Below are 144,179 nucleotides of genomic sequence, written 5' to 3' on the forward strand. Positions count from 1 at the left end.
AGAATTGACACAGGGTCACTTTGAATACATTCTATTGGTCAAAGCAAGTAAAGTCCAGTCCAGCTCCAAGGCACTGCCCTGCTTCATGGGAAGATCAAAAGGAGTGGCATGCACCTGATGGGTGGTGGTAGAACTGATGGTGACCATTTTTCAAAATTGTCTACTGTATTTTCCTTCCCCCATTTTAGGCAACTGGCATCCTTCAGATCTTGGCTCCTTTGCTTCCCCCTATATCTCCCACCAAAGTTTGCTTTAAGGAAATATTTTGTAGGAATGTTTTACTTGGACTGTGGATTTAAACAAGACATGTCACTCCTAACAGGACATTTACATTTGATATCTCTCTCTGATCATGGAAAGAAATGAACTATCTCTCTTTAAGGTAAGTTCAGGCATCAGAAAGTGGGGGAAGAGCTTCTTGGAGTCTTGCTTTTGAGTCTCATCTCATGGTTTTCTAAGTTCTTCACATACTCCATCTCCTTAAAAGTTGGCTGGAGATAAAAGGGTAATGTCACCCTGTAAGGACTGAGCTCTTCATTCACAGATGCTGCTCCACCTGTAATAGAAATGTCCTGTAACCACATTTCCATGGCTTTATGATCCACAATTAGGAGATTGATCATGTCAGTTACCAAATAGAAAAAGAGAGACAGCAAAAATTCATCTAGTCATCTATCCAAATATATTTGTTGAGATCTATGTAGCTGGGAGCTATCCAAGGTACTGGGTGTACCAGTAGAAAACAAGATAGGCAGCATCTGCCCTCACAGAGCTTATGGTCTCGTGGGCTACATAGACAAGGAGCAAATATGGGTAATAAGTGTTAGGTATAAATAAAAAGAAATTACGAGGTGCTATGGGAAGACGATGCAAAGTCTAATCAGTGGTATGCTGAGTCTAATTACTGGCTCTACCAAAAAAAATTTTTAAAGGAAAAAAAGAAAAAGCGCCTGATTAATAGTGTTTGCCAATTTCCATGGTGTAAATTCCACCAATTTCAAGCAGCAACATGATGTCACTGAATGGAGTTACAAAAAATGTATAGTACTTTTTCCTTATCCATAGGGGCTGTATACCAAGACCCCCAATGGATGCCTAAAACCATGGCTAGTACTAAACCCCATGAATACTATGGTTTTTTTTTTTTCTATACATACATACCTATGGTAAAGTTTAGTTTATAAATTAGGCCTAGTAAGTGGTTAACAGCTAACCACTGTTAAATAAACTAGAGACTTGTTAAATAAACTAGAACAATTACAATATACTGCAATAAAGTTATATAAATGTGGACTCTCTCAAAATATATTATTGTAATATTTTCAGACAGTGATTGTGGGTAACTGAAACTATGGAAAGCGGAACCATACATCAGCAAGAACTATTGTACAAGCCAACAACAGGGCCTTGCCTAGATCTAAGCCAGTTAGGGTAGGAGAATGGAGATATCAGGAAGGCTTTCTGTATAAAGGGCTATCTAAGATGAGAACTGAAAGATGAAGAAAAATGAGTCAAATAAAGAGAGTCAAAGGCAAATATTCCACGCGTAGATGCCAGCATGTGTCAAGGCCTGAAAGGTAAGAAAAGACCTCACACACCTGGAGAATAACTGATCAATGTGGATCAACGGCGTGGTGCTGAGTGATATATGTGTGAAGGTAGATGGGAAAGGGCTTGTGTACATGGGCTTTGTATGTAGTGAGGTGTGTATATATGCATGAAATTGTGTGTACATGTGTATAGTATGTTATCTGTGTATTATATGTGTGCTTATTCACATGTGCATGTAGTACAATGAGTGTGTGTATGTATGTGCATGCATGCTGGCGTCTTATTCAACTCCAGGTGTCATAACAAAATATACACTGGGTGTATTGAACAAATGACATTTATTTCTCACAGTTCTAGAGGGTGAGAAGTCCGAGATCAAGGGAGCAGTGGATTTGTTGTCTGGTGGGAGCCTCTTCCTGGCATGCAGTTTGCTACCTTCTCACTGTCTTCACATGGCAGAGAGAGATCTATGGTCTCTTTCCCTTCTATAAGGACACTATTCTCATTATAGGAGCCCTACTCTCATGACCTCCTCTAAACCTAATTATCTTCCAAAAGCCCTGCTTTCAAATACCATCACTATTATGGTTTGGCTGTCTCCCCATCCAAATCTCATCTTGAATTGTAGCTCCCATAATTTCCTCATGTTGTGGGAGGGACCCAATTAGAGATAATTGAATCATGGGGCGGTTTCCTCCCTACTTTTCTCATGGTAGTGAATACGTCTAATGAAATTTTATGGTTGTATGAGGAAAAACCCCTTTCACTTGGTTTTCGTTCTTCTCTTGTGTGCCACCATGTGAGACATGGCTTTAACCTTCCACCATGATTGTGAGGCCTCCGCAGCCATATGGAATGGTGAGTTGATTAAACAGCTTTCTTTTGTAAATTGCCTAGTCTTGGGTATGTATTTACCAGCAGCTTGAAAATGGACTAATACAGTAAACTGGTACTAGTAGAGTGGGGCACTGCTGAAAGATAGCAGAAAATACGGTAGCGACTTTGAAACTGGGTAACAAATAGAGGTTGGAACTGTTTAGAAGGCTCAGAAGAAGACAGAAAATGTGAAAAACTTTGGAACTTCCTAGAGACTTGTTTAATGGCTTTGAGCAAAATACTGATAATGATATGGACAGTGAAATCCAGTTTGAGGTAGTTTCAGATGACTATGAGAAAATTGTTGGGAACTAGAGCAAAAGTGACTTTGTTATGTTTTAGCAGAGACTGGTGGCATTTTGCTCCTGCCCTAGAGACTTGTGGAACTTTGAACTTGAGACAGATGATTTAGGGTTTCTGGTGGAAGAAGTTTCTAAGCAGCAAAACATTCATGATGTGACTTGGGTGCTGTTAAAGCATTCAGTTTTAAAAGGGAAACAGAGCATAAAAGACGCTCCTTTCTATTATTATTAATTTTCGTATGCATATCCTTTTCCATCCTTTTACTTCTAACCGTGCTATTGAATTAGAAGTAAATTTCTTATAAATGGCATATAGTTGGGTCATGGTTTTTATTCACTCTCCAATCTCTGTTGATTGGCATATTCAGACCACTGACTTATAATTATTAATATATTAGTGCTTAGGCCTACCATTTTATTATTTGTTTTCTTTGGTTCTTGTTCCTGCTTTGCTTTTCTTGGGTTCCAGTGGGTTACTTAAACATTTTTTATAAATTCATCTTAATTGATTTATAGTGTCGTTGAACGCACATCTGTGTATAGTTTTTATAGTGGTTGTTTTGTGTATTACATTAGACATATGTAACTTATCGTAGTCTATTGGTATCAACATTTAACCACCTTGAATGAAGTGTAGATACATTACTTGTATTTAGGTCCCTTACCTTCGCAATTAAAAAAAAATCTTTGTCTTGAGTATCAGTATTTTTTTAATCAAAAATGTATTTACAAAACTCATGAAGAATAGTCTTATGTATGTGCCCATATTTCTTGTCTTTCCTTTGTTTCTTTATTCCTGATACGCCAACATTTGTTCTTTTATCACTTAATTTGTGTTTAAATAACTTCCTTTAGTCAATCTTTAAGTGTGCAACAAATTGAAGGTTTAGAATTTAAGTTTGGAGGATAGGAGGTGTATTAGTTTACTATCGTACTCCTATAAAGAAATACCAGAGACTGGATAATTTATAAAGAAAAGAGGTTTAATTGGTTCATAGTTCTGCAGGCTGTACAGGAAGCATGATGTTGGCAACTGCTTGGCTTCCGGGGAGGCCTCAGGAAACTTACAATCATGGTGGAAGGTGAATAGGGAGCTGGCACTTCACAAGGCCAGAGCAGGAGGAAAAGAGAGATGGGCGAGGTGCCACACACTTTTAAGCAACCAGATTTTGAGATCACTCTCTTTAACATGACAGTACCAAGGGGGATGGTGTTAAACCAAAACCACCCCCATGATCCAATCACCTCCCACTAGGCCCCACTTCCAACATTAGAGATTACAATTTTACAGGCTATTTAGTGGGGACACAGATCCAAACCATATCAAGAGGCTTCTGATACTTCTTTTTAAAATTTCTTTTTTTTTTTCTTGGTATAGTTTTTTCCTTGTGGCTAGCTCTAATGTATGCTTATCTAGTTCTGCTTTTATAAAGATGTTTAATTTAAAATAAGATTTTCTAAGTACTTTTTTTTTTTTTTTGCATCTTGGTTAGATGACCCAGTCCTACCTATATAGGCCCAGGACATCAGAACATTTAATTATGACTATACTCTGATTAATCTTATCTTAAAGATATAAATTATAAAACTCTGAGCTATACGGACCTGACCCCAGAAAGATGTGATTAAGACACCTTTAGGAATATGAGTAAGCATACCATAGTTTGTGAAAATATATTGGCAATCTGACAAAGGACATGGATCCATATTTAAAGAGCATCTACAAATACACAATAAAAACAAAACCTAAATTTTAAAAAATGGGCAAAATCTGTGAATACACACTTCACAAAAGAAGATATATGAGTGATCATTAAACACATGAAAAGTTTTCAACATTAGTTATCAGAGAAGCAGAAATGAAAATTACAATGAGTTACCATTTCAGGCACACTAGAAAGACAAAGTACAAAAGACAACACCAAATGTTGGCAAGGCTGTGGAGTCAGTGGAAGTTGTATGTAATACTGATTGAAATGAAAATGGTAGAAACACTGTGGAAAACTATGTGAAAGTTTCTTATAAAGTTAACCATATTCTTACCCTATGACCCATCAATCCCCCTAATTGTTCATTCATAACCAATCCTTGGCACTCATCTGTTGTTTTCCCTGCCCCATATTTCCCTGCTCTTTACTTTACTATTCTTATGTTTCTTCTATTCTCTCACTTTCCATCTCCAATAGGTTCTTTCTAACTAACCATAAAGAGACTGATTTCTTCTACATTCATTCTAGGTGGTATACATGTGATGCCAAAATTATAATCATCATAATAACTTAGGATTATATATACATATGTGTGTATATATATATATATATATACACACACACACACATATATATTTTGCCAAAATAAGATGGTGATTATTTTCATGATAATGGCTATAGATGTTAGTTATGTGTCAAAGGTAACAATGAAAATGGAATATATGCCAATATAAGAAAGACAGTATTTGGATTTTAAATCCTGTCTCATGTACCAATAACACAACATTCTTACAATAGAACAAAAACAACATCATAGTCATTTGAAAACTTCATTTATTATATACCAATATACACTTTCTGTAATAAAAAAGAAGGCTCCCAATACATCCAGTCATCTTATAAATGAAATAAGAAAATAGAATTTTCATCTGTTTACAAAGGGGTTAAATTAATCAGCACAAGCTACCACATGTATGTCTGCCCTGTAGTATATGTGAATTTTAATCATGGTTATGAGGAAAAAATGGTGCTTTATTATTTGGCACTATAGTATTGCTCTTGAATATTTGTATAATTGCACACATTGATATTTTCAAATTAGTAATTTTAAATGTAAATCGTTCAAAATATACACTGCATTTATAGTTTTCCAATATTTTGTGTTAATCTTTGCTATTTACATGTAAATATGTTCAGAATAAACATTTCTAACATTCAGAAGATACCTTTCTCCACTTTCTATTTTTATATACTCTTTACCTGAGTGAACATGTAAATGTATATTAAAGATGCTATTTGGCAGATTTTTTTTTCAAATTATAATAGCTCAAAAGTTATGATATTTTCTAGTAATGCTCAATTTCCATAAAAAAGTGCACCATTTAACAGTATTATGCCTCTAGAAAATAATGCATAAAACCAATATATTTTCTTAGGCATAGTCCAGAAAAACGATTGAAATGTGATTTAGTAGTATCATACATGTATGATACTTGTATTTCATAATTGGCTTTACTAAAATATACACAACAAATGTTCTTACTATAATTTGAAAAAAAAGTAGAAATTTTAGGCTGTGAGTAGGAATTTTTAAATTCATTTTTTGTAAGTTTGTTACAGAAGGGAGTGAGAATGATCATGTGCATTCCTTTGTAGTGTCAGCAGTTATACTTTTATGGAGAACCACTCAACATTGTATTAAATGGTCAATGAATGTCAGCAAACACTTATGTGAGCTAAACTGAACTAAATCCTATTTTAGACATGCTAAATGAAAATAACAACTTTAGTATTGATAATAATTTGCAAAAAGGAACTTATTTTCTTGTAGATTATCCTATTATTGTAAACATTGAAGAAGAGCATTACCGAACTGTCTATAACTTAGGTTTCAAATTTAAATTATCCCCAGACATTTGTAGACAGATAACATATGGATGGATTTTTGAGCCCACCAGCTTAAGTCCCTGCCCCCACCCCAATAATATAAATGCTTTGACTGTGAAGAAAGAAAACTACATATGTAAAAAATAAAAATCAAATGTACCATACATTAACATTCTGATGACTACAGAATAAGATTATATACATAAACATATAGCAAATCACAGTTTCCTGCACTGAATGTTTATCAAATAAAAATGTATCAAACAATACTGGGTAGTGTATCTCCACATGAATTGTGGTCTTCTAAAAATTCTGAATGAGGATGGAAGACGAGAGGGAGAGCATTGTTCAATGACAAAAGTATGACAAGAGGATTTCGGAATAACATGAAAAAGTGGATGCTTTCTAGAACAGGCAGTTTAGCTATAAGCGTCATTTTTGTTGTTGCTCTATGATTTAAATAAAGCCCCTCTCTATATTTAGTGTTTTAACATTTAAATATAAATGTTTTAACATTCACCAAAAATCCATTGAAGGAGTCACTGACTCAATGTCACAAACAGGATGGGCAAAATATTATTTTGCTGTTGACAATAAGATGCTCTAGTCTGACTATTCATGTACCTTACAGGAACAGTTCCTAAGACATAATTTTTGCCTCTGTTAGTAAACAGACCAGAGTGTTTGGTGCAAGACTGCGAGAAGGCATTAAATGGCGATAGCTTTGCCACCAGGGCATTTTTGTTTGATGTTCTGAGAATACAAATGTTTGGTACTTTTTTAGGGGGTGCAGGGTAAGGAGACAGCAGGGGAAAGAGTACTATCTGATGACTGTTACATGCAGCTACCCTTATTCTGCTTGTAAAGCATCAAAAATACATCTTCATCCTTTCACACTGCTCTAGTAAAATCTGTGGTAGAAATGTGCACCACAGATTTTATTTTAAACTCATACACAGCCATCCTTGAAAAAAAAAAAAAAACAGTGATTATTCTCTTCTGCAGGTGCCTGGTGATATTACTGGTAAACGTTTTTGGAATCTTACTGTTATTTCCGATGAATAACATTCCAATCAAGATAATTCGAATGTCTTTTGGAGTATAACTTGCAACCATTTCCAATAGAAAAAGAAAGTATTTTTCCTTGGGTTAGTGATGCTTGGAATTTGGAGGATCATAAATCCAGTCAATTATTATGAGTGCCATGCTTCCAATCATGAAGATGATTCCAACCCCAAGGAAAGCTAAAGCCTGTAATTCAGAAAGACTTTGTTAGAAACACAGAAACCATACTTAGTACAATTTGTTTTTTAGTTGTTTACATAATGTGGCAATCTGATCTATACATTGAGTCATATTATTGTTAATAGCTCAGATGCCCAGGCCTAACCAATCAGTCAATTTAGAATCCTAGTTGGAGAAAGAAAAGGAATGCAGTGGAGAGACACAACTTAAAGGTTTAACAATGCAGTAATACTTAATTGATTTGGTATATCAAGTGATGGAATACCCTGTGATTATTAAAAATCAAGGGACAAGAAAAGATTCTATAACCTAGAGAATTCTTAAAATCTTTTAGGTGAAAAAGAGAAGGTCATAAAAGAATAACATGTATGATACAATTTTAATTTTACAAAGCAAACAAAACCAAAAGCTTAATAGATGTTGCAACAAAAAGTGTATATATGTGTGTGTGCATACATATAATATACACACACACATATAAGGATATATGTACATTCCTACATATAAAATACCTCAGCATTTGAACACTAGAAGAGGCCTTACATTTTATCACATACTTAAACCTCCTAATTCTATGTATAAGAAAGCAACAACTAAGAAATTTTCACTAGAAAGGGTCTAGGAGATAATTGTACTCATTTTACAATTGGTCAAACTTAAAATAGGTTACAAACAGGACAAGTAATTTGCCAAGTTCACATTACTGTAAAAGTCTAAGCAAGATGGACTACACAGAGTTAATATTTGGGGGCAAGTTAATGGGTGGAGCTTCTGATACCAAACTACCCTGAAGTCCCTGAAATATCCCAAAGGTAAATGACTACAAGGTAAAAATTCAGAGTAATTCAGTAAGAAATATTCTTTTCAAGCCTTAATATGACTTTATTAAGGAGTGAATAATATTTTCTTATTAGAAAAACAATTATTTCTAGCATTTGTTTCTATAGTAGTCTTATGGAAAAGAAATATATACTCCCTAATTTAATAAGACTGTATTTTATATTTAGAGGTTAACAGAATAATGAATGATTCTGTTCTGGATCTTGGTCCACACCAGGCCCAACAGAGTACTACGGAGGGGAAAACAAAAGCAACATCTTTCCTTTGGCTTTGCAAACCTAAGAAATATGATCAAAATATTAAAATTATTTCATAACACCAGTAGGGAGCCTACTTCCTTCCTGCGTTATTTTCCATGGATAGTGCAACAGCAGCTTGGTATTGGACACTGCTATGCACATGAAGCTTATGTGCCTGTGGGAAAGACACATAAGCTTTTTTTTTTTTTTTGAAATGAACGTAAATATATTGAAACTGGTTTTGGGGGGGGGGGTGGGTGGATAGCTGGGCATTTTCCAAAGAGAACTGAGGAATGTGCCAGCGCCGGGCCAGATGGCAGCGGGTGCCTGACCACAAACCCCATCTCAGGCTCAGCTGCTTCTTTTCCTTCTGCTTCTTGCGGACCACATCCAGGTTCCAGTCCTTCACGTGCTCTTGCGAAGCTTGATGGGGCGCGAGCCCACATACTTCCCATTCATCTCACGCATGGCGTGCACGTAAGTCACTGGGGTCCTTGAAGCTGACAAAGCCGTAGCCCTTGGTCTTGCCTGTGCGCTTGTCACAGATCACCTTGGCCTTAAGGAAGGATGTGGAGCGGCTGAAGGCGCGTGCCAAAATGTCATCGTTTGCCTCATTGCCCAGATCTCCACAAAAGATCCGGAAGTCTTCTGCGTCCCACTCCAGCAGCCTGGAGTCCTCCCAGCTGCTCCCCGCGGCTGTGCGAATGCAGCGTTTCAGTTTCTCTGGCTTCCCCTTCTTCTTGTCTTCACCCAGGGGCTCTGGGACCTTGAGAGCCATGAGCCTAGGGGGTCAGGGCCGAAGACCCAGGGACAGAAGTTCAGGAATGCGCAGCGGGGGCGGGAGGCCTCGGACGACGTCCAGCGGGAAGGGCATGGGCAGGGCCAGCGGCAGGGGCAGCGGGAGGGGAATGGGCAGGCCCAATGACTGCAGGGCCAGCTGGGGCACCTCCTACCCCCACGGCCACAGCCGCGCTAGCCTCCACCAGCCCAGCCGCCGCCGCCACCGCCACCACTGCCTTTTCCTTTTCTTTCAGGTCTAGCCCCAGATCTAGGCCCAGCTCTTGGGGTGCTGATGGCTCTTCCAGAGTGGGGCCTCAGCACAGCCATGGAGCCCAGTGGGGGCCCTGGAGCCTAAGCCATTGGTGGCAGCATCATGGATAGTAAAGGGGGCCCTGGCAGAGGGAGGCCCACGAGGGCCTGGTGAGGGGGCCGCAGGGCCATAGGGCGGGGGCGGCTGCTGCTCGCCGCAGGAACACGGCTTCTCGAGTCTCTGGACTGTCCAGGTGACTCTGATCTCCAGGGCCAAAGCTATTTGACATACATGACAGACTCAATACGGGATATTTGATATTTGAAGAGAAGGAATCTCAGTAGAATCATTTGAGTTTCAGAAATATACCTCCTTTCTCTGCTACCAGAGAGTTCTAGACCATTTTTGATTTTCGATTCTTATACGTTGATTCATTTTTCTGAATTATGTGTATTTTCCGGTTTATTCTAAGTAGTTGAAGAACAACCAATAATGGAAGGAATTGCAAGGTTTACTTACGCCGATTTTTTGGGGTGACTTAAGAGGTTCTTTCTTGACAAGTTTAAGATAAAAAACTGCTGGAAGAATAAAAATCAGCATAGTGGCAGAAGAAGCCCCTGAGAAGAGAAACACAGGGCAAGGTCAATGTCTCACCCAGCAGGTCTTAGCCAGCAAAGGATATGTCACCACACACTTTAAATAAACCAAATATAAAGCTATCCTATACTTAGCACTAAAAACACATACTTAAGTCACATAAGCTCATCTTGGTTGTTTATTCATAGAAGATGTGTTTATAGAGATAATTAAAATGTACCTAACATCAAAGCTGCATAAGTATATGTAACATATAATAAGCAATAAAAGGCTGAATTTAATACAAATTTACAGGGGATTAGTAATATAAATACATACTAAGGTGGCTGAACTCATGATGCACCCTATCCATCTCTTACTTTTCAAGTTGCCTACACATGATTCTTTCAAAGTTTTAGATTGTGTTTAAAATTTAAGTAACCCCTCAATCAGACTGAAAACAGACCATGCAGTTATGTGAAATATTAATAATATGCTTTACAAAATCAACCTTCTATTCCTCTGAAGATGCCTTTTAATGTTCAGCTGATACTCATAGACCTCAGAGAGCTTCTGGTGGGTAAAATCTATCTTTCTCTTTTCCTGATGACACAGCTAATGCCTACGTCAAAATCCTGGGTCCACACCAAGGTATATGACTTGACTTCTATGGGCTTGGTTTCCTCATCTGTCAGAAAAAGCAGCTGGACTAAATAATCTATAAGGTGGCTGCCAGTGTCACTTAGGAGGAAGAGAAAGTGACCAGCTCAACCACCAGAGCCTCGAAGAGATAATGGGAATCTGTGAACCTGAGAAAGAAGGGGATCTGGATGACCCAGCACTAGTTCCCTGCCCACCATTTAAGGAGGCAATAAGTTTGGGTTGACCAAATTAAAGCCCTTCTGAAACTCACCTATGAATCCGAAGATATATTTTATAGTTGGCACAAGGATGACCAGAACATTATTAAGTGCAATAAGCATGGCTGCAATCAGGAAATGTCTTATCCAGCTGAAGGGTCTTTTGGGAAATAACAGTGTAGTCACTGATGTACGAATCTGGAACAAGAAAGTTCAAAGGTGAGATCATTTCTTTGTTTTTGACTTTACCTACTATTTCAAATATTCTCATCACTCTAAAACATTTCTTTCCTTTTCTTTTTTCCCAGAAAAGATCTTGACGCTTTTTTTTTCAATTTTTTATTATGATAGAACATACATAACATAGAATTTACCATCTTAACCAGTTTTAAGTGTACAGTTCAGTGGTATTAAGTATAGTCATTTCAGTCAACAACAGACCACATATAAGACAGTGATACCCTAAGGTTGTAATACTCTATTTTTACAGTACCTTTTCTATGTTTGGATACACAAATACTTAGCATTATGTTACAGGTACCTACATTATTCAGTACAGTAACATATTGTACAGGTTTGTAGCCTAGGAGTAATAGGCTATGCCCTATAGCCTTGGTGTATAGTAGACTCCACCATTTAGACTGCAAGTACAGTCTATGATGTTTGCACCATGACAAAGTTGCCTGGTGATGCATTTCTCAGGATATGGCCACATTTTTAAGCAACACATGACTATACGTTCATCTTGCTGTGCAGTTTTGATGCTAACTTTTGATATTTGAGATGGAGTGTCATTTTTTCTTGGTGTGTTTTATAATACAATATTTTATGTGTTCACTTTCTTAGTTTTCAGAATTTATTGTTAAAAATAATCCCAATCAGAAAGAGATAACAGGTAAGACACATAATTCAGAAAGACAGTAAAACCCTTGTTGATCACTATTCATGTCTCATCAGACTGGATTAGACATTAACAGCAAGCACTGAATTGATTTACACAAGACTGTTAAAGAAATTTTTACAAATCTAGGTCTTCCTTAAGTTTGCATTTTATTTAACATTTTGCCATCTGGCATTTTAAAATTTTGATGTTTTTGTGTTTGCTCCTTTCTCTTTCTCTCGTGTTTACCTCTCCCTATTGATAGATTGTAAGTTTACAAAAAGCAAGGAATAGGACCTAATAATCTTAACATTCCTCAGACTTTCTAGCTTAGTGTTGTGCACACAGCAGGCACTCAATAAAAGCTTAAATTAAATTGAATAGTAGAAATCTTTTCCTTCTCTTCAGGGTTCTTGACAGATTTCAGCCCTATTTTAGCAGTTGAAATAAGTAGGGGAAGGGTCAAGAGAGGCTCAGCTGCTCAAGTTACTCTGTTGTAACTGGATAAAGTGCCCACAGAGGGAGGGAGTGACATTTGTGTTTGTACGCCTTAACGAAGTTGAAAACACTCTTATCTTTGGAATCTTTTAGAGGACACTTTTTTTGACTTAGTGGAATTACTCTATCAGTTTTTCAATAAGTAAAGACTTCAGTCGAGCTAGGAGTTCACAGTTTTGGAAATGCTGTGATTGATTTTTCACTTTAAAATTTTAGTTCTGAAGTCACTTAATGCTGCAGAGATGGGAACTCATTTAATAAGAGAGAAAATGTAAAATGTATTTTGAAACATGTATGAATAACAAAAAATTCAAACTAAATAGCTTGCAGTTTCTCATGTGACATTCCTTTCATACCACTGCACCAGAAATTAAAGCCATCTGTTTAGGCTGAAACTGCAATTTCATTTCTAGAATGACAAACCAGATAGTCTCTGGAAATAGTTTAAGAATAACTGTGTAAAGGATTTTAAATATTGGATTAGTGAACATTAGGAAACTCATTCTGAAAAGTAAACTGAGGAAAGCAAATGGTGTGATACTGTTTTCCTCATCAGCCTATAATTCTACCTTATGATCTGCAATTAGTATTTATTCAATATTGTCCAAACTGGTCCAATTAGTGGACTTAAAATAAGGTTTTTATGTTATATACATAGTGCTTGAGGACTTAATTTGTTTCACAGTGTTAAAATGATAGAATAAACAAGTATGAAATACAGGTTCATTTTCAGAGAATACTCAGAGTTTGTTTTTCAGTCATTTGTTAAAATGGTGCATTCAAGTCAGTAAGCTGAGTTAGAGTGAGTTAGAGGCAGTCCTATTTGTCAAGGGCCTCTGAATATGAAAGCGATCTCCTGGATCTCAGAAAGACTAACATTGGCCTAATGATATGAGAGCACAGAAAGTTTATGAGAATAATAGGTAGAATGGTTGGAATAAACACGAAAGCTTCCTCCTCTTTGTGAATAAGGAATAAGAAAATCCCAAACAGAACTGAAGGCAGTTTCCAATACATTCCTGAAGAGGGCAACAGAGCAAAGAGGGAGGGAGGTACCAGGCTAGTGGTGGCGGTGGAAAAGATCCAGAAGCAAACTTACTGGTCATTCCATGTTAAAGTGCTTCCCTGAGGAGGGAGCCTAGGACCAAAAGGCCCTCTGCAGTTCTGTTTACCTTTGCCAGGACAGGCCACTGGCTTATTCCCACTGAGCCTCATCTGCTCTTCCACTTAACTATGTGTCCTTTTCTTTATTGACACAAACCACTAGGAACCTGGAAATGTGGGTCAGATGCTGTGGGTCAGGGAGGTCCGCAGCACCATCCAGGGCCTCTGACCCAGAGTGATTCAATTAAGGTTCTAGGCAGCTCTAGAGACAACATCTGTTATTTCCAGAGGGAGAGTCCTGAACGGGAGCCTATGAGAGGATGCTGTATTCTGATGCAGTGACACAATGTGAAGGTCAAAAACGTGGAAGCACAGGAGAAAGTGAGAGTCTTAGCTCTCTCTCTCTTTTTTTTTTTAATCCTCTCCCATTGTTTAGATGTAGCTTACACTTTCACTTTGCAGGTTGGCTTAGGGCAAGGATGTTGGAAGTACCTACCAATCACTACTCCACTGCAGTTCATAGCAATATATGCTGCATTTCTATGCTGACATCTACAAACACTTCAAAACAGAAGATCTGAAGGCAACGTAAGTGAAAAGAATAATTTTAACTATAAGATGGAATACGAGTAGGTAGGGATCATTTTTCAAAGGTATGGCAGGTGAAATTTGAGTCTGTGTGTTCATAATATGTCCATTAGGATTATTTGGTTTCCTGTTCTTTATGGAAATATGGGAACTTTACTGCATAAAGGGAAGCACAAGCTGAAAATGGTGTGATCAGTCCTCTGGAAGGAGCTGCCATTCCATATAGAGACCCCATCCACTACTAAGAGAGAAAGAAATGTTGGGCTGCTAGTGAAAACACTACCTTAATTCATTCATTTATTCATTTGTTCAACAAATATTGCAAGCAGTTACTATGCACCTTTTACTAAAAAGGAAAAAACTAAACTGACTGGAGAAAAGAAAGATAATAATGAAGTAAAGGAAAAACAAAACCCAGTCATATCTTCTCAGGCTCCTAAGAAAGAGACCCCAGCTGTCATGTTGAAAGAAGGAGAACACAAAATAATATCTAAAGCTGATAGATTTTAATCCAGATTAGTTTTTTTTGTTTTATTATTTATATGTGGAGATATCAAGACAAATAAATCAACTTCTTATTGTTCAAGAGTTCCTTAAATGAAATAAACTGTCAGGAAAACCATGCTGACAGTTTCATGCATTTGACACATTGAAAATCCGAGCCCTAAGTTATATGAAATAAACAAGCAAATGCACCAATAACAACTTTTAGCATTTCAGTAAAGAAAAAAAAATGATTTTAGCCTCAGAGGTCTTGATTGACATCCATGCAAGGAGATTAGACCACTCTCTGTCACCATCTCTATGTATCCATCATCTATAAAGAGGTTTGGTTCATTTAGCCCAGATCCTCAACATAACTGAATTCAGGGCACATGTATGTCACCAAGGGAAAGAGTGTCTATGCTTTTGCAAGAAACAGCAGTTTATACATTTCAAAACAAGACAAGATTCATTTGGAGACCATTTTTCTTCCCAAGCACAACTGGGCTTACCCTCTGTGCCAGTCACTGTGCACATCCCCAGTCCCCAGGGATTTATAAATCTGGGGCAGGGGAGCACTTACACAGGTTATTTAAATGTAACATTGCAAGAGTGAGGACAGGATAATGTGCAAAATGTTTTATAAATACTAATGTTGAGTGGAAATACATAATGAAGAGTAGCAGTTAGTCATTTTTCTGAACTCTGCTTCTCATGGTCAACTTTGGTTCTAATGACACCTAATGTTTACACACTATTGCTGTTCCTGATGGTCAGATTTTTACTAGTGCTTTATTTCTCACATAGAGTAAGAATTTCTGAGGGGAGATTTGGATTTTCAGTGCTGAAGTGAAATGTTCATCAGTAAATGACTTTTAAGTCCCATGACAATAATTGCAGCCATCAGTGTTAGGCTATGGGCTGCACTAGTTGAACTGTTACCAGCTGTCTGTGCAATGATGGCCAAGTCTGGCAATCCCTTAAGATCATAGCTTGAAAACACTATATGAGTATGAATAAAGTAATACAGAAGCACATCACGGATTTCTTATGCTTTAGTTCTACAATGATGTGAATGCCTACACTGTGCCAAAATTTAGTGAGTAATTTTTCTACACATAAAAACAAGGGCTCCCGGTATTCTTTTCTCAGTGAAGTTGTTTGCCTGGCAGTTTTACCCTATCATATACCTTCTGTTTATAGTTGTCTTCTGTCTTATACCCAAGATGGAACTGATTTGAGGCAAAAGCTATGTGTATGTCATCTGAAATACTTTCAGCTATATTAGAGGCAAGACATGATTTAAGAGTAAAATATTAGCCGCCATAGTAATACGGATCTAATTTCATGCACTCATGAAAAAGGAATGTGCCAAAATATATTTCAGCACACAAGCTGCATTTAAACTGACCACAGTGCCATTATAGAAATAGTTTTCATATGCCAGCCCTGTATGGAACATTATGTCCAGGACAGTGCTGGTTACTGTGTTGCTTATTTTTGCCTCCTCAAATGAATGAGTAAATTCAGTGTTTATGAAAGAAGAGTTGGCAGGAAGGTGAAGACCTGTGTTTATCCTTAGGCGGTGGTTTTAACTCATGCAGCCCAAATCTTCACTACAAGCTCTGCTCTGGGATCTCAGAACAAACTGATGCCAATGACAAATGCCAAGGAGGGGTGACCTGGTGTGAGTCTGGCAGAGGGCATGTGTGAGAGAGATATGTGATGGATAGAATAATTTTTTTGAAAATTTTTTTTCTGGTATATAATTTACTTAACATGAATCCCCTTCTCATTAGCCTTCAAGGCATCAGGTTAAATAAGGCAACTTTTGGGTATTATTGCAGCACAACAAACTGAAAAAAAAAATGAAATGCCTTCAAAACTGGGATGAAATGCAGTATGATTTGAAAGTTAATATGGTTTTGGCTTTCAAGATTCCGAAGTTATATGAACTCTACTCAGTTTTACTAATCCACAAGACAGAAGCTCAAGCTCAATTTTCCAAATTTGAGTTTAAAAATAAGTTTCATGATTTTTTTCTACACTATAAAAATACCACCTAAAACTCCTTGCTCTACCTACACATTAAATAGCCAATTTTAACTGGCTCCAAAATGCTATAGGAAAATAATACTATCCTCAGGCATTGCAATTGCAAACTCACACTATAATTAAATCCAAATCAAGGTAGAACACATGTACTAATTTATGGGGACAAATAGGTTTCTTTCATAAAAGCCTTATGTACTTACTGGGAAAAGGACAATGGGCACAGTTAATGTTACTGCCACAAGGACGGCCAGGCGAACCATGAGAAGGGGGATGTCGAATGTATACACTTTGCTGTAGGCATGAAGTAATTCATCTTCAACTTCTCCTACAATAAGAGAAAGAAAATGAGTCCACTTGGTGTTGTCAAATCAGCACTTGTCACTTACAACAACATTTTATAGAGAGAACACAGAACAGTGGAAAAGACCCAGATCTGGGAATCCAGGCACCTCTGGTCTTACCTCTGAGCTCATTGGCTATGCAACCTTCATTCAAAAGAACAAAGAGGTCCTGAAGCTTATAAAGTTGCAAGAGCTATAATACAAAATAAGGAGCCTCTCAAGTTCATTTGCATTGTGATAAATCTATCTCTGCTGTATAGAAGCAATTACAAATCAGACAGAGAACGAGGCGCTTTTGTTGAAGGGGATGGGAGGCCCAAGCCCCACATCTTGTCTTTCCCAGGCTACCACCTCCCTTGCCCCTACCTGCCCAGCCACTCCTGATGCAGGTTATAAACCCAGAATGTAAACTGTAGGATGAATGATTGCTACAATTTTTTCAAGCTCAACATCTATGACTCCATCACCACACTAAAACATATATTATTGGGCTTTTCCAAGTTTTGCTTGTCTTATGAAACTCATTAAACTAAGTATAAGTAGCATGCAAGGACAAATTAGTATAAATTTTAAAGGGTCTCCCAAGGGATACTACTCTAAGATGAAGAAGCTGCCCTACTTGAAAACACAGTCATTCAGAATTCCAACACAAATAACAAGGAAATATTTATGGAATCAAATGTAGTTGGATTTTTGCCTCAAGATCAGAAAAAAAAAGGGGATGAAAATACTTAGTAGCATTGACCTTGACATTCATTATTTCACAACCAGGAAAATGTTAAGGCCCAATCTAAAGCATGTGATTGGTTAATAGTTAAGTATTAGTCAAACAGAAAGAAAATCTAGGCAAATGGTGGCCTACTCCTGAATCTTTTAATCCATAATCTGTCATACATTCAATTCAATTTACCAAGTCAAAAGAAAAAAAAATTTAAGTTAAAAACTTTAAAAAGAGGTTTATACAAAAAATATATTTATATTGATACACTGATTCATGTAAACATATGCTACAAGGTCAGTATGTGATTCCATGAAATCTGTTTGTGGGGCCAGACTTCATAGCAGGAGTACAGTCTTACTTCCTTTGTGAACTGTTAAGATGACAGACAGGAAATGTTGCAGGCATAATCTAATGTGGCCATAGTCACTCTTTTTTTGGTAGTACATTCTCAGATTGAAGGAAATTCTATCATGTCCCCTTTCTTAGGAAATCATTTGGTATAACAGAATAAAATGGGATATGTCAGAAATTTTACCTAAAGTCCCAAGCTTCCAGATTTTACTTGACTGGTAAATAGGAGGCAAATTCAAACTTGAGGACTTTGCAGTTTCACTGCCATTTACTTGGCAGTTAGTAATTCCATCAAAGGAGCTTTATTACATGCAAGTGGATTCATTCTCATCACTTCTAGCCTGAGCTGGACTATGGAGTCTAGCCAAAGAAATGTCATCTATCCTTGAAGGAAAATAACTTCGTTTGAGGGACAATTTTTATAAAATATGTGTTAATTCACAAATTGTTGTAACTTGTTAACCAGGCTGATTCAGGCCCCATTTCCTCAGGTCAAGTGACAAAGCTAAAATATATTAATTGAATATGTGTCATCTATAGATCATGCTTATAGAAGGCAATCTTTAAAAAATCATACCTACCCAGGTCAAGGATCAGCCTAACCAGGATTTGCATATAGAGAATGACTTTCACAGAGTGACCTACCATAGAAGGTTAGGTAACCAAAAAGGGCAGCAAGCAGGTACATGACAAGCATCCCCGTGATGGAAATATTTGACACTGTTTGCATTTTTCTCCGGGACCGACTGGAACAAGAAAGAACACCAAGCTTTGTTTCTTAAACTTATTTTTTAAAAATCACTTTTTAAAATGAAAATAATAATAAAATATGTATCTGTATTGCTCGTTGTGAAGACATATTTCTAGTACATAAACTTATAGTTGATTTAAATTTATCTTAAGAGCTAATGAGGATTCGTTTCCATTTTTCTTAAACACTACTCCTTCAGTCTTAAAAACAACCATTTCCCTAGAAGAGGAACAGTCTATTTCATGTTGGTCAGTAAGCCTGCCCAGGTAATAAGAATGTAATTAACATAAAGATCAAACAGGCTCCTAACATAGAAAGCTTTTGCATTTCATAATGAGATGACTTTAGTTGAGGAAAAGAACCTACTAGTCAGTAAAGTACTAATGCCAAGAGTCCAGACTACTGGGAAGCCTGACACTGTTCCCTGAAAATCTTCTGGAAACCATTCTAGAAGGAAACCGGCTGCCAAAGTTCAATAGTCAGGCTTCTGGAGTAACTGCTACACATGATTTTCAAAGTAAATCAAAGACATCAAAATACTTGAAAGTGTTCTGAAATTTTTTATGAGGTAAATCAGAATTTATGGGGAAAGTTTTGCTACTTAGTGAGAATGAAGCTGAGATTATTGATATCTGGATTAAAAAGTTGAGAATTATTATATGATACCCTCCCTAAAGGGAAAGAGGGAAACAGCTATAATGAGTTCATATCTTTTGTTCCCAAGCAAACATCAACAACTTCAAAGGAAAAAGAATACAAATGAATCATACATCATCAGCTGGAAGAAACAAGATTTTCTAGCCAGTGACTCCACTGTACAAATAAAACAATGAAGGACAGATACTGGTACATCTCTTGTGGTGCATGTGTTCTAGACAAGTGTTAAATGCTGACTGGAAATGATATCAGTGGCTTATCAAGGCTGCCTGAACCCTAAGTTTTGGTCTTTATGGGTGTTATCATTTCTAGTCCAGTTGACATCACTTCTTCCCAACAAAATTCAAATTTAAATTTCCAACATCTGCCACAGTGATTACAACCATTGGCTCCTTGTCTACCTTCCATGAATCCCTCCCCTGAACCATTAAGGTGGAGTGAAAGGAGAGTAAAAAGCAGATAATGTAGTGCTGTGGTGGGCTGATTCCCACCTTTCTGATTAAAGCATGTTACTGAGGAGTGGATGGAGTACATACTTCCTCTGACGAGGAAGCTATAAACTGTGTTTTCTATTAAAGAACCTTTGAGGGCCGGGCGCGGTGGCTCAAGCCTGTAATCCCAGCACTTTGGGAGGCCGAGGCGGGTGGATCACGAGGTCAAGAGATCGAGACCATCCTGGTCAACATGGTGAAACCCCGTCTCTACTAAAAATACAAAAAAATTAGCTGGGCATGGTGGCGTGTGCCTGTAATCCCAGCTACTCAGGAGGCTGAGGCAGGAGAATTGCCTGAACCCAGGAGGCGGAGGTTGCGGTGAGCCGAGATCGCGCCATTGCACTCCAGCCTGGGTAACAAGAGCGAAACTCCGTCTCAAAAAAAAAAAAAAAAAAAAAAAAAGAACCTTTGAACATATGAGGGGATTTTCAAAGCAAATTAGAATGCTAAAATGATGGCTGTCTTACTCTTTAAGTTCACTGTAGATGGGAAGGACCTCAGGGTGGCATACAAAAGCAAATGCTAGGATAGGAATTGCATAGGCCGTCTGAAAAACAAAGACAACACCATATGTTTAGCATTTCAACATAGATAGTGATCTCCGGTCATCTCAGTTTCTTGAATAAAAACTCAGAAAAACACATAACTAGGCTCATTAGAAGCCTGGACCTCTCACTTACCCGGGAGTTGAATACGAAATATTTAGGTTGACACTTGTCATCACTATGGGCTTCATACTCTACGCCACTGTCATGAAGAGAGCCCTTGGCCTGGTTCTCATCCAGCCCTGCAGGATTGCGGTGAGTGTAGTCCATCATGAAGTTCACATCAGAACTCTCAGAGTTGTTGGGTAACATTACTACATGCATTGGAAGTGTGTTGTTGAATGACAGATTTCCAACATTGTGATCCAAAACAGGCAGAGGGCAGGGTATTTGGAATTTCTTGTAAATCACCTAGACTCAGTCATTAAAAAAGAAAAATAAATCAGCCTTTTGAGAAAACACAATGAAATAAGAATCCATATGTGTGGTTTATGGGGTGGGTGGTGAGGGAACTCGGTTGGGTTCCTTTTAGACTGGACAAAGTAAACTCCCTCTAGCCTCTGTTCTAAGGGAAGAGTTGGAACTGTGGTTGGCAGCCCTGCCTCTTAGAGTTAACAGGACAATATTTTATATGAATCCTTCCCACCCTCTTTCATGCCTTTCCATGACAAAGATGATCATTTCCTTGCTACATTTCATATCTTTTATTTCTTCAAACTAATGGTAACATGGGCCATCAAAACTTTTTTCCTTCTCCTTTACCTCTTTGGGGAAATGCTTTATAAATTTTGGCATTCATGATAGTGCAAGAAATTCTCTTTTGTCAGTGGCCTGGAAAAGGAGGATTTCTTCTTTAATGCCACTGTGCCTGTCCTCTCTTAATGGGTGGAATGTGTAGGAGAGAATGGTTGATTCATGTGAATACGGCTATAGCCTTCTTGTTTCTTTTCTGGGACTCTCCTCTATTATTCGAAATTCTGGATTATTGTCATGTTCCTGCTTGAAGTGTTCCTTTTTTCTCAATATATGCCCAGTGTGCCTAGACCATACCATTAGTAGTGGCTTTGATGATATACATCAATGATCTTTAAATCATCGCTGCTCTTTTTCTGTTCTAAATTAGTCTACAATAAAATCACCTGTGATACAAGAACTATTTCATATTAGTGAAGTGCTTGAACAAAATGAGGACACTAATTTAGGCACAAAAACATCTCATGCTAACCAACTTACAAGGATCATGTCATCACATCACTTACCACACTAACAAAAAACACCATGCAGGTAAGAGAAAATCCACTGGTATAGCCAAGATAACCTAGACATTAGAAGAAAAATTTTGGAAGGTGAATACGGCATCTACATTCAGCTTACCTATTTAAATGTGAAATAAAAATATTTTTAGTTAGAAAATATCTTTACCTAAATTTTTAAGGAGTGAAAGTGGAAGAATAATTCCAACAGACACAAATATGACGAGGTAGTTGCCATTGAGGTACCATTCTCTAGAAGAGAAAGAGAAACAAGGATATTAGAATCAGAAAAGAACAAGTAGAATGGGTCACTTGACGTCACAGAGGGAACGTAAGACATACCCAGTATTTTCTTCAAGTCCCATGAATGCTCTGATTACTTCAGGTAGTTCATATTTAATGATAAAGAGGTAGCTTGACATTGCTAAAATGGAAAATGTGACAGCTTAATGGTGTGCATAGCACTGAAGTCACATGCAAGTGAGTCATGACATTTGGGATAAGTAAGATGAACATCTAATCCCCCAAGTGGAAAAAAAAAGCCATTGTGTATTTGGCACTGCTTTCAAGTTATCTTCCAAGATAGACATTTGACCCTCTAGCTCTTGCAGGTGGACTTTTATTAACAGTATCAGGGCTGATTCTGTGTTGAATTCAGCCCCAAAGTTTACAGTGAAGCTGCAGTTCTAAGGTTCTGCCCTCATTAGTTATAAATCACCATAGCCCATACTCAATGTGCCTGTTAGTGCCTATAACAGGCAGTGGTCTTACAACAAAAGGCATGGATCAGCTGAGAGATGGCAGAATCAAAGGGCAGATCTGCAGAGTCAATACATCCCCTCTGGCTTTCTGCAAGTGGGCACCAATCTAGTCCTCTGGGATCTGCTGAGGAGCACATAGTCTCAGACCACTTATTGTCTAAACCAAAGTCTTCCTGGATGATAAAAGAATACAAGAGATGACAGCTTCTCCCCATCTTTGTCAAAGAAGTTTTTTGTTTTTTTCATCTCTGCATCTTACTCTCCTTTTGGCCAAATAAAGAACTATAGAAAGTGGCAAAATTTCATGAGCCTCTAGGTAAGTGATATATGAGTGATCACCTGCTCTTGTGAAAGATTTCTTGATGAAATCTACAAGCCCTCTCCCTGAAAAAATGAATATGTATTCATATGCATAACATTATAATTTTGCCTACAATTGTAAAAATTTATACATCACACCTTTTTCAAGTTCGTCCCTTTGGTGAAGGATAACACTAGTTTGTTGAGACATGGCCAAAAGATTCAGTTAAAGATAGAACTCACAAATTTACATGAAAACTAAGTGTGTGCTACATCCTTCTAGTGAATTTTTGCTAACAGGCACTTCAAAACACATACTTAAATTGTAAATTAAACTACTGAGTTTAAAAATATTTTCTTTACTTCAAATGAAAGTAACAATGGTGATAATAATTCCCCCATTGTTTAGTTCTGCACATTACTTCATTTGATCATCTGACAAATCCTGTGAGATGACAAGATATATGTTGTTATTCTCATTCCACAGAAGAAGATATAAAAATTCTGAAATGTTAAGTTGACACATCCATGATCACACAACTTGAAAAGGACAGACCACATGTAAAACAGAAGGGCTGGCACCTCTTCTATACTATCAAAGTGAAATGATTTTTACAATACTGGATGTATTTTCTGTACACATTACTTGGTTAATCTTTGCAAAGACCTTGGCTAAAGCTAAATCTTACATAGCGTGAACACAGGAGATATGTCTGATTAACTGGTTTGGTGAGGTACCATTCAATGTCAGAGCTATTAATTGCTGACTTTCAGTGATGTCAGTGATGTTAATGTGTTTGGTCTTCAAAAATTCAGAATGATCCTGACATTACTCTGTCAATGGGAAAAACATCTGTGGTAAATGTTAATTTTGGGGGGATTGAGAAAATTAAATGTTCTAAATGTAGAGATGTTAAATACAGAAACACAAGTCATTTCCCTTTTGCCAAATATCAACTAATCATATAAAGTAACCAAAACAAGAGCACTTTTCTGGGATGATGGTATGAAATTTCATCTTACTCGCTTAAAGTCACACCTCTTACTTGTGTGTGGCTTGACTGAGAGACCACTTTATAGTTTATTCCATTATTTAGAAGCATAGTAGTGGCCATACTCTGAACCACAGATGATGTTGCTGCCACTCAGCTTGTTGAGTTTAGGGCTAACTATGCTTATGCCTGGTTATTTCAGTTGTTAAATTAGACCAATTATAAGGTGATCCTATGAAATGCTTGATACTTTAAACCTTAGTAAGGTTGAGAGTTTGAAACAAATGTAAAGTGGTCTATTTGTTGGGGTTTGGGGGGCTTATATGCACATGGCTCTAAACCAGTAAAATGAATGAGATAATTCTGATATTACTGCCAAATTCTACCTCAGATTATAGTGTCAACATATAAATTTTTTAAAAAAACACAAATCATTAAGATACAGTTGAATTTTATTTATCTGCTTACCAACTATCCATTATCAGGGCAGTCAGAAATCCTCGGTAATTCCAGTGAATTTATTTACTAAAGTGGGTTGCCTGTTTGCAAAATCTCTATACAAGTTATTCACTGTAGCATTTTTATGGCAGTGAAAAATTAGAAACAATCCAACTGTTCATCAATAAGGATATTATAAACCAATTATGCCACATTTGTGTAATGGAAAACTCAAAAATCATTAAAAAGAATAACATGCAAATATTTTCAAAGCATATTCTTAAATTTAAAAAGAAAGCTGGCCGGACGCGGTGGCTCAAGCCTGTAATCCCAGCACTTTGGGAGGCCGAGGCGGGTGGATCACGAGGTCAAGAGATCGAGACCATCCTGGTCAACATGGTGAAACCTCGTCTCTACTAAAAATACAAAAAATTAGCTGGGCATGGTGGTGCGTGCCTGTAATCCCAGCTACCCAGGAGGCTGAGGCAGGAGAATTGCCTGAACCCAGGAGGTGGAGGTTGCGGTGAGCCGAGATCGCGCCATTGCACTCCAGCCTGGGTAACATGAGTGAAACTCCGTCTCAAAAAAAAAAAAAAAAAAAAAAAAAGAAAGCTAAAAATCAGTATCATAAGATGATCCAATATTAACAATACTCAATGCATTTTTAAATTAGGCATGGGGAAACCTACGAGTAGTTATTTCTGAGGGTGACTGATGCAAACTTTTCTTGGTAATTTATATATTTATGTAGCATTTTAGTTTTTTACAATCAGCATATATTTGTTTTATAATATTTTTAGTGCCTTTGTAAGGTCATTTTTACACCTGAAAAATGTATGAATGGTCTTTGTAAAATGGCCTTTCTAAGGTCATTTTTATACATGAAAACATTAGACAAAGGAGTAAAGTGATCTTCCCAAGGTCACAGACAGTGACAGAAACAGACTTAAATTAAGGGTCATCACTCTCCAAAAGCTTATTTCTATTCAAGTGTTTTAAAATATCCTTTAGAAACTGTAACATACCAGATACATACCAACAGGACCATGAGAGCCCAGAGAAACTAGTGTTTTAGTATTTAACAGTCTAGAGAAGCAATATACCAGGTGAGCAGAGAGTGAGAGAGAAAATGTGTGTGTGTGTTAGGGTTGGAGGACTTTGAGAGATATTAAAATGGAGAAAATAACCTGTGCAAATATGCAAAGAAGGCATGGAGGATTTTTAAACATATTAAAATAATACTATTGGAGGACTAAATATAGTTTGTTATGGTTTGACACAGGACACGTAGGGTATAGATCATGGATAAATAGATTGATAGATAGATAGGTGATAGACAGATTATAGAGAGAGAGAGAGAGACAGACAGATATGGGAATTGCTAGGAAAGGCTTAGAAAGATAAGCAGAAGAACTAGATGAAGATCCTGTGTCAGTCCAATGAGTTTACGTTTTACCCTGAAAATAATAAGGGCATACTGAAGAATTTTATGCATAACAAAAGCAGAAACAGCCTTAAATTTGCGGAAGTTTATCTGGAGAATAAATTAGAGTTTATCTGGGAGCAGGGGAAACTCAAGGCAGGAAGACCAGTTAGAAGACCACTGCAATAGTCTGAGCTAAAAATGGTGATCGGCTGTGGTCATGAGGGGGGAAGGTGAGGAGAGATTCAAGAGAAAAGCAAGAGATCAAATGAACAGGATGTGGCATTTGACTGGAAATGCAGAGTTGGGGAAAAGGAAATATTTACACCGACATCCAGATTTCTACGCTCAGAAACTGGATTATTGCTGGTGGTATTCACTGAGGAAAGAAAGGTCAGAGAAATAGAATAGCAGGTTTAGGGACTGGGTAGGAGGTGAGGGAGTAAGTGTCACTATGTGGGGAGACAGTTGGGATCATGTGTCAGGAAGCAGCCAGTGGGACATCTGAAATATATATGGGTTTGAGGCCTTCTGAGGGCCAAAGACACAACAGAACCAGTATGAAGCTGGTAGGCAAACACACCAACAAGAACACTGTTAAAAATATATATTTCAAGGCCCTACACTGGAAATGATAATTCAGTGGGAATTATAAGAATCCATAGAATCAACAAACCTGGGTTTATAGTGCATTTGATGCCTAGCCAGACATTTGCCTTAGTAAACTTCTAGAGATGCTGCCTATTGGGCTGGCTCAGTGCAGCCTGCGTCTCAAGGACCACAGTATTTGGCTATGTTCCCCCAGAAACCCACTTCTCAGTTTTGCAAAACAAACTCTGTCACACATACAAAACATCAATCAACTGTTTTGGCAATGAAGAAATAAGCACAAATTCTTCCATTTTTAAGAGTAATAATTCATGCCATAACAACATTAAAAATCAAGAAAGCTTTTATTTTATATTTTAATTCTAGAATTCAATTGGCAGGGTTTTATATATTATTTCATTCTTAGATATTGCTGTTTTTAATTAACGAGGGACACAAATCTATTTAAGAAACTATAGTTTTAAAATTTAAGAACTCTAAGCAGCAATTTAATCTGTATTTAAAGTGCTTGTTCATTGCCGTAAGTTTTCTTATGGTTGTTTTTAATAAATATATCCCCTTACCTCCAATATTCTGCATTGTAATGGAAATAAAAGCTCCAATTTTTCCCGGCCATCCAAATGCCTTTTCTCCTAAGTTTTCATAAATCAAAGACCCTACAATATAAGATAAAATAGCATTGTTAAAAAGATTGTTTTAATGACTAAAATATTTTTGTTATATAACTCCACACTGAAGTCTCAAACATGTAAATAAACTTCATATAGAAATTACAAGCGCAAAAGATGCAACCTCAAAAACCAGTAAGCAATATATTAAAATGTTCTCCAAATAAGAAGCAATGGCTTTATTTATTTTAGCTGCACGTAGCAAGTCAAAACAGTTCTTTCTATCATATATCAGAAATGTCTTTTTTTCCTATTTGTCTTGAACCTGAGCCAGTTGACTTTCACTCCTGCCTCTCACTTGCCCAAACAACTAAAAACATTGAGAGATCAGGTCACTGGGCTCAGAAGAAAATGAAATGTGAAACTGACTACAATCATCCTAAGGTTATGAAGCAACAGACTGAAATACTCTTTTATGAGAATTAAAATAGAATGTTGTTGGACTCAAGCAGTAGCATACCTCCTTCCTTGGCTGTTTTTAATAAAAGATGAACTGAATACAGTGATAATACTGCCACAGCAAGCAGCATGATTCTGTAAAGGGAAGAGAGAGTAGGTAATAAAGTTTCTATAATAAAAAAGATGTAATTATATTAGATGTTACAATAAAAGATCACATTAATCTTTTTAATCATCAAATTTCCAAAAGTATGTGGGTTTGGGGGAAGCTGATAAATTCTTTCAGAACTTTACACATAACCTTTAAAGTCATAGAAATAGAATTTGCTATGTTTTACATGCCTAAATCTACTACCCGAAGTCCCTAACTTTTTTATAATGTTACCCAATTGTAGAATCTGGTTCATAGCTTAGATGCTAAGTGTACAGAAAAATTAGCAAATGCTACATCTACTTAGCACATGGGAATATGCACATCATATTTGCATGATATTCACATCAGCACTTAGAATTGAAGGACTATTCATTAGCCTGACTAAACCTTAATCTGAAATCTAGGAATCCAAAAGCCAAAGCATGCAATCTGAGCTGCCTTACTGCTGATCCTGTGCGTTAGATAAAAAATGTAAGCAGTTGCATATGTAGTAGAGAAAGCAGAGAAAGCTAAAGATGGGGCAGGAAGGTTCCTTTACTTTTGCTTTCAGAGTCATTTCTGCTGTTAGGACCCTCTGCATGTCCACATGCATTTATGGTTTCTTTATGTTTATGCTGAATGGTATTTTTCCAAATCTAAGACTTGGAGCACAAAAATAAGAATGTTGATAGAAGCATCTACATAATAAATGGAGGAACAATACTAACTTTTACCTGTAACTTAAAAAAAAAAAAAGGCTTTATCTTTGTTTATTTTTTTAGAAAAACACACTTTCCCCACAACTGATCTACTCTTTTGGAATTCCCAATGAAATCAATATTACAAATGTACATTTAGACCATGAATTATAAATTTTATGACCCCTGTAACTATATTTTGCTCTTATTTTCCATGAAGTATGTTTGCCAGAAGTGTCTAACCAATGACTTATTACTGTGTTTTTCCATACGCTTTATGAACTTAACTGTTTTTAAGGAATAATGTAATTCAGATTATATAATTTTGTTCCCTGGAAAAATAATGAGCATTTCCTATATTCTAAACATGCACTTTCTCTGCAGAAAATACTAACAGTAAAACCAATTAAATACTGTGTCACTTGCTATAAATTAAGAGAGAAAGCTTAATCCAGTCTGTGCTATTTAGACACACAAAACACACTTCATGATGTTTAGTGATTTAATTGTTCTGATCAAATTAATCTGCTAAATGTTTATAGGCCCGAAATGAGGCCCTCATTTTAAAAAAATGGAATATTCTTCTCTCATGAAAATAATCTGTGACTCTAAGATTGGGGTAAGTGTTGCCTATTCATCAGTGATCTGTAACTTCCTAACTAATTTTAATGGCATGTATAATTGATAAAGGAAGGCAGCTTTTTTGTCTTAGAGGTAATGCACATTACAAAATCATACAAATATATGACTATATATACAGCTATTAAAATTCAGATTATTAAAAAACCTACTTTATCTCAAACATGGCTTATATAAAAATAAAGTTGATATAAAACCCATTCAGCTAAAGAATATTATACATAAAACAGTTTAATCAAAGCACTAACACAATATAAATATTTATAGTCCTGATCCTTAGCCCTCAAATAGCTGTGTGATTACTAATCACATGTGATATTCAGAACATAAATAGTACATATTTATTATATAAATGTTGCATTCTTAGACAGTTATTTAACTCTCTAGCACTACGTTTGGAATTAGGATCTGCGTCCACAGTGGTGTCTAACATCAGACTTTATTCTTGTGAAGAATTCCACTGCTGCCAACTCTATCTTGGAAAATACCAGGCTGTACGTGATGCACATAAATGTCTATTGTTGTCCGTCACAGACAGTGCTATATCCACCCTACAGGTCAACTACCAGATGCCGCTTTTAGGCAGCATTTGAACAAGTCTGGTGAAAGTGCATAGGTTTAGGAATAGGGTTTGGTCACTCAACAAATATTTCCTGTACCAGGCACTGCACTAGGTTTTGGGATAGGGACATTGGTAAGTGAAAACAGACATGAACTCAACTTTCTAGAGCTTATGTCTGGCAAGGGAGACAGATATTTAACCAAATGAATCAGACAAATTGCATTAAAACTGTGGTGAGTATATGATAAGGTGATTTGCCCCAGTCATGGAGATCAGAGCAGGCAGCACTCAGGCGAGGCTGAACTGACATATGAGGAGTTAACTAGTGAAGAAGATAGAGAAGAGGGTTCCAAGAAAATGCGCAAAGGCCTGGTGGTGAGAAGGAATGTGGCATCTTGATGGGATGGAGACAAGGCTTATTGTGCCCAGTGTATCTTTCACACAGGGGCACAGGGAACGGGACATAAGTGGGGCCAGGGCATGCAGGGCTCTTAGGCTTGGTTGTTTCTTTCCTAAGAATGAGACAAAATTGCTTCTGGGAAAGATCTTTTTGACTGCTAAACACCAAATTATTTCAAGTATCTACTGAACAATGAAATTCTTCTGGTGAGGCTGCTCTAGCACTTTGGTTGGTTGAGCACATAAACTTTCTGCCATTGGATTAGGGATGGCTGGGTGACCAAGTACCATGATTAGCCTCCTCTGACTTTTTCCTCAGGTTACTATTCTATCTAAAAGCCAAAGGAATTCACAAATACTTTCTCAGATTGTTCATGTTTACAAAGACCAAACTTCAGATTGTCAACTGAAAGAGCCACCAGGTATGCATAGACTTCATCACCAAATGTTGACATACACATTCACTTACATAAAAAGTATGATCCCTGTGTTGGCCATGGCATAGGACAAGCCCAGGATCCCACTGCCCATGATAGCATTACTCAGGTTGAATGAAGACATTCCAAAGGAAGTGGTTCCGGGATGCTTGAAGAAGAAGGGATGTATTATAAGCAAGCATTTGCCAAAGGGCAAACCTTTGGGGGTTATCCTTATTCTCACATTATCTTTTCTGCAGATTACAGTCCAAAATTGAAGACTAAGATAAAATTACAGTGAGTAAAGCTGTTACTCAACATCAATAAAAGCATGTAATCTTCAATGGAATGCAGTGCTTGGTTTCAGCAGAGGCCTCAGTAAAAATAAAAATTACAAGGGGAGTCACATAAAGAAGGAAAAACATGTATGATTGCAGATTACCTTTGGGTTAGAATGATTTCCCCCCAAAACACATAAATTTCATAAATGATTTATGCAGCCATATGGCGAACAGGAAAAAACAAGCCCTTATTCCAGTAAGGACCTGAATAAACAGAGAATGTGCTGATCAAGGCTTGGAAAATTTCAGTCACATTGTTTTCCCACAGACACCTAGGTAGATCAGACACCCGCAGTCCCGTTTATTGCCTGAAAACATAGATTCACTTACATGTTCATCACCATAATCTGCCAGCTTCTTTTTCGCCAAAAATCCATTTGTCAGGAATTTCTGACTTTCAGCATCTTCATTAGCAAATTGACTGAACACACACACACACACACACACACAAACACAAATAAGAAAGTAAAAGCATCTAAATATATGCTTTGAATCATATGTACATTTCAGGTGATCTAAGTAACTGAATCAGAGGAGAGGAAATAAGATACCCCATTTTTTTTTCTTTTCTTCCTTCACATTAGTGATCATTCCAGAGCAACAACTGAGCTCCATTTACAAACATACTTTGGGATAGAAGAAGGATGTTATGAAGGAAGGAAATATTATTTTTAGTTAAAAATTGTTTATGGGACATTTCTTCTTTCTCATATTAGCTATGCAAGAAAGAGGCTAACTAGAACTAATTGTGTTCCCATTTAGAGTCCTTCCAAAGAAAGAGTACAGGGTGATGATAAAGTTTTCTGATCTACTACCATACCATAATCAGATGATTGTATTAATTCAACAAATACTGATTAAGTGCCTAGGCGCTGTGTTTCTAATCTCATGTGATACTCAAAATATCCCTATGATGAGGCAACTGTGACTCAGAAAGGTGAAGCAGCAGGCCCATATCCACCAGACCCTATTCTCCCCCTGGCATCAAGCAGTCCCAGGCAGGTCCCTGTGGCTGGTATTTTCCTCTCTTTTTTTTGGCACAATCGTTTATACATATAACTCCTGTTGGAAAGTAATTCAATGGTAGCTCTGTGTTGTGTTGGTTGTTTTTGTATGTGTGTGTGTAATTACTGTCAAAATGTACATGGATTATTAATAGGTAATGAATGAAACTAAGAAAAATATTAAAGCAATTCAATGAACCGGCAGAACAGTTGGAAGAAAATTTTAAGATGTCACTATCCACAGAGCACTGTGATTGTGGTTTTCTTGGGCACAGGCTGGAACCTGTACAATTTGATCATAGAGCTGTGCTGGTCAGCTCATGCAGTTATACGCCAGGGGCTTTAAGGCTACAGACCTAGGACCAGCCACCTTTCCAAGAGGCTCAATTAATAAGGCCTGCTGCTGCCATTGCATTTTTATACTGCAAAATGTCACAGACTTTTTAGTTGTTTTTATATAAAATGATCAACTATGTATATTTCTTAAAGGTGCTTTCAAATTGATGGTTTGAAAATTTTAGGGCATTTCCTACATAAAAATAAGATAAAATAATTGAAGAGCGTTCTATTAATATAATCTTAGGGGACAGGCACAGTGGCTCATGCCTGTAATCCCAGCGCTTTGGGAGGCCAAGGCAGGTGGTCACCTGAGGTCAGGAGTTTGAGACCAGCCAACATCATGAAACCTGTCTCTACTAGAAACACAAAAAATTAGCTGGACGTGTTGGCAGGCACCTGTAATCCCAGCTATTCATGAGGCTGAGGCAGGGGAATCACTTGAACCCGGGAGGCAGAGGTTGCAGTGAGCCGAGATCACACCATTGCACCTCAGCATGAGCCACGAGAGTGAAATTCTTCCTCAATAATAAATAAATAAAGTAATCCTTAGAAATAAGATAGAAAAGAATTATTCTAGGAGATCTGTACAAACTGCTTTTTATAACAGAAGTGAATCCTGAAAATAATCTGGAAAGGAAAGAGGATGGCAGGGTTAATTTTTGAGAATAGAAAATGGTACAAGATGTAGATAGAAACAGCAGACAAAACCACAAAGTTTTATGTGCTTTTCTAGAACTCAAGGCATAAATAGCTCTGTGTACACAAGTTAAGAACATTTCCTGGCCTTGTGCCACATTTCTCGTGGAAAGCATAATGCCCACAGTTGTTGCCTCCTTCCATTTCCATATACCCCTTAATGGTCTGTAGTTAATGTACCTGCTATGTGAAGACTGGTACATAATGTTTACAGCTGGAGACTGAGATGACAGGATAAAATGAAGCCTAAAATGGACCTGAGAACTACAAACACAAAAGTGCCACCTAGAATTTAAATGCTGGAATGTCCAACACTCTATTCTTCATTTTAATCAATAAACTTAAAATCTGTATTCCATGAGTAGTTTTTAAAATTTAGAATTTGAAAGTAAACAGATTTTCTTTCTTTGAGGCATTTGCATGTTCTTATTTTGGCATGAGATGAGTTGTAGTCATTAAACATGCCAAGATTGTATAAAATATATGAGAAATGTCCCCAGTATGCTAAATGTTTTGATACCAAACCCAGCATGTATTAAAAACACAAGTATAATGATCACAAATAAATACATTATGTTGAATTTCTCAAAAATTTACATTTAAGGGTTCCATGCAATCCACACATAGATAAAACCCATCTCTTTTAAACTGATTTTAAAAATTGCAAAATGATGACCTATGTTTAAGCCAGGAGATAAAGGGTAAGTCACTGTGAGTGGTTCAGAACACATTGCATGAAGCTTAACAAAAGCATTGATGCTCTTTCCATTCTGGCTTTTGAGGACCAAGTGGAATGACACTATGACAGTTCTTGGGTGGGTGTCCCCTTTAGTTTGGTCAACCTCTGCAGAGCTCATATTTGTGTGCATTCCTCTCAGAAACAAGCATCTTCAGGTTTGGATCAATTTTCTAAGGGTAATGCAGTGAAGGAGAAGTAACAAAAATTATTGAATGTCATCTATATACTGGGCACTCATCTCATCCTTGAAAAGCAGCTGTTGGTTTGCCATTTTACATTTTCCACTGAAGCTCGAAGATGACAAGCAGCTTTTCTAAAGTCAGGCAACTACTCTGCAGACTCCAAAGTCCTGTTTTCTACCATCCTAGTGTTTCCTGAAGGGTCACCTGATTTAGAAAATGCCATAATTTACATCTCAGTGGCCTCTCTAGTCCAATAACCCTAACATTCATTGCACTGAGCTACTTGAAAGAAGAACAGTGCTTCTTCTTGATGGCCTTTCCTGGGTGTTGTGAATAAAATGAGAAGTTTTTGTTCGAGCATAATATTCTCTATTTCAAGCCTAGATTTGGTCAAAAATTCCCTTCTGAGCATCTTAAATCATGTATAGTTTGATATAACATTTTGTGGAAAATCAATTGACTTATCAAATAACTACTGTGCACTTACTATGCACCAGGCAATGTGGCAGGTGGTAGAACCACAGAGACCATTAACCTGTAGTAGTGGTGTAATTAACATCTGCACAGACAAAGGGTGCATGAAGAAGGGGTGGTCACTTCTACCTGGGAGAGTAGAGGAATTTGGAAGACACTGCATAGGAGACCTGAAGTTGAGCTAATTCTTGAAGGATGAAAGGTGTGAACATGGGAAAAGTGGGAGCAGGTGACTGATTCTAGGCAGTTGGAGCAGAATGAGTGAAGGCAACAAGTAACAAATAGGGAGGGGGCAAAAGACAGTACAGGAGAGGCAGGTCAAGAACAGATCACAAATGACCTTACAAGCCCAGCAATGTGTAATCCACTTTCTCTTATGGCTAATGGAAAGGTGCAGAAGGGCTTCATCTGAGGTTAGAAATTGATTCCATTTTCAGTTGTAAGATTACTCTTGCAGGAGTGTAGAGGACTAGACAGAGGAGAGCAAAATGTAAGACAGCAAGACAAATCAGAGCTGTCTCCGTCTCACATTTAATGCAGGCCTAAGATAAGACCGCAGTAGAATGGATATAAAAAAAGTAGAGGATTTGAAGCAATAATAAAGTCTAACCAACTGGATATTAACTGGCCATTGGCTATGTGGGTCAAAGTTTACACCTAGGGGCTTTTGAGTGACCTGCTGGATGATAGCGGTGATTTTCACTAGGAAGGGGATTACTAGAGGAGAAACAGGTTCTGAAGGGAAAGACAGGAGTTCAATATTAGACATCACAGGTTTAACTTTATAAACGAGGCAATCCAGACACAGTAGTGGTCCAGTAGAGATGAGTAGTAGACAGTCGGATATAATAATCTGAAATTCAGCAGAGAAATTTAACAGGCTGGGGATATGGCATATATTCACTGAGTGAAGCCATAAGAGTTGTGAGTGAGCTTGCTCAGAGGATACTTTTAGAGAGAAAAGAATCCCTACAGAAACGAGGAGATGTAGCAATATTGAAGGAGGAATTTGAGAAAGGTAAAAGGAGCAACAGGCTAATATAATTAAAATTATTACACATTATTTATGGGGACAAGGACATTGTAGCCTCAATTCTAAAACAGTTACAAAATGGACTGATATTATCACTGTATTTCAGGACCAGGGAATTAATGTGCTAGCATCAATATCATTGTTATCTCAAATTTACCTGTAATATATCCAATTCTTCCCATCAAGATCCTTGTTTTCCATATCCACATTATGTCTTAGTTTTCCATGGAACCTAGTAACTTTAACCCCATACCTGCTCATTGCTGTCTTTTCTGAATTTCCTATCCCGATGTAGCTATCTGGAACACTCTCTCCGCTGCTGCTCTCATCATCTGGTTCGATGTTGACATTTCTCAGTTCCATGGGATCCATTTGAGCTGTCAGCACTTTCTTGTCCACACACAAGCCCCTTCAGTGTAAATAATATACTGTACCTTCAGCTTAAGGCTCTTCCACTTTGTGTTGATGTTCAGAACACTCTGTTCTGCAAACAGAACACAACATACATCATTATAATTTTATTTAAATAAGTGAACATGAATCATCTACATTTTGTATGTTCAGTGTAAAAGGAAGGAAGGGAGGAAACTCTTGAAAACTTTACATCAACAAATCCCAAAAGGTTCCTTTACCCAATACAAGAAAGAAAAAAATGGAAGAGAAGAAAGGAAATTACTAATAATTGCTAAACCAGCAGACAGTTATGGAGTGCCTATGTATAATGAAAATGGCAGGTTTTGCTAATCACTATGAAAAAAAAAAAGAAATCTTAAGATATGGCAGTAGTCTTCAAGAAAATTTTGGTATTTGTGAGTAGAATGCATGTTTTAAAAGAAAGGAAGACAAAAGTAAATTGTTGACAAAGGAAGGTCTGCCAAGGCAGAATATACCAGTGTCTTTACTAGCAATAACTAGAAACAAAATTGCTGCTTTAATTTAATTGAACATGAAAGAATTAACAGCACCAAAATGCTTGATAATATGCAGCATAGGTGAGGATCAAGTTTAGGAAGTCTCTTTCTAGGCATTTGGATCCTGAAGCCAAAGTTAAGAATAGTAACAAAAGAAAGTTCAGATTTACCTCTGGGTCAGCATCAGTCAACACCTATGTCAAATTAAAATGTATTTTAATAACAAAAAAAATCTAGATTTTAGGCTCTGCTCTGCTTTTAATTCACTGGATCTCAGCATAAGTCATTTAACATTTGGGGACCTCATTTTCCTCAACTATAAAATGAAAAGGGGTGGACTGGCATTGTGTTTTTGAAAAATGCCCTGAATCTACTATATGTTGTTGATATAATTTCTTCAGAAATTCTTACCATTAGATTCATTCAATTATTGTTGAACCATTATATTAGGAGAAACACTATCACTCTTGAAAAGTGTGGTCCTGAAATGTGAAATACTCATTTGATAATGAAATCCTGAGTACAGAAACTAACATAAAAATTGCTCCAGAAGTCACAAAATCTGCATTTTCTCTGACAAACAGAAACTACTACATGGGAATACCTCTATAACCCATTGCCGTGGCAGTACTGCTTTGGAATGCAATTCACACTTGAGAAATGTTCACATCCTCAAATTACAAAACATAAAACACACATGGAAACTCACTAGTAAGAGTGCCAGTGGGCACAAGAAATGATAAAATTCACATCTAAGGAACTACAAATAGCAAAGCAATTTAAAAGGGACTTTTACATTACTATAATAAAAGGTAAAAGAAAACATTCAAAATAATATAACTTTCACAGAATAAAAAAAATTATAAAAGAATATAACAAGCTAGTTGCAAAAAGAGCCAAAAAAGGAATTCTTAAAAAAAGAAAAAAATAGAATCATTGAAATTAAAAACAAAAAACTCAGCTGAAGGAAGAGTTATAAAATTGAAAGACAGATCTGTGGAAATCACTCCAATTATAGCACGAAGAGATTAAAAGAAAGGAAAATACAAAGAAGAAGTTAAGAGGAATGGGGAAAAATAAGAATTACAAGTTCAAATACACACTAATTGTCATTCCAATATAGAGAGATGTGAGGCTAGGGTGAGACAAAACATAAAGAGATAATGGCAGATACAAAGAAAGCAGTTCTCAGAATTAAAAAAAAAAAATAGCACACAGTGTTTCAAGCAGGAGGAATAAAAATGAATCTCTTATTGCTATAAGGCAGCCTAAGCGTATAACATAAAAGATCAAGAGAAACAAGTTAAAAGCTAAGAGAGAACAGAGGTAAGACATGCATATGGTTAAGAGAAAAGAAACTCACTAAATGAGTACAAAGGTTTTCCTCACTCTTCACACAGTACCAGTTTCACTTCCCAGCAGCAACCACTATTGACAGTTTCTGTTTTTAGCTCATCATTTAAAGTTAGCCATTCTAGATCTAAATAATTCACTAACAATTTTTTGACTTGGTTTACTGATTTTAGACTGGTTACCCATAAAAAATAAGGAAGTTAGCATACTTTTTCTATCCATCCTTCCTCTATACTCCTAATTATTTTAGTTAATAAAATACTTGCACAATTTGAGAATCATAGTATTTTCATATTGTTCTGTGAAACAAATGTGCCATAATTTGCTTGTTTCTAAACAAGGAAAACTAATAAGCAGCAATTCCAGTATTATCATTGTATAAATAGTATTCCCTAAAGACAAAGTGGTATATTTGACTACATAATAAATGAAATATAATTCTATTTTACCAAAACTTTGAAAGCAAATTTTCTATGCTCTTTTCATTCTGAATGGCTTCCTCTTCCAACCTCTGGGTCTTGCCCAGCTGCTAGTTTCTTGAATGCCATTATATCTTTCTTCAGTTTATTTTGTATTAGGCTAAAATAATGCCTTGAATAACTTTTTCACACAATGAGCCTATGTCTGTAAACAGAATTTCTGAGTTGTTGCATGTTGGAAAATGTCTTTATTTTGCCTTCAAACTTTGTTGATTATTTGAATTCTAGATTCAGAAGCGTTTTCCTTCAGAATATTGAAGAAACCTCTCTTCTAGTTTCTATTGATGAATCTGGTTCTTATTTCTTTGTGCAAATAACTTATTGATGTTTTTCTGAGGATTTTAGAATTCTTATCCTTATCTGAAATTTCATCATGATGTGTCTAGATGTGAGTCGCTTTTAAAATCCATCGTATTCAGCATGCAGAGGGCCCATTTAATCAAAAGGCTTGTGTCTTTCTTCAATAGAAGACACACTTTCTTCTAAAAATAGTAGAAAAATGTTCTACTATTTTAAAAAGCTATTTCTTCCCCTTTGTTTACTCCTAAAACTTTCGTTAATCAGGTATTAGACCTCTTGATCCATATTGCTTAGCTTTTCTGTTTACGTTTGATCTGTTCATCTTATTGCTCAATGTTTAGGAATATTTCCTCAATGTCACATCCAAAATAACAAATTTCATCTTCAGCGATATGTTTTATTTTTCAAATTGTCAGCTATTTTTCTCAATCCTGCTCTTAATTTCTAATAATTTGCTCTTATCCTCTTTCTGTTTTTTCATATCACTTTTTTTTTGTTTTATGGGAACAATATTTTCTCAGATCTTTCTAAGGATATTGATGTGAGGTTTTCAGAAGTTCCTTTTGTTCCCTAAATTATACGTTTCTTCTGAAGTTATTCTGTTTGGTCCTTCTCTTCCATGCTGCTCGTTTTCCTTAGTTTCAAGTGATCCTAGGTTTTCTGTTCATATTTGTGAATGATGGAGAGCATTGATTAGCTTGGACAGGTGGTACTCGGAGCTTCTCTGAAATTGTGTGGGCCCGTTTCACTGATGGGCTTCTCCCTTGTAGGTTCTGCGGCTTGTCTGTGGGACCAGCATCCAACTTCCACACATGGCTGCCACTCCAGGAGTGGTTACTCTGGGGGTGAAGCATTTCAATGTATCTTCTTTTTGGTAGAGCTTTCATTCCTGCTTGTTATACCACTTTGTCTGCAGTAGAAGCCCTAATACTTATCCTAGCCTCCTTCCTCAAACTTTTCTTACAGATTGGATCACAGATTTATCCTGTAGTCAAAAATGGTATCCCAAACAGACCACCATGTCTAAACTGAGGTTCCTTGGTGGATACCTGATCACTGGTTGCCCATGATCTATGCCTCTTCTTTGTCTATGCTGACTTAAGTTGAAGCTGCTGCAGGGCTCCCCATGGAAAAAGCACACTTACCTTGGTTCCTTTTCTCTTTCTCAGATTTTTCAACCCTATCATCTTTCTGCCTCCTAGGAATTTTCAAAAATTTCTGTTTGTTGATGACACCACTATTGCTTTTCACAGTTTTGTGGTTTGTCCTTTTAAAAATATGATTTTGTGTGAGGTTTCATTGTTTGATTTCCCTAAAGCTAGATCCTAAGCCCCCTTCTTCCAATCCACTTCCAAGACTTCATATAACTTGATGGTTAATCTTTTTTTTTTTTTGAGATAGAGTGTCTATCGCCAGGCTGGAGTGCAGTGGCAGGATCTCAGCTCACTGCAACCTCTGCCTCCCAGGTTCAAGCAATTCTCCTGCCTTAGCCTCCCGAGTAGCCAAGGCTATAGGTGCCCACCACCATGCCTTGCTAATTTTTTTATTTTTAGTAGAGACGGGGTTCACCATGTTGGCCGGAATGGTCTCGATCTCCTGATCTTGTGATCCACCTGCCTTGGCCTCCCAAAGTGCTGGGATTACAGGTGTGAGCTACAGCACCTGGCCATGATAGGTAATTTTATGTGTCATTGTGGCTGGGTTAAAGGATGGGAAGATAGCAAGTAAAACCTTATTTTGGGGTGTGTCTGTGAGGGCGCTTCTGGAAAAGATTACCATTTGAATCAACAGACTGAGTAAAAAAGATCCACTCTCACCACTGAAGGTGGGCATCCTCCAATCACTCCAGGTTCCAAATAGAACAAAAAGTCAGAGGATGGGCAAATTTACTCTCTCTACTTGAGCTAGGACATCCATCTTCTCCTGCCTTCTGCTGCCTTTGAACCCTGGAGCTCCTGGTTCCTAGACCTTGCAGTTCTGGCACTTATACCAGCAGCATCCTGTTTCTTAGCCTTTGGCTTCAGATTAAATTACACCACCAGCTTTCCTGGTTCTCCAGCTTGCAGATGCTGTATTTTCAGACCTCTTTGCTCCATAATCATGAAAGCCAATTCCCATAATAAATGTCATCTTATATCTACACACACCTATATCTGCCTATCTATTTATCTCCAGTTGGTTCTGTTTCTCCGGAGAACTATGATGAATGCATGCACCAAAGACTCCTCAAGTTACATAGTCTAGGCTTCTCCTGGGAACTAGAGTACCATGTGTCCAGGGGCCTATATGTCATCTACATATCTCAAAGGCAGTTTAAATTCAATGTGTCTAAAATCTAACTTGTGATAGGCCCCTCTTCTTCCAATGTTTCCTTTCCAAAGAATGTTGTCACCATTTGTCCAGTTATTCAAGTCGAAAGCATAAGACACTTCTATTACAAATTTTTCTTTCTTACCCTCCACATCTAGTTCTTTACTAAGTCTGGTTGACTTTTACAGTGAACTGAAGTATTTCTCAAGTTAGTCTTTTTCTTTTCACCTTCACTCTTGTCCAAGCTACCATCATGTCTATTGTAAAAGTCTCCTAATTGATCTTGAATTCTCTCTTGCCTTCCTTAACCGCCCCCACCATTCATTATTTATACAATAGAGTGATCTTTGAAACATAACAGCAACAACACAGATCATTTCATTTATTTGCTTCAAACCCTTTAATGTTTTCCCTTTATTCTGAGGATAAAGTCCAAAATTCTCAACATGCCCGATAAGATTCTGCCTTGGCCGCTCACCTCTCTGGTCTCATCTCCTTCCACACTCTCCTCACCTTAGCGTTCTAGCTACACTAGTCTTTCCATTCCAGAAATTCACCATGTTCTCTATACCTCAGGTCATTTGCACATGTGAGTCCCAGTGACTGGCATGCTCCCCTCTCTCCTCCACTCCATCCTTCATTTATCCAGTCCCTCTAGGGGGCCATAGCAGTGTCTTTCATAGTATCCAACTTAGTCCAGGGGATCAGGGAAGGCTTCTCTGAGGACGCAAAAGTGGGGCTGAGATCTTTGCTGCTGTACGCATACATGCCTGCAGTCCAGAAACTTCAGTTAAAGTCTGTTTTACTTTGTATATTAATAGAAATCTAATTGACTTCATTTGCATTAAGCCATGCTAATCCTGGAATGTTTTATAAAAGATACATCAAACACTCATATGGCACTTACCACATGCCAGCTACTGTTTTAAGGCCTTACATCTATCAGCTCTTCAGAGCGGCCCTCTGAGGTGAGTACAATTTTTTTTTCTTATTCCCCATTGTACAGATGAGGTAATGGAGGCACCAAGTTGAGTGGCCTCCACGCTATTCCACCTTTGTATTGCTGTCTCTACTACAGAGAAATAAAGCCTAATCAGGGAACAAGAACTATGGCTTTGCAGTAAGCAAAACTGGGTATAAATTCTGGCCACATTAACTATCTTCTGACTTTTCCATCTTCTGTGAAATGAAGGTAATATTATTTGTCACAAAGCAGTGTTGTAAGAGTTTAAATGGGATAGTGGGTGTCAAAGTTTGGCATATAGTTTGCCCTCAATAAATTTTAAATCCTTTTTCCCTCTTCCAGTAATCAGAATCTAATTGATATCTTTACCTACATGCAAATGTACATAGTATTTCATATGCATAGACACTTACAAAAGAGGGCTTTGCAAGTTCTCAAAACTCTCATAAACATTATGAGCAAGGTAGGTGCCCCTTCATAAATGAACAAATTAAGACCTAGTTTTATGCTGTTTTTAGCATATATAAAGTATTTATTGGGATGGGCATGGTGGCTTACACCTGTAATCCCAGCACTTTGGGAGGCCGAGGAAGGTCAATCTCTTGAGGTCAGGAGTTTGAGACAAGCCTGGCCAACATGGCAAAACTTTGTCTCTACTGAAAATACAAAAATTAGATGGCCATAGTGGCTCATGCCTATAGTCCCAGCTACTTGGGAGGCTGAGGCAGGAGAATGGCTTGAACCAGGGGGGCAGAGGTTGCAGAGAGCCGAGATTGTGTCACTGCATTCCAGCCTGGGCAACAAAGGAAGACGCCATCAAAAAAAAAAGAAGATTTATTCAATTTTTGCCTTGGCCAAGGGAGCTCTCACAAAAGTTGGGATACGCTTTCATAGCTTATATCTTAACTCTGACGAATATATTATTGATCTATTTTAAGGGAACAATGGTTAAATGCACAATTCAAAAAGAATTAGCACATTATGAGAAACTAAATATTCTGAATCATCTGTCTACAGCACAAAGTATATACCTTGAAGCCTTTAGACTATATCATAATTGCTAAAATTTAATCAGAAACTATGGAAGACATGGAAGATAAATAAAACAGATTCCTTGCACCTGAGGAACTCAGCCTACTAAAACAAACAGATTTTGAGCAAACTCTTATAGCATGACATAATTAACATTTTTACCCTTTACTTGGAATAAATATATAGTGAATTAATCAAAGAATTATTGCATGGGGAGGATAGAAAAGAATATAGCTGGCAAACACTGTAATTGAAATGAAAAATTATCATAGGCATAGATTATTCTGCTGTTCGCCATCTCAGAATGTGGTACCTTCATTCATCCAACCACTCACTGGGCGACCTTGACTGCCCCATTCTCTATTCTTCACCCCCTACTCATGTCCAACGTATCACCAAGTCCTATCAGTCCTTCTTTCAACATTTATTTAAAATTCCTCCACTTCTATCTCCATCACCACTATGTTATTCCAAATGACTGTCCTACTGAAGACCCTACTGTGATTTTGTCATAACTTTTAGACTAAAGTCAAATTTCCTAATACACTGGAAGCTCTATATACTTTGACCCAGATAAACCTCTTTATTCTCATACTGAATCCCACCACGCCACACTCACTGAATACACTGGGCTTCTTTCATTTCCCTGCTGTCACTGCAGGACCTCTTAACGTGCTCTTCTCTCTGTTTGGACTGCTCCTCCCCACATTCTCAGCCCAGGTGTCTCCCAATGTTAACTAAAACAACCTGAAAATCTTTAAAGACCAGTTGGTCAGACCGGCCTTCTCTGACCTCACATTACACTATATGCTCTCCTCTCTCTTGTTGTATTTATCACACATTTAACTTACTCTTTTAGTTGCCTATTTAATAGGCAACTAAACTGTCTCAGGCAGGAAGCTTCATGAGAATAGGAACAGTGCTGGGTTTGTGGATTATACATATTCCCAGCATCTAGCACAGTGCCTAGTGATATAGTCCACTAAGATAAATGCAATTTCATATGATCTGTGTTACATTAATAGATAAAGGTATGATTTTGATTACAGTTTTATAGCATAATGCTTCAAAATGAAATGAAAATGTTCTCTTCTGATTGCCAGGAGAAAGAATAGCTTTGTTGCACAAAGAATGTTCAAAATGCTTCATAAAAATCAAATTTAGGTCAATAGAATTTTCTATAGTCTAGCTTTTCTTCCCATTAAAGTTAAGTTTCTCTGTGATACAAAGAAGTCTTGCAGAAAAAGACTGGATTTTCTAGCGCAGCGGTTAACTGCATTCTTAATTCCATTCACTCTTCATGAAAATACGAAGTCAAAACTTGAAACCAAGTATTTAGAATACCATGATATTAGCATAATTTCATTTTCATCATATTTATTAAAAGATATCTAAGTGTTCTGAGTAGTTAATTCTTTATATCCAAATTCTAATTATTAAACATTGTAATGTCCTCTTCTTTGGATGGGTACCTAAGAAGCTCAGGGTGTAAGGGTGTCAAAACAGTAAATTTCTTATATTTTACCTATATGGTTCAACTTCAAAGAAAGACATTGAACCTAGAAAGCAAAACAGTCCTTGAGTTGAGAAGCAAAAGTTCTGACCTTCCCTAGTTACTGTAAACATTTATTTTACCTGATAAGTGAAAGTGAAAAGGGAGTTAATATTGCCAGAACAGATTTCCCAGCATTGCTATCTGTCTCATCTTTCATGCCTACTCGGAACTGACAAATCCACTTTGAAATTCAGGTTTAGGTAGCAGATAGCTTTAGCTGTATTACACTTTGGTTGAACAAGGGTCATGCAACTTCTAAAAGCCAAATCATCTTGTCTCCAAGGAACTTACTTAAATCTACATCCACCCTGTACCACAGATAAATGAATATAACTTTGACATTGATAAATGAATATAACTTTCACACTAAAATCAATCTAATATTACCTTTATACTAAATTACCTTAATTTCCCCAACAAGGCCATTCCAGTCACATTTCATCAGTGCATACGCTTATTGTTCTATAGCATGAGTTCTTACAGAAATTAGCTTTCATAAAAGCATTCAGTCTGAGGTACCTTTTAAACAAGAAACTCACAATAACAGCAGAACTGTACTTAATTGACTATTTCCTATTGCTAGTGCTAATATTTTAGCATTTCCTTTTTTTTCCCCTCTACTCAGATGCAGCTTACAGGTAATATCTAGGAAGAACTAGAAAAGTTAAAATAAATAACCAAATACTGAGGTCTTTTCCCATTGCTAAAAATATTACATTCTTGCTAATACAAGCATTAAAGCAGCCATTTGAAGAGGTATTAAGGGCTAGTCATAAAATTTGAATATGCAATTTTGTTTATAGACTTTCTAGCTCTGCTCCTAGAAAAAAACATAGTCATCTTAAACATAAATTGCCACATAAATTTTAAAGCCTATTTTCCCAAACAGTAGTTTCCAGAATGTACAGGGATATGTAGCCTACATGATATTAACATAGTGAACTCTTTATGATTCACATTTTAATGCGTGATTTAATCTGTCATGAATTCTAGATGCAGTAGGTTCCATTCATTTAATAGATATTAGATCACTCCCAGAAGTACTTTTTTCTTCTTAAAATAATTATTTTCACTTTATTTAAAGTAACTCACATAATTAAAAAATAGCTTCAATAACATTAAAGTACACAGTATAACATGTTTAAAGAAAACTCAAAAGTTGAGTCATTAAAGGTACATTTTTCAGATCTTAATGTTGCTTACATACTTCTTAGGAGTATAAATGTAAATACTTTCAAGAAAATCCCAGAACACTATCTAAATATAAATCAAAACTGGAAGATCTTGAACTATAGAATAAATGGCAATCTTTGATTAAAAACACACCCAAATTTCTTCAGTTTGTCAAAACTAAAACATTTTTTAGCCCAGTGTTCATGAATGTGATATATATTCAATTCAAATATTCTTCCACCGAATTACATAACACTCGTAGTTTTACTACACCCTGGGCATTTAACTAAAACCATCCACATATACTCTGTAAGATACTCAAGGTACAGGGATACTTAAATATATTGGGAATTCTCCCCTATCTGATTAATAAATTTGAGAACAGCTCTACTTTTAGATAATTGACTCTATTCTTTCAAAATATAAAGCTATGCTTATATTCTATTCACTTCCCTAGTTTCTTTTAGTAACTTTGTTCTAAAAATACCCCTTAACTAAAATGGTCAAATTAAGAAGAAAAGGTAAGATACAACATTTTTTCTTTTTCATTTGATAATGGTGCAGCCCAAACTCTTAGCCATTCACATCTGCTGCACTAAAGTGATGTTCCTTCTTTGATTAGTCAAAAATTTTGTGGGTTTTCTGTTTGTTTTCAAGATTTAAAAAAATCTTTAATAGTGTACAATTGAGAATGTACTTCTAAACTTTTATATTTTTTCCTAAGACAAATTATGTCCATTATTCATTACAGTCCATGATCAACCAAGAGATGTAAATAACTAAACACATTTTACCTGCTGTTTTTGCAACATTCCCTTTCTTATTACCCACTGTCTCAATTTTATACTTAAACCTAAAATTATCTGCAAAAGAAAACTGCAATCAGGGCCTGGGTAAATAATTTCAATGTTTGACATTATATTGAATTGATAATTTCTAAAATGAGAAAAAAGTTATCCAAGTAGTATTTTCAAACATTTTAATTTGTAATGAATAAACAATCAACACAATAAAAATAAGAAAGTAAGCATTATTTTAACACTACAAATACTCATGTAAAAACAGCTGTACCTTAATTATTTATCCAGTCCTTTGCAGGCTTTTCTGACTTGCTTGGAATGGCAGACCCCTGTAACAGCTTTGACTTATATGAACCTTTAGAGATCTAGACATTGATTTAAGAACAAGTGGGAGTGAACGAGACAAGCCAATCAACACCACCACCTCACCCCAACACCTCCTTCTGTCCAACTTGCGTCAGCTCTTGAAAAAAAAGGGAAGCTAAGTCAGTTTACTGTTGTACATTTGGATTAAACATCAGTTACACCAATTTCTATTTGCTTTTAGAATTTTGGCTTTTATACAATAAAATAATCGCTGAAAGTTTTACCTTGGTTGGTGTCATTCTCTATTAAGATTCTACTAGGTTGGTTAACTGATGAATCCAGAAATATTAGTTTTTCAAAAGGCTTATGAATTGAAGTCAAAGTAAAACAATACAATAACAATAGTTATGGGGTCAGATTGTTAAATGAAACATTATAATCAAAATGTCCAAAAAATACTGATTACATAGCGAAAGAGTTATTTTCTGTGGAATTGACCTTTTCAGAGAAAATTTTACAGAATGACAAACACTTCCAAATTGTTACTCAAGATGCCGTGAAGTTGGAAATCACAGACCAATATCAGCCTCTGCTCCTACACCAAAGGCATTGTGCTGAGTAAGCAAAAGGCTGTTTGGCATTTTAAAAGAATTTTTAAGTAGATATTTTCTCCATTAAAAAAATCTACTTGGCTCTCCACATGTCAGAGGCAGAGTTAAAATATGTTGGCAAATCATTTATTTATTCTGCTATTAAAATGCATCAACTAGTCATTATTATAAAAGTGAGGTGAGAAAAATCACAAACCAATCCAGAATTGAGGGTTCTTTGCCTTTTAAATATTTATGACATGAATGAGCAATCGAATAACCAATCAGAAGCAATGGTAGATTACAACAGATGTGTCAATACCTATTTCTATAAAAGAAAACTAAACATTGCTCCTCTAGTAAGAAATTTTAAGTTGATGCAAGACATTAAACATTAAACAAAATGTCTGGTTAACTATTTCTTTTTTCCTTTCCAAATGTGCCTGTTGGGTCTATTAACTTTAGTATGGTAAACTTACTTTTACTTGTTTCTTAGCTCATTGTCTACTTTTTAGAGTTACTCATAGTTTTGTCTTTTACCAGATGAGAAGTATAATGGTCTAGGGGAACAATGATATTAAAAATGTACTAATTTTAATTGCAGGAAAATCTAAAAAAAGTTCCTTTTAAAATTACTATTTCCATCATTAACAGTGATCTTTCCAATTTATGATTTCTTTCTGTTTGCAAAGTTACCAGATAAATATAAGATTAACCATGTAAAAAATTGCAATAATGGTTAGAAAATCAAATACTTCTATTCTGGTAAAATTTCATTTAATAGTGGGTCAGTTAAACAAGAATGAATGTACTCCAATATGTTAATTTGATATTAAATTATAATATCATATAAAATAGGGTGGAGATTAATGTATAGATACTTAAAGTTTTACTCTCCTTAAAATTCTAAGCTTTGGCTTTGTTGTAATTCTGGTCTTTAAGTATAGTAAACAATTACATTAAATTAGCATTGGATAAAAATTAAAAGTACACGTAAGAGACTTCTATTGAAGAGTTTAATTTTGTTTATTTGAACCTACTCTACATAGCAAAATTCTTATCCCAGGACTTTTCTAACACTGACTTAAAAATCAAATGTCAAATATACACACATAAGAACTAATTTGGCAAAAGTTAATAAATTAAAATAATGAAATATCTGGTTCATTGTTTGATTATTTTTTTCCCTAGATCATTTGACATTTTCAGATGTGGTCAAAATTAATGAAGAAATATATGATCTGCTCTTGACAAAACTCACAATAACTTTTCTTTCATAAGCAAAACACAGACTTAAGTGTTATAATTTAATGTTCTGAATACTTATTAAAATCATTTGACAATGTAATCACATGCACATTTGGCAATAGACTTGTGCTGTTTTGAATTTTAATTCATGGCGCATGTAACAGATTCAGTGAGGCTCAGGCTTGGTTCATGTATCATTATAGAAAAACCTAATCATCAGAATATGAGTAGACCTTAAAAATGGATAAAATGAAAAATATGTAAGTAGTAAATAATGAAGCAAGTCTGGGAATGAGATAACAAACACTTCAACTTGGCCTTCACATAAGAAATTCAAATGAATGCCACCATGAATAGATATATGAGTTTTGGTCTGTGTGTCTGCAGATGTAGGGGCTGTGGGTAAGATAAATCCACATAAAGGGAGACCTAGCTCCCAGACTGTAACCTAATTAATGTCAGCAGAACTGTACAGCGTGCTCCAGGACTTCAGGAAATAAAGAGTCCCCAGGGGCTGAGGACATTCAAGATTTCAGGGAGCCCACCGACCTTGATCCAGCTCTTAAAAGTCCACGTGAGATTCTAGTATGTGGAGAGGAAAAGGAAAAGACATCCTATATGAAAAATACCCTTGTAATTCTGATCTTCAAGTATACTAGTTACAGTAAATTAGCATATTGGATTAAAATTAAATGCTAAAAATTAAAATGCCAAAAGTATATTTTGGCAACAGTGAGAATCATTCTGGCTGCAGTAGAGATCTTCTGGAGCAAAATAGGAGAACAGAATGGAATAGCACAGACTGCAAAAGGTGTTAAGTTGAGGGAACTCTGAGTTTTAGTGATGAAGATCTTTTGAAAGCTTCTGAAGAAAGTGAGAAAATCAGCACAGTTAAAATGCAGGAGAGATGGTAGGGAGGAGGTAGAGGTGGAGGTAGATATGGGGAGGCCAGTAAGGAGGTTGACTGATAGTTTGGGTTTGGTGATATCTGCCTACCTGAGAAAGATGGCAGAAAGAAATGTAGACAGACAGGTTTAAATTGGAGCCAATGGTAATTTGACTATTTTTCTTGTATTACTGTTTCTTTTTCTTACTTTAATAGCTCACAATGCTATAAATTTTAAGTGATCATTTTATGAAAAACAAGACCTAGCAATAAAATCTTCATTTTCCTTACATAGGGAAAGAGAATGTATGGTGATAATTCATCCATTTCAACACCCCTTTCATCAATCTATGACTATCATCTTCAAAGAGTAGGGAAGGTCTTAGAATGTACATCCCAATGTAATGTTATCTGTTGAAAGTACAAAACTCTTGGCTCAAAATACAGTTTTTCAGTTTATATCTGTGCACTGAATAAGAAATTTTCTTACTAAAAATCATTGATCATACTGTTTGAAATTTCTACCTCCAATGATGTCCTTAAAGAGAAAGTTCCAGCGGGATCAGGTTAAAATTAGTCAATAATTAAAAAAAATAATCCTTTAGTCAGATCATCATGGTATTTTGCAATGACACTGGGAGAGATAGCCTGTTGTTCTCACCATGACTGTACCCAAATTTCTAATTTTAGTCATAGTACAAAATAGTATTTGGAAATAGAATTTGGTTGTAGCCAAATTGGAAGAAGACATGTAGCAGTAGTAATGACTAAGAACCAAATTACCTATTTTTTAATACTTTTGTAATGCCTTTGTTTCTGTAGTCATTGCTCTTCTTTGCTCTCACTTCAATTTCCCTTTAGGTTATCTCCTTTTTTTTCTTGCTTCTGTTTCTTGCTAACTTTTCTATATGACATTGTATTTATGATGCCTTATTCTCCAAGAAGTTACCTTTTATCATAGATTCATAAAGTCAAAATCTAATTGATTTTTTTTATCACGTCATAGGTAAATGTCTATCTGACCTTCCAGGTCATTCCTAAAAAGTGGAAGATATCAGCAGGACTGCAGAAAGAAACTATATTTTGATTACTTCTTTTTAATACAGATTTACCCTCTGCCTTTTGGTTTTCAGACTTACAATGTTAAAGAGAATTTGTGATCTTTTTTGATGTCATTGCTTCAAATTCTTCATTTTATTTCACTTTTAAAATGGATATTTGCATAAAAAAATAGAGAAAATCCATAGAAAAATGTTAGAGAAATCTTCCTAAATTATTCAAATAGCAGAATTCTATGCCATGATGAAGGGGAGTCAAGCACTTCTATACCTGAGCTGCCCTATTCTTTGCATCACTTGTAGAGTAACAAAAGCTTAGGTATACTACAGGTATCTCTTTACATGGTTCTGTAATTATTAACCTCAACTTACAAATTAAAAAAATTAGAAATAAGAGATAATTGAATGTTATCTCCCAAAAGCCACTTATCAAATTAATTGCAAACAGAGAAGTAAAGATTAATAATTTTCTAATTCACCTTGGTAAAGCCTTCCAGATTTCCACAGAAGCTTAAGCCACTTCTATTTTTTAAGACATCACATATACATATATATCTTTAAATTGTTTTAATCCAAAATGGGATTACTAAACTGTAGTGCATTTTAAATATTTCTATTTAACAAAATAACATCATAACTCATAGGCAATACAAATGACTATATGATTAGCCTCATTTGATGACATCTTCAAAAAATTTGTATTTGAGACTCTCCCAAATAAGAAACCCCAAAGGGCTTTTCAGCCTGGGCCCCTGGGAGAGGCTCTGATTTTCCATTCTAAGAAACCCCAAGTGAAATGCAATGACCCACGAGCTTTGAGGAAATTGCTCAGTTGATCGCATGCCCCTCTCTTCAACCGAACCTAAACCACCTTTACAGTTATATAATGGAGCATTTTGGAAATGTTTGATTAGTCAACTACTATGTTGCAAAATTAGCAAACAAATTTGGTTCAGGTTGACAAATTTATTGACTTTGCCATAGACCCACATAGAAAATTGCTTTTAGCCTCAGCTGACAAAACAAGAAAATTAAATTTAAAAAAAAATCGGGTTAGACACCCATGATGTCTATAATTTGTCTCTGTCTTTCACCTTTGAAAAAGATCCCTCTGGTTCATTTCATTTATTGATCCCACATTGAAATGATACAGTAAACAAAAAAGGAGATTATTTATAATTACTTGAAAAGTATCACAAGTTCATTCCAGGCTTCTGCCTAAGCAGATACATAATGTAACCAGATCTATAAGACTTATGGGTGATTACAACATAAATAATGTAGTGAAATTCTAAATGTTAAATTGGAGCTTTTAGAAGTTTGCTTTAAAGAATAATTTCTAGCCTTTAAAATGCCTGCTTGAGAAAACAGCACTGCTAAGAGATGTATAATTATAACAATACTTCCTGAAAACTGACACACCTTGTTAACATAAGTTCTTCATTCACAATACATATATTTTTACTTTTTTTTTCTTTTTTTTAAATTTATTTTATTGCATTTTAGGTTTTGGGGTACATGTGAAGAACATGCAAGATTGTTGCATAGGTACACACGTGGCAGTGTGATTTGCTGCCTTCCTCTCCATCACCTATATCTGGCATTTCTCCCCATGCTATATTATGGCAATGCTGGGCTGAGTTAACTCTCTTTCTAGTTCATAGAAATTGATAGTTTAAAATATTACATTCTTCTTGGATCACAGCACATGAATTTCCATGGCTCTCTTTCATATTCCTGCCCACCCCTACCAGAACAATTTTGATGCATTTTGATTTTGTAGTTTCATTAGTGATTAGACTTTGTAAACCTGTTATCATCTTGCTTAAATTTGGACTTTCGGTAGTTTACGCTGTGACCCAATATGCTGTGTGGCTCAACTTTAAAAGCAAAGGGGCCCCCCTAAATGGTGATAATGCTAACGTATGCTTTAAAGAATCAGTATCCCTACTAACCAAAGATATGTTCAGAATGGCCTTTTTACTATCCTATCCAGAATATTGAAATAAGAAATGCATGTCCTCTAGAAAGTATCTTTCAAAGGAATCCGAGCAGAGAGAGATAAATAATAGTGTCGTTGACATTTCCTAATTCACTTTTCAATGAACGTGGAGGATTTCCGAGTCAGGTCTCTCGATAGACAAGAGGACACGCTTCTGCATGCAGAGCTAGATCTACTGCTGGAGTCCAAGCAACTCCAGGATAGGGCCATGGTGTTGTCAGAGCCCTTCACAGGCCCACTTGTTGCCTCGTGCACCCATTCTTCACCACAAGAGTTTGCACTGCCCAGCATGGGAATATTAACTGAGTTTTTTGTACTTTATGGGCTGCTTAGTTAGGAATTATATTTCCTGGAAGGCTCTTACATAATTGGTAGCACCAGTCTTTCTTTAAATACAGGAAAAAGTAAATTCAGAATAGAATGCAATTTCCATTCAGAAAATTAAATATTTTGACTTCATTCAGTGGGACAGCAGCAGAGGGCAGACTTTGGGCAGATGGTATATTTAGGTTTGGGGAGGGATTCAAGTATGTTTAGATTGTCGATTTGCAGTAATTATAAATAATCTCCTTTTTTTGTTTACCTTGATTAATATTAGACTGTACCTCGCTATAATAGCTAGTATATAAACACTGAATAAGTGAAAATCTTTATTTTTTAAATATTTATTTTTATTATACTTTAAGTTCTGGGGTACATGCACCGGTCATACAGGATTGTTGCATAGATACACACATGCCATGGTGGTTTGCTGCCTCCATCCCCCATCACCTACATTAGGTATTTCTCCTGATGTTATACCTCCCCAATCTCCCCAGCCTCTGCTATCCCTCCCCTAGCCCCCTACCCTCCAACAGACCCCAGAGTGTGATGTTCCCCTTCCTGTGTCCATGTGTTCAAAGGCACTGATTCAATTTGTGCATTCAAAATCTTTCTTTAGAATTTATTTATGTATGAGTTTGCAGCAAGAGACATTCTAATAATTATTCAGTTGATGGGTCCTGCCATATATTAAAATGCAGTAGTTCCTTCTTATGCTCAGAACCAATTGTGAAACAGTAAAGTAAATGTTCATGCTATATGCAAGGACCCATTAGCTGCTATAGAGAGAGCTGCCTTACTTGAATATTAGGCAATAATTACAAATGTTGTGTTCAAAGAATAATGACATAGGAAAATTATCATTAAAATAAGTTATAACTGGTGAGATAGAAAATATAATAATAACACGGTCCCTATGTTGTTTTTAAAACTATGTACACAACACATAAAAATATATGCAAAGGGAAATCATGTATATCAAAATGTTAATTGTGGTTATGTCTAGAATATGGAAATGTAGGTAATGTTTATTATATTTCATCTATATTTGCCAACTAACCTTTAAATTATGGATTACTTTTATTATCAAAAAAGAATAAACATAATTTAAAGCAACAAAACAAACAGTTCCTCTCTTAGGTTTTTAGGTTTTTCAACAATTGTTAATCAAATCCTGGCATTAGCCACTAACTGATCTCTATTTTTGGGTACTTAACCAGCAAACAATCAATTCCCTTAAAAAATCTTTGATTCTGAATAGGCATTTATGAGCTATTTAGAATCTAGATAAAATTATACATCTCCAGTCTGTTCTGGAAGAATGAAAAAGAAATGGACTTTTTCCCCATCTGCAAGAGATATTCCAATAGATTTCAAAATACTGTTGAGAAAAATGGACATATAATATTTTTTTTACCATTTAGTGAGATAATTTATATTATGGCAGAATAAAGAATTATCTCAATCATTCAACAAATATTACTGAACATCTACATGTGCCAGATTTTATGCTAGGGACTGAGGCAAAGAAACAATTAAGAAAAACAAAACAAAACACACAGTCTCTTCTCTCGAGACCTGGTGTTTCAAGGGAATCCATTGCTTATCTATGTCGTGATGACATAGCAGGATGCACAAAATGCCCATGGCATCTGAAGGGTAGGAGAAGTGTGGCACCCAACTCAGCTTGAAAGGGGCGAAGAAGACTTTCTGGAGGAAGTAACAGCTAGGCTAAAGCCAAAAGAACAAATAGGAGATGGCAGGACAAATGGGATGGGGAGCAGATTGCAGGCAGAGTAGATAACACAGCAAAGGCAAGGAGGCAAGAAACAGTTCCTGGCATCTGGGTGTTTCTGGAAGAATAGAAAACACCACTGGAAAGGTCACTGCAGGGTTCACAGAGGGCTTTGGATACTATGTCTTTTCTTTGTTATGCTTAATTCATATGAGTACATTTAAAAAGTCCAGCTCAGCAATTCAACATGGAGTGCAAGATTTTATACATGTGAAGAAAATGTGCTTTGTTAGAAATTGTGATAATAAATGTTACTGCAAACAGTAAAAACCACCTAGGTAGCATGAGGCAATCCTTCCTACAGTGCATCCCTAGAGAGAGTATTTTTGTGGACCTGGGCCTCTGCTTTGTGTTTGGACCATCAGGATTGTTGTATTAGGCTAAGAACAGAAAAGGTTCATGAAGTATTTTGCTTTAAATGATGTAAACTACATCAAAAAAGAGCTAATTGCAAGTCTTACAGGAGTTGAATATTTATAGAAATCCTGACCCTTCCTATATATTTGAAGATAATTTTTTAAGGTAGACTCTAAATTTGAACACATTTAAAGTTTTCTTAATTATTTAAAAATCCACCTAAGTGAAGATTGATGCTTAATTATATGTGAGCAATTTTCCAGTAATATTAATTAATATCTTAATTTGCAAGCATCTGTATTCCTTAATTATGTCTTAATAGGGTCTAGTATAGTGTTATAAATAACAGTTGAAAGACTGATACGTGTTTATTTGGATGGGTGATCTGATTTTTACATGTGAATAAGACAATCATATTGACTTAAGCAGTTTTGCTTTTATCTTTCTTTTTAACTTAAAGGCTGATGCCATTTCCCTTGACGTTTGCTTAAGATTTTTAGCATTAGCTTTTTCTGAGGAATCCTGAGAGGAGCTTCAGTGTTTTTGTCTTGAAACTGTGTCTATTTATTCCTTTTTATCTACATGAGAAGTCTTCCAACACCCTATTGATCTGAATGTCTGAACATGTTCTCTTCGGTTTTGCTAACACTCAGTACTGGACTTTGATTCAGAAGACCTGGGTTCAAATTCTGAATCTGTTAATTACTAGCTGTGCTATCAACAACTTGGTGAACTCTATGAGTTCTTTCTCATTTATAAAATAGTGTGTAGTTCCTAGGGTGACAACAGAACCATTAGTGGCAGCAGATAAAATGTACATCTTCTTTTATTTTAGTAAATTAAAACAAGGAATTTTACAAACCTAAAATAAATTATAAGAATGACCAGAGTTCAAACTAGCCAAATTTCTTTCTCCCTGTGGAACTCTGTTTGCCATTGTTTGGATTAAAAACCTTAGCAATGTCAGTAAGTAGAAACTACACTTGGGGTCAAAGAAATATCAAAGTGGTCATCCCATAGGGATGTTGGATATAAAGTTCTGACATGTTGACATCAAATCCTAGTTCTAAATGTTTCAAATTCACTAATTCTTCTCATCAAAATTTTCACCAAATGTGAATTGGAATGAACTGTCTTCGGTATTTTTTTAAATCCCCTTTCCTTTTTTTAATCAATTAGTCAATTAACCAATTATTCCATCAGTGAGTAACCTCTGAATATCTGTTACACACCCAGAATGGTTGACATCAATGTCTCCATGTCTTTTGACTTTCCTTCTGCTTCCTCACATTGGCCCTGTTTTATTCTGATTGACCATAAGCCTTAAGATAATCCAGGAGCTTTACAGTTGAGCTGATATTCACATGAGTTCTGTTGACATATACATATGTATATTCATTTATTAATTACATGTTATGTAAATGAAGAAAGAGATCTTCATACCTATATCTATGTCTTTATTTATATCTATAAAATAAAGCCCAGTCCTTCATTTTCTGTTGAAATGAGCTCAGCTTTCATCCTTTTTCACATGCCATATTCCTCTAAGTTCGTTATTGTTTTCTCACTGTAATTCCAAACTCTTTTTATCAAATACAGATCTGCCCAGTGAAATGGAGAACACATTGACTCTGGAGTCCAAACTCAAGGGTTCGTATCCAATCCCCACTCTGCCACCTAGGAGCTGAGAGACTTTAAATAAGTCAAGTTAACCCCTTCCTCCTTTGTGCTGCCTGTGCCTCTTGCAAGCCTCCCTGTTGAGCTTAAGGGCTGCACTGTCACATGTTTGTTTACATGTTTGCCCTTCTAAACTCTGAAATCTTCAAACACAGACACTGTGTCTTATTCAGCACAGCACAGAGTCAAATAGTACAGATTCTGGAGCTCCACTGCCCAGACTTAAATCCAACTTATGTCATTTATCCTGTCTGACTTTGGGCAAGTTATTTGACAATCCTATGCCTCAGTTTCCTCGTCTACAAAAAGGAGATAATAGTCCCTACCTCACACTGCTGTTAGGAGGATTAAGTAAATTAGTATTTGTAGAGAATTAAGAAGAGCATCTGGCACATAATGAACATTTGTGAGTATTTGTTATACATACATATTTAAAGAATTGTCTCCAACTTCAATACCTAATATGTTATCTACTTAACAAGTCTTTTTTGAATAAGTAAAGTTATGCAAATATTCAGGAAGTCAGCTTTATCTTTAATTCTGGGTCTAATGAAAACTTAGACAAGGTTATTCTGAGGGTTAAATGAGGTACTGGATATACAGCATTGTAAACATACAATGTATTTCCATTGTTCTTTGTTTATAAGAGTGAAGTGACATTAGCAAAATTGATTATGGAATTCAATTAGCTTCAACATGTTTTGCTGTGAAACTGTATTGCCACTGTGTATTAGACCATTATTTGACTTATTATACTATTGATTAGCATTGTGGAAAAGGTGGAAAATGTGAGGTTTTGACCCTGACCCCTGGAATCTCAGAAAACAACCTTGTAACAAGGCACAGTTTGCAATATGTGTTTGTTTAATATTAACCAACCTGTGAAGCTGAACAGCTCCATGGTACATATTGACCTCTGAACCTGTCATCAGAGCCAGTGTTTAAACATGTATGTGTACTGACAGATTTTGGGGGGTTGGTTGGCTTTGCTTTGGGTTATTCTTTTTTGTGACACTAATAAAACATGAAGACCCAAAGATGCACCAAGACACATTTTCCAAATGCCAAAGTAAGTGAGCTATATTTTGCTTACACTGTACAATTTGATGTTGCTGAGCATTTTAGTATTAATTGCCAAAACAGCTAGCCACACAGTTTTGTCTAATCACATTCAGTAGAATCAAATATAACACCCTTTTAATCATTGTGAATCAGTGCATGGATTAGCTGGCAGCAAGAATGGATAACTGGCTCTCTTTGAGGCAGTTTCTTGATCAAACAAGACCACATCCTTGTCTTGGGACAAGATACATGGGAATTTCCCATCTTTATATGTCTTAAATTCAAGGCAGTCTTGCAAGCATGCATACATGCTACTTCTCATTAATTTGAGATTAACCTCGCTAAGGTTGCTTAGAATTTGAGTTAAAGACTAAAGGTTGTGGTGGTGTCAAATACTTTATTAAGTCCAATTTCACTTATTCTTTGAGATTTAGAAATGAGTTTTATTCATGTCAGTGTGCAGAAATAGATCACGTACCATGGCTTTGTGGCACATGAGTTTTCACCTAAAATGCTTAAGAAACAATTTTCTTTCAAACCGTTGGATTGTCTCATGTAATCACAGTTATTCTATGTTATGGCTGCTAAAGTTATTTGAGAATAATTGAGTACAAAATATATATGAAATAGTATACTGTATTAACCACATTTTGGGGCAAAATGGCTTTTCAAGGATTACAAACAGCTAAAGGATACACACACACACACATACACACACACACACACACACACACACACACGCATACACAGAATATGAGTCATATTGAGACGGCCTTCTTTTTAGTTCTTGAGTATATTGGTAAATTAAGACCACTTTTCGCTTATTATTCAACTCCTCCCTTTTTCCTCTCTTCTATCCCTCTCTTTCTTCCTTTTTCATTTTTGCACAGAGCAGTAACTTAATAAAGAAGGCATGTGTCTTGTTTATTTACTTTTCTTAAATGAGATAATTCACAACCTTAGAACACAGCCTGGAATAGAGTAAGAGCTAAACAAATATTAGTTGCTGCTGTTGTTGACTGTATATTTTTAAATCAGTGGACTACATAAAATAGCCTAGGCACATAATCTATTCATAAGTAGTAGATTATTTTGGATTTGGAATAATGATAAAATATTAAATAACTAAACTCCAATTCAAAAATTTAATTTGGTATTTATTGGCAAAAAATCAGAGGACAAACTTAATTTCTAGGCCTCCTGGCAAACATTTCAGGAATGATTCCCAAATTTGTTATTAACAATATTAACAGGTCCCCAGGAGAGATGGCTTTCTTTAGTGGATCCCTTAAAATATCTAACCACTTGGGCACTAGCATTTCTTGTCTTGTGTTAACTTGTTAAGGAATTAATGTTTCACATATAGAAAACCCTGAAAAAAATATATATTTGAAGAGAAATGCTGACATGGTCTTAATGCCTCCTGCACTGCTGTAACATCTGTTAACTCTGATCTGACATTTAATAAAATATATGGACTTGCCATAGCAACATCTGCAATACAAAGTGTATATGTGTTTCTAAGACAAGGAGAACTTTTTCTTTAAAGAAACATACAAAAATGTGTTAGTCATAGCTAACAATGAGATATTCTGCAAAACAGAAATATGTATAGCAACAATATTTTAGTATGAGACCACAGAATACTTCTAAACCCTTTACTTAGAAAATTTCTAAGTTACTCATTATTATTGCTTCACAAAAGGAATCTTAAAGGGTAATATTTGGATGCATAATAGTGACTCTGGCAAAAAAAAAACAAAAACAAACCCACAAAACCATATGTGTCAGAATTTGGGGCCATGACTGTCATTTTAGAAAAAGTATAATATATAAACATAATGTCTTCATTTTCTTTTGTCTGACACTTTCTGTATGTTTGAAGTATAATTTCTGAAAAGCGAACCTCAAAAAACTTTAAAAAACAGACAACCAAAAAACATTATATACCTATTTCTAAAGTATATGTATAAAATATTGCTTCAGTTTTTATAGAAATAAAAATATTGGAAGCTGATTAGGCCTTCTTTTGGCCTCAGTCAGCATTTTGGTGGCCTAAACCCTATAGGCAATGTGAAGCTTACCACATTTGACTGTTTCCTCACTTTCCCTATTTAGAAGGTGCTTCACTCATTTATTTTTCTCAATTAATTTTTGTGGAGAATAAAGAGTAATAAAATGTATTCATATGGGCTATTGAACTGTTTTTCTAATTTTTTTGCAAAACTTAAAATATTTATTATGGTAGAAACTCAGAAATATATGCATAAATATTAGTCTTACTGAGAGAATTAGAAAGAAGCGCCAAATAGGCTTTTAATTTCGATTCTGATAAAAAAATTTAAAAAGTAACTATGTAGGAAGTAACAGCTCAAAGGCATTGGGAAACCCTGACATAGAATAACCTCTTACCTAGTTGAGGGGATCAAATTCCTGAAAAGTTCATGACAGGAAAATTTCAGGTTTAGTAGTTTAATAGCTTAAGGGGAAGATATGGTTTATGCAGTTGGGGCCAGACCTAATAGGTCTAGATGAGTAGATATTTCTCAAGCTTGTTCCTCTGCCTCTCAGAGCAGAGGTTTTTAATCTGATGCATGAAAACGATATCACAAGGCACAAATTGGCAACCCTTCTTGCACTTGTTGTTGCTCCCTCCCCTCAAATCAAAACCCAGCTCGAAGGCCTTACCTGAAACCCCAGGAACCTCTTATGTCTTCTAAGCCTTTAGACACAAAGATCTCTTCTCATTGTGCTTCCATTTTTGTTCCCTTCGTATTAGTGGGCCCCTGTGTCTTACTCTTTTCCTCTTAATTATTCTCAATCATATTGACTGGGATTTGCATATGTGATGCTAAATTAATGCAATTTCATAAAAGATACATTGAAGCAAATTCACATTATGATTTTTATATAGCCAATTACAGTTAAAATTAATTCCTATTGGTAAAATTACTTAAATATACTACTAAAATAATAGAAAAGTATTACTATTAAAGGTTATAATCCTTTAAAAATATCTTCTAGTGTAGATGGATAGTGTAAGCATAAAGTGTTAAATCCTCTTTTTTCAAGAGTTGAATAAAGAGAAATAATACTAAAGTTAGAAGATGATAGGTTTTTGTAAAGGTTTGCTTTTGACTTTCACCTCGGGAGAATAAGACCTGCATGTTCATCTGTCATTGGAGTAGGGAGAGCATGTAAGTGTGACCTTCATAATTCATGCTAGCAATTGTTTCTTTTGAGATAATCCAATGTTGGGTCTTGCTGTCACTCATCTTCTGGGAGTATTCTGTAAACCACTGGTAGGTTACAGGGGCATGTCAATGAGTTCTGACACACCAGAGTCTTCAGAAGCAGCTTAGATAAAACCTATGAACCACCTCTATATGAATCATATTTTCATTTATTCCAAACCAGTTCCCCATTTTATTTAAATATTATTTATATGCTGATTTTTTAGGGCAATTCAGATTTGCAGAATGAGAAAAGCAAGTAAATTGTTCTTTAAACATGATTTTTTCTTGATCCTTGGCAAAAGTTTTATAATCTAGGTCCCCAAAATGAAATGTCTAATTACTTAGGTTTGGTAAGTAATTTTTACTCATTTTTACTTGTTTATCATGAAAATTTTTAAATTTAAACATAAGTAGATGGAATAATATAAGGAACCCTCAGCTGGCGTTAACCAACATCAACCATGGCCAATCATTGCATCTAAACCACTGTGGCCCCTCTCCCATTATTTTAAGTTAAATCTCAGATATATAATCACATAATAAATATTTCTACATGTATCAGTAATAGAAAAATACTTTTAAAAGGTAGCCATGTGAGACAGTTTTAACAATCAAAACAACAACTAGTGCTTGCTGGTTATATATTGCAATGTTACAGAAAGTTGAGAAAGTGGCTGTGGATGAGCAGACCAGTACATATTTTGAAACTTGATTGAAAGGACACTCCATTTCTGGAAGAAATGTTAGGTAAATCATGCGTGTTAAAGTGGAATTGATCAAAATTAGGCAAGATATAGCCTGGAGGATCTCCAAGGCAACAGAAGAAGAAATGACAAGTTGTAATTAAAAAAGAAAGAGAATCAATTTTATAAGGGTTAGATTGAAGAAGGCAGAATTTTGGAGTTGGAGAATGACATTTCAAAAGTCATGTAAATCAACACAATTCAAAGCATGGGTAATCCTGTAGGAAAAATAACTAGATTTCATCATCAAATAAACTGCAAGAGGTAGAAAAAAAGACATGAGAGGTGATTGACCCTAAGGATTGAAAGAGGCTTAAAAGACATGGGGGGGGTGGGGGAGGATCCAAGATGGCCGTTTAGGAACAGCTCAAGATTGCAGCTCCCAGTGAAAGCACAGAGGGTGAGTGGACGCCGCATTTTTATTGCCCACAGACTAGGAAATTCCCAGGCGGAGGAGCTCCACAGGTCGCCAGTGTGGCTGTTTTGGCCAGCGCGGCTGTGCTGGCCGGCGCCGCTGCTTTGCCTTGCGCGGCTGCTTTGTCGGCGCCCGGGAGCAGTGGTTCTCCGTACAAAATACACCAGTCCAGGTGCCCTTTTGGCTGGCGATAGGAGCCACGGAAGTCGCCCATTCATCTGTTTAAAAAGGGGACTGAGCAGAGAACCAGGACAGTAGATTCCAGGGCAAAAAAACAAACAAAAAAAAGCGCCACAAACCTCAGTGCCGCTGTTTAAGCCAGCGCAGTGAGTGGCTGCAGGGGAAAACAGACCCCGGTGCATCTTCAACAGGCAACTGGAACACCAACTTAAAAAAGGCTCTGAGGCAGGGAGCCAGGTGATCAGGCTCGGCTGGTCCCATCCCCACAACAGAACAGCAACCAGAAACTCTGGATTGAGAGTTTCACAGCAAGCGCAGCTGAACCCAGGACAGTCCAGCTCTGTGGCGGAGGGGCGTCCGCCATTACCGAGGCAGCCCGCCATTGCCAAGGCAACCCGCCACAGCAGAGAGACTCCTCCTTAACAGAGGTGGGCCACCATCGCCAAAGCAGTTCTAACTACACCCATATAAACAGGACTGCAGGGAAGTTCACTCGGCATCTGGACGGAGCCCACAGCAGCTCAGCAAAGCCTCTACTAGGCTGCCTCCTTGCTGGGCAGGGCAGTTCTGAAGGAAAAAAAAAAAGAGAAGGCAGCAGCATAACCAAAACTCATAGAGCCCTAAATCCCTGGGACAGAGCACCTGGGAACAAAAAGCAGTTTATGAGTTCTGCTGCAGCAGGCCTAAACGTACCTGCCCAGCAGCTCTGAATGAACAACAGAGCTCACAGCTCACCATTTGAGCTCCTATAAAGAAAAGACCGTCTCCTCAAGCAGCTCCCTGACCCCTATATATCCAAAGAGACACCTCATAAAGGAGAGATCAGATTGACACTAGGTGGGTATCCTTCTGGGACAAAGATAGCAGAAGAAGAAAACTGGTAACAACCCTTACTGCTCAGCAGCTGCTGCAGGTGAACCCCAGGCAAGAAGGGCCTGGAGTGAACCTCAGCAGACCTACAGCAGAGGGGCCAGACTGTCAGAAGGAAAACAAAGAAACAACCTCATCATCAACAAACAGAACATCAATCTGAAAGATTTGAAAGCCAGCAACTACAAAGTCGACAGGTGGATAAATCCTTAAAGATGGGAAGAAACTAGCGCAAAAAGGATGAAAACACCCGAAACCAGAACACCTCTCCTCCTACAAGGGATCACAACTCCTCACCAGCAAGGGAATAAGGTTGGAGGGAGAACGAGTGTGATGAAATGACAGAATCAGACTTTAGAAGGTGGGTAGTAAGAAACTTCTGCGAACTTAAAGAACATGTTCTAGCCAAATGCAAAGAAACTAAGAACCTTGAGAAAAGATTTGATGAAATGCTAACGAGAATGGACAAAATAGAGAGGAATATAAGTGATTTGATGGAGCTGAAAAACGCAACACGAGAACTTTGCGAAGCATGCACAAGTATCAACAGCCGAATTGACCAAGCAGAAGAAAGGATATCAGAGGTCGAAGATCAACTCAATGAAATAAAACAGGAAGGCAAGACTGGAGAAAAAAGGGTAAAAAGGAATGAACAAAATCTCCAAGAAATGTGGGACTATGTGAAAAGACCTAATCTACGTTTGATAGGCGTACCTGAATGCGACGAAGAGAATGAATCCAAGCTGGAAAATACTCTTCAGGATATTATCCAGGAAAACTTCCCCAACCTAGCAAGGCAGGCAAACATTCAAGTCCAGGAAATACAGAGAACACCACAAAGATATTCGTCAAGAAGAGCAACCCCAAGGCACATAATCGTCAGATTCACCAGGGTCGAAATGAAGGAGAAAATACTAAGGGCAGCCAGGGAGAAAGGTCGGGTTACCCATAAAGGGAAGCCCATCAGACTCACAGCAGATCTCTCAGCAGAAACCCTACAAGCGAGAATAGAGTGGGGGCCAATATTCAACATCCTTAAAGAAAAGAACTTTCAACCCAGAATCTCCTATCCAGCCAAACTAAGCTTCATAAGTGAAGGAAAAATAAAATCCTTTGGGAACATGCAAGTACTCAGAGATTTCGTCACCACCAGGCCAGCTCTACAAGAGCTCCTGAAAGAGGCTCTACACACATAAAGGAACAACAAGTACCAGCTCAACTAAAGGGCAAAACACCCAGCTAGCACCAAAATGGCAGTTTCAAATTTGCACATAACAATATTAACCCTAAATGTAAATGGACTAAATGCCCCAATCAAAAGACGCAGACTGGCAAATTGGATAAAAAGCCAAAACCCATCGGTGTGCTGTATCCAGGAAACCCATCTCACATGTAAGGATACACAAAGGCTCAAAATAAAGGGATGGAGGAAGATTTACCAAGAAAATGGAGAGCAAAAAAAAGCAGAAGTTGCAATTCTCATCTCTGATAAATTAGACTTTAAAGCAACAAAGATCATAAGAGACAAAGAAAGACATTACATAATGGTAAAAGGATCAATGCAACAAGAAGAGCTAACGATCCTAAATATATATGCACCCAATACAGGAGCACCCAGATACATAAGGCAAGTTCTTAATGACTTACAAAGAGACTTAGACTCCCACACAATAATAGTGGGAGACTTTAACACCCCATTGTCAACATTAGACAGATCAACCAGACAGAAAATTAACAAGGATATCCAGGACTTGAACTCAGACCTGGGCCAAGCAAACCTAATAGACATTTACAGAACTCTCCACCCCAAATCCACAGAATATACATTCTTCTCAGCACCACATCACACCTACTCTAAAATTGACCACATAATTGGGAGTAAATCACTCCTCAGCAAATGCAAAAGAACGGAAACCGTAACAAACAGTCTCTCAGACCACAGTGCAATCAAGTTAGAACTCAGAATTCAAAAACTAACACAGAACCGCACAGCTTCATGGAAACTGAACAACTTGCTCTTGAATGTTGACTGGATAAACAATGAAATGAAGACGGAAATAAAGATGTTCTTCAAAACCAATGAGAATGAAGACACAACATACCAGAATCTCTGGGACACATTTAAAGCAGTCTCTAGAGGAAAATATATAGCAATAAGTGCCCACATGAGAAGCAAGGAGAGATAAAAAATGGACACCCTATCATCAAAACTGAAAGAACTAGAGGAGCAAGATCAAAAAACCTCAATGTCTAGCAGAAGACAAGAAATAGCTAAGATCAGAGCAGAACTGAAGGAGATAGAGACACAAAAAACCCTTCAAAATATCAATAAATCCAGGAGCTGGTTTTTTGAAAAGATCAACAAAATAGACCACTAGCCAGATTAATAAAAAAGAAAAGAGAGAATAACCAAATTGATGCAATAAAAAACAATAAAGGGGATGTCACCACAGATTCCACAGAAATTCAAACCATCATCAGAGATTATTACAAACAACTCAATGCACATAAACTAATAAACCTGGAAGAAATGGATAAATTCCTGGACACTTGCCTCCTCCCAAGCCTAAACCAGGAAGAAGCCGAAACCCTGAACAGACCCATAACAAGGTCTGAAGTTGAGGCAGCAATTAAGAGCTTACCACCCAAAAAAAGCCCAGGTCCAGACGGGTTCACAGCCGAATTCTACCAGACATACAAAGAGGAGCTTGTACCATTCCTTCTGAAACTATTCCAAACAATACAAAAAGAGGGAATTCTTCCCAAATCATTTTATGAGACCAATATTATCCTGATTCCAAAATCCAGCAGAGACTCAACAAGTAAAGAAAACTTCAGGCCAATATCCATGATGAACATAGATGCAAAAATCTTCAATAAAATACTGACAAGCCGATTGCAACAGCACATCAAAAAGCTTATCCACCATGATCAAGTAGGCTTCATCCTGGGGATGCAAGGCTGGTTTGACATACGCAAGTCTATAAACGTAATTCACCACATAAACAGAATCAAAGACAAAAACCACATGATTATCTCAATTGATGCAGAGAAGGCCTTTGACAAAATTCAACAGCCCTTTATGCTAAAAACCCTCAATAAGCTAGGTATTGATGGAACGTATCTCAAAATAATAAAAGCTATTTATGACAAACCCACAGCCAATGTCATACTGAATGGGCAAAAACTGGAAGCATTCCCCTTGAAATGTGGCACCAGACAAGGATGCCCTCTCTCACCACTACTATTCAATATAGTATTAGAAGTTCTAGCCAGAGCAATCAGGCAAGAAAAAGAAATAAAGGGCATTCAAATAGGAAAGGAGGAAGTCAAATTGTCTCTATTTGCAGACGACATGATTGTATATCTAGAAGACCCCATCGTCTCAGCCCCAAACCTCCTGAAACTGATAAGCAAGTTCAGCAAAGTCTCAGGATACAAAATCAATGTGCAAAAATCACATGCATTCCTATACACTAATAACAGACTTAAAGAGAGCCAAATCAAGAACAAACTTCCGTTCACAATTGCCACAAAGAGAATAAAATACCTAGGAATACAACTAACAAGGAACGTAAAGGGCCTCTTTAAGGAGAACTACAAGCCACAGCTCAATGAAATAAGAGGGGAAACAAACAGATGGAGAAACATTCCATGTTCATGGTTAGGAAGAATCAATATTGTGAAAATGGCCATACTGCCCAAAGTAATTTACAGATTCAATGCTATCCCCATCAAGCTACCAATGACCTTCTTCGCAGAACTGGAAAAAATCACCTTAAACTTCATATGGAACCAAAAGAGAGCCCGCATAGCCAAGTCAATTCTAAGCAAAAAGAACAAAGCGGGAGGCATCACACTACCGGACTTCAAACTATACTACAAGGCTACAGTAATCAAAACAGCATGGTACTGGTACCAAAACAGAGATATAGACGAATGGAACAGAACAGAGGTCCGCAGGCAACACAACATATCTACAACCATCTGATCTTTGACAAACCAGACAAAAACAAGCAATGGGGAAAGGATTCCCCATTCAATAACTGGTGTTGGGAAAGCTGGCTAGCCATGTGCAGAAAGCTGAAACTGGACCCCTTCCTGACACCTTACATCCAACTCCAGATGGATTAAAAGCTTAAACATAAGACCTAACGCCATAAAAACCCTAGAAGAAAATCTAGGCAAAACCATTCAGGACATAGGTGTAGGCAAGGACTTCATGACCAAAACACCAAAAGCATTGACAACAAAAGCCAAAATAGACAAATGGGACCTAATTAAACTCCACAGCTTCTGCACAGCAAAAGAAACAGTCATTAGAGTGAATCGGCAACCAACGGAATGGGAAAAAATTTTTGCAGTTTACCCATCTGACAAAGGGTTGATATCCAGAATTTCAAAGAACTAAAACAGATTTACAAGAAAAAAACTAACAAGCCCATTCAAAAGTAGGCAAAGGATATGAACAGACACTTTACAAAAGAAGACATACATGAGGCCAACAAACATATACCGAGGCAGTCAGCCATTACTGAGGCAGTCCACCATTACTGAGGCAATCCGCCATTACAGAGACAGTCTGCCATTACTGAGGCAGTTCAATCTATACCTCTATAAACAAAACCGCAAGGAAGTTCACACAGCAGCTGGGCAGAACCCACAGTAGCTCAGCAAGGCCTCTGCTGGCAGACTGTGACTAGGCTACCTCCTCACTGGGCAGGGCATCTCTGGAAAAAGGCAGCAGAATGACAGGAATTTATAAATAAGCCCCACCTTCCCGGGACAGAGCACCTTGAAAAAAAAAAAGCAGTTAGGAGTACCGCTGCAGCAGACTTAAACTACCTGCTCAGCAGCTCTGAACAGAACAACGGAGCTCACAGCTCAGCACTTGAGCTCCTATAAGTGACAGACTGTCTCCTTAAGTAGCTCCCTGACCCCCATATAACCAAAGAGACACCACATAAAGGAGAGCTCAGGCTGACATCTGGCGGGTATCCTTTTGGGACAAAGATAACAAAAGAAGAAACTGGCAGCAACCCTTACTGTTCTGCAGCCACTGAATGTGATCCCAAGGCAAGCAGGGTCTGCAGTGGACCTCTAGCAGTCCTACAGCAGGGGGTCCTGACTGTTAGAAGGAAAACTAAGAAACAGAAAGAAATAGCTTCATCAGCAACAAAAAGGACGTTCACTGAGAGACCCCATCTGAAAGTCACCAATCACAAAGACCACAGGTAGATAAATCCACAAAGATGGGAAGAAACAAGTGCAAAAAGGATGAAAATACCCAAAACAAGAATGCTTCTCCTCCGTCAAGGGATCACAACTCCTCACCAGCAAGGGAACAAGGTGGATGGAGAATGAGTCTGACGAACTGACAGAAAACATGCCTCAGAAAGTGTGTAATAACAAACTTCTCTGGGCTAAAAGATCATGTTCTAACCCAATGCAAAGAAACTAAGAACCTTGAAAAAAGGTTTGATGAAATCCTAAAGAGAATAAACAGCTTAGAGAGGAATATAAATGAATTGATGGAGCTGCAAAACAGAACACAAGAACTTCGTGAAACACACAAGTTTCAATAGCCAAATCGATCAAGCAGAAGAAAGGATATCAAGATTGAAGATCAGCTCAATGAAATAAAATGAGAAGGCAACATTAGAGAAAAAAGAGTAAAAAGAAATGAACAAAGCCTCCAAGAAATATGTGATTATGTTAAAAGACATAATCTATGCTTGATCGGTCTACCTGAATATGACATGGAGAATGAATCCAAGCTGGAAAACACTCTTCAGGATATTATCCAGAAGAACTTCCCCAACCTAGCAAGCCAGGCCAATATTCAAGTCCAAGAAACACAGAAAATACCACAAAGATATTCCTCAAGAAGAGCAACCCCAAGGCACATAATTGTCAGATTCACCAGGGTTGAAATGAAGGAAAATATGCCAAGGGAAGCCAGAGAGAAAGGTCGGGTTATCCACAGAGTGAAGCCCATCAGACTCACAGTGGATCTTTCAGCAGAAACCCTACAGCCAGAAGAGAGTGGGGGTCAATATTCAACATCTTAAAGAAAAGAACTTTCAACCTAGAATTTCATATCCAGCCAAACTAAGCATCATAAGCGAAGGAGAAATAAAATCCTTTATGAATAAGGAATTATTCATAAATAAGCAGAGATTTCATCACCATCAGGCCTACTTTACAAGAGCTCCAGAAAGAAGCACTAAACATAGAAAGGAACAACCAGTACCAGCCACTCCAAAAATGTACCAAATGGTAAAGAGCATCGACACAATGAAGAAACTGCATCAACTAATGGGCAAAACAAGCAGGTAGCATCAAAATGGCAGGAACAAATTCACACATAACAATATTAACCTTAAATGTAAATGGGCTAAATGCCCCAATCAAAAGACACAGACTGGCAAATTGGATAAAATGTTAAAATCCTTTGGTGTGCTGTATCCAGGAAACCCATGTCACATGCAAGGATACACATAGGCTCAAAATAAAGGGATGGAGGAAGATCTACCAAGCAAATGGAAAGTTAAAAAAAAACAGGAGTTGCAATCCTAGTCTCTGATAAAATAGGCTTTACACCAACAAAGATCAAAAGAGACAAAGAAGTGTATTATATCATGGTAAAAGGATCAATGCAACAAGAAAAGCTAATGATCCAAAATACAGGAGCACTCAGATACATAAAGCAAGTTCTTAATGACCTACAAAGAGACTTAGACTCCCACACAATAATAGTGGGAGACTTTAACACTCCACTGTCAATATTAGACAGATCAATGAGACAGAAAATTAAAAAGGATATCGAGGACTTGAACTCAGACCTGGATCAAGCAAGCCTAATAGACATTTACAGAACTCTCCACCCCAAATCCATAGAATATACATTCTTCTCAGCACCACATCACATCTACTCTAAAATTGACCACATAATTGGAAGTAAATCACTCCTCAGCAAATGCAAAAGAATGAAAATCATAAAAAACAGTCTCTCAGACCACAATGCAATTAAATTAGAATTCAGATTTCAGAAATTAACTCAGAACCACACAACTTCATGGAAACTGAACAATAGGCTCTTGATTGTTGACTGGATAAATAATGAAATGAAGACAGAAATAAAGATGTTCTTTGAAACCAATGACAACGAAGATACAACATATCAGAATCTCTGAGACACATTTAAAGCAGAGTCTAGAGGAAGATTTATAGTAATAAATGCCCACATGAGAAGCAAGCAAAGATCTAAAATCGACACCAAATCATCAAAAGTGAAAGAGCTAGAGGAGCAAGACCAAAAAAACTCAAAAGCTAGCAGAAGACAAGAAATAACTAAGATCAGAGCAGAACTGAAGGAGATAGAGACACAAAAAAAACCTTCAAAAAATCAATAAATCCAGGAGCTGGTTTTTGAAAAAGATCAAGAAAATAGAAAGACCACTACCAGATGAATAAAAAAGAAAAGACAGAAGAATCAAATAGATGCAATAAAAAAGGATAAAGGGAATATCACCACAGATTCCAGAGAAATACCACCATCAGAGATTACTGCAAACAACTCAATGCACATAAACCAGTAAACCTGGAAGAAATGGATACACTCCTGGAAACTTTCACCCTCCCAAGCCTAAACCAGGAAGAAGTCAAAACCCTGAATAGATCAATAACAAGGGCTTAAGTTGAGGCAGTGATTAATAGCTTACCAACCAAAAAAAGCCCAGGTGCAGATGGGTTCACAGCTGAATTCAACCAGACAAAGGTTGAAGGAGCTAGTACACTCCTTCTGAAACTATTCCAAGCAATCCAGAAAGAGGGAATCCTCCCAAATCTTTTTATGAGACCAACATCATGCTGATAACCAAAACCCGGTAGAGACTCAGCAAGAAAATAAAACTACAGGCCAATATCCATGATGAACATAGATGCAAAAATCTTTAATAAAATACTGGCAAACCAATTGCAACAGCACATCAAAAAGCTTATCCATCACAATCAAGTAGGTTTCATCCTGGGGATACAAGGCTGGTTCAACATACTCAAGCCTATAAAAGTAATTCACCAATAAACAAAAACAAAGACAAAAACCACGATTATCTCAATAGATACAGAGAAGGCCTTGAACAAAATTCAAGAGCCCTTTATGCTAAAAGCTCTCAATAAACTAGGTATCAACAGAACATATTTCAAAATAATAAAAGACATTTACAACAAACCTACAGCCAATATCATACAGAGTGAACAAAAACTGGAAGCATTCCCTTTGAAATCTGGCACTAGACAAGGATGTCCTCTCTCACCACTCCTGTTCAATACAGTATTGGAAGTTCTAGCCAGAGCAATCAGGCAAAAAAAAAAAAAAAAAAAAAAAAAAAAAAAAAAAAAAAAGAAAGAAAAAAAAAGAAATAAAGGGCATTCAATTAGGAAAGGAGAAAGTCAAATTGTCTCTATTTGCAGATGACATGATTGTATATCTAGAAGACCCTATTGTCTCAGCCCAAAATCTCCTGAAACTGATAAGCAACTTCAGCAAAGTCTCAGGATACAAAATCAATGTGCAGAAATCACAAGCATTCCTATACACCAATAACAGACTTAAAGAGAGCCAAATCGAGAAAGAACTGCCATTCACAATTGCTACAAAGAGAATAAAATACCTAGGACTACAACTAACATAGGATGTAAAGGACCTCTTCAAGGAGAACTACAAACCACTGCTCAAGGAAATAAAAGAGGATGCAAACAGATGGAGAAACATTCCATGCTCATGGTTAGGAAGAATCAATATTGTGAAAATGGCCACACTTCCCAAAGTAATTTATAGATTCAACACTATCCCCATCAAGCTACCAATGACCTTCTTCACAGAACTGGAAAAAACTACTTTAAACTTCATATGGAACCAAAAGAGAGCCCGCATAGCCAAGTCAATTCTAAGCAAAAAGAACAAACTGGAGGCATCACGCTGCCTGCCTTCAAACTATACTGCAAGGCTACAGTAATAAAAACAGCATGGTACTGGTACCAAAAAAGAGATATAGACCAATGGAACAGAACAGAGGCCTCAGAGGCAATGCCACACATCTACAACCATCTGATCTTTGACAAACCTGACAAAAACAAGCACTGGGGAAAGGATTCCCTGTTTAATAAATGGTGTTGGGAAAACTGGCTAGCCATATGCAGAAAGCAGAAACTGGACCCTCTCCTGACACCTTACACTAAAATTAACTCCAGATGGATTAAAGATTTAAACATAGAGCTAACACCATAAAAACCTTAGAAGAAAACCTAGGCAAAACCATTTAGGACATAGGCATAGGCAAGGACTTCATGACTAAAACACCAAAAGCATTGGCATCAAAAGCCAAAACAGACAAATGGGATCTAACTAAACTTCACAGCTGCTGCACAACAAAAGAAACAATCATTAGAGTGAACCAGAAACCAAGAGAATGGGAAAAAATTTTTGCAGTCTACCCATCTGACAAAGGACTTATATCCAAAATCTACAAAGAACTAATACAGATTTACAAGAAAAAAACAAACAAACCCATTCAAAAGTGGGCAAAGGATATGAAGAGGCACTTTTCAAAAGAAGACCGATCAGATCAATAAATATATGAAAAATGCTCATCATCACTGGTCATTAGAGAAATGTAAATCAAAACTACATTGAGATACCATCTCTTGCCAGTTAGAATGGTGATCATTAAAAAATCTGGAGACAACAGATGCTGGAGAAGATGTGGAGAAATAGGAACACTTTTACACTGTTGGTGAGATTATTTCAACCATTGTGAAAGACATTGTGGCAATTTGTCAAGGACCTAGAAATAGAAATTCCATTTGACCCAACAATCCCATTACTGGGTATATATCCAAAGGATTATAAATCGTTCTATTATAAGGACACTTGCACACGTATGTTCATTGCAGCACTGTTTACAATAGCAAAGACTTAGAACAAACCCAAATGCCCATGGATGATAGACTGGACAGGGAAAATGTGGCACATATACACCATGGAATACCATGCAGTCATATAAAACAATGAGTTTGTGTCCTTTGTAGGGACGTGGATGAACCTGGAAACCATCAGTCTCAGCAAACCGACACAGGAACACAGAATCAAGCACCACATGTGCTCACTCACAGGCAGGTGTTGAACAATGAGAACACATGGACACAGGGAGGGGAGTATCACACACTGAGGTCTGTGGAGGGGGGGACTAGAGGAGGGACAATGTGGGGTAGGGAGTTGGGGAGGGATAACATGGGGAGAAATGCTAGATATCGGTGATGGGAATGGAGGCAGCAAACCACATTGCCATGTATGTACCTATTCAACAATCTTGCATGTTTTTTACATGTACCCCAGAACCTAAGCTGCGATAAAAAATATATATATATTAAAAAAAATAGAAATCTACCCTATTAACAACGCTTTAGTGCCTAACAATGGGCACTATGCTATGCAATAGATCTCTAGAACCAACTCATCTTGCATGACTGAAACTTTATGCTAGTTGAACAGCAACTCTCCATTCTTCATTTCTTCCAGCCCCTGGTAACCACCATTCTGTTCTCTGCTTCTGAGTTTGACTACTTTAGCTACTTCATATATATGGATTCATGCAGGATTCATCCTTCTGTGACTGACTCTTTTTCCTTAGCATATTTTTCTCCAGATTCATTCATGTTGTCACAGATAGCAGGATTTCTTTATGAAGGCTGAGTAATTTTCATTTTATGTATATACCATATTTTCTTTATTCATTTATCAATGGACATTTGGGTTGTTTCCATAACTTGGCTATTGTGAATAAGTGCAGCAATGAGCATGGGAATGCAGGTATTGCTCTGAGATTTTGATTTCAATTCTTTTGGATATATATCCAGAAAGTGGGATTGTTGGATCATTTAGTAGTTGGATTTTTAATGTTTTTAGGAATTTCTATACTGTTTTCCATATAGCCCATACTAATTTATATTCAAACCAACAGTGTACAAGAGTTCGCTTTTCTCCAAATGCTTGCTAATCTTTGGATATATATCCAGAAAGTGGGATTGTTGGATCATACAGTAGTTTGATTTTTAATGTTTTTAGGAATTTCTATACTGTTTTCCATATTGCCCATACTAATTTATATTCAAACCAACAGTGTACAAGGGTTCCCTTTTCTCCAAATGCTTGCTAACCTTTGTTATCTTTTGATTTTTTGATAATAGCCATCCTAATGTGGGTGTGGTGATATTTCACTGTGATTTTAATTTGCATTTCCTGATGATTACTGATGTTGAGCATCTTTTCATATACCTGTTGGCCATTTGTATGTCTTTTTGAATAAATGTCTATTCATCCTTTTTTTAAAAAAAATCATGTTATTTGTTATGTAGGTGTTCCTTATGTAGTTTGGATGTTGAATTCATCAGATACATGGGTTGCAAATACTTTCTCCCATTCCATAGGTTGCCTTTTCAAAGGAAAAGATTGTTTCCTTTGCTGTGCAGAAGCTTTTTAGTTTGATGTAGTACCATGTGTCTACTTTTGCTTTGCCACCTGTGCTTTTGGTGTCATATCCAAGAAATCACTGCTAAGACCAATGTCAAAAATTTTTCCCTATGTTTTTTTCTAGGAGTTTCACAGTTTCAAGTCTTACAACTCAAGGTTTTTGTCCATTTTTAGTTTTTTTGTTTGTTTGTTTATGATTTAAGATAAAGGTCCAATTTTATTTTTTTGTATGAGGAACTACAGTTTTTCCAACACTTTTTGTTGAAGAGGCTATCTTTTCCCTATTGTGTGTTCTTGGGACCCTTGTTGAAGATCAGTCGGCCACATATGCATGGGCTTAGTTCTGGGCTCTCTATGGTGTTTGACTGATCTGTCACTCTCTTTATGTCAATACCATAATGCTTATGTTCTTTTGTTTGTTTTTTGGTATCACATTTTTTTTTTCAATTACTATAGCTTTGTAATATATTTTGAAATCAGGAAGTATGATGCCTCTTGTTTTTTCATAAAATCACTTTGGCTATTCTGAGTCTTTCATGGTTTCATATAAATTTTTGGATTATTTTTCCTGTTTCTTTAAAAAAAATGCCATTGGGATTTTGATGAGGATAGCATTGAATGTGTAGCTTATTATATATAGTATCGGCATTTTAATAATGTTAAGTCTTCCATTCCATGAACACAAGATGTGTTTTCATTTATTTGCTGCTTTAATTTCTTTTATTGACCTTTTATAGTTTTCAGTATATAAGAGGTTTACCTCTTTAATTATGTTCATTCCTAAGTATTTTATTCTTCCTGATGTTACTATAAATGTGATTGTTTTGTTAATTTCCTTTCAGAATAGCTCATTGTCAACATATAGTAATGTAACTGATTTTGTATGTTGATTTTATATCCTACAACTTTACTGATTTGCTTACTAGATTCAACAGTTTATTGTGGGGCCTTTAGGATTCTTCTACATATAAGATCATGAAATGTATGCATATCAAATACACATTTATGCAACCCAACACTTAATTGAGTTTTTTTTTTTTAACATCTTGGGGAGGGTGTTATTTTAACACATATGTACATGTAGGGTTCCAATCATTTAACAAAGAGTAATTATTTAAGGTACAATCACAGGAATAGAATAAAGTTAGAATATCTTACCAAAAATAAAATCTGTGCCAAACACACATATTTTTATGAGACCTAAGATGGGAAGACTCCTTCATTTTCATCTATTTGTGTCTAATCTCAGTGGGTGGGCAACAGGAGATTCTCTCTTCCTAACTGATAGGCATAAAGGGACCCTATCCCTTCTTATGACAACAATTAGGGTTGAGAGACAACTTACCCAAAGACCAAAGTTGGTAAGGGCCTGACATTATGGCTGAGCCAAAACTCACAACCCACTGTCTAACTTCTGAGCCTAGCTCCTAAGACAGTCGATCACCATTGGATACCTACTTTATGTTGAATATGATTCATAAAAATAGGATCCCTGTCTCCAAGACATGAGGAACTGAACTGGAGAGCTGGGGCAAATAAAGTAGGTTTTGTGTAGGAAGAATGGTGTGACTTCAGAGAGAGAAGAGTGGATTCCAGGCAGAGGACATGGGATCAGAAGTTTGACCGCGGTAACATGAAACAAGGGTCTACTTCAGCTAAAATAGAATGTTTGCATAGAGTTTGGCTGAGGTTGTTCTTGATTACCAGGTTGAGAAGTTTGAACTTTAAGGAATTTTGGAATAAAGAATAATGAAAAGCATTATATTTGGCTTCATTCTTCAATGTGGATACCAGAATAATATTATCAAGTAGTTTAAAAGTAATTGTGCAACATATACAGTTTAACATATAGTTGAAGAGTAATCATACAATGCACATAAGGCATTTCTATTTTATTTTTCTTTCAACAACTGTATTACTTCTATTCAAAGAAAAAGTTTTAAAAAATTAGAAAACAACCCTCCCTTCACCCCTTAAAAAACAATGCCTGCAATGTTCAGAATCATAGTCAATATATTTACATTTCTTATCACACCTTCCTAATGACTGTCGTCATTAGTCAAATAAATACATAATATAAGAGTGGTATACAAAATTCAGTGGGTCTTTTGTTTGGTCTCCTGACTTACAGAGAAGTGTTCATTCCCTCAAGATTATAGGATTAAATTATCTGCCCTGAGTACACACAGGAGATATGACCCAGAAGAATACCCTGCAAAGTGATGTGAGGTATCTAATGTTTCGTTAAAATAAAATGCATTATAAAGACAGCACAAATAATTCTATTCCATTTCAAAAGACTCAGAAAAGCAGATCTGCCTATAAAAAGAGTTATAAGTTATCTTAGCTGTGATGGTTCTTCATGTTGAGACTTTGGAACCACCATTGCCAGCTATATTCCATCCTTTCCCAAGGTTTAATATAAGGAATATTTTTCTGGTAACAGAAATCATTAAAACGGAGACTCAGAGCAGTGCATTCAGTTGAACTCAAATCTAGTCAGGGCTCCAGACAGACTGTTTTATTCTGTGAATTGACAATATGTCTCTGAAATTCCAGAATGCGAAATTCTAAAACCTCAAAGGGGTATTTACAAATGCTTTCAGATTGTAGTGGATATTTTGTTCTCTCCTCTGTTTGGAAGTGGGAGTTCTCCGATGGGTACTGGGTGAGGGGAGGGTTTGGGCCTAAGTCTTCCAGGTACTATTCAGAAACTATGCATTTCTGGCTAGTTGCAGCCTCCAGTTTCCAGGCTTCTCTTGCTTGTGAGCATGCAGATAAAGAATAACATTTCATTTTAAAACCCGACTTGAAGGGGCCTCTGGGAGACCTCCTCCTAGCAGCAGATAAGGTGAAGGTCAGCATAGAGTAACTGATAGTCTCTGAGCCTGAACATCCTGCCCTTGATAGTTGCCCTTGGGCTAAAGATGCTGTTTTGGGCTCTGGGTGACCCCTGTTAAACCCGAGAGCTACTCACTGTCATTTCCAGCCATGCCTCTGTCCCTGAGTTTGCAGTATGTGTCTGAGCACAGACTGGCAGGGAATTTCCTATTGCAGACGCATTGTTTTAATTCATTTCAAGAACTCTGTGATGTCTTTACAGTAAAATCACAGAATAAATTACTGTACAGGTGTAAAAACTTCAAAAGTTATTAGATATACATTATTGTCTAAGTACATACTTTTTTCTGTCCCTTTCCTTTTCTTCTTTCCAATCCTCCAGTGATTTCTATTTTTAAATGAAGACGGAGTGTATACATCCTTTGGCCCAAACGTATACAAATATCATTTTGAAAATAAAAATATTCACATTTTGTCCTCATACTTTTTACCTCTCCAAGCACCCTCAAGTATCTCTTTAAGCCCACTGAAGTTCCAATTTCCACTGTTTCACTGATTTAAAAAACAAAGGAAAAGGTGCAGCACTAGATAGAGTCAAACAACTGGAATACTACTCAGCATGAAAAAGGACCAAACTGTCCATCTATTCAATAACTTTCATGGATCTCAAGAGCATCAAGATGAGTTAAAACAAACAAACAAACAAACAAACAAACAAAAAACTCAATCTCAAAAAGATCACATGCAGTATGATTCCATTTAAGTAACAGTTTCAGAATGATGAAAATATAGAGATGGAAAACAAGTAGTTGCCAGGGGTAGTGAGGCGGAGGTGGAGATAAAGAGGTAGAACAAGGGAGATCTTGTGCAAAACACAGGTGGAAGTTTTGCATCTTGCCTGGTCTACAGTGGGTCAGATTGCACAAATCTACACGTGGCAAAATGACACAGAAACTATATGCATATTATTCCAATATCGGTTTCCTGGGTTTAATACTGTACTAAAGTATGTTAGATGTAACCACTGAAGGAAACTAGGTGAGAGGTTTAGGTAGCCTTCTGTGCTACCTTTGCAATTGGATGTGAATCTGTAATTACTTTAAAATACAAAGTTTTAATATATATGTCAACCATCAGTACAGATGCCTCTGTACACAAAGAATAATGAAATATAGCATAATGGCACATGCCAAAAAGGTATCAGATACTTTTTTTAAAGCATACTGTTTGTTACTAAAGAGCTACTAAAGAATTGCTTCAAAAAATAATAAGTAATAAAACAGTAATGACTGTATTCTCAGGACTGCAATAAAATAGCTATATTTCACAGTGTTCTCAACCTTTTGATTGCTTTTCAGGCATTCACAAAGCGAAGTTGGAAACACGAACCCTTTTAGTTAGATCACTTTAACAACAGAGGTCAGTTTAGTCACACGGTTTTAAAGAATATTCTGCATCCATGAAACACAGTCCTCCCACTTGGAAAAGTTCCAGAAACAAGACTATAGCCTGAGTAGCACCATCTAGCATGCACGAAACGCTTCTTAAAAGCAAGGACTGCCACAGCCTCTCCTCTTAATGAATCCCTTCTACGTGCCTCATTTTTCACTGCTTTGCAACACGCCTTTTTCTCTTTCCCCTTCCACGTTCGTCTCACCCACCCTCTCGGTCAGTCTAATCAAGTTGCCACGCAAAAGCAGGAAGCAAACCTGGGCGAGTGGAGTGTCCCGAGGCGGCAGCCTCCCGCGGTCCTCCGTGCACGCCACCACCGGGCTCATGCTCCCGGCGCTGCGCACACCCCAGTGGTCGCCCAGGACTTGTGGTCACTGGAGAGCCCCCAGCCACGCCCCTAGATGCTGGCTGCCTGCAGGAGTACCAACGCTGCAAACAGAACAGCGACCCATCCTGCTGTTAAGCCAGCGTTGCCTCTTGGTAAATTGTATCTTTTTTTCTTTTTTCTTCTTTAACATTTTTATAGTACCACGAGTGTACCCAGTGTTATTAAATTATGCCAAAACAAAGAGCAAAGTCCCAACCCTTAGGAGTATGCTGTGTAAAATGAGCAAATGACGCAAGGCAAAATGACAAGACAAACACAGGATGGGTAGAAACAGTTACGAGTGAAAGGGAAGATAGAATCAATAAGATTTTCAGTGGACCAAAAAAATGGAAAGGCTGTTAGGGCCCCAAATCCTCATAGCAGATTATAGAAATGAAGATTTGCAATAGTATCTATAGTAGCAATCGTATTTTATTGAGTATTTATGTGCCATGTGGTATCATCATCACAATAATTCTATACCATAGCTACTATTTTAAAAAGTGCCAGATATGATTCTAAATGCTTTGCAAATATTCACTCATCTATCCTCCTAAAATGCCTGTGAGGTAGGAACTATTATTTTCCCCATTTCACAGATAAGGGAAGCAGTAAGGTGGACCTACTTGCTCAAGGTAACTCAGGTAAAAAGTGGGAGAGCCAAAACTGGAACCCAGGAAGTTGGAATTATAGAGTCAAGATGTGAGCCCAGGAAGCCCAGCTTTATAAAGGCATTAGGATTCATATCTACATTACCTTGCCTGCCAAGCTTATAATCTTAATCATGTGCAGTCATGCAAATTAAGTAAACAATTTAAAGTTATTTATATTGAGCATAAACAATGCAAAAAATCATTTTTGCAAAGGCCTTTAATAGGTCAATGAAAAAAGTGTTTATTTAAAGAATATTTTCTGTTAAAAAACAGAGAAAGAAACAGGTTTTCCTTCCTTCCTTCCTTCATTCAACAAACATGTACTAGCATCTGTTTATACCAGGCACTGTGTGAGGCACCACGGTGACAGCAATGAATAAAAGTGACCCAATTGAGAGGAAACAAGGGTACTGAGATGATAGTAATTTTAATGATGAGTACACATTAGATTTATCAAGAATAGAGGGAAATAGCCTACAAGAAATAATCATATCATACAGGGAATAACATTCTCTGGGCTGGACTGTCTGGCATGAGTGTTATTTGGTCCTTTTCCCCCATTTTCTCTCATTTTTCCTTTATTTTAGTTACAATAGAGGAAATTGTGCTATAAAAACATTTTATTTCATTTGTGAACATTTCAAATAATGGGTTGTGTGGTAGAAGTAACTGAATTCCCTTCCTAATAACATTATGACCAAGAGTATTTTATAAGCATGGATATGGTAAAGAGGTATGCAGACTTCTGAGCTTGGAATGAAAACCTGGAATAATAGATCCTTACAGAACAAAAGTTTTCAAAGTCTACTATGAAAAGCCAGGATCTTGACTAGCATAAACATCTACCATAAAGATAAAAGGATGGCATGTGTTACTGTCATTCAATTCCTTACCTCACCTTTTTTTATACATTTTTACTTCCTGACTCTGCTCTAATATACTAAAGTGAAAAAGCCATTAAAAACTAAAATCAGAAGAGAAATCCCCTCCACTTCTCCCCTCATAAAAGCATAGAAGAATATTTGTTTGGATTTTGTTGTATGTTTGTATAAATCCTATCTATGCAAAAATAGAATATGCCCTTGAGAACCAGAAAAATAATTTAGTTTTCCCTTAAACAGAAAGATAAGACTTTGTTGTCTTATCCTTCCATTTGAGCACTGGTTTTAAATCCTAACATTGGGCCGGGCGCGGTGGCTCACGCCTGTAATCCTAGCACTTTGGGAGGCCTAGGCGAGTGGATCACCTGAGGTCAGGAGTTCAAGACCAGCTTGGCTATAATGGTGAAACCCTATCTTAAAAAAAAAAAAAAAAAAAAAAAAATCCTAACATTAAGAGCAATCAAAAAAGCTATATACTTTCTATTATGGGACCATAATAAAATGATTAAATAATAATAAAATGTATTGCTAATTCCTGTATTCAATTACTTTGTTCTGCTAGCATAGGTAACTCAAAATTCAAGGAAGGAACAGAGCAAAGGGACACTTGCAGAGAGAATGTACGAGAACCTCCCTGACCACACATCCCTCCCCAGCCTCCTCCCAAGCATTCTCTACTGATTAAGGGTACTGAACTCTTAAATTCCTGAACTGACTCCCTTCTAATCTTTTCTCATTCTGATCTCTTCATTGAAAGTCCTTTTCTCACATCCTCGAATTCTTTGCCTAGCTAACTCTTATTTTTACTTCAAAACCTCGCTCAGGTTCCACCTGGTCTTGAAATGTTCTCTGACCCCTTTCCTAAGCCAGGTTCTCTGGTAGAGTGTTCAAATCTGTTTTTTTCATCCCTGGTTTTTTACCATGTTGTATTGCAAATGTTTGCTTATCTATTCTTTCCTCCACTGGACTCATTCATTGTTCCACAAACATTTCTTGAGTACCTGGTATTTGCCCAGCACTGTGTTAGGTGCTAGGGAGATAGGAATAAAAGAAACTCCCTAATATAATTTTTGGAAGATAGTAACACTTGATAATTATTTATGGAATGAATGAGTGAAATTAGGTCATGACATAACACGGTAGAAGGAAGAACTAAGAGAGACATGAAACTGATTCTCTTTTTCCATGTCTCCCATCTCTCACACCATATTGTATTATGTGACACATTTCTAACACCCTTGTTTCCTTACATTTTTGTTCACTTCCCTCTGGTTGTCTTTATTTTATTTCTGTCTTTATTGCAACAAGCAGGATCTTTTGCATGGGGTAAATTTGATTCTAATACCAGCATTATCATGTATTAGCAATGTGACTCTTGGCTCCTTCCTTAACCTCTTCAATTTCCTGTCTGTAAAACAGAGATAACAAATACCTATCAAATAGAATATCATGTGAAGATTAAATGAGATTCCCATTAAAGGGCTTAGTACAAAGCCTGGCTCTTAAAGCACCTTTCCTTTCTTTTGTCCCTCTGCTATTTCTACCCCTTATCCTCCTACAGGACATCATCAGGACAGTAGTTTGCAAGACGATTTCAAGTGATACATGGAAGCACATATTTTTAAACTGTATAATTAATTTGAAACATTATTGTTTTGATGTATATAAAAATATGTAACTGAACCTTTGATTTTATAGAAATCTTTGCTTTGGATATGTAAAAAGTTAAAGAAAAAAAGAAGGTTAAGTTTCCAAAAAAAAAAAAAAAAAAAAAGAAACTGATACATAGATGCTTGGAAACACTGCAGAAATGAACAAAGGCAATGCCATATAAGAAGAAAAACATTAAGCACAAAGTCCACAAGCTGTCATGTGTACTGTGATTGTCCTCAGCACACATTTGTGCTGATAAACTGAAATGGAACATATGTACACTATGCATATCTCAAATGTCACTTATGTAGAAAAAATCCAGTCCTAAGACTGTAAAGATTCAGAGACTTTAGCTGCATGATCATGTCTTTAGCTTGCTTGGGATAGGATTAGTCTGTAATAGACAAGAAGTCAGCTCCAGATCCCTAAAAGTCACCTGTCCAGCTCTACTCATGATAAAGAACAAAGTGAAAGAGAATTCATTTACATTTATGAATAATTAATGCCCAGGTAGAACTTCCAAAATATTCTGTGTTCTTCACACTGTGTATCTCCATTTTCTGACCTATAAAATGTGTATAATAATAAATCTATTTCATAAGATTGTTATGAAGGTCAAATGTTAACATAAAGGAAGCACTTAGAAACATATAATGTAAAAGTTCCAACGTGTGTGTGAGCCAGAATTATCATTAATCTAGTTGAGAGCAGCCTCCAAAGAAAGTTAGTTATCTCTTTACATAACCAATCTTCCAGCCTTTAGTTGCTTTGTGATAAAATCGGCCTGATCAAAAACTTCCTGTCTCTGGACACTGGTATTCAGAAATTTGGAAAGATCAGATATTCTTAGCAAAGTCTGTTTTTATAGACTTCTACCCAAAACTTAGATTTTTATAGATTCATTTGTTGGAATTTGAGAGGTTCTCTCCCTCTCTCTCTCTCTCTCTCTGTCTCTCTCTCACACACACACATACACTTATTGTGTTGCAGAAGGAGAGAGTACACCAATTTCAGCGACGTTTTAAGAGACTTGTTGGCAGTGGACACAACAAAAAAACACAACATGGGCTGATTTCCCCAACCCCCTGCTAGGCCCTGGAAATTGAGATCTAAAGGTAGGATGCTCTCTTTGCAGACAGTTTAGCCCTAATGATTATGTTACAGCTGCCCAGAAGCAAAAAAAGATGGCTAGAGGATAGCTAGAAATCAGGAACAGGGCATTCACTGCTGAATCCCTGACCTCTCCCCGCTTCCCTTAAGGTGAGAATCTGCCTGGCCATCCCCCCTCCCCCCATTTCTCCCCCTACCGAACCAAGTGGATAACCAAGCAGTGGGTCCTTTAGCCTGGAGGATGGGGTGCTGGGCTAAGGACAGTCTGCAGGAAGTACCTGCCTGGATGAGCTTATTGCCCCTGTGCCACTCCTACTCCCTTCACACTATACATTTAAGATCTCCCTGGGACAGGTAGAAATGCAGCTTTTGCTTTGAGAAATAGACAAGCACCGAACTGCCCTTCTTCAGCGTAATCTGGGCCCAGGTATCTAAAGGCTCAACCAAGGACCGCTGCCTGGGAATCTCCGGGCCCTAGCCAATTTTCACAAGTCCCCGCATCACTGCTTCCTGCACTCCTCTGCCAACCCCCGGCACACCTGCGACTACGTAACCCGGAGTTTCCCAGCTTAGTTCACCCCTTTTCCTTCAAGTCAAAAGCCCGCTGAGCATCTCCAGGTCCAGTCCTGGCGCTCAAAGGAAGGGCAATCTCCCACCTCTCCCTGCTAGATCACAAAGAGGAGCTGGGAGATTCACGGTTTTCCTCACAACCGGCACCCTGCGCTGGCCCAGAGCGCAGCGCCCACCTGTGCCACCGCTAGACTTAGAGTCCCTTTCTGCGCGCTGCCTGGGCGCACCGCTGGTGAGTGGCGCTCACCACCTCTCCTGGACTCAAGGGTGCTCCCGGCTCACGCTTCTTGGGGTTTCCTCGTCCGGGATCTCCCTCCCTCTTCTCACTTTCTTCCTTCATTCACTCTTCTCTCAGTTTTTCCTCCCGTCCTCACCCCATCAGGTCTAACCTTTAATCAGTTCCTGCCTTCTGCCCCTCCTCCCTGGGCTTCTCTTCGCTCGGTTCCCGCTACGCCACTACGCGTCCCTGCTCGCATTTCTGCCCCGCTCCGCCCTTCACTCCAGCGCGAAGCGGGTCTGGCAATCTGACTACGCGGGAGGCACCCCTCAGAACCACGGGCGCAGTTTTCATACCCGTCCACCTCCCAGAAACCAGGCGCCCACATCCTGCTCTGCTCTCGCCTTCTCCCTTGAAAGAGACTCCTTGGGAGGTCCCCAGGTCACAGTCCCCCCACCAGGGGAATCATGCTAGTGTCTGGGGCGACCCAGTAGTCAGAGAGGACGGGTCTATTTTAAGCCTGGCACCCAGTGACCCCGCCCTGAGAACGCAGGCGCGGCTCCAGGGACTCGGGAAACACCTTGCCAGCACGATCCTGGACGGTCGCAGAGCCAGCTCCCCCGGCGGAGTCGGGCCTCTCAGCCAGGCAGGCGGCGCTGCCACGGAGCGCAGTCCCAATACAACCAACTTGAAATCCAAGAGCCCAGGGAATCCCTGGGTGGGGGCGGAGGTACCCCACGCCCCAGTCCCCCTAGGAAAAGGCTACCTTGGCACAGTCACCTCTCCTTGAAAAAGAAATCACACGTGAGCCCGCTCAGTCTCTTCCCTCCGTGTGCCCTAGTTTACGTTATTTCTAGTCAACCCAGTCATTAGCGTGCAATAACCCACCCAGAGCGTGAATCTTTGGAAAACAATAAGAATTAGGAACTATAAGCAAGTCATGAAAACCCCCAGATATAAGCCCCAGACGATTGAGAAACCGGGCTACACACGTGCGCATGTCTCCCGTGCGTACACACAAGCCCCTATCCAGGCTGGGATCCAGCTGCAAGTTTGGACATTGAGAAGTCTCTAACAAGAAATAAAAAAATAAAAAATAAAAAAATTCACTCACCCGCCTCTATTACCACCCTTTCCAGACTGGGATTCAGAGAAAATATCAGAAAGGGATGGATGGAGATACCCTTCTTTCTTTTCTTTTCGCCTTTCTAAAGAGTGGAAATTTCCATCATGTGATAGGGGCAGCATCCCCAGTGTCGCGTTTCCTGCGGACCCTCCCTTCCAGGCCAGCCACCAATCATCAGGCAGCAATCTGAGAAGTAAACCAAAGCATCCACCCAGGTGGGGCCGAGATGTCCAGCTGTCCTTCCAGAGTGAAGCCTGGAAGTCCAATCCCTGCTTCCTCTTTCCTGGGTCCGGGATAACAAAGAAGATCCTGGTGTAAGTTATTTTTTGACGGTTAGGTTTCTTCCATGAACCAAGGTTGCATTTATTGGATCTGTCCTATAAGTTGAAGTACATGTGGATATTTATTTTAAAGTCTGTAAGAGTGTTCAGGGTAGGTGACTCACTAAATTTCCTCCTGTTATGGAGGTGACAAACCTGAACTTTACATAAAGGAAAAGAAATATTTGGGAAAGAAGTACAAGTGAAAAACCTGTCATTCACAGTAAACATCACTTTATGCATGAAGGAAACAGGATAACTTGCTAGTACTTAAGACTGGGTCTTTGGTGATAATTTTTTTCTAGAATTCCAGTTCAAGCATAATCCTCAGTATATATGAAGAAGGAATTAGGCTATAATAATAAAGAGCACACCAACTTCAATTCTGTTTGTTAAAGTTACAACCATTGTAAGGAAAACTGTTTATGTTAAACCTATTTTCTAGTATTAAACAAAATTCTTGTTTCAAAGGAGGCCCATGTAACAAATATGCTGACATTTCTCAATTTATTTAGTCGTGAGTTGTCATTCTTTACGGAAAAAAAACTATTCAATGGAGACCTTTTCCCCACAGTTTATCTAAGTCACCAGGCAACACAATTTGCATTCTGAATTCTCACATATTCAATTTAACTTTATTCAGAATGGCAAGTTTCACTGCTCATCCATACCATGAACACCTAGAAGCTTCTCATTTTACAGCCTTCGATAACTGTTAACACCAGCAACAGCTTAGTGCTTAAAAAAAAATAGGATAACAGCAGAAACCCACCTGGATAATGCATAACAATCAGGAACACTAAAAGCAATGCATTCATGCACACACACATCCACATCAAACTGTTCTAGGTCCATCTGACAATGCAGATTCAATAGAAGGATGATGTAACACATTTTCACTGGGGATACCATTTTAAAATCTAAAAAAAGAATATAAAAATATTTGTTTTATAAAAATTGATTTTCTCCTTAGCCTCCAAGCAATTATGGTAAACCTCTCTATCACAGCAAGAAGTTTACATTTTGTGGAATTGGACTAATTCAGAATTGTTTTGAATTTCCTATCTGCTTGTTGAAACTAGGTTCTCTTCACATTATCACACTTCTCCATTGATTCTTATTTTATGAATATAGACATCTTTTATAAATCTACTAAAATGTCAAAATTGGCAGGATTTGGAGAGAATTGGTGAGATCAAATGAAGATTAAAATCATTTGAATCTTCTCAAGCAATTCCAAGACACAAACTAGTTTATTGTGAAACTGCTCAAATTTTAAATGGACTGCTTATTTAATCACTTGTCATATGTATACATATGGCTCACTCTCCGTAATGCCAAGTTCTGAAGAGTGAAGCACATCTCAGGGATATTCCAGAATAGAAAAGTAAACTTGAAATTTGGGCTATTTGGCTTCACAAAGGAAGGCTCTGACACAAACACCTTTTCTAGGAGGTTGTGCCTCTCAGACACTGACCTCCCTTGAGATGTCTCTCCTTCTGGGCTCGGCCTGCCCTTAGGTAGCTCCCTATTCAAGTCTGGTGATCCCATCTCCTCCCATGGAAAACCAAGGGCTGTCCACATTTACTCATCCTCTGATTCAACAGGTATTTATTGGTTACCTCCTAAATGCTAGATGCTAGGAACAGAACAGTGAACAAAACCAAGCACAATCCCTATCTTTGTGGAGCTAATAATTTTGGTAGAAGCAAATATTTTAATCAAAAAGTAACAAGAATAAACACAAGATGACAAAGCTGCAGTGATGGAAAGATACACTGGGTTTGGGGAGAAACTTCACTGAGGAAATGACTCAAAGATGAGTGTGAGGAGGTGTTTGTTTCTTAAAGATGATTACAACTTAGCATATTTATATGCTGTAGGATGCCCAAGCCTGCAGTTGAAGCAGGTTATGAGCTGGTACTCCTGAGATGGTGGCAAGAGGGGGATCCATCTCAGTAGAGCAGTTGCCTTAGGTAGCAAAAGGGACACCTGGCCTGCTCAGATGTTCTCTAGTCATGCTCCCCAGAGCCAGGCAAGCTCTAGTCTCCAAAACGGGATAAATGTGGAACTAAGATTCCCTTTCTATCTCCCCACCATAGGATGGTCTGTGTGACTAGGTTTCTTGTGAATCCATGTATTTCTCAAAGGCACACATTACTTTCCTAGAGATAGCCAGGGTTACTTTTATTATCCTGGTCCTTTCTTAATAATGGAAAATCGAATCCACCCCCAATATGGTGCTTTTGTTTTGCCCTGCCCTGGGTCAGCCACATGGCTCTAAACATCAGAGTGCACTGCTTGTCAGTGGTTGCTTCCTTTGCTATCTGGGAGAAGTGATCCAGCTCAGTGGAATCTTTCTGATATCGGATCCTCCACTGATGAGCAAGATGGGGCATGAAGGCATTTGTTAATTCAACTTGTCATAAAGAGTTCAGAAAAAAAAAAAAGTTTAGCCCTTACAATAAGCCAGATTGTGAACTGGAAAAATCTTCTGAGTGAGTCAGAAAGGAATGAGCCTCCCATGCAAGGCCAGAGTACCTCCACTTTAAGGAAGATTTGTTTCATGATGTCAACAGAGGTTCCTTTAAACCTTAGACACATAAACAAACAAAAAAGTGGGAAAGTCAATATGAAACTGAGATTTACACGCAGTCCTACATTTTTCTTCAGTTTGTGTTGACATATTGCAGCATGTAGTATGTTAGGAAAGATGTGTTGCAAGATCCTGCAATATTTAATGTGTAAAGGACAAAGTCACACCTTAATTCTAGGTTCTGATTTTGTGTTTTTTAATGCAACCAGTTTTCATTCTACCAGTATTATTTGTAGCATAAAGGGGAAATTCCACCAGATAAACTCACCCATCCTTCTTTTTTCAATTGTGCTTTAGGTTCTAGGGTACATGTGCAGATCATGCAGGATTGTTGCATAAGTACATACATGACAATGTGGTTTGCTGCCTCCATTCCCCAGTCACCTATATCTGGCATTTCTCCCCATATTATCCCTCCTCAGCCTTCCCACCTCCCCCATCCCTCTCCTAGACCCCAAGCAGACCCCAGTGTGTGATGCTCCCCTCCTGTGTCCATGTGTTCTCATTGCTTAACACCCACCTATGAGTGAGAACATGTGTCAACCATCCCGTTTTAAAAGTATGAGATAGTATATGAGTTTGTCAAGATGATCATGTCATTTAATATCCAATTATAAATGCCAAACATCCTCATCAAATGGAGTCTTCTGCTTATCAACTCATTATTCTGTCACTCTTGCTCTTAGTTTAAAATTATCCCACCATGATGTTGGGAAAACTGGCTAGCAATGTGCAGAAAGCAGAAACTGGACCCCTACCTGTAACCTTACACTAAAATTAACTCCAGATAGATCAAAGATTTAAACATAAAACCTAACACCATTAAAACACTAGAAGAAAATGTAGGCAAAACCATCCAGGACATAGGCATAGGCAAGGACTTCATGACTAAAACACCAAGAGCTATGGCAATAAAATCCAAGATAGACAAATGGGATCTAATTAAACTCCAGAACTTCTGTACAGCAAAAGAAATCATCATTAGAGTGAATTGGCAACTAACAGAATGGGAAAAAATTTTTGCAATCTACCCATCTGACAAAGGGCTAATATCCAGAATCTGCAAGGAACTAAAACAGATATACAAGAAAAAAACAGACAACCCCATTGAAAAGTAGGCAAAGGATATGAACAGACACTTTTCAAAAGAAGACATATATGAGGCCAACAAACATATGAAAAAATGCTCATCATCACTGGTCATTAAAGAAACGCAAATCAAAACCACACTGAGATATCATCTTACGCCAGTTAGAATGGCAATTATCAAAAAATCTAGAGACAACAGATGCTGGAGAGGATGTGGAGAAATGAACACTCTTACACATTTGGTAGGAGTGTAAATTAGTTCAACCATTATGGAAGACAGTGTGGTGATTTCTCAAGGGCCTAGAAATAGAAATTCCATTTGGCCCAGCAATCCCATTACTGGGTATATACCTAACGAACTATAAATTGTTCTACTATAAAGACACAGGCACATGTATGTTCATTGCAGCCCTGTGTACAATAGCAAATACCTGGAACCAACCCAAATGCCCATCAATTATAGACTGGACAAAGAAAATGTGATAAATATATACCATGGAATACTATGCAGCCATAAAAAACGATGAGTTCATGTCCTTTGTAGGGACTTGGATGAATCTGGGAACCATCATTCTCAGCAAACTGACACAAGAACAGGAAGCCAAACACCATATGTTCTCACTCATAGGTGGGTGTTGAACAACGAGAACACATGGACACAGGGAGAGGAACATCACACACTGGGGGCAGTTGTGGGGGGTAGGGGAGAGACAGTGGGGGTGGGGAAAGATGGGAGGGTGGGGAGGGATAACATGGGGAGAAATTCCAGATATAGTATGCACCTAAAGTAAAATAAATAAGATTAAAAAAATTATCCCACCATGGAGAGTCCCTACCCTTTATCTAAGCACAGTCCTCTTTAGGTTGGCAATAAACAGAATAAGCTAGATGGAGGGTGACTTTGGCACACTGTCCTAACTTCTCCTTTAAATGTCTTTCCTTTTCCTCTGGTCCCTGGATGCCTTTCCACCACCCTATTTCCTATTTCTTGCAGGGCAAAAATGTTAATTCTACCAAGTATGAAAGCAAATTCTCTATTCCTCCCCAGGTGTAGTGTCTCAATTTCTAGATACTCCATCAAAATTAAATGTTCTCTCATTTTGTCAGGAGCTTATTCTTACTTAGATATTAGCAGATTGAATATTTAGGGCAAGCAAATCTTTAGGCACTACCAAAACCAAAGGCCACAGGGAGTTACCTCTTCTGTGTGCCTCCAGAGCAAGCCCTGCAAAGACCTATATTATGGACAGCCTAGGAGGTGTCCTGATAGACACCTTTCCAGAGCTCACCCTTTTCAGAGCTGACCTAGAAAAAAATGACTATTTGACATCTGTTTAATATGTCTTCAGCTTTCTCTTGCCCCATGACAGATGGCATCCCAGGGTTCTTATGTTCTCATTCTTCTTTATTCTCTATTAAAACATGTTCAGAGAAAAAGGTCTGATAATCCTACTGGATTAAGATGTGAGAATAAAGCTACTATCTTCTGCTTATTAAGCCACAACTCATTGAATACTTATATGCTGGATAATCTTAAGACACAGAGACAAATTAGATGCTCTTTATCCTTAAGAGTTTGTAGTCTGGTGGGGGGGCGTGTTATGTAAAAAAAAAAAAAAGGTTTTTAACATGAAAGTAATTGTGGGGATGGCAGGGAATGTGCTAAGGATATGTACAAAGGAATGTGGAACTAAGTAGCCTCATGGTTCCAACTTAGACGTTGTTGGAACATACCTAAATAACCTTCAAAAAGCAACATGGTTGTATTTAATGTCAATTATTACTATTATCTGGTATTTGAAGGGTTCCTCTTTCCCAGGAATGTTTTCATACTAACAGAATAATAAAATAGCCTTCAGACCAAAGGGATGAATCTCTAACTATGGAATTTCAGGTACCAGGAAGGAATATGAATATCCTTTTAGTCTCTAATTGCTGACAGAGCAATCACAGGTTTGCATCACATTTATCTGCAGCATGGGGTAAAATAGAAACTCCCAGACTCCATTCTGGAGAATATGGTTCAATAATGATGTTGGGCTGTGGCCCTTGAATCTATATTTTCATCACATACCACAGGTCATTATAATGGGTAGCCAGATGTGTAAACCACTATTCTATCTCTTGAAATGCCTAAAATTACACCAGGTCAGAGGAATGCCTATTTGGAAGGCAAGCTCTCACCACTTCCTAGGACCCCATCTTAATGTCAGGGGATGACTTGGGCCCAAAGAGCCTTATGTTCTTTGTGCTTTAGCATCCATACCTGCTGTATGGATCCTGCTTGCTCCTAAGGCCAGGTCCATGAATTTCAGCAGCCAGTGCCAATAGACATGAAGCCTGCACAAGGTCAATGTTTTGTAAAGTAGGCTCCCTGGATGGCATCTTGTATGAGAATGTAAAATATTCCCTAGTCTCACCACAGACTTACTGAAATATAATTTCTGGGATGAGCCCAGGGATCTACATTTTTAACAGGTTCTCAAGTGGTTCCTGCTCCCACTAAGCTGGGACTATCTAGACCAAGCTCACCCACTGGGGAGACTGATTTGAGGGGTGCATTGAGAGGGTGGCTGATCCAACAGGTCTAGCACAGAACCCACAGGACTGGTAACAACTAACCATAGTGTGGAGGAGCAGGAGGGCAGAGCAAGGGGAGTGAATCAAGGTCTTGACCTCTAGGTAGAATTAAGAAATTCTAGTTGGTGGCGTGGAGGGAGTGGAGAAGAGACTTGAGATAGGAAGCTCAAGGGGCACTTTGGTCATGGACTTCTCTTACCATGACCCTGGGAACTGGGGACAGGATACCAGTCCCTCCAAGGAAACTGGAGTCCAAGGCGGGTTCCAGAGGAAGAATTTACTTTAGAAGAAACAATGCAGAAACCTACTGTCCATTGTGGCTACCCAAGTGACTCAAGGCAGAGCCCTCGAATATAAGATTTCCCTGGCCTAAGGTGAAACTGATTCTGCAGTTGGAAAATAACATGGCAACTATGAGTAAAGGGAGGCTAAAGGTTAGGTAGGGCAGCACTTGACCACACTACATTGCCCTGGGAAAAAAGAGGATGGCCACAGCATCCTCCCTGCTGGAGGAAGAAATTAATGTACCTGAACTTGGGTGTAATCATTCTATAGTGAGATGTTCTCATAGTACCCCAGTCTTAACAAAGACATAACTATAAAGAAAACAGAATGCTGATTAGCTGCAGAAAAGCATTCAATTCTATTTTTATTTATGAAAAGCAGCAGCTTTATGTAGCCAGCAAAATTAATTTGTATAACTGTTGCTCATTTTAGTAACAAAAGAAAGTGAAATAAAATAATGTAAAGGATAGTACATTACCAAGAGAAGTACACAAACTTTAGTTAAAACGATTCCGGGGTGGGCGTGATGGCTCCCACATACCCATAGACCAGTTTGTCAGGAGCAGTTGTCCCCTGTTTGTCCTCCTACGTTCTGGCACCTGCTTCACTCCAGCTGTGAATGGAGCCACTGGGAAAGTTCAAAGAGGGATATCCTTGCCCACCCCCAAAGTGTGGCTGCCAAGAATTCCCAAGCTTCTGTCAAAGAGACCCCCACCTGGATGGGCTGGGTAGTGGTGGGGAGAAAGGAATCCTCAGTTCCTTAGGCCCCAGGGCAGGAACCAGAGGCCATGCCAACCCCCGAATCCTCCACTTCCTCCTTTTTGCTCTGGCCTTTTTTCCTCCTGCCTACATGTTAATGGCAAGAAATCAGTTGAGCACAGAAGGGAGAAAGGGGCTGGGGCCTGGTAGTTCCTGAATCAGCAGTATCCAAATCCAAAGCCTCCAATGTGAGTTTCTCAACTGCTGGACTCATGCCTAGGCTATGATTTAGCAGGGGGGGAGAGCAATTTTTTTTTTTCTGTGTACTTCTTTAGGGCAGCTACCAAGAAGGATTTACTCTCACTCCTATGGTTTTGGAGGCAAATATTGCTTTTAGGCAAACATTGTTTTAACTCTATATGGAATAGGAAGAGAGGCAGGTAATTTGTAAGTGTTTAGAATGCCAGTATTTAATGAAAGAATATGACACCAGAAGATAGTAACTGAAATTGTCTCTTCTGGTAAATTATCTGTTTGCATTGCTTTGGGAAACACATGCAAAAGTTGGCTATTAAATTTTCTTTAAAAGACCCAGGGAATGTGGCTTCCCATTACTATGTCACCAATAAGTACAGTAGCTAATGACTTAACTCTGACAAAACAATTAGTGCACTTGTAGGGTCTGTGATCTGTTTAGCATCAGGAGAGTCTGGAGGGAAAGACAGTGGTAGGCCTCAGGCTTCCACTTTAGGAAGCTGAGGCCCCCAGGCCTGGCCTCTCAGCGAGAAATTTTTTCTCTCCTTTCTCTTTCTGGGCCAGGAGGTTAAAGGCTCTATTTAGAATTCAGAGCAGTGAAGGTGATACCGGGAGGGATAGGGCAGAGGAGGGAAGAGGGGAGGAGTTTGCTCCACTTCTTTGGCCTCACACTGGGTGGCTTTGGGGCCTCAGTGGCTTCAAGTCATCTGAGACTCCAGCTCTTGGTTCTCTGCCATGATCAGGGACAGATCTTCATGGTCTAAGAATATTTACTTTTCTCCACCTCCAAGAGCCTGCCCTCCTGCACTAAAGATTAGGCACAGCCATGCCCTAAAGTTAACAAGAAAGACAAAGATCCATGGCCACTAAAAAAGGGAGATGTATATAAAACATTTCTCTTACGTTCAAAAAATGGGGAGCTCTTTAAGGGCTCCCAATAAAGAAAGTGCGTTAAGAATCACACAATTCACAACGTGTCCCCTCTTATCGACCTTTCCACCCATCTCATGTAGCACTAAAAAGAAATTTGAAAATTTGCTCCACTGATGACATGTGTGCCCAAGTGCCTGGCTCTTGTGGTGAAAGATGCCTCAAAGATGCAGAGATGGAATTTCCAAGCTGCAATCACAAATCCCTACATAACTTCTTTCATGGAGACGTTAACAACATACAATATATACTGGGGAAAGAAGAATCTGAAAAACTCACTTCATCCCCTGTTTGCCAAGTGACAAGTTAAATTTTTCTATTTATTCAATGAACATTTCTTGAATATCTGAATTCTGTATGCTAGATGACATGATACACACATGAGAAATGGGCCAATAATCTTTGAGGATGTGCATGGTCAGCCACTTGCATGGTAAGAGTTTGTATCTGTTTTTCCACAATTTCAGCTCTTTCTCTATAGGAGATAAGACTCTCACTCAGCATCATGATTTTCTTTCATCACTTTGTCCAGTGAACTTAGGAGCAACCAACCAGCTTTATTATGTTCCTTGGTTCTCCACATATGGTCAAAGGTATTACGTATGGAGTCACTAAACTCCTTGCCTCTAACGAGCAATGAATTAGAAGAGTCAAATGCATTTATTTTGCATAACTCTAAACAGTTCATGCCAAGGACTACCAGTGTTCTTCATAATATTAGTAGAGCCCTTAGAATTTTGTTTCTAATCATATTAAGAAGTCAACTCCAGGAACTCCCAAACCAATGAAAGAACTCCTTAGTATTCTGTTCCTCTAGAACCACTCCTGGCACAAAAGTCTTTATTACTCTAGGTTCTCTAGAGGGACAGAAATAATGGAAAAAATATATATATACATGAGTATTAACTCACACTATCAGAAGGTCCAACAATAGGTTGCCTGCAGGCTGAGGAGCAAGGAGAGCCAGTCCAAGTTCCAAAAATGAAGAATTTGGAGTCTAATGTTCAAGGGTAGAAAGCATCTAGCATGGAAGAAAGATGTAGACTAGGAGGCTATGTCAGTCTCTCTTTTCATATTTTCTGCCTGCTTATATTCTAGTCTCACTGGCAGCTGATTAGATTGTGCCCACCCAGATTAAGGGTGGATCTGCCTTTCCCAGCCCACTAACTCAAATGTTAATCTCTTTTGGCAACACCCTCACAGAAACACCCAGAATCAATACTTTCTATCCTTCAGTTCAATCAAGTTGACACTCAGTATTAACCATCACAGGGAGACATGAGACATCAATCAACATACGTATGATGAACATTGGTTTGGTCTGAAATGGTACGAAAATTTGAAGTGGGGAGAAGGCTTCCAGATCATAGGTAGAGAAGAGACAAATGATTGCACTCTTTTGAGTTTCTGATTAGCCTCTCCAAAGGAGGCAGTTCGATAGGCATTCATCTCAGTGAGCAGAGGGGCGACTGAATAGAATGGAGAGGCAAGTTTTCCCTAAGCAGCTCCCAGCTTGACTTTTCCCTTTAGCTTAGTGACTTTGGGGGTCCAGGATATTTTTCCTTCACAAATCAAATGACTATAAATGCATGAAATTTTTTTCTGGACTTTCTATTCTCTTCCATTAGTCTATATGTCTGTTTCTATACCAGTAATACAATGTTTTGATTATTATGGTTTTATAGTATATTTTGAAATCAATTAAGTATGATACCTCAACTTTGTTCTTTTTGCTTATGATTGATTGCTTTGGCTATTTGAGGTCTTTTATGATTCCACATAAGTTTTAGGGTTTTTTTCCTATTTCTGTGAAAAATGTTATCTGAATTTTGATAGTGATTGCGTTGAATCCATAGATCACTTTGGGTAGTATGAAAAATGAAATAGTGACAGTCTGTAAATAAACTTACACACATTAATACATAGGCAAGTGATTTTCAACAAGAATGACAAGACAATTTAATTGGGAAAGAATAAGCTTTTCAACGAATGATGTTGAAGCTAATAAATATCCACATGTACAAGGATGTTGTTGGTCCCCTATTCATACCATAAGCAAAACCTAATTCAAAATGAATAAAATACCTAAGTGTAGGGCAAAATTATAAAACCCTTATTTAAAATCTTAGAGGTAAAACTTTATGACTTTATATTAGGTGATGGTTTTTTAAATGACAATTGAAGTACAAGTGACAAAAGAAAAAAATTAGATAAATTATATTTCAACAAAATTTAAACCTTTTTTGAATTAAAGAATACCACCAAGAAAATGAAATTATAACCCATAAAATGTGAAAAAATATTTGCAAATCATATATCTGCTAAGGGACTAAAATAATTAAAACTCCTGCAATTCAATTATAAAAAGGCAAATAAACATTTAAAACATTGAATGTTCATTAAATGGCAAGTGAAAGACGCCAGCCAGAAAAAAACGTATATTGTATGATTCCATTTATATCAAATGTCCAGAGTAGGCAAATTTATAAATAGAAAGTAGATTGGTGGTTGCCTAGACCTGTAGATGAAGGATAAAGTAAATGATGAGGGGAGAAATAGCAAATGACTGTTAATGGGTACAGTATTTCCTTTTGGAGTGATGAAAATGTCCTAAAATTGATTACAGTAATTGTGGCACAACTCTGGGATAGCTAAAAACAACTGAACTGTACACTTTAAATTATGTAAATTATACAGTATATGAATTATATCTCAGTAGTTTTTTATACAGTAAAAAAAAAAATTTACTTGAGACTTTATTCTTTGAAAATGCCCAAGAAATTCTACATGACATTAACCAGAATTTAAGCTTGTTTTATTCAAAATAATTTATAATCTTCAGAACAAGATGAATATGGGCATAGGTGAGACATAAGGCTCTGCCAAGCATAGAAGTCTGAAGGTCATAAGAAGAAAAAAGGAAGAGAAGGAGAATATGAGGCACACTTTCCTGAAATCTGAAGGAAGATTTTGACAGAACCCAAGCATCAGTTTTTCTCTGCCTTTGGATCCCCCCTCCTTCTAGCATTCTTAAGAAAGGGGAAGAGCTGAGTTACATCTGCTTCTAAGTGGTCCACCTGACTGCTGATCCTTCAAGCTGCATGCTCTACTCTGCTACATTGCTCTTGGCCAGAGTCCATGGTCTACTTTGCTTTTCTTCACAGCTTAAAACAAGTATTTCAGTCACTCTCAAAGAAATGCTGCCACGTTTGCAAGGGTCTTTGTGGAGGTATATCGTTTTGCTAGACTGCCATTAAAAAATCTCAAAAACTAGGTGGCTTAAACAATAGAAGTTTGTTCTCTCACAGTTCAGAAGACCAGATGTCTGCAATCAATTTTCCCTATTCCTGTGAAAAATGTTATCTGAATTTAGTAGTCATTGGATTTAGGTCTCCCCCTAGTCCACAACGATCTCATCGAGAGATTGTTATCTTCAAGTCTGCACAGACATTTCATCCAAGTAAGACTGCATCATAAAGTGGATTATTGGAGGACACTATTCAACCCACTTGAGCTGGTGGATGAATACTTCCATTTTTGTCTTATCCTTGTTTATCTCTAAACGTCACTACATAAAATTATATGACTTAATCACATTTTGCTGAAAGTTTGGCAGAAAAAAACAAACTAGAGCACATGAGGAAGAAACAACTATATGTTAAACATACTTTTCCTGTGCCAAATAAAAGAGTAAGAAATTAAACCTTTCATAGCCATCATGTCATGAATAATTCAGACTCTCTACTTTAAATCCATGAGCCTTGTGGGAGGCCTTCTTCTTCAAGCCTTGACAGTGTATCTGTCCCTTCAATACCCCAGGGGTTGGCTTCACCCCAAGGACCTTTCCCTTTCCCCCACCAGCTAGTCCATGGGACCCAATCATTATTAACTATTTTCCTAGGTCTGAGTTATTTACTACTAGAGTAACACCATGGGAGTAACTCCAACAAAATGGTGGGCTTGGAAAACTTCAGCCTGGAAGGACAATCTAGGCTAGGTATAGCCCTCCATGCTGAGTTTCTTTTGAAATAGCCCCACCATTGGGAGTTATAGTTATGCCCCCCTTTTTTTCTAATTGTCTCACATTTCTCAAGAATAGTTTCTTAAAACAATAGAGTTTGCTTTTGTTAGGTATAGAAACCTCCAATACTAAGTAATATATCCTTTAATACAAGAGCCTGAGTAAGCTCTTAGAGAAAAGATCCCTCCTAAAATCATCTCTTGTGGGTAGTGCAGAGGAAGGGATGACAGTGATGGTAGTAGTAGACAGTATTGGGGATAGAAGCATAGTGTCATTATTTGGTTATACGACCAAAGCCACTTCTCATTAGAGGTCACTTGTAGATCACCACTCTTGTTTCAGACATAGTTTTCTTCCACATTTGAAATAATATTCCTGTGCATATAGGCTCAGAAGAGTAACATTCATTCACTAAACCAAACCAACTTTTCTGCACAGCTAAAGAAAATATTGGCCAACTTCTTGCTTCTAATTGCCCGGAAATATAATTAGAGCCAAACTTTAACTTATTATGGTCCCCATAATGTTAGAAATTTCTGTCTTAAAGGGTTATGTGCAGAATCTTTCAGGGTACATCTTTCTAGGCTGTACCTAAACTCTTTTCTATTGGGGTCAAGAGGCTCCTTGGCAATGTCTCTAATCCCTTATTCTTCCCTAAATTTCTTTTGATATTTAATTTTCTGGGCTGAGTTTTTATTGGCTGAGGCTTTATTCCCTGGAATTTTTGTTATTGCTGTTGTTTAATTACAAAATATTTCATTCATACAAAAGTACAGAGACCTAGAACAAACACCCATGGATTCACTCTTAAATAAATGCATGTTTTGGAATTTTTTTTGTAAGTAAAACCTTACATTTGATTCATTTCAAGCCACACAGGTGTAGATATTTTTAACCAACTTGTTGATATTAAAATTTTAACACTTGGTTAAAAGAAATTTTAAAAAGCACATAAACTTCTTCAAAGTGTTTTCCTTTTAAAATGCTAGGAAATGAATCCCACGAGACATTCTGGATGGATGAATCCTAGGCCCTCTTATCTTTTCTTCTCACTTTACTTCCTGACTTGATCTCATCCATGGCCATGGCTTAATTACTACTCCATTGATGACAGCTCCTGAGTTCATATCTTCAACCCAGATCTCTCCTTGGAGTTACAGACTTATACATCCAGCATTTATCTTGTTATGGCATAAACTCTTCAATTTAACCTACATGACCCACCAAAACCATGATTTTCCCAATCGTTGCTTTCCTCTCAGCAAATGGCACCATCATTTGCCAAATTAGGCATTTCAGACTTCCGGGATTTAACCTTAATACCTTCTTTTCCATCTACTTCTTATTTAATCTGTCAGCAAGTTCTCCTGATTGTACCTCCTCAATATGTATCAGATTCATTCATTTATCTCTTCCTCTGTGACCACCCCACTAGTCCAAACCATCATCATCTCTTATTCCACCTTTGGCAATAGCTTCCTAACAATCCTGCATGCATCTTTCCTGGGCCCCTCCAATAGACTGTCTGCATCGTAGCCAGAGTGAACTTTTCAAAACACCAATCTGATGATATGACCCCTATCCTGCTGGATCATTATTCTTAAGATAAACACAATGATGCATAGTGTGCATGATCTGGCCCAGCCTTCCTCTCTTGGCTTCTTTTATTATGTCTCACTGGTGCCCTAGCTTTGTAGGTTTTGAAAGCATCATGTCTGCTCCCTCCAGATCCCTTGCACATGCTGTTCCTTCACCTTGAAGTGTCCTCCTTCCGCCATTTATAAGGTAACTTCTATTCATCCCTCCTATCTCAACTCACATATCACTTCTTTAGGGAAGCTTCCTTAACCCTGCTCACCCCCCACCAATCTTGGTCACAGTTCTTTGTTACTAGCTCTTATTTAATTGTACTCTTTTCTTCCCCAGGACTTTCTTCAGATGCAAAAATATGCCCCCAGATCCTACCACTATACTGTAAGTCCCATGAAAACATGAATAAATAAGTGATTCTCAAGCTACTTAATTTATAAGCAACCTTTGTCTGGATCTTGTGGAAATGTGATGATACGAATAACAGAATTATGGAATTTTGAGTTCTCATTGCTATAGATCTTCCCCTCCTGTGTTTCAAAAGTGACATCAGGCTATAGGCTAACGTTCTCACTGGTATAATGAGATAAAGGGTAGGGAAGTGCCTGGCATACAGAGTTATGAATTCAAATTCTGAGTCTGCCTCTTGAGTGCAGCCTCTTAGAGCTGGAGGCAAGTTGGACAACTCCCAGCCTCGGCTTCATCATCTGTAAAATAACAATATGCCACTTCTAAGTTACTTCTAACAAGTAGAAATTATATACACACAGTGCCTGTGCCATATAAGTCAGTAAATGTTTACAGACTAAAGAAATAATTGAATAAACAAATAGATAAATGAAAGTGAAGCACCCAGAGGAATCCTTGGCAAATCGCAAGTGCTCCATAAATCGTAATCATAGTAATAATGTTATGAAATGGCTAACAAAGGTGCTTTCTTGTACAAAAAAGGAAGGACTGAATAATTGAAAGTGTGCTGTTGGGGTGGGCTCAGAAAAAATCCTAGACAGTCATCCACAGAAGGTGTTTCAGTGCCAGGTGCATTGGCAGGTTGACCACTGCAAATGCTAGCAAATGGGAAGACACATACAACCAGTTCTCTACCATACCATGTTACCTGGATGTCCATAGAAAATATATATAAATGAATGAAGAAATACAGCCTCACAAAAAAAATGAAAGAATAAACTAGAGATTATTTACAGAACCAGCAGAGGGTCATGTCAGAAAGGAAAAATGAGGAGGAAGCAGGCAACAGCATCAGACCTTCACAGAGTAAGTTCAGATAGAAATGAAGCATGTCATCCAAGCCTAATGACAGAAATAAGAAGGTCATTGGCAACTTTGGCAAAACCAGTTTTCAACAAACTAAGGTACAAGATGGAATCAATTAAGATGGATAGTGAAAAGATGAGAAATGCAGACAGTGAGCTTATCTACATTTCTTTTCCTCCCTCCTTTTCTCCCTTCCTTCCTTCCTCCCTTTTTCTTTCTTTTCTTTTTCTTTCTTTCTTTTTCTTTCTCTCTCTCTCCCTTTCTTTCATTCATTCTTTCTTTCCTTCTTTCCTTCCTTCCTTCTTTCCTTCTTTCTTCTTTGAGTGTCTTACTCTGTTGCCCAGGCTGGAGTACAGTGGCACCATCATAGCTCACACCAACCTTAAACTCCTAAGCTCAAATGATCCTCCCACCTTAGCCTCCCAAGTATCAGGGACTTGTAGTCCCAGGCACTCACCATGCCTAACTATTTTTAATTTTTTGTAGAGATGAGGTCTTGTTTTGTTGCCCAGGCTGGTATCGAGCTCCTGGCCTCAAGCTATCCTCCTGTCTCAGCCTCCCAACGTGCTGTGACTACAGCCATAAGTCACTGTGCCCAGCCACGAGTTTACATGATTTTTTGAAATGTGTCCAGAATAGGCGTAAGAGATACTGGGTGAGGTAGTTGGAAGGTAAGACCAGGTTGACAGAGAGGTTTTTGTTTCTTTTTTCTTTTGTTTTTAGGTTAAAAGACAACATATTTGTGGTCTGAGAAAGACAATTAGAGAAAAGGGAGATGTTCAATATATTGGAGAGAGAGGGAATAATTAATAGGGTTGAACCTGAGAATCAGTCAGCATCAACCCAGCCTCCATTAAACCACTGGTGCACCCCACAGTGATATCCTCCAAAATAAAAATTTTAAATGCCTTTTTCGTATCCTTTTCCCATGGGCCCATGTGGTCCTGAACCTTTTCACTTAGTCTTGCCTTGAATTTACATTCCTGACCTACTCCTGCGTTCCTCTGACCTTTTGCTTTGCTTATTATTTTCTTTAGCCTGAACTCACCCTTAAGACCTAATGACTGAGTTAGCTTCTTTGGCACCCAGCCACTGTTCTTCTTGGCCATACTGCTGCCTGAGGGTAACCTCAGCTGTTGCAACTGTTTGCCACTGTGTGTAAGTGCCCTGCCAAGCCCTACTCCCTGGCTTTCTACACAAATAAAGTGTTTCCTAGAGAAGATCACAACAAAAAGGTGAAATCTCAGGTGGAGGGAAAGGTTAGCTTCTGAAGGTGGTAGATAAAGAGGTGAGGAAGGGAGCCAGTGGAATTTACCAGGGAGGGAAACTTTAACATTTCCTTCCATGTAAGTTGGTACTATTTTGGCTTTTTACCATGATCATATATTATATTCAAAATAAAGCTCTTGTTTTAACAAATCAAGGAAGGAAGGATGTTCATTCATTTAGATAATAGATACCTAATGAACCCCTAGTAGACCTTGTACTGGGTCCTGGGGACACTGGTGACCAGGTTCCATTCCTCATCTCCTGGAGCAGAAGAGACGAAAAGACATTAAGCAAATAATTACACACCTGTTTGCGTCAGTACAAACGTTGGGACATTGGAAGAGTTCTACCCTGAAAGCTTCTGTTTTCACTGAAAGATAGGAGGCAAGGTCATTTGTTCAGAAAAGCAATGAAATTGAGTAGGGGCTTGAAAGAAATGATGAGACTAGTAAAAGCAGCTGTAGGAAAGGGGGGCACCAGTCAGACCAAGAATATATAAAAGCAGAGCACAGCTGTGCATACTTTGCATGAATATCTCCAAGATCAAATCCCAGAACTTGATATTTTAGGTTGATTCTATGGTCACCTATTTGTTTTTGAAGAGCAGAGTCTTTTTCTTCCAGCATGTGTTAGTCAGCCCTGTCTTTATCATAACACCACCACCACCACCAATTGTCATTTGCAGAAATATCTTCGACTCATCATAAATTTACTAGTAATAGCTAATTCATGTCCATAGAACTGTTAAGTGACAATATTTAGATTAAAACCAACAATTGCATTCTTATTAGAGTCTTAATGAGATTTTAACATGCTCTTCATAGGGGCCATTCAGCCCTATTCTGCTGGGCTTTGGCAAGCACTGAATGATTGCCCTCCTAGGGCAGAGGCACTAGCATCCTGGTTAAGAATTGAAAGAATAATATTACCAATGAGTTGACTCTAATTGTAAACAACATATTTAAACAATTACATCTTAATTAAATTCCTGTAAATTGTAAGTGCCTCAGAACTTTCTTTATTAATCACATATCCATGTTTCTTAAAATCACTCACTATTTTATGATATTTGTTGAATATTAGAAAAAAGAATTAAAAATAAGTGGGATTTTTAACATTTTTTCTTATATGAAATATGCTTTCTTTTATTTATACATCATTGGTTTTATCTTCTATGTAGTGAATGTCTAGAGGCATTTAAAGTTTGATATTAATTGTATGCTAAAATAAGGTTGTTTTAGATATAAAAGAGTAACAGCAACAATAACAAAGAAGTTGTGACAAAGAATATTGTGGAACTGACATTTGATGGATAACTTTGATTCATTTGTTTTGTGTGTATCTTGCCTAAATAGTTCCATTTATCTCACCGTTTCTATCAACTATCTACTGGCGCAGTTTGATATGTTATAAGCTATGAGAAGTGAGACAAATAGAGAACTTTTTGCTGAATTTTTAAGAACATTGGTGATGTGTTGTACATATTAGGCAAATAACAAATACTTACTGAATTAAATTAAATTTAACCAGGATCAAGGTCAGATGGCTGACGGTGGAGATACATGTTGCTACAGTAGCAGGGAAAAAAGGATGAAAAAAAGGAGGCAAAAGACAAGACAAAGCGAGAAATCAAAAGACAACATTTACAAGGATGAAGACTGCTACATCTATTCATTATACATTATAGAAATAGATAATGAAAACAGTAATAATATAGCAAGGCCAAATTTTAATAAATAAAAAACAGAGTTAAGCTTAATCATATCTGGTGCTTTTATTGAAAACTAACACCTCAACAATCACATCTCTTCGTGTCACCCAGTCATCCATGTGAATGGTACAAATATCAGTAGTCTGAAGGACAATACAATTATTGCAAAAATATAAGGTCCTCACTTATCCATGGGTTGGTCCTTTTTTAGCTTTGTGCTGGTTTCCTGTAGTCTTCCATTGCATTTAGGCACCAGCTCATTTGTCTATGTTTCACAATGCCAGCATAAAGGCAAAATAAAGGTAAAACAACAACAATAACAAAAAAGGATAGGAAAGAACAACAAATAAATGTGGCATTTCTTAGCTGTTCAGCATCTGACTCCCTTTTTGGTGTTTGGGGAATCCCTTACCTCATAAGTCTCAGTGGGAGACTCAGGCTCTGCTCACTATTAAAGTTGAAAATGTTGGGAACTTGCTTTCTCCACCTCCTTTGCAGTTAAGCACAACACACTCCACCCTAGAGCCACAGAGACATGGAGGATGCACTCTCTGGCATCACGGGAGGATGCACTCTCTAGCAGTAGTGGTGGGAATGCCAGTGGTGTGAGCATTGCACGGCTTCCCCATACAAGCAGTTTGGGGAAGCTTCTACATTCTATAACTCTATACTGGATTCTCCACCCAATGCCACAGCTCATCTGTCAAGAGCCTTCATGTGAAAAAGGAAAAGGTGCCCCTGGCAAGTGCAGGGCTGTGTCAGTGCATGGTGGCTCTGCCTTTGTCCTTCCTGTGGGCCCCTCAGCTGCTCATGCTTCTTTTCTTAAACATGTTTTCTGCCCAAATCAGCTAACATTTGCCTTATTGCTTACAACTAAGAACCTTGCTGATACACATAATAAGGCTACTACACTTTTCCAGCCATATCCATAAACCTTTCCATTATGTTTTGTGCCTTTTAACATACAGTATAATTCTTTTATATGGATACTGCCTTAGTATCCGGAATCATCACAGCACCCAGTGAATGCCCTAAAACATAACACAACTAACAAAGTTTTAATATTCAGAGTAAGTAATTTATTTACTTATACTTTTAAACATTTATATGCAAGTTAAATGACTTAACTTCGAGTATTTAAATGAGATAGTTTAAAAGTTAAGTTTCTTCACTATTCAAGTGATGGCGACACAAAAAGCCCAGACTTCACCACGGCACAATATATGCATGTAAGAAATCTGCACTTGTCCCCTCTAAATCTATAAAAACTTTAAAAATATATAAGCAATTTTAAAAATAAAAGTTAAGTATATTTTGCCTTGGGGAAGGAGGAAAGAATAATAGTTATCAGCTTGTATATGGAGAACTATTTAACGTATATGTAACAAAAAATGACTCATGAAAGAGTAAACCTCACCACCTGGAGACCCTACTCTCCAGTCCACTGAGAGACTACAATCCTCATGCTTACTGTGCATTTTTTCCAATACCACCACGGCCACTGTAGCTGACACTACTAGTGAAGGCACGCCAGGCTCCCACTGTAATTAATGAGCTTATTTCAAAGACACAGCTACAAATCTTACCACTCCAAATCAACAGAATATGCATTCTTCTCAGTGTCACATGACACTTATTCTAAAATCAACCACATAATCAGAAGTAAAACACTCCTCAGCAAATGCAAAAGAAATGAAATCATAATAAGCAGTCTCTTAAACCATAGTACAATCAAATTAGAACTCCGAATTAAGAAACTCACTAAAAACCACACAATTACACAGAAATTGAACAATCTGCTCCTGAATGACTCCTGGGTAAAATAATGAAATTAAGGCAGAAATCAAGAAGTTATTTGAGACCAATGAAAACAGAGAGACAATGTACCAGAATCTCTGAGACACAGCTAAAGCAGTTCTAGGAGGGAAATTTATAGCACTGAATGCCCACATCAGAAAGATAGAGAGATCTCAAATTGACGCCCTAACATCACAATTAAAAGAGCTAGTGAAGCAAGAGCAAATTAATCCAAAAGCTAGCAGAAGACAAAAAATAACTAAGATCAGGGCAGAATTGAAGGAGATAGAGACATGAAACCTCCCCCACCAAAAAAAATTAATGAATCCAGGAGCTGGTTTTTTGAAAAAATTAACAAAATAGATAGACAGCTAGCTAAAATAACAAAGAAGAAAACAGAGAGACACAAAAATCAAATAGACAAAATAAAAAATGATAAAGGGTATATCACCACTGACCCCACAGAAACAAAAACTACCATCAAAGAATACTAGAAATAGCTCTATGCAAATAAATAGAAAATCTAGAAGAAATGAATACATTCCTGGACACATTCAACCCCCAAAGACTAAATCACAAAGAAGCCGAATCCCTGAATAGACCAATAACAAGTTCTGAAATTGAGGCAGTAATTAGTAGCCTACCAAAGAAAAAATGCATAGGACCAGACAGATTCACAGCCAAATCAAAGTACAAAGAGAAACTGGTACCATTTCTCCTGAAATTATTCCAAGCAATTGAAAAGGAAGGACACCTCTGTAACTCTTTTAATGAAGGCAGCATCATCCTGATAACAAAACTGGGCAGAGACACAACAACAACAACACCACAAAATAAAACAACCACAAAAAAAAAAAATACTTAAGGCCAATATCCCTAACAAACTTCGATGTGAAAATCCTCAATGAAATACTGGCAAACTGAATCCAGCAGCATATCGAGAAACTTATCCACCACGATCAAGTTGGCTTCATCCCTGCGATGCAAGGCTGGTTCAACATATGCAAATCAATAAACATAATCCATCACGTAAGTAGAACCAAAGGCAAAAACAACATGATTTTCTCAATAGATGCAGAAAATACCTTTGATAAAATTCAAAATACCTTCTTTTTAAAAACTGTCAAGAAACTAAGTATTGATGAAACATATCTCAAGATAATAAGAGCTATTTATGACAAACCCACAGCCAATATTATATTGAATGGGTAAAAGCAGGAAGCATTCCCCTTGAAAACCAGTACAAGACAAGGATGCCCTCTCTCACCACTCCTATTGAACATAGTATTAGAAGATCTGGCCAGGTCAATCAGGCAAGAGAAAGAAATAAAGTGTATTCAAATAGGAAGAGAGGACGTCAAATTGTCTCTGCTTGCAGACAACATGGTTTTATATTTAGAAAACCACATCATCTCAGCCCAAAAACTCCTTAAACTGGAGCAACTTCAGCAAAATCTCAGGATACAAAATCAATGCGCAAAAATCACAAGCATTCCTTTATGCCAACAATAGACAAGCAGAGAGCAAAATTATAAATAAACTTCCATTCACAATTGCTACAAAGATAATAAAATACTTAGGAATACAGCTAGCAAGGGATGTGAAGAACCTCTTTAAGGGGAAATACAAACCACTGCTCGAGGAAATAAGAGAGGACACAAACAAATGGAAAAACATTCCATTCCATGGTTAAGAATCAATATTGTGAACATGGCCATCCTGCCCAAAGAAATTTATATATTCATGCTGTTCCCATCAAGCTACCATTGTCATTCTTCAAAGAATTAGAAAAAAATGACTTTAAATTTCATATAGAATCACAGAAGACCCAACATAGCCAAGACAATCTTAAGCAAAAAGAACAAACCTGAAGGCATCACGCTACCCAACTTCAAACTATACTAGAAGGGTATAGTTACCAAAACAGTATGAAACTGATACCAAAACAGACATATAGACCAAAGAAACAGAACAGAGACCTCAGAAATAATACCATACATTTACAACCATCTGGATTCGACAAATCTGACAAAAAATGGCAATGGGGAAAAGATCTCCTATTCGATAAATGGTTCTGGGAAAACTGGCTAGCCATATGCAGAAAACTGAAACTGGACCCCTTCCTTACACAAAAATTAACTGAAGATGGATTAAAGACTGAAATGTAAAACCCAAAACCATAAAAACCCTAGAAGAAAACCTAGGCAATACCATTCAGGACATAGGAATGGGCAAAGATTTCATGACAAAAATGCCAAAAGCTGATCTTTTCAAAACACCAGCTCCTGGATTCATTCATTTTTTCAAGGGTTGTATCTTTATCTCCTTCAGTTCTGCTCTGATCTTAGTTATTTCTTGTCTTCTGCTAGCTTTTGAATTTGTTTGATCTTGCTGCTCTAGTTCTTTTAATTATGACGTTAGGGTGTCAATTTTAGATCTTTCCTTGCTTTTCATGTGGGCATTTAGTGCTACAAATTTCCCTCTAGAGACTAGACCACTAGCCAAACTAATAAAAAAGAAAAGAGAGAAGAATCAAATAGATGCAATAAAAATGATAAAAGGGATATCACCACCAATTCCACAGAAATACAAACTACCATCAGAGATTGCTAAAATATCTCTATGCATATAAACCAGTAAATCTAGAAGAAATGATAAATTCCTGGACACTTACACCCTCCCAAGACTAAACCAGGAAGAAGCTGAATCCCTGAATAGACCAATAAGAAGGTCTAAAATTGAGGCAGCAATTAATAGCATACCAACCAAAAAATCTCCAGGACCCGACGGGTTCACAGCCAAATTCTACCAGAGGTACAAAGAGGAGCTGGTACCAATCTTTCTAAAACTATTTCAAAGAATACAAAAAGAGGGAATCCTACCTAACTCACTTTTTGAGATGAACATCATCTTGATACCAAAATCTGGCAGAGATGCAACTAAACAAGAAAATTTCAGGCCAATATCCATGATGAACATTGATGTGAAAACCTTCAATAATAGACTAGCAAACCGAATGCAACAGCACATCGAAAAGGTTATCCATCACGATCAAGTCGACTTCATCCCTGGGATGCAAAGCTGGTTCAACATATGCAAATCTATAAATGTAATCCATCACATAAACAGAACCAAACTCAAAAGCCATGTGATTATCTCAATAGATGCAGTGAAGGCCTTTAACAAAATTCAACAGCCCTTTATGCTAAAAACTCTCAATAAACTAGGTATCCATGGAATTTATCTCAAAGTAATAAGAGCTATTCATGACAAACCAACAGCCAATATCATACTGAATGGGCAAAAACTGAAAGCATTCCCTTTGAAAATTGGCACAAGACAAGGGTGCCCTCTCTGACCACTCATACTCAACAAAGTGTTGGAAGTTCTGGCCAGAGCAATCAGGCAAGAAAAAGAAATAAACAGTATTCAACTAGGAAAAGATGAAGTCAAATTGTCTCTATTTGCAGATGACATGATTGTATATTTAGAAGACCCCATCGTCTCAGCGCCAAATCTCCTTAAACTGATAAGCAACTTCAGCAAAGTCCCAGGATACAAAATCAACGCTGAAAAATCACAAGCATTCCTATACACCAATAACAGACTTAGAGAGAGCCAAATCATGAGGGAACTCCCATTCACAATTGCTACAAAGAGAATAAAATACCTAGGAATACATCTAACAAGGGGCGTGAAGGATCTCTTCAAGGAGAACTACAAACCACTGCTCAAGGAAATAAGAGAGGACACAAACAGACGGAAAAACATTCTATGCTCATGGTTAGGAAGAATCAACATCATGAAAATGGCCATACTGCCCAAAGTAATTTATAGATTCAGTGCTATCCCCATCAAGCTGCCATTGACCTTCTTCACAGAAATGGAAAACATGACCTTAAACTTCATATGGAACCAAAAAAGAGCCCACATAGCCAAGACAATCCTAAGCAAAAAAAACAGTGGAGGCATCACACTACCTGACATCAAACTATACTACAAGGTTACAGTAATCAAAACTGCATTGTACTGGTACCAAAACAGAGATAAAGACCAATGGAACAGAACAGAGGCCTCGGAAGAAATGACACACACCTACAACCAACTGATCTTTGACAAACTGGTGAAACAAGCAATGGGGAAAGGATTTCCTGTTTAATAAATGGTGTTGGGAAAACTGGCTAGCCATATACAGAAAGCTGAAACTGGATCCCTTCCTTACACCTTATATAAAAATTAACCCCAGATAGATTAAAGATTTAAACATAAAACCTAACACCATAAAAACCCTAGAATAAAACCTAGGGAATACTATTCAGGACATAGGCATAGGCAAGGACTTCATGATGAAAACACCAAAAGCATTGGCAACAAAAGCCAAAATAGACAAATGGGATCTAATAAACTTAAGAGCTTCTGCACAGAAAAAGAAACTATCATTACAGTGAACTGCCAACCAACAGAATGGGAAAAAATTTTTGCAATCCACCCATCTGACAAAGGGCTAATATCCAGAATCTGCAAAGAACTTAAACAAATTTACAAGAGAAAAACAAACAACCCATCAAAAAGTGGCTGAAGAATATAAACAGACACTTTCCAAAAGAAGACATTTATGAAGCCAACAAACATATTTTAAAAAGCTCATCATCATTGGTCATTAGAGAAATGAAAATCAAAACCACACTGAGATACCATCTCACACCAGTTAGAATGGTGATCACTAAAAAATCTGGAGACAACAGATGCTGGAGAGGGTGTGGAGAAAAGGAATGCTTTTACACTGTTGGTGGGAGTGTAAATTTGTTCAACTATTGTGGAAGACAGTTTGGCTATTCCTCAAGGATCTAGAAATAGAAATTCCATTTGACCCAGCAATCCCATTACTGGGTATATACCTAAAGGATTACAAATCATTCTATTGTAAAGACACATGCACACATACGTTCATTGCGCCACTGTTTACAATAGCAAAGACTTTGAACCAATCCAAATGCCCATCAATGATAGACTAGACAAGGAAAATGTGGCATATATATGCCATAGAATACTATGCAGCCATACAAAAGGATGAGTTCATGTTCTTTGCAGGGACATGGATGAAGCTGGAAACCATCATTCTCAGCAAACTGACACAAGAACAGAAAATCAAACACTGCATGTTCTCACTTGTAGGCGGGTGTTGAACAATGAGAACACATGGACACAGGGAGGGGAACATCACATAGCAGGGCCTCTTGGGAGTTGGAGGAGCTAGGGGAGGGATAGCCAGGGGTGGGGGGATTGGGGAGGGATAACATTAGGAGAAACACCTAATGTAGATGACAGGGGGATGGAGGCAGCAAACCACCATGGCATGTGTATACCTATGTAACAATTCTGGACAATCTGCACATCTATCCCAGAACTTAAAATACAATAATTAAAAAGAAGAAGAAAAAAAAAAGTAAGAAAACGCCAAAGCAACTGCAACAAAAGCCAAAATTGACAAAAGAGATCTAATGAAACTAAAGAGCTTCTACACAGTGAAAGAAACTATTATCAGAGTGAACAAGCAACCTAGCAAATGGGAGAAAATGTTTGCAATCTAACCATCTGACAAAGGTCTAAATATCCAGAATTTACAAGGAACATAACAAATTTACAAGAAAAAAAACCAACCCCATCAAAAAGTGGGCAAAGGATATGAACAGACACTTATCAACTGCATATCATTTATGCAGCCAACAAACATATGAAAAAAACCTCTACATCACTGACCATTAGAGAAATGCAAATCAAAACCACAATGAAATACCATCTCACGCCAGTCAGAATGGCGATCATTAAAAAGTTAAGAAACAATGGATGCTGTTGAGGCTGTGGAGAAATAGGAACACTTTTACACTGTTTGTGGGAATGTAAATTGGTTCAACCATTGTGGGAGACAGTGTGACGAATCCTCAAGGATCTAGAACCAGAAATACCATTTGACCTAGCAGTCTCATTACTGGGTATATACCCAATGGAATATAAAAAGACACACGCACATGTATGTTTATTGCGGCACTATTTATAATAGCAAAGTCATGAAACCAAGCCAAATCCCCATCACTGATAGACTGGATAAAGAAAATGTGGTACATATCCACCATGGAATACTCTGAAGTCATAAAAAGGAATGAGATCATGATTTTATATTTAGAAAACCACATCACCTCAGCCCAAAAACTCCTTAAACTGATAAGCAACTTGGCAAAATCTCAGGATACAAAATCAGTGTGCAAAAATCACAAGCATTCCTTTACACCAACAATAGACAAGCAGAAAGCTAAATCATGAATAAACTCCTGTTCACAATTGCTGCAAAGAGAATAAAACACTTAGGAGTACAGCTAACAACAGATGTGAAGAACCCCGTCAAGAACTACAAACCTTGGGAGGCCGAGGCAGGTGGATCACGAGGTCAAGAGATCGAGACCATCCTGGTCAACACGGTGAAACCCCGTCTCTACTAAAACTACAAAAAATTAGCTGGGCATGGTGGCGCGTGCCTGTAATCCCAGCTACTCAGGAGGCTGAGGCAGAAGAATTGCCTGAACCCAGGAGGCGGAGGTTGCGGTGAGCCGAGATCGCGCCATTGCACTCCAGCCTGGGTAACAAGAGCGAAACTCTGTCTCAAAAAAAAAAAAAAAAAAAAAACACTGCTCAAGGAAATAAGAGAGGACATGGATGAAGCTAGAAGCCATTGTCCTCAGCAAACCTACACAGGAACAGAAAATTAATCACCGCATATTCTTACTCATAAGTGGAAGTTGAACGATGAGAACACATGGACACAGGGAGGGGAACAACACCCACCAGGGCTGTTGGGTGTTGGGGGCTGAGGGGAGGGGACTTAGAGGATGGGTCAATAGGCGAAGCAAACCACCATGGCACAGGTAAACCTATGTAACAAATCTGCACATTCTGCATATGTATCCCAGAACTTAAAGTAAAATTTAAAAAAGAAAATGGAAACAATTACTCACAAGCTCCTCCATCTTAGCACCAGCAAGTCTACAACTAATCCTGTATCTGTACCCTTCTTTTTCATCCTTTCTGCTAATAGACAAGTGTTTCCATAGTTATCAAAGAAAAGTGCCTACTTGAATGCTCAGATGTCTTTTCCTTCTCCCCAAAAGACCTCAATCTACTGATTGTCACAATGTCCTGTCCCCAGCCCTTGACTTTACCTTCCCTTTTATCTAGGTCCTTCCCATATTATGAAGCACTAGTTTCTCCCATCTTATTGATGTGTTATCAATATTCTCTTCCCGTTTACAGACTGTCATTTCACTCTCTTTGTGGTATCTTTTGATGAGCAATAGTTCTTAACTTTAATATAATTCAATTGATCTCTTTTATGGCTTATGTTCTTTGTATCATATTTACAAAATTCTTTCCTACCCTGAGGTCATAATGATATACTCTTTTATTATCTTCTTAAAGTTTAATAATTTTGGCTTTTTCATTTAGATTTTAAATTCAACTATGATTATTTTTACATGGCCTGAGAAAGACATACAACTTTACTTTTCTCTAAAAGGATAAGCAATTTTTGAGAATAATTTATTTTTTAAAAAATATTTTTCCCCATTGAATGACCTCACCCCATCTTGTTTCAATGGCCCATATATTGATGGGTCTGTTTTGGGAGTCTAATTTGTTCTATTAGTCTAATTTTCTATGCCTGCCCAACACCTTATAGTCTTAATAACTTTAGCTTGATAATCCCTTATACAAAGCATGTGTAACTGGCGTGTCACTTTCACCTGTTTTTTCTTCAAAAGTGTCTTGGTTATTTTTGGTTCTTTGAATACACAAAATAAACAAGAGTGTCAGTTTTCAGAGAAAAAAACTTGTTGGGATACAATTACTATTTTATTAAATCAACATACGGGAAATTGACCTTTTTAAAATATTGCATTTTCTAATCAATGAACATGGTCTAGCTTTCCGTGTAATTAGACTGTCTTTTTGTTCAGAAAAGCTTTATGCTTCTCCAGAAAGGAATTGCATATTGCCTGTTATATTTATTATTAGGTACTTGTTTTATGCTACTTTAAACAATCTCTTTAATTTTATTTTTCAACTACTGCTGGCATGTGAAATGCATACTGATATTTATTTAATTTTATTGCCAAACTCTCTTGCTAACTCTTCTAATTTATCTAAAGAAACATTTTGAGTTTTCATGTAAAAATAATATTTGCAAGTAATTTCAATTTTGTTTCTTCCTATAATCCTTTTCATTTTATTTTATTGCCTTTGCCTTCTTTGCATACAGGCATGCTAATTATCAAATAAAGTGGACTATGTTGTATTAAACAAATTCCACCTTTATATGTGTCAATTTGCAATAATTCATGGGTAATAAGTGGAGAAGTAAATATATGATGAAGACTGTCCAAAAGAACTATTAAATCCCATGTTAATGAAGATATCTATAATGTTGCAATGCTATATCATCTTGATACCAGTGAGTAAACTTTATAGAATTATCAAATTGTGCCTCATTAAAAATACCCTTTAAAGATTTCTCATTGGCAAAATTTTGATTAACATATGTAATTACCTTGAGCTAGCAGGCAAAGCTTTGATGTTAGTAACATTATTTTGTACAATACATTGTGAACAAGCATTTGTATGGACTGCATCTTTTAACTACTAAATCAAGCTTTGACAATTTTGTTTCCATAAAACATCTTCCATAATAGTTTATTAATGTTCTAAATTTAATTTATAGTATTCCTAATGCTTAACTTTGTAAACGATTTGGTTTTCTAGTGGTATAAGGAAAATAATTATACTTTGTTCATGCCTAGTGTTGTTACATATTTAAGTAACTATAATTAAAACAGTTTAAGTAAATCCTGGAAATCTATGGAGATGTTTTTCCTTTGAAATTGTCTGTTATTTTATTACTAATGTTTGAGAAATTTTATTCTTATGAGCTAGGAAACTCTACTTGGTTCCACTTTGGAAAATCCTCGCTTTGCTGCTATTTCGAGATGTGGAAAAAAATTTTCCAGTTACCTTCTTACATTAGTAAGAAGGTAGTATCACTACATCAGTTTCACAGTACATCAGTTTCACACTGTAAGGGTTCCTGAGTAATCTTTTTTTCTCTCTTTTGTTTTTTTTAAGTTATACTTTAAGTTCTGGGATACATGTGCAGCACATGCAGGTTTGTTACATAGGTATATATGTGCCACGGTAGTCAGCTACACCCATCAACCCGTCATTTACATTAGGTATTTCTCCTAATGCTATCCCTCCCCTACCCCTCCTCCACGTGACAGGCCCCAGTGTGTGATGTTCCCCTCCCTGTGTCCATGTGTTCTCATTGTTCAACTCCCATTTGTGAGTGAGAACATGTGGTGATCTTTTTAAAATGCCAATCTGATTCTAACTCTTAACTACTTAAAAGTATTCAGTAATTTTCTTTTACTTTTAATATAAAGTTCAAAATTTTTAACATGACTTGGAATACTCTATAATTTCTAACTTTCTAAATTCATCTTTGCAAACTATTTCTTTCCCAGTTGACTTTATCTCAATAAATAGAAAACTGTTTTTTCAATGTCTCAGACCAAAAGTCTTGGAGTCACCCTTTGTACCTTCCAATCATATATCACAGTAAATTTTTCAGGGTCTACCTTCAAAATATATATGAAATCTGATCACTTATCATTTACATAGCATAATCTTGTCCATGCCACCATCTTTTGTTAGAATTTTGCAATAATTTCTTAATTAATGCCCTTAATCCTGTATTTGTTTTCTGTTGCCACTGTAACAAATGATCACAAACACAGAAACTTAAAATAGCACTAATTATTATCTCAAAATTCCATAGCAGTCCAACAGGCCTGGCTGGCTTTCTGCTCTGGATCTCACAAAGTTAAGAGTCAAGACAGGGCTGTGTTTCCTTCTGGAGGGTTGGGGATGAATCTATTTCCAAGTTTATTCAAGTTGTTGGCAGAATTCAGCTCCTCCTGAATATAAGATTGAGGTTCCCAATTTCTTGTTGGCTATTTGCTGGGGGTTGTTCTGAGCTTCTAAAGATCATCTGCACTCCTCAGCTCATCGGTCCTTTTTTCTCTCAAATCTCCCTGACCTTCCCTTTGCCTCATCTCTCACCTGCCTTTCTCTTATTCTGCCTCTCTTTTTCTCCTTCCAGACATAGAAATTTTTCCATCTTCAAGGGCCCAAGTGATTAGATCAGTCCCATCCAGATAATCCAGGATAGTTCCCCTATTTTAAAGTCAGCTAATTGATAACTTTAATTCCAGGAGGACCTACATTCGTGTTTGACTGAATAACCAAAGGATGGAAATCTTAGGGGACATCTTTGCAATTCGGCCTACCACAGCACCCCTCTAATCTATTTTTACCACAGCAACTGCATTGGCCTTTAAAGAATATTAACACCTGTTTCTGTCACTTTTTTGCTCAAAACTGTCGAAAGACTTCTCATTCAGAGTAAGAGACAAAGCCCTCAAGAAGGTCAATAAAGTCCTATATAGGATGTCATGCGCTCTCTCCCTCTCTCTTTCTCTCTCTCTATACCTGTCTGCATTTATTTCCCCTCACTCCTTACTCATCTCCAGCCACACTGGTCTCTGCTTCTTCTCAAACTTTCAAGCCATTCAGTGCCTCAGGTCTTTTCACTTACACATATCCTCATGGCTCTTCTCTTCCTTCTACACCTCTGCTCCGAAGTTACTTTATGAGTGAGGCCAAGCCCCTTGCTCTCTGTATTTCCTCACCCCATACTTCTTTTTTTCTTTCTCTGCAGACCTTTAAAAATCATCTGAATACTCTACTTGTTTAGGTGATGCTTGTTTGAGTAAAACCAAACCACAAAAATGTTTTAAGTCCCAATATTAATTAATTAAATGTTATCTTCATAAGCAAGATAAAATGATTGAGCCTATAATCTATTTCTAGGTGGGTTTAGGAGAACATAATCCTATGGGAAATAAACTTCTGCTCCTAATGCAATAACCCTGGGGCAGATACACCACTAATGAGGAGTTCCTACTCTGATTGACGCATGTGCAGTGAAACCTGAGACCTGCACAGGTTGGGGTTGCTGTTGGATCTAGCTCACTGCTTCAGATATCGCTTCGAGGCTGCCTTATTCCCTGTTCATCTCTCTCTGGATAAGAAGGCAGGAGTGGATATTCAGCAGCAGTCAAGCCTTGTTCCAAGAAGATGCTCTAATCCTACAGTGGTCCCAACCACAGCCATATCAAAGGGAGACTGGACTCTGAGAATATACAACCTTGGAGTTAAAAAGAGGCTATACGGGGGAGGGGGTAGCTATTTAGTCTTCTTCCTAAGTTTTCTTTATTGTTCACTGTTCCCTTTGAGTAGGCCCTTCTTCCTTTTGCAAAGGCCTGCTACAGAGAGCTCAAGTTGATCTGACAATGTAAGTAGATTGCAATGGTCATGTTTAATACTTCTCAGCTAATGAAGAAGAGATCCAGATCAAATTGTGCAAAAATTAAAAGAAATAACTAGCAACATTTGTAAAATGTTTTTCTGCTTATGATATTATAGAAGCTGTAGAAATTATTCTACTAGTTTTTTAGCATCTATTCCATAAACCAGAAACTCCAGTAAGCTGGAGATAAGCAGGTCTCATAAACAGCCTACCTCTTTAAACAGGACTTATTAGTTTCACAGAAAGAGACATAAAAATGTATTTGTTCAATTCGTACATTCAACAGACATTTAAAATGATCGACATTTGATTTTTGTTAATGGTCCAAAAGAGAAGGTTGAATTGAACAATCCCCTCTGTGTGTTCCCCAGGCTTTGTGGATTTCCACAATGCTGTGAGCAGTTACACGTCACAGTCAAAGCCAAGGAGACAAAGCCACCGTGTAGTGAGGGCTAATGATTTGCCATGGGACTTTAGATGTGGTTTTCTGGTCTATCTGGGCCTGATCCCCTTATCTCTAAGAGATGGTAAACATTTCTCATTACGGGTTTTGAGAAACAATTGACAAGCTAATTATAAAACACTTTGCCAAAATACGATGCCACACAAGGCCTCAATAATAAAGGCTGCTTTGTAGTTACAGAATGTTTTCAAGGCTGATCAGAGAGGGTGTGGATGATGTCAATTTGGAAGCTAACATTCTGTTTAGATTTTGTTTTCTTTTCTCGTGGGGTTGTGCTGTGAGGAGGGCTGTACATGTCCAGAGTTAGTCACTTAGGTCTGGGCTTCCTGTGTGGCGGGTATTTTGACAGCAATGGAATGACAGAAATAATTAAATAGTTGTTGACTTCAAGGCGCTTAGCGAATGGCAGAGGCAAAAAAATGGGCACTTGCAATTCCATGCAGCAAATGCTTCCAGAGTGTAGATGGTAGTGTTATGGAATGCACAGGAAAACCATAGCAAAGCAGCTAAACTGGAAAGAATCTGTATAGGGAGAAATATATAGAAGAAAATAGTCCCAGGAGTGAAGATAGATGTTCCCATCTGGCTGAAGTTCAGAGGGCACAGGAGGAGCAGTGGCTGCTGTGGAAGGCTTATCCACGTTAGGGGTTTTTACCTAAGCTTTATCCTAAAGGCAGTGGGAAACCATTAAGAGGTTTAAGATGGGAAAGCAACATAGAATTGTGTTTTAAAAAACCAATCTAGAAAGGTGTTCTAAAAGATCACGATGTTATTTATATTTTACCACACTATCTTTTAAAAAGTCACTATGGATAATTTTTTCATAAAAGAAAAAACTTGACAATAGGATCTCATCAAAATGGAAAACTTTTGCTCTGTAAAAGTTCATGTGCAGAGGATGAAAAGACAAGCTACAGAGTGGGAGAAAATATTGGCAAACCTCATAACCAACAAACGATCTGTATGTAGAATATATAATAAACTCTCAAAATTTAACAGTAAAAACAAAGAAATTCAATTAGAAAATGTACAAAAGATGTGAACAGCTATTTCACCGAGGAGGATTACAGATGGCAATTATGCACATGAAAAAATGTTCAATATCATTATCCATCAAAGAAACGTAAATTAAGCCCACAAGAAGATATCACTGCATACCTGTCAGAATTGCTAAAAGAGTGACAACACCAAATGCTGGTAAGGAAATGGAGAAACTGGATCATCCATACTTTACTGCAGAATGTAAATGGTAGAGCTACTCTGGAAAACACCTTGGTAGTTTCTTATAAAGCTAAATATGCAAGTACATAACACTTAGTAATTGCATTATTGGATATTTACCCCAAGAGAAATGAAAACATACATTCACGTACCCCCCCCAAAAAAAACTGTATAGGAATGTTCACAGCAGCATTATTTGTAAGCCAAAACTCAAAATAAATCTAGATGCCCTTCAGCAGGAATGGTTAAACAAACTGTGGTACACAGAATACTTCTCCACAATAAAAAGGAACAAATTATTGATACACACAACTTAGATAGGTCTCCAGGGAATAATGCTGACCAAAAAAAGCCAGTCCCAAAAGGTTGCATACTGTATGATTCCATTTATGTAACATTTTTGAAATGACAAAGTTCTTGAAATGAAAAACTGATTAGTTGTTGCCAGGAGTTAGGGATGAGGAAGGTGGGGGCTGAGCAGGAGGGAGGTAGGTGTACTTTTAAGAGGACAAACCAAAGGATCCTTGCGGTGTTGAAAGTTGACTGGTGGTGGGTATGTGAAAACACAGGTGGTAGGCCTGTATAGCACTTAATACACACACTACCACAGACATTCCCAAATATACACACTCACACATACATACATGCAAACGACTATAAGTAAAGCTGGGAAAATCTGATGAAAATAGGTGTGCCGTGTCAATGTTAATAACCTTTTCGTGACATTAGATCACAGCTTTGCAAAATCTTACCATTGGGGGACTGGGAAAAGTGTACGGGGAATCTTCTGTTATTACGTTTTACACTGCACGTGCAGCTACAATTATTGCAATAAAAGTTTCAATGAAAAAGAAGGTCACTCTGACTGCCATGCAGAGAAAGGATGGAAGGCAGTGATTCTCACACTTTAATGCCTGGAGGGCTTGTTAACCACAGGCTGCTGGGCTCTACCTCCAGAATCGCTTATTCAGCTGGTGGGAGCTGAGAATCTGCCTTTCTTGCAAGTTCCTGGGTGATGCAGATTCTTCCAGCTGGGGAACCATTCTTTGAGATCCATTAAATTAGAGTCATTGTAGCTTTCCCTTTACTTCTATTTATTTAAAAGGGAAAAACAGAGCTTCTACTTGTTCCCTAGTGTTTCTTTCACAAAGTCTTTAAAGACTGCCCATGCCTTTGTCTTTTAGGACAGCCTTGAAGTATCTAGCTAGAGCAGTAGTTCTCAGAGTGTGGCCCTCAGGCAGGTAGCATCAGAAACATTAGGGAACTTGCTAAAAATACACATTTTGGAGCTACACCTTAGACATGGTGAATAAGAAGCCATCAGGGTGGGACCCCAGCGAGCTGTGTTTTAACAAGCACACCAGGTGATTCTGATATATGCTAGTTTAAGGACCATTAGATTAGAGGAAGACAGGAGGATGTTAGGAAGCCAGTTAGGACCTTTTTATTTTATTTACAGTATTAACAAGTAGGTGGGTCCTCCCAGGGGCACCTAATTTTGAAACAGGATGTAGCAAAGGAAAAACTGAGGTGAAGTCTCCATGGAGTAGTGGTTATTGACTTCTAGTCTCTCACCTGCAGATGCAGATGGCAACACTAACTTACCTCCTTCACAGCAGGTGCTGATCTAATTAACCAATAAAGATATTATAAAGCACATAAGAAGAAAAAAGCCCAAAGTTAACACTAAGTAGCAATTAGTGGTATTAAGCAAGCCTATTATCTGCTCATAAACATATCAACACCTTGATCTTAAAAAGGAATAAAATTAGACGGTGTTTGTGAACTGCCAGGCTTTCTTATTTATACAAGTCACAGGGTCAATTGCCCCTCAAACAATTATACTTCAAATTGGCTAATGCTGCCATCTCAGAATTTAATCTTTCAGCTGCCTATTGAAGCCCTACTCTGGTTTTTTTTTAACACGCCACTGTGAGGTTTCCGAAAGTTGAGAGCAGTGTCTAATTTCTTGGCCCCCTTCTATTTTTAGCTGTGATTTTAGATGCTGCTGTCAACATTAAGAGAAGCAATAAGTCATTGGGGACCACAGCTCAGGGTGCAGGTATGAATACTAACTCCATGCACATGAGTCATCCCAGCTCTATTTTTGGAAAGAGGCAGAAGATTGCCAGATGATCTTCAGCACTTGCCTTGGCTTCATAGTTATCTAAGAGGATGTTAAATTGGAATAATTCTACTCATTTATTGCTCTGCTTGCAAATTAACCAGTAAAATGTCAAAAAATATAATACTTTAAACACACACACACACACACACACACACACACAGTGTTAGGGGAAAACTGGCAGCTCCTGCAGTGGCTCACACCTGTAATCCCAGTACTTTGGGAGGCCGAAGTAGGCATATAACATGAGGTGAGAAGTTTGAGACCAGCCTGGCCAACATGGTGAAACCCCCGTCTCCACTAAAATAAAAAAAATTACCTGGGTGTGGTGATGCGTGCCTGTAATCCCAGTTACTCAGGACGCTGAGGCAGGAGAATCGCTTGAACTTGTGAGGCGCAGGTTGCAGTGAGCCAAGATGATACCACTGCACTCCAGCCTGGGCAACAGAGCGGGACTCCGTCTCCAAAAAAAAAACAAAACAAAACTTCTCCTAAAGTCTTCTGCAATTCTCTCCAACTTCTGACTTCATGAAGAGATAGTGTGGTATAGAGGAAAGAATCGGATTGTTGAACTCAAACACATTTAGTGTAAGGTATATGGATGTGCTTTGGTCAAGGAATATGCCGAAGCGGATATCCAGGCCTGCTTGCCTCAGTGAGTCTGGTGCGCAGGCGCACACCTCCGCTTGTTATATAACCTGTTTGTGTAAGTTCATGCTTGGTTCTGTGCCGCTGTTGTCCGCAAAAGGTATAATTGCCCTGCTAACACTGTACAGGGGCTTCTGGGGTTCAGGTCACCTCAACATGGCTTGACATGGCAGGCGCACTGGTACCCAGAGAAAGCGAGCCAAAGCTGTCTATCCGCAACAGGAAGCCAGGACACAGTTTGGCTTGGTAGTCCCCAGAGAAAGAGTTAGCTGCTGACCCTGAAGGCAAGAGACAGCTGGCCCAAGCAGCCAAGACAGGGCAGACAGTGTAAAGAGCTACTGTAAGTAAGCTGTTAATGAGAGCTGCTACTGAATAAAATCATCTTTCACCTGCCTACGGCCCCTGGAGTTTTCTTTCTGCCCATCCACCCACTCCCCTCAGACTTCAGCATGGACTAACCTGGACCCCGGGATCTGAGGTTTAGGTTTGAATATCAGAACTGCCATATAATAGCTGTTCGGTAAAATGCTTAAAATTATGTAAGCCTCAGTTTTTCCATCTGTAACATGGACTAAAATGTTTGCCCTGTGTGGTTGATTTGAGAAAAACAAAATGACACATATACAGGTTCTGGTATGTGTTTGGCACACAAAAACTCAGTTCCCTTCTCCTCAGATTAAAGACAATTTCTTGGTTTTGGTATAGGTGTTTTTTATCCCCCATAAATTTAATAGTGTATGAAAAAAATTAAGTGATTACATGACAGGTCTTTTGCTTTCCCTTGTTTTCTTTTCTCCATTGCCTCAGTCAGCATAAAGTTAGTGCTTCTGAGGTTCAGCCAGTTCTAGTCCATTTGCCAATGATCCCCAGGATCCTTTTATGGTCTGAAAAGTGATATTCATATCTGGAAAGCATCCAAACCATAATGATACTCTAGTTCATGTTTGTCAGACGTAGCTACAAAAACAGACTATAAAATATTAAAAGTAACAGAATTTTTTTATACCCTCAAAAGAACTGAACAAAAAACCAACTGAATGCTTAGACTTGTATGACCAAAACCATATTACAATACATGATTATAATAAAAAGATGAAATAGGATACAAGTTGCTAATATTCAACTCTATGAATAATAGTAAAATTCTCTGTGAAGTACATTAGCCCTTTGGCAAATATGAAAATGTTTTTCTTTAAAATATATATGTATATATTTTTCAGAGGTAAAAACAGGCAGGCATAGGTTTTAGCTGAAAATCAGTTTTGTTAGACGGCATAATAATTTGGAAAAATTAAATCCAAATGCCTTGGCCAGAGCACGCATTCTCCAGCTAGTCACCATTTCTACCTCCCTTCTTTTACACCCACTGGCCCACCTGCTTCACACATCACAGGATGTACCAACCCCCCAAAGGCATTTAAGTTTGTAGATCCCAGTTCCAATCATTTAGATCAAATTACTGGGTTTCTACTCAGGCAGCTGGGTTCCAAGAGCAGGAACCTGAGATGCATATCCTACCTAATCTTTGGGCAAAGTTTTGCCTGGTTGGCACAAAGATAGTGGCAGTTTCCTATAGTTATTAACCTTTGAGTAACTTAATCTTATTGCTGTTGCTCTTCCAGAATGTCCAACAATCTTTTTAATAATCTCTGCTTTAAACCTGATCTGTATCAATGTTTGGAATACAAAGAGTGGCTTCTGTTTTCCTACTTGGACCCTGACTGACAACAGAGCCAGACTGAAGGGGTAGGAGTATAATTGAACACAACTGCAAAGGAAAGCCAAGCTCAGTATGTATATTTACCAATATTCATAAACAGAAAAAAGAAATCAAGAGTTACCATCATTTGAGAAAAACCAGCACCATGAAAGAGAAAGACCAAGATTAATAAAGTAAAAACCATGCAGAAAAGGTAACACCTTAGTGAGCAAACAAGAATTTACACTTAAAAAATTAATATCAGGATAAAGATTTTGCAATTGAAAATGTAAATAAGTTACAATGTAAATAAGTTATGAAAATAGAACAATCACAAAATGGAAAACAGTTTGTTGCAATTATAAATACAATTGCCCAAATTTTAAGAAAAATTAATAAATGGGTTGAATAATGAATTGGACAAATAGACAAAATTAATATATAAAAGTAAATTCAAAGAACTCTATAGAATATCTAGAGCAAAGAGTCCATAAGGAAATAAGAGTAGTGTAGTATGTGTCAGGCTATTCTAAGTGCTTTAGTTATAATAGCTAATTTAATTCTGAGAACTTTTTGAGCTAAGGACAATTATTATACACACGGAGGGGTTAAGTAACATGCTCAAAGTCACACAGCTAATGGGTAGCAAAGCTGAAATTCAAATCCAGGGAATGTGACCCCAAAGACCTTGCTCTTAATTCGTATTCTACATTGCCTGTTTTAAAAATATAAGATAAGAGACATGGAGGATATATTCAGCAAGAAGCTTAATAGTCACCTAACTGGAGTTGTAAAAAGAAAAAAAGCAAACAGGATGAACAGAAGAACGAAAATATTCAAGAAACAAGAGTAGAAAATGCATTGAGCTGAAAAAAGACTCGACAGACACCACTAAGTGCCAAAAAAAAAATGACATTTTTCAAAGTAACACATCTAGACACATAACCATAAAATTTTAGAATTCCAAAATAAAGGAAACCTTAAACTTCCAGAGAGAAAAACAATGATATACAGAGTATTGTGAATCAGGTGGACATCAGATGTTTTGTTTGCAACAGAATAACGATTTGTCAATTCTGAAGTTTTGGATTTAGAATCTTCTATCCAAACAAGTGTTAATCAAATGGGCAGGCAAAATAAAGACATTTAGACATGCAAGAATTTAGGACATCTAGCATTAATTGCTATTCAAAGACCAAAAAAAAAAATAGAATGATTCCAAGAAACAGGAAGGTTTAAGACATAGGAAACATCAGCAGTTGAATGTGACTCAGCTGTGAAAGACAAAATTAAACAGTGAATTTATTGGGCTAGGGCTTGTAAAAGCTTCTCTTTAGAAAGATAATAATAACAATAATATATTTCCCTGTAGCTCCAAGCTCAGTATCTGTTTCTACTGGAGAAATATTTACATAATCATAGTATTATAAGAAATACACTGTAAATGACTTTTAAAATTATTATTATTTGAGATTTCAAAAAATCATGTTCATATAATTTAGAAAATACCTAATAGATAATAACAGAGAAAATTAAGGGGTGCCACTAGTTATAAAGGGATTTAAGCAAAAACAAAACAAAACAGATTGTAATTATCAGGCTCTGCTTGATCAAACAATTTTTCTGCCCCTTCCGGAGACAACTGCTTTGCTTCTACATTTTTTCCATAATAATGGGAAGATGTGCTTTTCTTGATCATGTCTCAACTATTCTTGAAAAGACAAGCAGCAACACCTTCCAGCAAACCTGAAGAGATTACTCGGCAGCAATTCAAGACATAGGCAATGAGTTGGAGCCAACTTAACGACTAAGATATGCTGAATCTAAAAGTTACCTGAAACTTTTCCAGCAAAGCAAGCATTTTGAGAAGTTAAATAACCAACACCTCCTATTTTACATTTTCCAATTCTGGAATTTACTCATAGATTAAATCAAGGTCTAGTAAATATGGATAGTAAAGCCATAAAAAATTATAACCATATAATATTATAATGTTTTCTGTTTGACTATTTTTCTCCTGATTCCTCAACTTTGAGTAATTTATTTTACTTACAGTTACCATGGTGTCTTGGTGACATGTATTTTTCAAAAAAGAAAAATATTAAACTCAAAGCAAATGTCTCTAGATGACATAAATTTAAATATCTTTTTAGAATTTTTACAATGAAATGAAACCAAAGCACACTCGAAAGAAAATATTCATTTCATTGCATATATATTAAGTCTAAAAAGATAAATTTAAAAATAAATCAGTAATGAATGCTCATTATTCCTTCTATTCATTTCCAAAACCTCTGTTGAGAGCTTCCTGTTTGACACTCTGCTAAGCCCTGAGAAATCAGTGGTGAAACAGACTTGGTGCCTGCCTTCACAGAAGTTAAACTTGCCAATAGGATGGTATCTCACTTAGAATGTAAACTTTAATTTAGAAAAATTATCCTCTTCTGCTCTCTTTCTTAACTGTAAATTTATATTTGTGACTTAATCTCTTACTGAAATTAGCTATAATCTGGTTTGAAATAATGTTCTGTTGAAAGTTATGCAGTCAGAACTGAAGAGAAACTTCCTGCTAAACGTGGCAAACTTATCATGTGGTTATCTTCTCTTGCTCCTGTATACAATTAAAATAAATAACCAAAATGAGGGAAATGGATATATCAGCAGACAAGCACTTTGAATAAATTTTCAATTGATAAAACGAAAGGGAGGTATGGTAAGTGACTTAGCAGAGTAGAGGAAGCTAAAACTGAAGTACCTGCTGAAAGTAGATAGTTCACTGACGAGGAATGAGCCAGTTGGCTCCACTGAAACTCACAAAAAGTCTCAGGACTTGGAGACAGCAAAGTGTGGATATAGCAAAAGTTGAAATCAGGGAAATAAATTGAAAGTCTGCATCTAAAGTGGCTGAGCACTCCCAGATCTCCTTCCCCAACCCAAATAGGCAACAACCTTCTTCTACACCCCTTCCCATCATTTCTTCCTAAATGACCATGGATTAATTCTTTGGTGAAATTGAGCTAGAGATGTTCCAGACCTGGAAGCAGTAGGAGCAATGGGGTAAGGTACAGGGTTGAAGACAGAGTGATATATCTTTGAATATTACCTTTTGATATTGTTTGCCTCTGTGTACACACCCAAATCTCATCTCAAATTGTAATCCCCACATGTCAGGGGAGGGACCTTGTAGGAGGTGACTGAATCATGGAGGCAGACTTCCCCTTTGCTGTTCTCATGATAGTGAGGGAATTCTCACAAGATCTCATTGTTTGAAAGTGTGTGGCACTTTTCCCCTTCAGTCTCTCTCCCCTGTCACCTTGTGAAGAAGATGCTTGCCTCTCCTTTGCCTTCTGCCATGATTGTAAGTTCCCTGAGGCCTCCCAGTCATGCTTCCTGTTAAGCCTGTGGAACTGTGAGTAAACTAAATCTCTTTTCTTAATAAATTACCCAGTTTCTGGTAGTTCTTTATGGAAGTGTGAGAACAGACTAATACACTTTTTTTGGGGGACTCAAGGTAAAGGGCAGCTTCCTGCCTATAACCCTAAATAAAGCTTATTCATATATTAGCCCTCTCATGCACACAATGCTTCTAATTGGTCTTTCAGTATTTTATTCCAAACAGTGCTGAGACAATTGGATATCCACATGCAAAAGAATTAAGTTATACCCCTTCTTACAACCAGACACAAACATAACTCAAAATGGAGCATAGGCATAAATGTAGAACTATAAAACTCACTGAAAAAAGTATAGAAGTGAATCTTTGTGACTATGGGTTAAGCAAAGACTTCTTAGGTATGACACCTAAAGTGCAAGCAACAAAAGAAGAGAAAGATAAATTGGACTTCACCAAAATTTCAAACTTTCATACTTCAAAGCATACTGTCAAGAAATTGAAAAGACAACTCACAGAATAAGAGAAAATACTCACAAATCATGTATCTATTAAGGGACTTGTATCTGGAATACATTTTTAAAACTTTTATAACACAATAGTAGAATGACAATAATCCAGTTAAAAACGGACAAAAGACCTGTATAAAAAGACATTTCTCAAAAGAAGATAACTACAAGGCCAATAAGCACATGAAAAGATGCTCAACATCATTAGTCATTAGAAAAGTGCAGCCAGAAATACAATGAGATACCCCTTTATACTCACTAGAATGGCTATACTTGTTTTTAAAAAGGGTGGATAATAGCTATTGGCAAAGATGTGGACAAATGGAAACATTCAGATATTGCTAGTGGGAATATAAAATAGTGCAACACTTTGAAAAACTTTTTGGCAATTCTTTTAGAAGTTTCATATAGAACTATTATGTGATTCAACAATTCTACTCCTAACATATACCCAAGAGAAATGAAAATATGTCCACATAAAAGATTATACATTAATATTTATAGAAGTCTTATTTGTAATAGTCAAATAGAAACAATCCAAATGTTCGTAAACTAATAAATGGATAAACAAAATGTGATATGTCCATACAATGGAGCATTATTTAGTAATAAAAAGAAATAAATCATTCATACATGCAGCTGTATGGATAAACCTTGAAAAATATTCTAAGGTTTATTGTGTTGTTTGCACAACTCTGTGAATATGCTACAAATCTTGAAGTGTATGCTTTAAATAGGTGGATTTTTATGGTATGTGAAATGTATCTCAAGCTATTAGAAAAATGTAAATGGGCTCTGCAGGCACAATCTGACTAGAGTCCCTCCTTGCTGGGAGTCATCTGGGTCCCTCCTATGTTGCATAGGAATGGTGAGAGAGGGCACCCTTGACTAGTGCCAGTTTTCAAAGGGTATGCTTCCACCTTTACTAAGAGTAAACTAGGTACTGATGGAATGTATCTCACAATAAGCAATTTATGACAAACCCACAGCCAATATCATACTGAATGGGCAAAAACTGGAAGCATTTCCTTTGAAAACTGGCACTAGACGAGGGTGCCCTCTCTCACCCTTCCTATTCAAGCAATGGGGAAAGGATTCCCTGTTTAATAAATGGATTTGGGAAAACTGGCTAGCCATATGCAGAAAGCTGAAACTGTTCCCCTTCCTTGTATCTTATACAAAATTAACTTCAGGTGAATTAAATATTTAAACATAAGACCTAACACCATCAAAACCCTAGAAGAAAACCTAGGCAAAACCATTCAGGACATAGGCATAGGCAAGGACTTCATGACTAAAACACCAAAAGCAATGGCACCAAAAGCCAAAATAGACAAATGGGATCTAATTAAACTTAAGAGCTTCTGCACAGCAAACGAAAACTATCGTTACAGTGAACCAGCAACAAACAGAATGAGAAAAAAATTTTTCAAGTTACCCATCTGACAAAGGGCTAATATTCAGAATCTACTAAGAACTAAAATAAACATACAAGAAAAAAACAAACAACCCCATCAAAAAGTGGGCAAACGGTATGAACAGACACTTTTCTTTTTTTCACATTTAATATATAATTGTATTCATTATATATAAATATGTTAAATTCATTAAGTGAGCTAGGAAAAAACAGTCCTCTTACAATTTATGGTGAATCAGTTTTGAATTAATTGATTGAATTAATGTGCAGGCATACATTCTCACAGTAATAAAACAGTGCAAAAAGCTTAGCCCAATTCTTTTTTTTTAAGCTTTAATTTCATATTAGTTATTGTTAATTAATTAAATATATATATATATATAAAATTGCATTTTAGGGTTTGGGGTACATGTAAAGAACATACAGGATTGTTGAATAGGTACATACATAGCAATGTGGTTTGCTGCCTCCATCCCCATCACCTATATCTGGCATTTTTTCCCATGTTATCCCTTCCCAACTCCCTACCTGCCACTGTCCCTCCCCTAGTACTCCCAACAGACCTCAGTGTGTGATGCTCCCCTCCCTGTGTCCATGTGTTCTCATTGTTCAACACCCGCCTATGAGTGAGAACATGCTGTGCTTGATTCTCTGTTCCTGTGTCAGTTTGCTGAGAATGATGGTTTCCAGGTTCATCCATGTCCCCACAAAGGACATGAACTCATCGTTTTTTATGGCTGCATAGTATACCATGGTGTATATGTGCCACATTTTCCCTGTCCAGTCTATCATCCATGGGCATTTGGGTTGGTTCCCAGTCTTTGCTATTGTAAACAGTGCTGCAATGAACATATGTGTGCAAGTGTCCTTATAACAGAACGATTTATAATCCTTTGGATATATAGCCAGTAATGGGATTGCTGGGTCAAATGGAATTTCTATTTCTAGGTCCTTGAGGAATCGCCACACTATCTTCCACAAAAGTTGAACTAATTTACACTCCCACTAACAGTGTAAAAGTGAAGAGACACTTTTCAAAAGAAGACATATATGAGGCCAACAAACATATGAAAAAATGCTCAACATCACTGGTCATTAGAGAAATGCAAATAAAAACCACATTGAGATACCATCTCATGCCAGTTAGAATTGCAATCATTAAAAAATCTAGAGACTACAGATGCTGGAGAAGATGTGGAGAAATAGGAACACTTTTACACTGTTGGTGGGAGTGTAAATTAGTTCAACCATTGTGGAAGACAGTGTGGCGATTCCTAAAGGACCTAGAAATAAAAATTCCATTTGACCCAGAAATCCCTTTACTGGATATATATTCAAAGGATTATAAATCATTCTATTATAAGGATATGTGCACACATATGTTCATTGCAGCACTGTTTACAATAGCAAAGACTGGGAACCAACCCAAATGCCCATGGATGATAGACTGGACAGGGAAAATGTGGCACATATACACCATGGAATACTATGCAGCCATAAAAAACGATGAGTTCATGTCCTTTGTGGCGACATGGATAAACCTGGAAACCACCATTCTCAGCAAACTGACACAAGAACAGAGAATCAAGCACCACATGTTCTCACTCATAGGCGGGTTTTGAACAATGAGGACACATGGACACAGGGAGGGTAGCATCACACACTGGGGTCTGTGTGGGGGGCCAGGGGAGGGATAATGTGAGGTAGGAAGTTGGGAAGGGATAACATGGGGAGAAATGCCAGATATAGGTGATGGGGATGGAGGCAGCAAACCACATTGCCATGTATGTACCTATTCAACAATCTTGCATGTTTTTTACATGTACCCCAGAACTTAAGATAAAATTTTAAAAAAAGAAAAATAAATATTAATATGTGGAAACCCATGTATCCCTCCACCAAAGAGTCCATTAAAGGACCCTGGTTTGGGTCTTGTTAAAAAAAGAAAGAAAGAAAGAGAGAGAGAGAGAGGGAGGGATGGAGGGAGGGAGAGAGAGAGAGAAAGAAGAAAGAAAGAAAGAAAAGAAAGAAAGAAAGAAAGAAAGAGAGAGAGAGAGAAAGAAAGAAAGAAAGAAGGAAAACTATAAATGGACAGCCACAGATCACAAAACATATCGGAAAGCCTCCAACATGATAAACAGTAATAAAGACAAATAGTAAAAATGAATTTAGGAGAAAAAGAGACACTGCAGGAAAGAGAAGAAAAGGTCACCTAAAATATTTTATTAGTATTCTTAGAGAGACAAGAATCTGTAAAGCAAAACCATGGTGTTATCGGGAAATTAAAAAAAAACAAAAAGGGGTCTGAGTCCTTCCTCGTGGGTGCTCAGTGGGTCCTGCCCATCCTCTTGGCAGGGTCACTGATCTGTCTGCTACAGCACAGGTTCACGAAGTACAGTCCATAGGCCAGCAGCATCATCTGGGAACTTAGAAAAAAACCAGACCTACTGAGTCGGAAACTGGGGTTGTGGCCCAGGCAATCTATTACCACCACCTCCAGGTGATTATAATGCAAGGAAAGATTCCTTATCTTGGACCTCAGGCTGCTCTCTTGAAGAAAACGTGACTTTATTTCATTAAGTGGGAACAGCAGCAGCCCAGCTAATATGTTTTAATATGCAACTACAGACTGTGAAGTGTTCATGGCAGTAGACTGAAGCTAAGGAGCTGAGGGCTTAACAAGTTTCTAGAAGCTGCCATCAACATGTCAAGTCAGTAAAACTGCAAGCTGGTCAGATTTCAAGATCTCAGGGAAAATATCTACTGCTTACTGGGTCTTGAGCTCTAGAGAGCTAGGCCTTGCTAGAAGAACTACTTTATCTTTGTTCAGGGTTCAATGGAATTTGTGACAGGCCTGGATGTCCTCCGAGCAGTGGCTAGCTGTCCCATCTGTCTGGATTACTTGAAATACCCAGTGACCATCAGTTGTGGGCATAACTTCTGTCTCTCCTGCATCATTATATCCTGGAAGGATCTAGATGATAGTTGTCCATGACCTTTTTGCCACTTTTGCTGTGCAGAAAGGAAATTGACAAGCAATCCTCAGCTGAGTCCTTTGACTGGAATTGCTAAGCAACTCCAGATAAGAAGCAAGAGGAAGACGCAGGAAGAGAAGTATGTATGTAAGAAGCATAATCAGATTTTGACCTTTTTCTGTCAGGAAGACCTAGAGCTTTTATATCCAAGGTGCAGTTTCTCCACTGATTACCAGCATCACTGTGTTTGCCCCATAAAGAAGGCTGCCTCCTATTATAGGAAAAAAATTGGAGCAATACACTGCACCGTGGAAGGAGAGAGTGGAACTAACTGAAAAAGCCATAAGTATACAAACCAGAAAATTATTAGAAATGAAGAAAAAGGTAAAACATAGGGGAAAAAGAAGCCAAGTCTGAATTTGAGCAACTTAGATTATTTCTCCAAAATGAGCAAGAGACTGTTCTTGGGCAACTGCAAGATGAAGAAATGGATATTTTAGCACAACTAAATGAAAGCCTAACAAAATTTTCAGGTTATGCCTCCTCATTAAAATATCTACTACAGGAGATAGAGAGCATATATATGAAGTCAGGAATGGAATTACTGGCAAATGTTAAGGACATCTATCACAGATATAAAAATTTAAAATTCCCTGAACCTTATTCATTCAAATTAAAAGAATATGGTTACTGTCTGCCTCTACAATATTCTGGCCTAAACAAAATTATCAAGCATTTTCAAGTAGATGTAATTCTAGATCCTGAAACAGTGCATCGTAAACTTATAGTCTCAGCCGATAGAAAAACTGTGTGATATGGACATACAGTGCAAAACTTACCTCCAAATCCAAGAAGATTTTATCACCTCCCAGCTGTTGTGGGTTCTAAGGGCTATAGTTGTGGCTGGCAGTACTGGGGAGTAGAAGTGAAAGACAAGCCTGAATGGATCCTTGGTATCTGTAATGACTCTCTTCCCAGAAGGAGGAAGCATCCACCAGCTTTAGTACAGGACGGATTATGGGGGATTTGGCGATTTGGTCAGGATATTTATATTGTCTCGGGTCATAAGCAAATTAATCTGCTGCCAAAAGTGACACCTAATAAGATTGGCATTTTTTTAGATTATGAAATGAATGCAGTTTCCTTTTATAATTTAAATGATAGATCTCAACTGTATACTTTTAATGATGATTTTACAGGAGCACTTTGGCCTTATTTTTTATACTGGAACAAATTCAAAACCTCTTAAAATTTCTAATGTAACAAATTCTGAATGAATAACTATTAAAAGACTGTATTTTATTTCACCTAGTAGACATAATTGAGCCAGTTGAATCTAGTTTTGATAAAACTGTTTTCTGTAGTTAATAGTTATCCCATTTTCAATATGTTTTGTTTTCATTTCAAATAGCTTGCATATAAGACAACTTTATTGCTGCATCTTCTCAGTTGTTTCTTCCTTGTATTTGCTCTTTTCTACCCCTATTTGGTGAGATTTGGCTTTCTGTTCAAGGATCTTTTTGCAGTCTTCACCCAGTTTTAGCCTAGGGATAGCTACCTTGCTGGTTGAATGGCTACATGGACAGTTGTGCCATTAGCCTTTCCCACTGCACCTGTTTCGTGTATATGACTTATTTCTTCCTGTAAACCTGGACTACTTTACCAAGCTGCTGACCTTCACAGTGTCCTCGTACAACCTGAACTTCATCACTCTTTTGGATGGGCATGGATTGAAACTTGTACTTCTGTCTCAGCTCTTTGGAAAGAGAGGAAGACATAATCTTCCTGCAATTGTGGGAAGGTACATTGAAATGCCTTTTGCAGCTCTTGCTTTGGTCAGTAGTAACAAAGAGATTGAACTTTCATTTCATATGGCTGTTCCCACTTCAGTGATGGCAGCAAAAGGAAAGGGCTTCGTGTTCTTATTCTTAATTGATTCCCAAACTGTCCCCTGCAGTTGTCTAATTTCCTGAATTGATTAGCTTTCTAATAAGATAGATGAGAAATAAAGTTTTGAGACCTTTGAATATGAAAATATTTGGTCTATTCTGATATTTAATCAGAAGTTTTTTACTGTCTAGAATTATAGTTTTAAAACATCTTACTCTTACATATTATTAACCTTTTAAATTGGGAAATATATTGTTATATCTACAATGTATTATGAAATATATTAGCATAAACAAATGTGCTAGAAGCATGAGGTTTAATGTGCATTACATAAATTTGGTCATGAACTTACACCCAAGTTCAGCATTATGATGAATAAATTTACGCTCCAGGTACTAATGTGAAAAAAAAAAAAAAAAAAAGGAACAAAAAGGAGGCCAAAAAGACAATGAGTTGTAAACCAACAGAGATAAGATAACAAAATTACAGCACCCACTGAGGAATTTCAGCAGTAAGATTTCTAGAAAGAAAAAGTGGAGAAAGTAGAGTCAAGAAAGATAAAACAGAAATAGCAAGAAAAATTCCTATGGCAAGAGGACATGACCTTCTAGATTGAAAATCTCCATGAAACACTGAAAAACAAACTTTTAAGATATTTTAAGACATCTTGAAATTCAAGACCCAAAATAAAATTCTTAGAGATTTTTTTTAAACCCAAAGTATGTATAATCAGCATGATGTCAGACTTTCCAGTTGTAGCACTGTAAGACAATAAATCAATGTTTACATAATTCTGAGAAAAAAATGTTAGGACAAAATTTCTATACTCAGCCCAAGCATCAATGAAATATGAGAGTGAAAAAATTCATATTCGATTGATAGTTTTGCTGAGTATAGAAATTTCCAGATATACTAAAACTCAGAATAATAACCACTTCTGCACCCTTTCTTAGGAAACTACTGAGAATATGCTTTTAAAAATGAGAAAATAAATCAAGAAAGAAATTTTGTGTTCCAGGAGACTGTAGGCCCAATGCAGGAAAACAACAAACAGAAGGATCACGATGATAGCTCCACCCACAACTAGAAATTAACTCATGTCATTTGGAGCAGAAGAAAAGAAAATTCAAGGCTGGAGATTCAGTGGAGATGTGAGGGAATAAAAATCAATAAATATCTAATGTGATAATTTAATAGGTATTTGACAAATCTCAAGTGGCAGTTCAATAGACACATGAGAAACTACCAAAAAATGGAAGGAAACTGAAGAGATATACTAGAAAGAAAACAATTCAAACTGCAATGCTTAATTCAGCAGTGGTCCATGTTGCAGACCTATTGCAATATGCACATGGACTAATAATTTAATTTTAGAAATATGATATAGCTGAATTGGGAGAATGGGGCAAAGGGAAGTGGTTAAGAAATGTGAGATTTGTAAGACAGTCAAATAATTCCAATAACAAACATTGGCTAAAGTTGAAAACATCCAGATAGAGAAATTATTATTATTAAAGTATGACGATGATAAAACCCAGAAGAAACAAAAGAATCTGAAATGGGGAGATGTGGATTAACCAACTGCTGTTTTTTAATACAAGTGTTTTAATACTCCTTGGATTTTTTTAAACCATGGCATGTAATAATTTGGATAAACTGTTTTTTAATCAATTAGGGGATCATATCACAGAAAAAAACACTTTGTGGTACAGACATAGGCTGTCCAAAAGTATACAGAGTATAGGAAAGATATATTTCTTTTTTTATGAAGACCACCACCAATCTGAAATAGTTTAAGTTTTAATTGTGAACCACCTTGGAAAAAATCATTAACCGCAGGATCTATAATCTATATGTCAGTAGTTCTATGTTTGCAGGAAAGACATTCCATGTGAAATACGAATCCTCTTAATACTGATTCTCTGAATATTTTCTCTAAGAAAAGGCCTCCCATAAATAACTAGTGTATGTTGGAAAGAAGCCCAGGAAAAAAGAGAGGAATTCTATGTTTAGGTGTTAATCTCAAACCCTATAGCTACCAGGTAGAAAGGTGAGTAAGACAGAGTACAGATTAGTCTGGGCCAGTTCTTTCTGGAGAATCAACTTAGGGTGTTGCCTTGGGCCATGCAGTAAAGACAGCAAGACATCAATACAGAAACTGGCCTCATCTCCTTGGAACCTCGCATGGCCACTATCTGAAGATCAATAAAATTTCCTCTTCTAACCAAATGTGTGGGACCACCTACAACAACAATCATGTTCCATATTTTCTTTCCATGCCTTCATCATAAATCTCAGCATATAAACAATCAACTCTTTTACAAAATGAGGAAGTCTGTAGTACAAACCCAACACAGCTAAGCAGAGCATAGGGTAGTCAAGAATCTGTCTTTCATGTGATCTAATACATTCATCTGGCTCTGCCAAGAGCTGTCAACCAGCTCTAGGCACTCTTGAACTTGAAGATGCCACATCCATTCTGCCTTGGCCAAGGAGCTGCTCCTAGACTAGAAGCGGAGCTGTTCTTCTTCCTCCCCCTTTGTCTCCTGCATGACACTCTTTGAAGACACCTATCTACCTACCCTGGTCAGGATCATATCTCATCATTCTCGGGGTTCCCTGTGTTCTTAGTCTCATTCATGTATTAACTGCTTTTTGTCAGAATAAGCTTCCTACTTTATGTGGCTCCTGGATTCTCCCATCAGAAGCCCTCTGTTTAATATCTTACTAATACATGTAAAAACTCTTATATCCATACAACCTTGTAGAATGACTCTGGTCTAAGGTAGAAACAAAGGGGCATAATTGTAACATGCATGTAATGATCCAGCTAAGCAGAGCATAGGGTTGTTTGAAATCTAGCATAGAAGATAAGAAAAAATTTTTAAGTATACCTGTTTAGAATAATGAATTCTCTGACAGGAGTAGATTTCATTCCCATTCACTCACTTTACCAGATATTCACCAAGTGCATTTTTATATGCAGATTTTGTGTATTGTAAATCAAATAAGGCCCATAACATCCATGAATTTATAAAGTGTGAGGAGAGATTGGACAAGGAAGAAAGATTAAAACAATAGAAAAAGAGTTAACATAAGCAGAATAAGAGAAGTGCTAAGTATGGAGGTTTGCAGAGGAATAAATTATATCTGGCTGGAGAAAGTATGTACAGAGCTTATTAAATAATTTCATGCAGCATTTGTAAAGTATCTTCTGTGTGCTACGCTGGGTACTGTATTAGGGGCTGAGAAAACCAAGAGCATAAAGACAAAGTTATGCTGCAAGAATGAAAAAGCCCTGCGAGATCAATAAAGAGGAGGTAATTTATTCTCCTGGAAGTGGGAATAAGGGTGAAAGTGTCAGGAAAAGCTAGATATAGGATATTGGTTTTTGAACTCAGAAATCAAGTGGAGTACTGACTGGCAGAAATGCTGAGATAGGGCACTGTAGGCATATGTAACAGCAGGAGCAAATATGCAATAGCAGGGAAAACAAACTATAATAGAGACTATCACAAATTATCTAGAGTACTGGGTGTTTGTGGCAAATAGGGGCAAAGCTATGAAGATAGAAGACAGAATGTGAAGAAGCAGTATGAACAGAGTACCCATTTAGCTGTGTTGGAAAATGAGGAGCCAATGCAAGAATTATTTGTTTAACTTAGTGATCAGCACAGTGCTTTGAAATGACAAGCCTGGAATCAGGATATAGAGGATGCTTGAAAGTGAGAATAGAAAGGAGGCTATTTCTTTGTTTCGAGGGTGAAGTAGTGAAAGTCTGAACTAGCTGGTGCCATTAGGAATGGAAAGATGGGTGTAGGCATTGAAGAAGCAACATCTGCTTACAGTAGTTGAAGCTGGGTAGATTTGGAGAAGTGAAAATCTCTCAATCAGGGTGGTCCTAGAGCCGTAGCAAATCATGCCAGACCTTTCTCTTACACATGCAAGGACTTAGGCAAGACTTGGGCTTGAAAGACTAGTTGTATTTTATGATGTTAGATGCAGAACTAAATGTTACGTGTGCTTGCAAGCACATGCACGCGCCACACACAAACCGTCATAAATTACACTTTTGGAACATAGTTGTTTTGGTATAGGGCACACATAACCTGTTGTCTCTCATCCAGATACTGGCAAAAATCTCGCTAAGGGGTCACTGGGTATCAGAGCAGCCTTTGCTGCCTCCTGAGAGACTGAAGAACTTGGTTATGAACACAGGCTGTGGAGATACAGAGCAGTTCAAAGCCACGGGCAGTCATTTACAAGTAAAAGCATAACTTTACCCTCTCTTCTTATGATTTCTACATTAATAATATGGGGATAGTAATAATACCAAATGCACTGGCTTTTATGAGAATTAAATGAGCTATTATGTGTGAACTGCTTAGAATAGAATGCCTAGCACATAGCAGGTGTTCAGTAAATGCTGGGGATTATTGCTGTTGTTATGGTGTGTTCTGTGGTAGAACAGTCAATGCTAAATACTTAGCAACTGGCATATATTTTTAGGGAGAGGAGCAGAACAAGCTTCAGGAGAGCAAAATAATGTCACTTCCTCTTAAAAATGTCAGTTGGAGATTGGGACTTTTTTGTGTGATTAACAACTCATTTCCTATGATTCTGGTTGATGCAGTAATTCACATTCAAAACTATAGACAAGTAGAGAGACTTTGTGGAAACATCCATTGATAAAGGTGGCCTTAAGATCTGAAGGATACTTTGGCCTTGGAAGTGGCACTATACAGATGTCTAGTCAGCTAGTATCTGCTTTGCATAGTTATCAAACACATCATTAAGTACATTATTTCATTTATTTTAATATGTTGAACAAAATGTAGCAACAACAAGAAATGTGCTTACTGCAAACTGGGAAGACTGACAGATTTTCCTTCTCATTCATTTCACACTGACTCATTATGACAAGGCCTTATTGGTTTGGTAGTTTTATGATTCCAGAACACCATATTCTGAACCACATTTCCAGTTTGTATGGCTCTGTTACAGGTTTTGCCTGCAAGGTGTTCTCTGGCTCTCTTTCTGACTGCGTCTGCCTCTTTATTTCTGTCTTTGTCTCTCTGTGTCTCTTTCTTACTCCCTGTTCTCACCTCACCACCTCAATTTCCTCATTATTTCCAAATAGTTTGAAAGTTCTAATTCTATAAACACTGCATTTTCTAGCTGCCTGCTAAAGATTTTTCTAATCCGTATTTCCAGGTGAGTGATGAAGGGGTGCTGGTGTGCCACAGAGAATTAAACAAAAAGTTGCAGTGAGGAGGAATCCTGCATCCGCTTTTTTTTTTTTTTTTTTCTTTGGAACCCAGCAAATGTTCTCAGTTTGAAGATTTTACTAATTTCTCTGCTTTATCTCCACTCTTACCTGCTCTTCCTGTAAGAAAATAATTATCTTTTCTTTTAAAATAGAAGATACATTTTCTTAAGTATTCTAGCAATATATGTTGTTGTTATGCTGATGTTCATAATAGTAATATTGTTATTAATATAATATACCTTTTATTGTACACATTTTGATTGAAGATAGGTAACAACTGCCTACCATATTGAGAACAATATAAAGACTCCCAGGAAAAAAGATATTTCCTACAGAAGTTTCACTTGGCTATCTTAACTATTAAGCCTTTCCTGACCACCATTCAAGTATTATGCATACTCTTCGAACATAGCTGTTTTGGTATAGGGCACACATAACACTGTTGTCTTTCATCCAAATACTGGATGTATTAAGCACACTTGTAATGGTTCAGGAGTAAATATATTGAGGATTTCCTTAATTTTGAAGCGTAGCTTTCATGTGATAATTATCCCATTTGTCAGAACTAGCATAGATTAAAACTTTTTAAAGCTCTATTAGTAAAAGCAGTAGTAACATAAAATGGATTTTTTAAGAAATCAAGTTTATCAATGTCATAGAAGGTGCAGATTACAAGAGTTTCAGACATGTAAATCTGGTGAATAACATTTTAATAACTGATGTGGTTTCAATAAAAGAAAACGAAGATAGTAAAATATAAACAGGAGGGATGGCTGGCCTAGAGATATAAATTGGAAAGGTATTAGCATGAAGACAGGAATTGAAGCCACAAGAATAGATGAAAGAATTCAGTTAAAGTAAATCTAAGAAGAAGAGAGGAGATTGAGGATGGAACCCCAGAGAATATTAATATTAAGGGATTTTCAAAGGAATGAGGCTGAAATGGAGTAGCAGAGGCAAGAAGCAGCAGAGGACAACTAGCAGAGTGTGGGTCACAAGGGGACAAGCCTGACGTCACTTTTAATGTCTCTTCCAACCTCCAATTATGAAAAGTTACAAAAAGAAATAAATCCTTAAAAAAATTAAACTGGCACTGAACTATAAATTAAAGATTAAAAATATTTCCAATGATTTAAGTATTGATGGGGAAGAATTGGGAAATAAGATGGCTGCCAAGATTCCTGCTCAGTGGTGCATTCACCCTGTATAATCACTTCCCTCTGAGTGCGGTGGGACCTGTGAAGAAGATGGATCTTACTTCTACAATGCCATTAAATATTTTTGATAAAATACTTTTGGGGATAATAATTTTTAATTTTTATGGATACACACTAGTTATAGTATTTATGGGACACATGTAATATTTCGATACAAGCATACAATGTGTAGGGGTCAAATCAAGGTAATTGGGATATCCATCACCTTAAGCATTTATCATTTCTTTGTGTTAGAAACATAACAATTCCACGCTTCTAGTTATTTTGAAATACTCAATAAATTATTGTTAACCACATTGCCCTATTCTGCTACCAAACATGAGATCTTATTCCTTCTGTCTGTATTTTTGTACCCACTAACCAACCCCTCCCCTCCTACACACAACTACTCTTCCCAGTCTCTAGTAACCATAATTCTACTCTCTACATCCATGAGATCATTCTCTTTAGCTACCACATATGAGTGAGAACATGCAATATTTGTCTTTCTATATATACCTGGCAACAAATAAGTCTATTGCCAACGAATGTTACAACTGATTTATACAAATGGGCAAACAATTTTTATAGAGAAAAAATCTTGAGATATAGTATATAATTATCCTGACTTTTAATATATCAAGAATAACAAGTAAAAAGATTCAGTAAGTCTGGAGTAGGATGTAGAGAGCTGTACTGCTATAAGACTTTATAAGTAAGTTGTATGTGCATCCCCTGTTGTGAACTACTAGACTAGAAATACTACATTAAAATTTAAAAAGTAAGGTTTCACCCAAGTAAAATTTAATATAATTACAAATACTATTGCTGATAATACTGTGGTTGCCTGAAATCATCAGCTCATTACACAGGCAAAACACAGCCCAGATTCATAAGTATAGGACAACATGGCACAATTATTTCTTAGAGTTTTTATCGGTGTTATTCCTAAGGGTTAAAATATATTGTGGACAGTGAAAATATTGACAAACATTAAGGGTTCACCATAAAGCATACAATTTCTGACAAATTCATATTAATAAAATTTTATCTATACAGAGTTAGCAAGGGGATCGCTAAATGTTTCTTTTGATTTGGCACCTTTTCCCATGCAACTCTTCAAACAAATCTAGTTAGTTTCCAGCATCTCTTTTTTTATAAAGTAAAAGAAACAATATTTGTAGTTTTCCAGGGGCTATCTGAGAAATCCCAAAGATAGTTTTAGGGATAAAAGATAGCTTGAACGTTTTGTGGGCTTTTTTTTTCTATATTTAGAATCCCATTTCTAGAAAGTTAAAAATTTTTTAAATGCCAGAGGTAACTTGGACAGTTGGTTAAGATAGAATCATAGGTGTCTTAGAAAGAATACTTGGTTGTCTATTCACTCACAGCAACAACAAAATGTATGCGAAAAATAAACATGGATGGTAACAAAACTGAGAGTCTTAGCTCTTTCAAAAGTAAGACTGAGGGCAGAGCAAGATTATCAATGGAAGCCTCCACAGATTATCCTCACAGCAGGAGCACCAAATTTGACAACTATCTACACACACAAAAAGGGCACCTTCGTAAGAAGAAAAAATCAGGTGAGCAATCACAGTACCTGGTTTTAAACTCCGTATCACTGAAAGAGGCACTAACTAGGGTAGCAAAGACAGTCTTAATTTGCCTAAATTACCCTTCCCCTAACCCCCTGGGGCAGCCTTACAGCACAGAGAGGAAATCTGTGCACTTGGGGGACGGGGAGTGCAGTGACGCTACAACTTTGCATTGGACATCAGTGATGCCAACACCAGGCAGGACTCAGCCAATGTCCACACAGGCAGCATTTAGACCAGCCATAGCCAGAGGGGACTCATCCATCCCAGCTGTCGGGACTTGAGTTTTGACAAGCCTATGGTGATAGGCTAAGGTGCTCTGGGGTTCTAAATAAAGTTGAAAGGGTGTCTAGACCACAAGTCCTAGTGCTGCGCTAGGCTCAGAGCCAGTGGAATTAGAGGGCACACAACTTAGTAAGACACCAGCCAGGGAAGCAAAGTTGCACAGTCATTGCTCTCACAACCCCAGGCAGCACTGCTTGCACCTCTTAAAGAAATCTTTTCTTTATGTATGAGAAAAGGAGAGGGCAGAGTAAAGAGGACTTTGTTTTGCAACTTTGATACCAGCTTATCCACAGTAAGAAATGACACCAGTAAGAGTCGTGAGAGCCCCACTAGAGGACCAAGCTCCTAGATGACATTTTTAGACATATCCTGGGCCAGAAGGGAACCCAGAAGAATATTTTTGAGCCTTGAGGTTTGGGATTTGCTCAAGACTTACCATTCCTTTCTTCTTCCTTATTTCTCACGTTTGCAGTGGGAATGTCTGTCCTACTATTGTATTTTGAAAGCATAAACATGTTTGATTTTATTTCACAGGTTCATAGCTGAAGAGAAATCTGCCTCAGGATCAATCATACCCTGAGTCTGTCTCACCCATATCTGATTTAGATGGTATTTAAATGAGACTTTGGACTTTTGACTTTTGAGTTGATGCTAGAATGAGTTAAGACTTTTGAGGCTCTTGGGATGGAATGAATGTATTTTGCATATGAGAAGGTCATGTATTTGGTGTGGGGAGACAAGGGGAAAAATGAGAATGCTATGGTCTGAATATGTCTCCCCAAAATTCATATGTTGATAACCGAGCCCCCAAGGTGATGGAATGAGGTAAGCCTTTAGAAAAGATTTAGTTCAAGAAAGTGGAGCCCTCATGAATAGGATCAGTGCCCTTATCAAAGAGGCCCCAGAGAGCTCGCTTGCCCTTCTGCCATGTGAGAACGCAGTAAAAAGATACCTAGGAAGTGGACTCTTGCCAAACAGTGAATCTGCCAATGTCTTGATCTTGGACTTCCCAGCCTTCATGACTAGAAATAAATTTCTGTTGTTTATAAGCCACCTTAGCCTAGGATATTTTACTATAGTAGCCCAAACAGACTAAGTCAACCATCAGCTATAAGTCAACCATTAGCTATCTTTTTCAGAAGTTAGGCACACACTAGATAGATAAATCAATAATTTCCACATTTCTCTAAATGTAAACATACCCAAATCATCCCATTTCCTCCTCATCCTTTTTTCACTTTCTGACTTTAATCCTCCCAATGATATGTTGGACTATAGGAGGAGAAGAGAATTGGGAATACTAAGACATTGGAGCATTCCAAATGTAACATGCTTGTCCACAATGGAAGAAGAGAACTTGGTTAGTATAAGGCAGAACGTTAGGGCAAAGACTCCAAGGAGGGAAAAGCTTAACATGTATATAACTTGAAGATATATTTTATCACTGAATGTAAATCCATTTTAAGGTATCCCATTAGGAATATCTCAGGATTTTTTTAAAACTATTTTCTTCTTTATGTCTATCTTCTTAGATTAATTTCAGAAACAAAATTGAACCCTTCCAAGGCCCCATTGTAAAGAAATAAATGTAACAGCAAAGAGGACAGATAGGAGACCAGCACTGAACAAAGATTTCAAAAAATACCTGGAAGACTGAAGAGGTTGGAAGCTCAATGGCATTTAAATCAGAGGGAGGAAAGAGTATGGGGTGGGGGCAGCAGTGAGGGAGAACACAGAGAGCTCCTGCCAAACAGAACCACAGGGGCCTGCCTTGGACAGGTGCTGTGACTGCCCTGTCAGCAACCAGCATTCCCTTTCATCCCCTGCCTCCACAGACAACCACCTGCAGATATAACTGAAAAGGTAGGTTGAGGTAAATAACAGGAGATAAACATGCATAAGTGAGATGCATTTCAAAATATTCGGTTGTAAAGAGAAGAAGAGAATACAACTGAGCTGGATAAAAATATGGGTTCGGTGGCTGACGCCTGTAATCCCAGCACTTTGGGAGGCCAAGGCAGGTAGATCACGAGGTCAAGAGATGGAGACCATCCTGGCCAACATGGTGAAACCCCATCTCTACTAAAAATACAAAAATTAGCTGGGTGTGGTGAGTGGCACACACCTGTAGTCCCAGCTACTTGGGAGGCTGAGGCAGAAGGATCGCTTGATCCCGGGAGGCAGAGGCTGTAGTGAGCCGAGATCGTGCCACGGCACTCCAGCCTGGCAACAGAATGAGATTCCATCTCAAAAAAAAAAAAAAAATGTAGCTGAAGGTGATGTTTTTAAGGTGTGGTGATGATTGCTTTTAAAACAGGATGAACTTGAAGGAGTTCAAATGGAAACTTGCCCATGGCAGGGTGCTTCCTAATCAATATTCCTACTTTCAGACTTTTCCTTTCTCTGCTTTGCCTTGGTTAATTTTAGCAATTCTTTTCCTAAAATTCAGCTTAAAGCACACTGGACTATCTCTTACAGCTCCCCAGTGTGTGTCCT

General features: G+C 37.5%; 1 protein-coding gene and 2 pseudogenes across 3 annotated transcripts; 1 reads left to right on the forward strand and 2 right to left on the reverse strand.

The window, feature by feature from the left end:
* Positions 1–5,254: 5,254 nt before the first annotated feature.
* On the reverse strand, positions 5,255–85,225 carry SLC38A4 (solute carrier family 38 member 4). 3 transcript variants are annotated; one of them, XM_032248395.1, is made up of 16 exons: positions 46,230–46,377; positions 35,335–35,565; positions 30,945–31,035; positions 30,327–30,442; positions 27,488–27,561; positions 26,923–27,015; positions 22,179–22,260; positions 22,006–22,088; positions 21,843–21,901; positions 20,719–20,994; positions 20,506–20,585; positions 18,782–18,882; positions 16,924–17,048; positions 11,169–11,313; positions 10,199–10,296; positions 5,255–7,576 (listed from the first exon to the last, which is right to left on the reverse strand). In XM_032248395.1, the coding sequence occupies exons 2-16, from the start codon at positions 35,451–35,453 to the stop codon at positions 7,475–7,477; spliced, it is 1,644 nt and encodes a 547-aa protein (XP_032104286.1). In that variant the 5' UTR covers positions 35,454–35,565; positions 46,230–46,377; the 3' UTR covers positions 5,255–7,474. The 3 variants fall into 3 exon arrangements, with proteins under 3 accessions (XP_032104286.1, XP_032104288.1, XP_032104287.1); XM_032248397.1 differs by lacking the exon at positions 46,230–46,377 and adding an exon at positions 78,788–78,967 and having other exon boundaries at positions 7,243–7,576; XM_032248396.1 differs by lacking the exon at positions 46,230–46,377 and adding an exon at positions 85,096–85,225 and having other exon boundaries at positions 7,378–7,576.
* On the reverse strand, positions 7,578–10,192 carry LOC116530342 (annotated as a pseudogene).
* Positions 85,226–131,306: 46,081 nt separating the features above from the next.
* Positions 131,307–132,722, forward strand: LOC116530340 (annotated as a pseudogene).
* Positions 132,723–144,179: the final 11,457 nt, after the last annotated feature.

This window comes from Sapajus apella, unplaced genomic scaffold (assembly GCF_009761245.1).
Source record: "Sapajus apella isolate SASKATOON/1434 unplaced genomic scaffold, GSC_monkey_1.0 scaffold66, whole genome shotgun sequence".
Taxonomy (NCBI): Eukaryota; Metazoa; Chordata; class Mammalia; order Primates; family Cebidae; genus Sapajus; species Sapajus apella.

Coding starts and splice junctions, on each gene's coding strand:
- SLC38A4 (XM_032248395.1), bottom strand. CDS start 35,453: ATGGATCCCATGGAACTGAGAAATGTCAACATCGAACCAGATGATGAG. Junction 21,902..22,005: donor TTCACTCCTTAAAAATTTAG/GTAAAGATATTT, acceptor TCTAATGTCTAG/GTTATCTTGGCTATACCAGT. Junction 18,883..20,505: donor ATCTACAGTGAACTTAAAGA/GTAAGACAGCCA, acceptor TTCTTGTTCCAG/TCGGTCCCGGAGAAAAATGC.